Source organism: Solea solea, chromosome 11, assembly GCF_958295425.1.
Source record: "Solea solea chromosome 11, fSolSol10.1, whole genome shotgun sequence".
NCBI lineage: Eukaryota > Metazoa > Chordata > Actinopteri > Pleuronectiformes > Soleidae > Solea > Solea solea.
In genome coordinates, this window is record NC_081144.1 from 1,005 (window position 1) to 145,183 (window position 144,179).

Genomic DNA, 144,179 nt, shown 5'->3' on the forward strand with positions numbered 1-144,179 from the left:
CACCTCTCATCTCTCCGCCTCTGGCACAGAGGCTCCGGAGAGCGAACACGGGCAGGGCGGCAGTGACAGCAACACCTGCAAACCCCTCCACCCCACAGCCACGTAGGGTTCTCTCTGCTTCTCGGGCAGAGGCCGTGTTTGATGTGGACACTATCTCGGTCCTTGTTTCAGAGGAGGAGGAGGACGACACTTTCAGCCTTCAGGCTACACCACCACACCCCCCTCCCCCTCAACGACCATCCAGTCTCCCTGCGAGACTATTTCAGCCCACAAGCAGCCCCAGCAACACTATGACCAGATTTCTGGCGGCTCGGTCACCGACAACGGGCATGCGTAGGGTGACGAGACACGTGAGCACCATGCGCAAGATGAAGGAATGGGGATTGAATGTGAGGAGGAAGAACCTCATTATTGGAGACTCTAACCTTTGCAGGTTTCCAGCTTTCCGGGAGCAGCACCTTCAGATAGATTGCTATCCTGGGGCCAACTTCCGGCATGCTGGGGCAATCATCTCCAAGGCCACCTGCACCACACAACCGGAGAAGATCATCCTGGCGTTCGGTCTTAACCACCGCTCACAGAGGCTACCTCCCACCTCGGTGAAGCAACTCCAGGCAGCTCTACGGGCCACGAAGCTGCGCTTTCCAGATGCCAGGGTCATGGTGCCCATCATTAACTTCTCCCCTTCTCTCCCTCAACAGGAGAGGTTTGCATTACAGGCTCTGAATCGCTACATTTTCGAGAACTGCGAGTCGATCGAAACGATTCAGAGGGATAAGTTCAGCACGGGACCAGACAACGTGCACTGGTCCAAGGAAACGGCAAGTGCCATATTGTCTCACTGGTGTGAGGCATTAAACTAGGGAGCCCCTCAAGCTCTTGTTTATATGAGGGGTTTAAGAATGTTTTGGTTTTGTCTAATTCTGTTCATTTGTCCACCCCGCAGCTTGCTCTTCTTAACAGAGGCCTGACCTTTGTCCCCACCATTAATATTAATAGTAATATCAGGCAACAGTCTAGATTCGACCTTCAAAATTACCATAGAAGATTAAAGTTGGCAGCTTTCTATGGTGATGAGGGTGATTCCAGGCCCCCCCCTTTCACTCCCACATCTGATTGGGCCCCCCTCGATGCACAACTACCCCCCCAAGTTGTTAAGTTAATCAAAAAGGACTCAAAATATCTGGACCGTCATTTCAGGATCCAGCATGTGACTCCAAATTTGACAGGGGAAGAACAATTAGCACTAAAAGAGTTGATGAATAACAAAAATATTATTATTAAACCTGCAGATAAAGGCAGTGTAGTTGTAGTTATGGACCGAGGGCAATATTTGTGGGAGGGATACAGACAATTAAACGATAAAAAATATTACATTAAATTACAAAAACCAATTTATCTGGACACCATCCCATTAGTGACAAAAATCATCAATAAACTTCATGAAAAGAAGTTTATTAATTGGAAACAAAAAAAGTATTTACTTGGTGATCCAGAGCCCAGACCTAGACGTTTTTACATGTTGCCAAAGATACACAAGGACCCTGTTAAGTGGAGCAAGCCACATGTGATTCCCCCAGGTCGCCCTATTGTTTCTGACTGCAGCAGTGAAACCTACAGAACAGCAGAGTACCTGGACTTTTTTCTGAATCCACTGTCCACTACGCACCCTAGTTACATTAAAGATACATATGATTTTATAGATAAAGTAAAAAATATACATATTCCGGCAGATTCGATCTTGTTTACTATCGACATTGATAGCCTCTACACTAATATAGACATAAAGGAGGGAATTCAATCTGTGAAGAACATTTTTTCCAAAAATTATGATAAAAAAAGACCGGATAAAGAACTATTACAATTATTAGAGATTAATTTGACTAAAAATGATTTTGAATTCAATGATGAATATTTTTTACAAATTAAGGGCACAGCAATGGGCAAGAAATTTGCGCCCGCATATGCCAACATTTTTATGGCAGATTGGGAGGCAGGAGCCCTCCGACAGTGTGACAAGAGACCCATACAATATTATCGCTATTTAGACGATATTTGGGGCGTATGGACACATTCAGAAGATGATTTTAAGGTTTTCCTTAACACTCTTAATAATTACAATCCGTCTATTAAGGTTAAATCCACCATGGATCGAAATTCTGTAGATTTTTTGGACACAACCACATTCAAGGGGCCCACTTTTAATCAAACTAATCGATTGGACATTAAAGTTTTTTTTAAAGAGACGGATACACATGCATTATTGCACAATACCAGCTTTCACCCGAGACATACTTTTGCAGGTCTAATTAAATCGCAATTGTTACGCTTCCACAGGATCTGCACACAGAAGGAAGATTTTCAGAAGGCGTCTAGAGTTCTCTTCACTGCCTTGGCCAGCAGGGGGTACTCTAGGACCTTCCTTAGAAATTGTTACAAGAGGTTCCTTCAAATTAAACCCCAAATAGTGTCCTCTATGGTGCCCTTTATCACCACTTATTCGGACTCCACGGTGAAGCTGGTCAGAGAAGTTAAGAAAAACTTTGAAGATTCCTTTAAAGAAAGGGGAATTTTATATAATCATAGGATCATTGCTGCATTCAGAAAAAACAAAAATCTGAAGGATTACCTGGTAAAAGCAAAAATTCCTAAATTTACTGATCCCAAACCAAGGCCACTGGATAAATTCTTTAAACAGCAAGTATGGGTGTCTAATAATAGGACCAAATTTACATACCAAATTGATAATAAGGGAAATATTAATTCCAGAAACTGTGTTTATATAATAATTTGCAAACAATGTGGACTTAAATATGTCGGTGAGACTGGAAACACGATTCGCACCAGATTCTCACGACATAGACATAACATTTTAAGAAAGAAAGACATCCATACTCACTTGGTTAAACACTTTCTTCAGCACGGCTGGGATTCAGTTCAGGCCTCCGTTCTTGAATCAAACCCGAATTGGAACGTGGCCCAGAGACGGAGAGCCGAGAGGGCCTGGATAATGAAATTAGGCACTTTAATTCCACATGGTCTTAATGAGGTCTAGTTGTGGTGCTACATAGGACTGGATGGAGTGTGCACGAATTTCATCACTGCTTCGCAGTGATGAAATTCTCTTTTTTCCTTCCCTACTCTGCCAGTGCCTCCGGTCCGGTTGTGGCATCACTTCTGGCCCCCTCAGTTGAGCCAGTGGAACTTATTATTTGTTATTTCAAAACAGTTTAACACTTTTCAAATTCTAATTATTATGACCTTTGTCTTCTTCCAGCCGGGTACTCCTTCAGCTACATCTATCCCAGTTTCTTTATCCTAACCTTAACCCCAAGGGGGCATTGCCCTAACCCTAACCTTAGGGTTTATGGCCTAATCCTAACCCCCTAGGGACAGGGCCCTAAACTTACCCCTTTAGTTTGGGCCCTAAACCTAACCTTATATTAATTTTGTCTAAATTTTCAGGGCTGATGCCCTTGCCCACATTTTGGCACTAACCCTAACCTCTTTGGGGTTTGGGCCCTAACCCTAACCTCTTTGTGGTTATTCCAATTTTTCGGGACTATTGCCCTTACTCACATTTTGATGCTAGTGACTTAGATTTTAGTATGGAGGCCTGAGGCCTCTAATCTAGCTGGGATGGTGTAGATAACCTTTTTGATCACCCTTTCTCATTCTCTGGCTCTGCCTTACTTTTATTTAAATCAATATTAGAGAGGAGGGTGATCATATTTCTAAGGCATACTCAAATATGTTCTATATATGTTTATACAAATATTTAATAACATTTGGAATTCGTTCCTCTAATATAATAATTTCATAAATATACCCTAACCCTAATTAAGTTATTTTTATAATAAAAGCATCGTGTACTATACACACCACAATAAAGCTACAAGCTTTTATTATGGCAATATTATATGTTGCTTCACAGACCTGAAAATCCTGGGGGAATCTTTTAGGTGTTGTTTGTCTTTCTCTTCTTGTCTGGAACACTTCAGACTGGGGAGAGACAGGGAAATACAGACAACAATTAATAAATTCATAATTTAATTAGTAAATTCATAATTTTATTAATCTATAATTCATTATTAAACAATTTTATTTCATTATTAAAATACTTACCTGATATATATAAATTTATACATATATATACGTATATATACAAACTAATTCACAATTTATACTTACCTTTTTAAGTCTCTTTAACCCTCGTTAGGGGATTTCTTTAGGAGTATACAAATATTCAACTTTTAATAATTTATTTAATGTATACAATCCTTAATTATAAATAAAGGATAGGTCCAGGGGTGGACATTTAAAATATTTATATTTTTTTGGTGTCAACACATAACTCATTCTGAAATTTACATATTTATGTATGTACACAAATATTGGTTTATTTGTGGTTGACTGTGTACCAGACTATAAATAATTTCAGTGCATTTTTTTCTGGATTCAGTAACCCATCCTTACATGACAGAATATGTCCTTGTCTTTATATTTCCATTTTTGTTCACAGGGGGATGTGGTTTATTTATTTACTGAATGATGTATTATGATTATTATTATTATAATTATTTATCTATTTTTGCACTATTTTATTTTATTCTAATTCTTTATTGGATCACAGTTCACAGTAATATATGTTATCTCTTTATTTATTTATTTTCAGTGAGATTGGATTTTATTATGATTTTCATAGTCTCTCTCGTTGGGCACCTGCCTGCCAGAGGGCGCTCTATTCACTTTAGGACTTTGTTGTTCTGAGCGGGAGGATGGCGTCATGTGACGTCACTTCCGCCCCGCGTAAAGTTCAGCAGAGTTTCACTCCGAAGGAGAGAGCGCTCATCGACGGCTAATTGACAGTTGTTCAATCTGCGGATTATTCGCCTGAGGAAGATCGATTTTAGATCGAAACGTAGCGACACTGTGTGTGCGAGTCTCACTTTTATTATTTTGTGCATTTGTTAGTGTTTTTTGTACATAGTTTTTTTCTGTGAAAAAATAAAAGTTTTCGTGTTTGGAAGAAGACGTTCACCGTTTCTTTCTTCACGGTTTTTAAGTGTTTTTTGCACAACTAGTACTGTCCCGGCCGGGACAAGTACAACTTTGACCGTACACATGGACGCATACGAGAGAGACGATGATGACGGTGACGGTGAGTGGATTCTTGTTCGGAGCGGACGCGGCAGACGGCGCGGCACGGGCGGCCGTTCACAGCCGCGTTACGACGGCTCTTATCCACGCCGCTTTCCCACACAGCGGCGGAGTTATGCTTCGGTCACCAGAGGTGATTCGTTTATTGATGGCCGCTTCAACACCGGAAATCGTTACGCTCAGCAGCCCATGGCAAACAGAGCGTCCCGCGTTCCTTCCCGCACGCGGCAACAGTGGAATAACGGTGAGCAGCGGCGGGATCGCCAGTTTTACCGCACACCCCCACAGCGTGCGGAGGAAACATACTGGGAGGATCGCCGACCACAGCAGGGTCCACCACAAGGGCGACAGCAGCAGCAGTGGCAGCGGCAGCAGCAGCAGCAGCAGCGGCAGCAGCAGCAGCGCTATTTTCAGCAGGGACCACAGCTGCGCGAATTTCAGCGGCAACCGCCGCCGCGGTCACAGCAGCAGCCACCGCGGCGCCAAAACCAACGGTTGCCACAGCAATTACGTCAGCCACAGCGCCAATTTCAGCGGTGGCCACAACAGCGGCGACAGCAGCGGGTTGCATGGCAACGCCCACAGCGACCTCAACAGCGTCCACAGCAACGGCCGCAGCAGCGCCCCCAGCGGGCACATCAGGTAGAGAGTAATGACCCGGATTTCATTGAGAAGGTGCACATTTTGCACCGGATTATTAAAGCTGCACACCACCTTAACAATGTTTCCGGAGATGCTCCGCCCCCTAATATAAGCCGTATGACTGAGACACTGGCGCTTTTTATTAAGCCAGCTTCTCCCAGTGAAGCGACAGCATTGCTATTGGAGGGAAATGCTAAGAACTGGGAGCACACCTCCATCCTGGTGCTACAGCAGCATTATAAGGGGATTATCCGGGAGGATGTGAACAGTTTGGCTGTTTTTAATGATCAGAACTGGCAGGATCCGTTCCAGGTGGCTTCTTCTTGGGCAAGAAGAAATATTGGGAGAAGGTTATTGCCTGAGACTTTACAGCAGGTGGAGGCAGAGATTATGGTGCGGCTCGCGGAACACGCCACAGCTCCAGCTGCTGTAATTCCAGCAGCCTCACCGCCAGTTCCAGCCTCATTAGTGGCTCCAGCTCCAGTTCAGGCTGCTCTAGCTCCAGTTCAGGCTGCTCCAGCTCCAGTTCAGGCAGCTCCAGCTCCAATTCAGGCAGCTCCAGCTCCAATTCAGGCAGCTCCGGCTCCAGCTCCGACAACTCCAGCTCCAGTTCAGGCAGCTTTGGCTCCGACAGCTCCTGCTCCAATTTTAGCAGCTCCAGTTCTGCTACCAGCCGCAGCTCCGGCTCTTTCAGCACCAGGGATAGCTCCCATAACAACTCCAGCTCCAGTTTCAGTTGCCGCTCCTGTTTCAGGACCCTGGACAGCTCCAGTCACAGCTCCAGCTCCCTCTACAGTAGCAACTTTGTTTTCAGGACTAGGGACAGCTCCAGCTGCAGCACCTTCTCTCACCACCTTCAGCACCATCGTCAGAGCGCAGGTACACCAGAGTGTGGGCACAAGTATGGTGTCTTCTGCCACAATGACAGACTTTGGTCACGACTGGAGCCCACAGCGGTTGGACATGGGCAATGACACGCCTCCTCCCATTCTTACCCCCTTCCGCTTACCTGTTTCACCTCCTCCACAGACAATGACAGGAGCGTCCCTACGGACTTCTTCTGCCCCAGCAGCAACCTGTGTAGGGTCTCTTCCTGCTCCTGCCCACGTTTTTTCTCCTCCACCGACTTCTGCACCTCTCATCTCTCCGCCTCTGGCACAGAGGCTCCGGAGAGCGAACACGGGCAGGGCGGCAGTGACAGCAACACCTGCAAACCCCTCCACCCCACAGCCACGTAGGGTTCTCTCTGCTTCTCGGGCAGAGGCCGTGTTTGATGTGGACACTATCTCGGTCCTTGTTTCAGAGGAGGAGGAGGACGACACTTTCAGCCTTCAGGCTACACCACCACACCCCCCTCCCCCTCAACGACCATCCAGTCTCCCTGCGAGACTATTTCAGCCCACAAGCAGCCCCAGCAACACTATGACCAGATTTCTGGCGGCTCGGTCACCGACAACGGGCATGCGTAGGGTGACGAGACACGTGAGCACCATGCGCAAGATGAAGGAATGGGGATTGAATGTGAGGAGGAAGAACCTCATTATTGGAGACTCTAACCTTTGCAGGTTTCCAGCTTTCCGGGAGCAGCACCTTCAGATAGATTGCTATCCTGGGGCCAACTTCCGGCATGCTGGGGCAATCATCTCCAAGGCCACCTGCACCACACAACCGGAGAAGATCATCCTGGCGTTCGGTCTTAACCACCGCTCACAGAGGCTACCTCCCACCTCGGTGAAGCAACTCCAGGCAGCTCTACGGGCCACGAAGCTGCGCTTTCCAGATGCCAGGGTCATGGTGCCCATCATTAACTTCTCCCCTTCTCTCCCTCAACAGGAGAGGTTTGCATTACAGGCTCTGAATCGCTACATTTTCGAGAACTGCGAGTCGATCGAAACGATTCAGAGGGATAAGTTCAGCACGGGACCAGACAACGTGCACTGGTCCAAGGAAACGGCAAGTGCCATATTGTCTCACTGGTGTGAGGCATTAAACTAGGGAGCCCCTCAAGCTCTTGTTTATATGAGGGGTTTAAGAATGTTTTGGTTTTGTCTAATTCTGTTCATTTGTCCACCCCGCAGCTTGCTCTTCTTAACAGAGGCCTGACCTTTGTCCCCACCATTAATATTAATAGTAATATCAGGCAACAGTCTAGATTCGACCTTCAAAATTACCATAGAAGATTAAAGTTGGCAGCTTTCTATGGTGATGAGGGTGATTCCAGGCCCCCCCCTTTCACTCCCACATCTGATTGGGCCCCCCTCGATGCACAACTACCCCCCCAAGTTGTTAAGTTAATCAAAAAGGACTCAAAATATCTGGACCGTCATTTCAGGATCCAGCATGTGACTCCAAATTTGACAGGGGAAGAACAATTAGCACTAAAAGAGTTGATGAATAACAAAAATATTATTATTAAACCTGCAGATAAAGGCAGTGTAGTTGTAGTTATGGACCGAGGGCAATATTTGTGGGAGGGATACAGACAATTAAACGATAAAAAATATTACATTAAATTACAAAAACCAATTTATCTGGACACCATCCCATTAGTGACAAAAATCATCAATAAACTTCATGAAAAGAAGTTTATTAATTGGAAACAAAAAAAGTATTTACTTGGTGATCCAGAGCCCAGACCTAGACGTTTTTACATGTTGCCAAAGATACACAAGGACCCTGTTAAGTGGAGCAAGCCACATGTGATTCCCCCAGGTCGCCCTATTGTTTCTGACTGCAGCAGTGAAACCTACAGAACAGCAGAGTACCTGGACTTTTTTCTGAATCCACTGTCCACTACGCACCCTAGTTACATTAAAGATACATATGATTTTATAGATAAAGTAAAAAATATACATATTCCGGCAGATTCGATCTTGTTTACTATCGACATTGATAGCCTCTACACTAATATAGACATAAAGGAGGGAATTCAATCTGTGAAGAACATTTTTTCCAAAAATTATGATAAAAAAAGACCGGATAAAGAACTATTACAATTATTAGAGATTAATTTGACTAAAAATGATTTTGAATTCAATGATGAATATTTTTTACAAATTAAGGGCACAGCAATGGGCAAGAAATTTGCGCCCGCATATGCCAACATTTTTATGGCAGATTGGGAGGCAGGAGCCCTCCGACAGTGTGACAAGAGACCCATACAATATTATCGCTATTTAGACGATATTTGGGGCGTATGGACACATTCAGAAGATGATTTTAAGGTTTTCCTTAACACTCTTAATAATTACAATCCGTCTATTAAGGTTAAATCCACCATGGATCGAAATTCTGTAGATTTTTTGGACACAACCACATTCAAGGGGCCCACTTTTAATCAAACTAATCGATTGGACATTAAAGTTTTTTTTAAAGAGACGGATACACATGCATTATTGCACAATACCAGCTTTCACCCGAGACATACTTTTGCAGGTCTAATTAAATCGCAATTGTTACGCTTCCACAGGATCTGCACACAGAAGGAAGATTTTCAGAAGGCGTCTAGAGTTCTCTTCACTGCCTTGGCCAGCAGGGGGTACTCTAGGACCTTCCTTAGAAATTGTTACAAGAGGTTCCTTCAAATTAAACCCCAAATAGTGTCCTCTATGGTGCCCTTTATCACCACTTATTCGGACTCCACGGTGAAGCTGGTCAGAGAAGTTAAGAAAAACTTTGAAGATTCCTTTAAAGAAAGGGGAATTTTATATAATCATAGGATCATTGCTGCATTCAGAAAAAACAAAAATCTGAAGGATTACCTGGTAAAAGCAAAAATTCCTAAATTTACTGATCCCAAACCAAGGCCACTGGATAAATTCTTTAAACAGCAAGTATGGGTGTCTAATAATAGGACCAAATTTACATACCAAATTGATAATAAGGGAAATATTAATTCCAGAAACTGTGTTTATATAATAATTTGCAAACAATGTGGACTTAAATATGTCGGTGAGACTGGAAACACGATTCGCACCAGATTCTCACGACATAGACATAACATTTTAAGAAAGAAAGACATCCATACTCACTTGGTTAAACACTTTCTTCAGCACGGCTGGGATTCAGTTCAGGCCTCCGTTCTTGAATCAAACCCGAATTGGAACGTGGCCCAGAGACGGAGAGCCGAGAGGGCCTGGATAATGAAATTAGGCACTTTAATTCCACATGGTCTTAATGAGGTCTAGTTGTGGTGCTACATAGGACTGGATGGAGTGTGCACGAATTTCATCACTGCTTCGCAGTGATGAAATTCTCTTTTTTCCTTCCCTACTCTGCCAGTGCCTCCGGTCCGGTTGTGGCATCACTTCTGGCCCCCTCAGTTGAGCCAGTGGAACTTATTATTTGTTATTTCAAAACAGTTTAACACTTTTCAAATTCTAATTATTATGACCTTTGTCTTCTTCCAGCCGGGTACTCCTTCAGCTACATCTATCCCAGTTTCTTTATCCTAACCTTAACCCCAAGGGGGCATTGCCCTAACCCTAACCTTAGGGTTTATGGCCTAATCCTAACCCCCTAGGGACAGGGCCCTAAACTTACCCCTTTAGTTTGGGCCCTAAACCTAACCTTATATTAATTTTGTCTAAATTTTCAGGGCTGATGCCCTTGCCCACATTTTGGCACTAACCCTAACCTCTTTGGGGTTTGGGCCCTAACCCTAACCTCTTTGTGGTTATTCCAATTTTTCGGGACTATTGCCCTTACTCACATTTTGATGCTAGTGACTTAGATTTTAGTATGGAGGCCTGAGGCCTCTAATCTAGCTGGGATGGTGTAGATAACCTTTTTGATCACCCTTTCTCATTCTCTGGCTCTGCCTTACTTTTATTTAAATCAATATTAGAGAGGAGGGTGATCATATTTCTAAGGCATACTCAAATATGTTCTATATATGTTTATACAAATATTTAATAACATTTGGAATTCGTTCCTCTAATATAATAATTTCATAAATATACCCTAACCCTAATTAAGTTATTTTTATAATAAAAGCATCGTGTACTATACACACCACAATAAAGCTACAAGCTTTTATTATGGCAATATTATATGTTGCTTCACAGACCTGAAAATCCTGGGGGAATCTTTTAGGTGTTGTTTGTCTTTCTCTTCTTGTCTGGAACACTTCAGACTGGGGAGAGACAGGGAAATACAGACAACAATTAATAAATTCATAATTTAATTAGTAAATTCATAATTTTATTAATCTATAATTCATTATTAAACAATTTTATTTCATTATTAAAATACTTACCTGATATATATAAATTTATACATATATATACGTATATATACAAACTAATTCACAATTTATACTTACCTTTTTAAGTCTCTTTAACCCTCGTTAGGGGATTTCTTTAGGAGTATACAAATATTCAACTTTTAATAATTTATTTAATGTATACAATCCTTAATTATAAATAAAGGATAGGTCCAGGGGTGGACATTTAAAATATTTATATTTTTTTGGTGTCAACACATAACTCATTCTGAAATTTACATATTTATGTATGTACACAAATATTGGTTTATTTGTGGTTGACTGTGTACCAGACTATAAATAATTTCAGTGCATTTTTTTCTGGATTCAGTAACCCATCCTTACATGACAGAATATGTCCTTGTCTTTATATTTCCATTTTTGTTCACAGGGGGATGTGGTTTATTTATTTACTGAATGATGTATTATGATTATTATTATTATAATTATTTATCTATTTTTGCACTATTTTATTTTATTCTAATTCTTTATTGGATCACAGTTCACAGTAATATATGTTATCTCTTTATTTATTTATTTTCAGTGAGATTGGATTTTATTATGATTTTCATAGTCTCTCTCGTTGGGCACCTGCCTGCCAGAGGGCGCTCTATTCACTTTAGGACTTTGTTGTTCTGAGCGGGAGGATGGCGTCATGTGACGTCACTTCCGCCCCGCGTAAAGTTCAGCAGAGTTTCACTCCGAAGGAGAGAGCGCTCATCGACGGCTAATTGACAGTTGTTCAATCTGCGGATTATTCGCCTGAGGAAGATCGATTTTAGATCGAAACGTAGCGACACTGTGTGTGCGAGTCTCACTTTTATTATTTTGTGCATTTGTTAGTGTTTTTTGTACATAGTTTTTTTCTGTGAAAAAATAAAAGTTTTCGTGTTTGGAAGAAGACGTTCACCGTTTCTTTCTTCACGGTTTTTAAGTGTTTTTTGCACAACTAGTACTGTCCCGGCCGGGACAAGTACAACTTTGACCGTACACATGGACGCATACGAGAGAGACGATGATGACGGTGACGGTGAGTGGATTCTTGTTCGGAGCGGACGCGGCAGACGGCGCGGCACGGGCGGCCGTTCACAGCCGCGTTACGACGGCTCTTATCCACGCCGCTTTCCCACACAGCGGCGGAGTTATGCTTCGGTCACCAGAGGTGATTCGTTTATTGATGGCCGCTTCAACACCGGAAATCGTTACGCTCAGCAGCCCATGGCAAACAGAGCGTCCCGCGTTCCTTCCCGCACGCGGCAACAGTGGAATAACGGTGAGCAGCGGCGGGATCGCCAGTTTTACCGCACACCCCCACAGCGTGCGGAGGAAACATACTGGGAGGATCGCCGACCACAGCAGGGTCCACCACAAGGGCGACAGCAGCAGCAGTGGCAGCGGCAGCAGCAGCAGCAGCAGCGGCAGCAGCAGCAGCGCTATTTTCAGCAGGGACCACAGCTGCGCGAATTTCAGCGGCAACCGCCGCCGCGGTCACAGCAGCAGCCACCGCGGCGCCAAAACCAACGGTTGCCACAGCAATTACGTCAGCCACAGCGCCAATTTCAGCGGTGGCCACAACAGCGGCGACAGCAGCGGGTTGCATGGCAACGCCCACAGCGACCTCAACAGCGTCCACAGCAACGGCCGCAGCAGCGCCCCCAGCGGGCACATCAGGTAGAGAGTAATGACCCGGATTTCATTGAGAAGGTGCACATTTTGCACCGGATTATTAAAGCTGCACACCACCTTAACAATGTTTCCGGAGATGCTCCGCCCCCTAATATAAGCCGTATGACTGAGACACTGGCGCTTTTTATTAAGCCAGCTTCTCCCAGTGAAGCGACAGCATTGCTATTGGAGGGAAATGCTAAGAACTGGGAGCACACCTCCATCCTGGTGCTACAGCAGCATTATAAGGGGATTATCCGGGAGGATGTGAACAGTTTGGCTGTTTTTAATGATCAGAACTGGCAGGATCCGTTCCAGGTGGCTTCTTCTTGGGCAAGAAGAAATATTGGGAGAAGGTTATTGCCTGAGACTTTACAGCAGGTGGAGGCAGAGATTATGGTGCGGCTCGCGGAACACGCCACAGCTCCAGCTGCTGTAATTCCAGCAGCCTCACCGCCAGTTCCAGCCTCATTAGTGGCTCCAGCTCCAGTTCAGGCTGCTCTAGCTCCAGTTCAGGCTGCTCCAGCTCCAGTTCAGGCAGCTCCAGCTCCAATTCAGGCAGCTCCAGCTCCAATTCAGGCAGCTCCGGCTCCAGCTCCGACAACTCCAGCTCCAGTTCAGGCAGCTTTGGCTCCGACAGCTCCTGCTCCAATTTTAGCAGCTCCAGTTCTGCTACCAGCCGCAGCTCCGGCTCTTTCAGCACCAGGGATAGCTCCCATAACAACTCCAGCTCCAGTTTCAGTTGCCGCTCCTGTTTCAGGACCCTGGACAGCTCCAGTCACAGCTCCAGCTCCCTCTACAGTAGCAACTTTGTTTTCAGGACTAGGGACAGCTCCAGCTGCAGCACCTTCTCTCACCACCTTCAGCACCATCGTCAGAGCGCAGGTACACCAGAGTGTGGGCACAAGTATGGTGTCTTCTGCCACAATGACAGACTTTGGTCACGACTGGAGCCCACAGCGGTTGGACATGGGCAATGACACGCCTCCTCCCATTCTTACCCCCTTCCGCTTACCTGTTTCACCTCCTCCACAGACAATGACAGGAGCGTCCCTACGGACTTCTTCTGCCCCAGCAGCAACCTGTGTAGGGTCTCTTCCTGCTCCTGCCCACGTTTTTTCTCCTCCACCGACTTCTGCACCTCTCATCTCTCCGCCTCTGGCACAGAGGCTCCGGAGAGCGAACACGGGCAGGGCGGCAGTGACAGCAACACCTGCAAACCCCTCCACCCCACAGCCACGTAGGGTTCTCTCTGCTTCTCGGGCAGAGGCCGTGTTTGATGTGGACACTATCTCGGTCCTTGTTTCAGAGGAGGAGGAGGACGACACTTTCAGCCTTCAGGCTACACCACCACACCCCCCTCCCCCTCAACGACCATCCAGTCTCCCTGCGAGACTATTTCAGCCCACAAGCAGCCCCAGCAACACTATGACCAGATTTCTGGCGGCTCGGTCACCGACAACGGGCATGCGTAGGGTGACGAGACACGTGAGCACCATGCGCAAGATGAAGGAATGGGGATTGAATGTGAGGAGGAAGAACCTCATTATTGGAGACTCTAACCTTTGCAGGTTTCCAGCTTTCCGGGAGCAGCACCTTCAGATAGATTGCTATCCTGGGGCCAACTTCCGGCATGCTGGGGCAATCATCTCCAAGGCCACCTGCACCACACAACCGGAGAAGATCATCCTGGCGTTCGGTCTTAACCACCGCTCACAGAGGCTACCTCCCACCTCGGTGAAGCAACTCCAGGCAGCTCTACGGGCCACGAAGCTGCGCTTTCCAGATGCCAGGGTCATGGTGCCCATCATTAACTTCTCCCCTTCTCTCCCTCAACAGGAGAGGTTTGCATTACAGGCTCTGAATCGCTACATTTTCGAGAACTGCGAGTCGATCGAAACGATTCAGAGGGATAAGTTCAGCACGGGACCAGACAACGTGCACTGGTCCAAGGAAACGGCAAGTGCCATATTGTCTCACTGGTGTGAGGCATTAAACTAGGGAGCCCCTCAAGCTCTTGTTTATATGAGGGGTTTAAGAATGTTTTGGTTTTGTCTAATTCTGTTCATTTGTCCACCCCGCAGCTTGCTCTTCTTAACAGAGGCCTGACCTTTGTCCCCACCATTAATATTAATAGTAATATCAGGCAACAGTCTAGATTCGACCTTCAAAATTACCATAGAAGATTAAAGTTGGCAGCTTTCTATGGTGATGAGGGTGATTCCAGGCCCCCCCCTTTCACTCCCACATCTGATTGGGCCCCCCTCGATGCACAACTACCCCCCCAAGTTGTTAAGTTAATCAAAAAGGACTCAAAATATCTGGACCGTCATTTCAGGATCCAGCATGTGACTCCAAATTTGACAGGGGAAGAACAATTAGCACTAAAAGAGTTGATGAATAACAAAAATATTATTATTAAACCTGCAGATAAAGGCAGTGTAGTTGTAGTTATGGACCGAGGGCAATATTTGTGGGAGGGATACAGACAATTAAACGATAAAAAATATTACATTAAATTACAAAAACCAATTTATCTGGACACCATCCCATTAGTGACAAAAATCATCAATAAACTTCATGAAAAGAAGTTTATTAATTGGAAACAAAAAAAGTATTTACTTGGTGATCCAGAGCCCAGACCTAGACGTTTTTACATGTTGCCAAAGATACACAAGGACCCTGTTAAGTGGAGCAAGCCACATGTGATTCCCCCAGGTCGCCCTATTGTTTCTGACTGCAGCAGTGAAACCTACAGAACAGCAGAGTACCTGGACTTTTTTCTGAATCCACTGTCCACTACGCACCCTAGTTACATTAAAGATACATATGATTTTATAGATAAAGTAAAAAATATACATATTCCGGCAGATTCGATCTTGTTTACTATCGACATTGATAGCCTCTACACTAATATAGACATAAAGGAGGGAATTCAATCTGTGAAGAACATTTTTTCCAAAAATTATGATAAAAAAAGACCGGATAAAGAACTATTACAATTATTAGAGATTAATTTGACTAAAAATGATTTTGAATTCAATGATGAATATTTTTTACAAATTAAGGGCACAGCAATGGGCAAGAAATTTGCGCCCGCATATGCCAACATTTTTATGGCAGATTGGGAGGCAGGAGCCCTCCGACAGTGTGACAAGAGACCCATACAATATTATCGCTATTTAGACGATATTTGGGGCGTATGGACACATTCAGAAGATGATTTTAAGGTTTTCCTTAACACTCTTAATAATTACAATCCGTCTATTAAGGTTAAATCCACCATGGATCGAAATTCTGTAGATTTTTTGGACACAACCACATTCAAGGGGCCCACTTTTAATCAAACTAATCGATTGGACATTAAAGTTTTTTTTAAAGAGACGGATACACATGCATTATTGCACAATACCAGCTTTCACCCGAGACATACTTTTGCAGGTCTAATTAAATCGCAATTGTTACGCTTCCACAGGATCTGCACACAGAAGGAAGATTTTCAGAAGGCGTCTAGAGTTCTCTTCACTGCCTTGGCCAGCAGGGGGTACTCTAGGACCTTCCTTAGAAATTGTTACAAGAGGTTCCTTCAAATTAAACCCCAAATAGTGTCCTCTATGGTGCCCTTTATCACCACTTATTCGGACTCCACGGTGAAGCTGGTCAGAGAAGTTAAGAAAAACTTTGAAGATTCCTTTAAAGAAAGGGGAATTTTATATAATCATAGGATCATTGCTGCATTCAGAAAAAACAAAAATCTGAAGGATTACCTGGTAAAAGCAAAAATTCCTAAATTTACTGATCCCAAACCAAGGCCACTGGATAAATTCTTTAAACAGCAAGTATGGGTGTCTAATAATAGGACCAAATTTACATACCAAATTGATAATAAGGGAAATATTAATTCCAGAAACTGTGTTTATATAATAATTTGCAAACAATGTGGACTTAAATATGTCGGTGAGACTGGAAACACGATTCGCACCAGATTCTCACGACATAGACATAACATTTTAAGAAAGAAAGACATCCATACTCACTTGGTTAAACACTTTCTTCAGCACGGCTGGGATTCAGTTCAGGCCTCCGTTCTTGAATCAAACCCGAATTGGAACGTGGCCCAGAGACGGAGAGCCGAGAGGGCCTGGATAATGAAATTAGGCACTTTAATTCCACATGGTCTTAATGAGGTCTAGTTGTGGTGCTACATAGGACTGGATGGAGTGTGCACGAATTTCATCACTGCTTCGCAGTGATGAAATTCTCTTTTTTCCCTCCCTTACCCTACCCTTACCCTAACCCTTACCCTAACCCTTACCCTAACCCTAACCCTAACCCTAACCCTAACCCTAACCACTCACCTTGTGTGAGCCCTAAACTTACCCTTCACCCTGGGTGAGCCCTAACCTTAACCACCGCCCTGGGGAGCCCTGAACTAACGACGGCCCTGGGTAAGTTCTAACCCTAACCATCGCCCTTTGTGGGCTCTAACCCTAACCTTTGCCCCTTGTGGGCCCTAACCCTAACCTATTCGGTTTGGGTTTGATCCTCCGGGCAGAGGTCCTTACCGGGACAGATATTTTGATCGTTTGGATCACCCTCAATTAATTTATTTATTTATGTTTATATTTATGTATATATATATTTATATATATTTTTATATATTTTCATATATGTATATCCTTATTCACATCCTGATTTGTTATTTTTCCTCAGCCCTATTTGTGGCTATGAATGCTGTTTCAGAAAAAAACTGGTTTATATCCTGTCTTTATATTACATATAAAAAAATGTTTTTATTTTGAGGGTGGTTCAAAAAGGTCTAATTCCCTTATTGTATAAAAATATCTATGTTATAACGACCATTAGACAAAAGGTCTTAATTTTTGACTGATTTAAAAATAATTGCATTTACACAGAACTAAATATTATTTGGTTCGATTGCAGATTGACGTTGGTCAACAAAGATATTAATAACACAAAAGATATCTACCTGGCTTTATGTCTTAAAAGGCCTACAGTAAATTTAATATTCCTGGTAAGGAGTATTTATTCTTGTGATAAATAAGTAGTATTTATCAGGTACTTTTCGCATTTAACAGATGAATAGTCCAGGGGTGGACAATGATATGATTGTTATTATTTTGTATTGTTTGGTGCCTTAAATGCCATGCATTTTGTCTCACATATATACACACACACCACCTTTTTTGTTGTGTTGTGCATGATGTTGATGCAAAGGAATTTTGCACATTTTTTCCATGCACTTTTGTATGACTTGTTTACAAAAAAATATTCCTCGTACAAGTCTCTGACTTTATGGGCACCTGAACTCCCTATTTCAGGGAGAATATTTATCAGGGGCTAGTTATTCCTGTCGAGCAGGAGCCCAATGTTATTATTATTAATAACATCATTTTTTCATTATTTTATTAATGACCGATTTTATCATTTTATATGACATTTCGTAATTTTTACATGGTTATTATCATCATTCTTCTCACCACAATTAGTCTCCTTTTGTAATTTCAATTTAATTCAATTTATTTTTCCTGAAATGTTCTTTCTAACACAATTTTTCATTTTATTTTTTATAAAAAAGCATTTTATTTTCTTAAATGTCTCTCTCTGTTGAGCGCCTAGTCACCAGGGGGGCGCTCTTCTGTTCTGGGCCTTGTTGTGCTCCACTGAGAGAGGGGGGAGGAAGAAGACGCGCTTACGTCACTTCCTCCTCACCGCAACTCATTGGGATCATAGCATCGCCTGCACAGAGACGCTTTCCCTTTACGGTGAATATACTTTGTGCTCCTTTTTTTTGCCTGAAGAAGGTTTATTTCAACCGAAACGTTGCCGTACGGTGTACGCTCCTTTATTTGATCGTTATCTTTGTTTTGTATTTTTGTAAATAAAAGTTTTGGTATAATTTTTAACGACGTCTACGGTTCCTTTTTAACTAGCGTCAACTAGCCAAAACTTTTTTACATCCGGTTTTAGTCCGGGAATCTTTTTTATGCCTTTTTGGCTTTTTGGGAGTGTACATTATGTACGGACGAGAGAGAGAGAGAGACGAGCCTTGGACCGTTGTCCAGGGTAGGAGACGCCGCCAGCAGCGCTCCAGAGATCAGCGCGCGGCGCCGCGCGCACCGCGCTTCATCAGTCCATATCCTCGCCGTGGTCAGAATCAGCAGCGGACCTACGCCGATGTGACCAGGGGCGAACCTCGGAGGGAGAGGGACTATAGCAACGGTTCACGCTACGACCAGCGACAGCCTTACAGAGAGTGGGCGCCGCGACAGAGCCGACAGGTGAGCCGCGGGCGCGCGCAATACGACGGGGACGCACAGCGCAGCAACCAACGGAGCTCTAACGCTCGGAGGAATTGGAGCGGCAGTGCTCGTCGGGGGCCCCCTCAGCGCCCACCCCAACAACGCCAGCAGCGTCAACAACGCCAGCAACGCCCACAACGCCAGCAGCGTGAACAAACACGCCCCATACATGAGGTACAGTCTGCGGACACAGACTTCAATGTTAAAGTGCGTATGCTGCACACAGTCATTAAAGCAGCACACCATTATAAAAATGTGACCTCACCTGAGCCACCACCCACCATTGCACAGATGACGGAGGAGTTGTCTGGCTTCATCAAACCTGCTGCCCCCACAGAGAAAACTAGCCAGCTTTTAGAGGGCAATGCCCGCAATTGGGAACACACCTCCCTCTTAATTTTAAAACAACATTATGAGGAGGTTATGGAGGCTGAAACCCGAAAGCTGGCGTCCTTTAACAATAAAGAATGGCGTGGCCCCTATATTATTGCTTCCAAATGGGCGCGCAGAAATTTGGGCCGTAGACTCTCACCAGAGACACTGGAACAGGTCGAGGCTTTGGTCGTGGTTCGTGTCAGGGACCTGGGGACACCACCTCCTGCTGCTGCAACACCACCACCACCACCACCTGCTGCTGCAACTCCACCTGCTGCTGCTATGCCACCACCACTACCTGCTGTTACAGTACCACAACCACCTGCTGCACCACCACCACCGCCACCACTGGAGGCTACTACTGCAGCACTGATTACACCTGCTGTGGTAGCAGCAGCACCACCACCACCACCACCTCCTCCTGCGGCGGCTACTACAGCACCACCACCATCTGCTTCTGCTGTAATCTCAGCTATCCTTACAGCTGCAACACCACCTTCACCACCTGCTGCTGAGGTCATATCTACCATATTCTCCAGGACCACTACAGAAAGGGCACAGGTGCACTTCACTACTTCTCCCACAGAGGCACTCTGCACCCCAGCTTCGCCCCCACCTCCTTCTGCTGGTCTTGTAGCCACCAACACCTGCACTCCACCTCACAGTGCCACCAGGGCTTCCACTGGCACCATGACAGACCAGGCGTTTAACTGGAGTCCAGACCCCTGTCCCCCTCCCTGTCCCTTTCTCACACCTGGCAACTTGACTCCAACTACGACGGTGGCCCCCTCTTCTTCTGCTGGGGCTGTGTCTTCCTTCCCTCTGTTGCCATCTGCACCGAGGGATCAGAGAGTGGTGAGATCCAGCACCACACGACCTGCAGCTACATCTTCAGCTGCAGTTTTCCGGAGCTCAGAACAACACGAATCCCCACCTGCTTTTATTGGTGGTAATTCGTGTATTGTTCAGGAGGAAGATCCTATTTTCTCCCTCACTTCTGATGATGAGGAGGAAACAACACATTGCCCTCCTCCCTCCAGCTCACACTTCACACAGCAGGGCGCCTCACTCAGCCGCCCAACCAGTCTTCCTAGCAGACTGCCTCGTACGAGGCTGGATATGGGCGACGCCCTCGCCCGTCTCATGAGACCCGCCTCCCCCTTGGGCCGGCGCAGGGTCACTCGACACATCACTACTACCAGGAAGATGAAGGACTGGTCCTTGTCGGTGAGGAAGAAGTTTCTCATCCTGGGCGATTCTAACCTCAGCAGGTTTCCTCCTTTTAATGAGCAGAACCTGCAGGTTGACAGTTTCCCAGGAGGCAACTTCCGCCACGCTGGGGCAATTCTCTCCACAGCTACCTGCATCACACCACCAGAGAGGATTATTCTGGCTTTTGGCATCAATCACAGGTCCCAGAAAACCCACAGCACTTCAGTTAAGCAGCTACAGGCGGCCTTGCGTGCTGCAAAGCTGCGTTTTCCGAACGCCAGGGTGATGATTCCCACCATCAGCTACTCCCCAGCTCTTCCCCAGCTGGAGAGGCTCAGGCTGCAGGGCTTGAACCGCTTCATCGTTGAGCAGTGTGACAGCATCCCACAGCTCAACAGGTACAAATTCAGCACCGAGGCTGACAACGTTCATTGGTCGAGAGAGACGGCGTCGGCCATGTTGCAGCATTGGTGTGAATTTTTAAACTGAGAGGCCCCTTAAGCCTGCCGTCTCAGAAGGGGTTTGTTAATGTGATGTGTTTATCAGGTTCAGTTCATTTGTCCACCCCTCAGCTTGCTCTCCTTAACAGAGGCCTGTCTTTCATTCCTAGTTGTGATATTAACAGGAATATTAAGCAACAGTCTAGATTCGACCTCCAACAATACCATAGAAGATTAAAGTTGGCAGCTTTCTATGGTGATAAGGGTGATTCCATGCCCCCCCCTTTCACTCCCACATCTGATTGGGCCCCTCCCGACGCACAACTACCCCCAGTAGTCATTGATTTAATTAAAAAGGACTCAAAATACCTGGACCGTCATTTCAGGATCCAGCATGTGACTCCAAATCTATCAGGGGAAGAGCAATTAGCGCTAAAAGAGTTAATGAATAATAAGGACATAATTATTAAACATGCAGACAAAGGCAGTGTTGTTGTAGTTATGGATCGGGAGCAATATTTGTGGGAGGGATATAGACAGCTAAATGATAAAAACTATTATGTCAAACTCACAAACCCAATATACCTGGACACCATTCCATTAGTGCACAAAATCATAGCTAAATTGCATGAAAAAAAGTTCATTAATTCGAAACAAAAAAAGTATTTACTTGGTGATCCAGCTCCCAGACCTAGACGCTTTTACATGTTGCCTAAGATTCACAAGGACCCTGTTAAGTGGAGCAAGCCGCATGTTATTCCCCCAGGTCGTCCCATCGTTTCTGACTGCAGCAGTGAAACCTACAGATCAGCAGAATACCTGGACTTTTTTCTGAATCCACTGTCCACTACGCACCCGAGTTATATTAAAGACACATACGATTTCATAGATAAAATTAAAAATGTAGATATTCCGGCAGATTCGATCCTATTTACTATCGATATTGATAGCCTCTACACAAATATAGACATTAAGGAGGGTATTCAATCAGTGAAGAACATTTTTTCCAAACATTATGATAAGAAAAGACCGGATAAAGAACTATTACAATTATTAGAGATTAATTTAACTAGAAATGATTTTGAATTCAATAATGAATATTTTTTACAAATTAAGGGCACGGCAATGGGCAAGAAATTTGCGCCCGCATATGCCAACATTTTTATGGCAGATTGGGAGGCAGGAGCCCTCCGACGGTGTGACAAGAGACCCATTTATTATTATCGCTACTTAGACGATATCTGGGGCGTATGGACACATTCAGAAGATGATTTTAAGATTTTCTTAAATACTCTTAATAATTTCAATCCGTCTATTAAGGTTAAATCCACCATGGATCGAAATTCGGTAGATTTTTTGGACACAACCACATTTAAGGGACCCACCTTTAATCAAACTAATCGATTGGACATTAAAGTTTTTTTCAAAGAGACGGATACACATGCACTATTGCATAAGACCAGCTTTCACCCGAAACATACTTTTGCAGGTCTAATTAAATCGCAATTGTTACGTTTCCACAGGATCTGCACACAAAAAGAAGATTTCCATAAGGCCACTAAAGTGCTCTTCACTGCCTTGGCCAGCAGAGGGTACTCTAGGACCTTTCTTCGAAATTGTTATAAGAGGTTCCTCCAAATCAAACCTCAAATTGTGTCCTCCTTGGTGCCTTTCATCACCACCTATTCGGACTCCACGGTGAAGCTGGTCAGAGAAATAAAGAAAAACTTTGAGGATTCCTTTAAAGGAAGGGAGCTGTTCTATAACCATAGGATCATTGCTGCATTCAGAAAAAACAAAAATCTGAAGGATTACCTGGTAAAAGCCAAAATTCCAAACTTCACTGATCCCAAACCAAGGCCGCTGGACAGATTCTTTAAACAGCAAGTGTGGGTGTCTAATAATAGAACCAAATTAACATACAAAATTAATAATCAGGGTAATATTTCAACCCAAAATTGTGTTTATATAATCATTTGCAAACAATGTGGTCGTAAATATGTCGGTGAGACTGGAAACACCATTCGCACCAGATTCTCACGACATAGACATAATGTCTTAAGAAAGAAAGACATCCATACTCACCTGGTTAAACACTTTATACAGCATGGCTGGGATTCAGTTCAGGCCTCCGTCCTTGAATCTAACCCTAATTGGAATGTGGCCCAGAGACGGAGAGCCGAGAGGGCCTGGATATTTAAATTGGGCACTTTAATTCTGAATGGTCTGAATGAGGCTTGGATGTGATGTCACATAGGACTGGATGGAGTGTGCACGAATTTCATCACTGCTTCGCAGTGATGAAATTCTCCTTTCCTTCCCTTACCCTAACCCTTGTATCCCGACCCCCTCCCCCACCCAGCCCCTAACCCTAACCTCTCTACCCCCTCTCCCGTCACTGACCCCCAACCGAATCTTGTTCGGTTGGGGGCCAGTGCGGGTTCCCCTTATCCCAGTCCTTACCCTAACCCAGGGGCTCCCAAGCCCCTCCCTATCCCTAAACCCAACCTGGCTGGAGTTGGAGGCAGCCCGGACCCCAGACAGAAACCCCCGGACCACACACCGCAACCCGACCAGACTTTGACTACCCGACTTATACCTTTTATCTCCACCTTCTCCCATAGAACCACAGGACTCCACCGGACCATCAAAAATAACTTTTCCATTTTACAGCAGCAACCACCCTTTTACAGTCACAGACCCATCTCAGCCTACAGAAGAAACCGGAACCTACAAAACATACTCACACAATCCAAATTCTCCGATCACATACCCCAACCTCACTCAGAACACTCCACCTACTACAAACACAGAAAATTCATCCACAACCCACACAGCACGACAGCACATCCAACACTGGGCACCTTTTCTCTCAACACCATAAACGTCATTTACATCATCACATGCAAAACCTGCAATAAACACTACATAGGCGAAACTCAACATTCCATACTCACCCGTTTAAAGCAACACCTTTACAATATTGGGGAGGGCAGACTTCAGACTCCACTGGTCAGCCATTTCCAACAACACTCCCCCACTCATCTCATCATCTCCGGCTTGGAGAACAATGACCACTGGACCACCGGGCAGAGAAAGAGGGCGGAAAGGATTTGGATCCACAGGTTGGGGACCACCACGCCAGGGGGTCTTAATGCAGATTAGACTACATCCTACTGCCTCCCCCTGACGTGGTCGTCCCCTCTTGACCCACTTTTTACAGCCGTTTGGGGCTCTGGAATCCCCATAGTTTTAAACATATACTTGTTTTAACAGAACTTTCACTCCCTCAGGCAGGACGGCATCAAACCCAAAACAAAAGGCCCCCCCCTTTTTATTTTCTTTTAACACTCATACTTTTAAAACCAGCACGTTCCTTTAATTATTTTACAATGTATTTAAATTCTTAATCATTTTATCCACTCATTTATTTTACATTAAACATTCTTAATCATTTTTTATTCAACTAAGAAGCTTTTTATTTTACTCATGCCTTTTATTTATCAATGTTTACTCACCCCTGTACTTGAGATGCCGTCCTCCCCGGGGCCCCATACGGCCGAGGCTGGAGTTGAACCCGGGTCGCCCACATGAAGGCCAGCGTTATTGCCACGTCACCACCACTCCACAGATCCTTTTCCCCTCTTTTAATATAATTTTATACTGTTTATACTTACCTTCCCCACAGCACTTACCTTCCCACCCACCTGACGGCGACCTGGATTTGACTCCAGTACTCCCCAAATTAATGATAAGGTATTCCAAAAATTATAAAATAAAATGAATACAGTGGGCGCCCTCTTCCTGCCCGGGGCTCTGCCTGGGGATCGAACCCTGGTCTCCCGGCTGGCAGACCTGGACTGGATCACCATCGCCACACACCGGATCAGTAGGCCTGTGCACATAAAATGGACCCTCCATAACCTCTAACCCCAACCCGAACCCCAACCCTAACCCTAACCTTGACCCTAATCTATCCTACTCCCCTTAATTGAGACACCCAATAATCCAGATCCTGCCTGAAAACCGTCCTGAGCCCCATGAAGCCTCCTTCAGTCGCACCTGAACCCCATCGCCCCCCCCTAAAGAGGAGAGAGAGGCCAAATTGAAGGGGAAAGTAATAGGTGAAGGACAAAAAGAAGGATTAATGAAGGCAATATTGGAAAGGACGAAAGCAGAGGTCAAAGGTCAGAGGGCAATTATGCCAGGGGAAGGAAGAGAGGGAGAAAGAGAGGAGGAGAAAGCCTTCATTGATCTCATCATAAGCATAGTGCCCGCCCTGCATCCAGAGGGGCGTGTTTAGAGGGAAGAGGAGAGTACTTAAGGAGCTGCATCTCAGTCTCCAGCTTGTGGGTCCTCGCCTGAGGAAGGGCAATTCAGCCCGAAACGTCGCGACAGAGGCCCACATATGAGCTCGTTTGTTTTTTTAGTTTGTTATTTTGGGGGAATAAACATAATTGGACACTGGGAAAGAAAAAAAGAAATCAAAATATACAATAAACACAAAAAAGTGTTATTGTCATAAAAATACCGAATACTCACCTCCATACTTACCACACTTACCTGGGAAATCCTGGAAAGACCTACCTGGGACAATTTGGAACCTGAAAGAGAAATAACATCATGATTACGTAAAAGGCCAATTCTAGGCTACGTAATTTTCTCGAGGGCAATGACCTTGTTTCGGAGTGCTGGGCAGTGCCAAGGGGCGCGCTCAGACGTGGCGGACTCCGGGAAGGGACGGTGTCGAATAGAGTGCACTGACTCCTCCCTCTGGGGGGGATGTCCTCCTTTTCCCCAACCTTACCCCGTGGCGGACTCCGGGAAGGGACGGTGTCGATGAGAGTGCACTGACTCCTCCCTCTGGGGGGATGTCCTCTTTTACCCAACCTAACCCTAACCCTAAAGTAATAGGTGAAAGACAAAAAGAAGGATTAATGAAGGCAATATTGGAAAGGACGAAAGCTGAGGTCAAAGGTCAGAGGGCAATTATGCCAGGGGGAGGAAAGAAGGGGAGAAAGAGAGGAGGAGAAAGCCTCAATTAATCTCATTATAAGCATAGTGCCCGCCCTGCATCCAGAGGGGCGTGTCTAGAGGGGAGAGGAGAGTATTTAAAGAGCTGCATTTCAGTCTCCAGCTTGTGGGTCCTCGCCTGAGGAAGGGCAATTCAGCCCGAAACGTCGCGACAGGGGCCCACATATGAGCTCGTTTGTTTTTTTAGTTTGTTATTTTGGGGGAATTAATACAATTGGACACTGGGAAAGAAAAAAAATAATTCAAAATATACAATAAACACAATACAGTGTTATTGTCACTAAAATACCTAATACTCACCTATATACTTACCACACTTACCTGGGAAATCCTGGAAATACCGACCTGGGACAATTTGGAACCTGAAAGAGAAATTAAATAACATCATGATTACGTACAAGGCCAATTCTAGGCTACGTAATTTTCTCATAGGGTAATGACCTTGTTTCGGAGTGCTGGGCAGTGCCAGGGGGGCGCGCCCAGACGTGGCGGACTCCGGGAAGGGACGGTGTCGATGAGAGTGCACTGACTCCTCCCTCTGGGGGGGATGTCCTCTTTTCCCCAACCTTACCCTAACCCAAATCATATGACGCTTCTTCCGCCCCACGAAAAAATCTTCACACGGACACTGACAGAGAGAGTGTTCACGTAGAGTTTTTGACGGTGCTTATTTTAACAAGCTTTATAGCCTGAAGAAGGTCCAGTTTGGACCGAAACGTTGCGTACTGTGTACAAGCGTTATCAGCTTTTTTATGTTTGAAATAAAAAAGCTTTTTGTTTTGAAGAGGAAGCCTTCGCCTTCGTTCTTTACGCTAAGCTAAGTTTGATCGACAGCTAGCCGCTCTAGCGGCTAAAAACATTAGCTTCCTTTTCACCGCACACATGTACGGGAACGAGAGAGAAGATGACGACGATGACGACAGCGGGTTTATCGTGGTGAGACGTAGACGCGGTAGACAGCGTTCCAGAGGCGGTAATCCACCACGGAGATCCAGCGTCTCTTACCCCGGCCGTGAGCCGGTGCAACAGCGGAGTTATGCCTCCGTGACCAGGGGCGGACCACCGAGGCAGTTTTCCGCCGGAACAAGTTACCCACGGCGTGATGCAGCGGCTTCAGCGACTCGACCGCAGTATCAGAGCCGACCACGGTGGGCCGGTGAGTCACAACGGCAGGATCGCCAGGTTTATTTCGACCGGGCACGACGTGCCGATGATGACGTCACACACTGGCAGGATCACCGGGTTACACAGCGGAGCTGGAGCAGACAGCGTGTGCCACAGAGGCGTTACTACGACCCTCCTCCACAGCAGCGCTACCAAGACCGCCCTCCACAACAGCGCTACTTCTAACAGCAGCGGCGACAGGGTCAGCAGTGGCAGCAGCAGCAGCAGCGGGGTCAGCAGCAACAGCAGCGTCCGCAACAGCAACAACAGGGGTTTCCATGGCAACGCCCCCAACGGCAGTGTCCATGGCAACGCCCCCAATCTCAACAGCCCAATCAAAGAGGGCAGCAATTGGCTCAACAGCGCCCCCAACACGCACGGCCACATCAGGTACTCAGTCAGGATCCTGATTTTGTTGATAAGGTGCGGGTCCTCCACCGCATAATTAAGGCTGCTCATCACTTAAAAAATGTTTGGGGGTGGGTCTGCAACTATTAGTAGCATGACTGTCACTCTAGCCACATTTATTAAACCTGCATTCCCGAGTGATGACACTATGGGGCGCATTGAGGGAAATGCAAAGAATTGGCAAACCACCTCAATTGATATATTAAAGGGGCATTATGAGAACTTAATTGAGGACGAGATCAAGAATCTGGCAGCGTTTGAGTGTTGGTGAATGGAGAGGGCCCCTCCAGATCGCCTGGTCCTGGGCACAGAGGAACCTGGGGAGGAGATTACTACCAGAAACTCTGCAGCAGACGGAGGCAGTAATTCTGGCACGCCTAAGTGAACTGCCCACAGCACCTGCGGTTGTGGACTCAGCCCCCACAGCCGCAGCTCAAGCTCCAGCGTCCACCTCTGCAGTCATGGTCTCAGCCCCCACGGCTGCAACTCAGGCCCCGACTTCCAGCTCTACAGTTGCAGCCTCGGCCCCTGCAGCTACAGCGGCTCAAGTAACTCCTGTGACTGCAGACTCAGCCCCTGTAGTTACAGGAGCCTAGAGGGTCTGGATATACAAATTAGGCACTTTAGTTCCACATGGTCTTAATGAGGCTTGGTTGTGATGCTACATAGGACTGGATGGAGTGTGCACGAAAATTATTTTCCCCTTCCCCTAACCCTAACTACATGTCTACTATAAACTGCTTTCTATATCCCTTCCTGGTTGGATTTAAACCCACATCTGCCAATTTATTAGGTACACATTTTCTGGAACAACATGCACCGGTTAGCGTTGATGCTGCAAACAGAGAGTGAGACACAAACAGGTGACTGTGATCATTTCATTAAAGACAAGCGATGAGAAGAAGACTGATGTCAGTGAGGAAACAAGGAAACAAAGTAACGTCAAACTTACATCTGTGATCTGTCAGCATCTCCTCTCCCTCTGGTGCGGCTGTCAACACAGGAGTTTAAATATTGGCACAATGGTCAGCCAATCAGGTGTGAAAGCTTGAAATGTTTGGGGCGGGACTTATTATTGAAAACATGTGCGCTGTGACTGACTTTTTTTAACCATAACTTTATTTAAAACATTCCACAAACGTTGCATTGTTCTGGGGGTCCTCTGGGTCAAATAACAACCCATGCGCACTGTCACACACTAATATATATGTCAAGTCCCTCACTATGGCAAGGCTTTAGTGTACAAAACTCCCCACTTGAAAAGGCTGCTAATTTTTCAGGAAGACTTTACAGGAATCCACTCATCACACTTGCTCTCTTTTTCTTCTTTCTTTTATTTAGAAGATTGATGCAACGTTTACAACCAGGTGAAAAACCTTTAAACACAAACAAAATACCATTTTAATAAATGAAACTGAGATAAACACACTCCAAACCTTGTAAATAAGTAGTAAATAATCTAACAATATCTTAATAAACAAATTAAATACAGAAATCACATGCAATATGACAGTATGGAATTTGAGTTTAACTCATGATTTTAACTATGAAATGAATCAATCATCTTTTAATACATAACATTTTGAATTGCATTCAGCTCACATGATTTAAGGAGGAATTAGTTTTAACTATGTTTTCCAACATGGTTTTACCCACTAACATGTATAGTTTACAATCAGATCATTAAAATGACTTGCAAACAATGGCCTTCGATGATGCAACAAGCTCAAGCTCACCGGCTGTGTCTTCCTTGAAAGCTTTGTTTTGCACAGTCTTGGTGTTTCAGTCCAATCCACCAGATCTCATTCCTCCTCTCATGCTGCTTGCTTCCACTGCTGCTCTGTAGTGATTCTGTGTGTGCGTGACTCCAAACTCACTTGATTAGTAAATCACTTCACCTGGTGCACTCAGCCTGGTGCATTCAGGCTGGGAGAGGCTCCTACCTGGTGTATCAAGGCTGGAGGGGCGTGGCCCACAGCTCAACTATATATATATATATATATATATATATATATATAAGATGTTATGGTCTATTTGTCTACGTCCTTGTCATCGTTAATTAAAGGCGACATCGAATGCTTGTATCACACATATATGTTAGTTATGGAGGTCTACTTACATATATTAACTTGTTTTCATGGTTAAAAACCTCCTAGTCGCTGCAAACGAGCCGATCAAAATATCTCCTCACTGACGCTCTCGTCAGCCGCGCTGTTTCAGATCAAACAGTTGCTGTGATTGGCCAGCCAACGAGAGCTTTCCTACTGTCCTGTGATTGGCCAGGTACCTGGAAGTGACGTAATAGATAGGCCAGCTCTCAGATACACAGCTCCCCCTCTGGCACGGTGGATGCTCTGCATCTCAGCAGCTACAACGAGAGTAGTTCTTCTTCTTCTGCGGTTGAATGTACGCAACCGGATGTGCCCGGACTAGTGCCCGCACCGGGAGGCGCTACGGTGGTGAGGATTTCTGATGACGACATCAAATTAAGGAAGTGTCGATCCGCTTCGCAGAGCCCAGGAAAACAATACAACACTATTTTCTCAGCAGTGGCTGAACTGTTTGTTCTGAAACTTTAGGGTTTCATAAACGAGGTAATGACGCAGATACACACACAAACGCAGCGTTAATTGGAGCTTCCGGTCTATGTCACCTTTAAAGAATTGTCGTTGTATTTAATAAATATATAGACCTAAATATCTTTTTTCTTTTTTTCTAATTGTTTGTGTATTGCTTGGTCATTGTTGCTATTCTGTGTTAGTTGTTTGTAGTTTAGTGTGTTTCCGCGTTTTCACGGCAGGGATGGCGTCTGCTGAGACGCTGGTTCCGCGGCCGTGGTGCGTGTTTGGCCAGGGGTTTGCGCCGGCTCCGCGGCTGCTGTGCGTTTCGCTCTGCGGTTCCGGTGCCGTGCGCTGCGGCGGCGGTACGTGTCGCAACTGAGGAGCCTGGTGGTTCAGCGGCTGCGGTGCACGTCGCGCCGGAGTGTGGATATGGAGGATGCGCCTGTGCGCCGCACCACGCCGCGCGGCTTAAGTGAAGACCGACACGCGCCGGGCCGAGGTGGGATCCCGGCGGGGCCGGCACACCGCACTTTTTTATAAAGTTAATGTTGAGAATGTATCTTGAATGTATCTCGGTTTGCGCCGGCTCAGCGGCTGCTGTGCGTTTCGCGCTGCGGTTCTGGTGCCGTGCGCTGCGGCGGCAGTACGTGTCGTAACTGGGGAGCCTGGTGGTTCCGCGGCCGCGGTGCGTGTCCTCACTTAAACTGTGAGGACTGTACTCACGCCAGTAAACCGATTCCAGTCTGGGGTTTGTAGCAGGTTTGTAGGTTTGTGCGCCACGCCGCGCGGCTTAAGTGAAGACCGACACGCGCCGGGCCGAGGTGGGATCCCGGCGGGGCCGGGCGCTGTGGCTGCGGTATGTGTTGCAACTGAGGAGCCTGGTGGTTCAGCGGCTGCGGTGCGCGTCGCGCCGGAGTGTGGATATGGAGGGTGCGCCTGTGCGCCGCGCGGCTTAAGTGAAGACCGACACGCGCCGGGCCGAGGTGGGATCCCGGCGGGGCACTTTTTTATGAAGTTAATGTTGAGAATGTATCTTGAATGTATCTCGGTTTGCTCCGCGGCTGCTGTGCGTTTCGCGCTGCGTTTCCGGTGCCGTACGCTGCGGCGTATTTGTTGTTAAAGTAACTTTCCGCGTTTTCACGGCAGGGATGGCGTCTGCTGAGACGCTGGTTCCGCGGCCACGGTGCGTGTTGCGCCAGCGGTTTGCGCCGGCTCCGCGGCTGCTGTGCGTTTTGCGCTGCCGTGCGCCGCCACGGCGGTAAGTGTCGTGACTGGGGAGCCTGGTGGTTCCGCGGCCGCGGTGCGTGTCGCGCATGAGTTTATTTGTCAATGTGTGCCGTGATTTCATAGCGCTGTCCACGGTGCTGAAATGAGCCTCGGTGTCGGCAGCGTCACAGCGTCATTTTATATTTCCAGATTGTGGCTATGTTTGCACTGAGTGTGTTTCTTTAATTTCAACAATGTAGCCATAATGGTCTCCAGTTTTATGAAGTTAATGTTGAGAATGTATCTTGAATGTATCTCGGTTTGCGCCGGCTCTCTAAATATTAATTTACAATATTTTAAGTGTGTAGGAAGTGGAGCATAAAACACAACTCTCCATACACAATCTTCAAAGCAGTAAAAATGTTCTATTTTGTGTGCAAGAACTTACGAAGTGTGTTTTGAAGAATTCTTCAGAATCATCCCCGAGTACAATGGGAATGCCTTTCAGGACCACAGAGCGCAGTGCAATCACATCTGGTGTCTAAAACAGAGACGATTTGTTATTTGACAAATTTCAGGGGCACATACACAAGGAAGAGACACAAAAAAGTTGTAACATCTGAGATAATAAACCATCTTACTTGATAAAGACTTAAATTTATAAAATTATTTACCACACTGGTTTGTGCTGCATTATCTCTGTCAGTTTCTGTCCAAGAGTTCCTCTTTTTGACTTGAAGAGGTTGATGGCACGTGGCACATACTGGTCCAGACTCCTCAAAGAAGTCTCCCTCAAGATTCTTACTGGCAATTCTATTGAATTCAGCATACACCTGAAAAAGCAGAAAGTCACAGGAGAAAGACGACAGCACATTAAGAAGATAGATATGGATATTTTCAGCCATGCCAATTAATAATTTTTCTTAAAACACAAACACACTCTGCACGTACAGTATACCTTGTTAAACTATCATACTATTTAAATCCAAATCAGAACAATCAAAAAATTGTTTCTCATCAACATACCTGTCTCTCTGTGAAGAGTGCTGGCCATCGTTCAACCATGTTCTTTACAGCAGGTTCACTTTTCACTACCTCCTGTCTCCGCAGTGGGAATGTTTGGTCCATCAGTTGTGAAATTAGCACACAATTGGGTTTCCTTTTTTTCATTTCCTCCACTAAAACATTTCTGGAGATTTCAAGACTAGCTCCATCATGTCCCTCTGGTATATTTGGCAAATAGTTTGTTTCACCTCTTTTCGGCCTTTTGATATTCTTGCTTAATGCTTCTCCTGCTGGGTTGCTTTTGCTTCTTTTCCCCCCATTGACTGCGACATCCTCCCATCCAGCTTTTCGTAGCTTTGTGCGATAGTTGGCCATCTTAAATTTAAGGCTGTTCTTCCAGCCATACCATCCTGGCTGAGAACCAGGCTCCGTGAGGCTGGGATGTTTACTAATCAGTGCTTTTGCAACACTGCTGAAGTCATCATCTTTAGGATATGCCTTAAAACTGTACATTGCCTCAGCAAGTTTTTCAAGAATATCATGCTTCATATCTCGTGGAAGAGTCATATGGGTTCGATCTTTCATAAAGGCAAGATCTGCCTGTCTCAGTCTGTATGCAACATCAACAGAGAAATTAGGTATGTCAAAGAACTCCGGCCATTGATGTTTTCTTTGTGATGGTGATGTTCCAGCACTGGACAGGATCTCAGTGTCTGCTGAGCTCACCTCAGTGTCTGATGTTGTGGCAGGAGATGACAGGGCTGTGAACTGGAGCGTCACAAGAGGGATGATTTTCAATGTTGCTCTTTCAGGCAAATCATTTATATCGGTCAAATTGCAGAGGGCATTGTTGAAGTCTTGATCCTCATACTGCAAGTTGAAGTCATTTTGTAGTGATAACTTGTCAATTAGTTGCCCTTTTAATTCATCAATGGAATTTGGTCTCTTGTTTAGAGATAGTTTCCTTATATCGTCTTCATTGATGATGACTCTGAGCAACAATCTTTGATCCATTTGACAACTCAGCCTGATGAAAACAAAACAAAAAACATTTGAGATTCCATCATGGTGTTTGCATCACTCAGCACAATATGTACCGTTTAAGTGTAACAAGCTGTTTTCCTCTCACTCTGTAAAGAGACAAGGGTAAAACATCATTCATTTCAGGCAACTGGGTGACAGAGCATGTGGACAAATAGCTGCTACAGAGCTCATAAACCCTAAGATGCTTATTATACCACGATGTCATATGTCTGGAGATAAATATTATGTCCGTATTGATCACAACAATCTTTTCTATTTGTCTGAAATCTGGGAGCCCAGAACAAGATCCAACTGAGATGACCATATCTGCACTGTACTTAATGCCATCTCAACAGACAGAAGACGCTGCAAGCACTGTCTTCTGTTGACCAATCCTTTGATAGAGAGCATTCTGGACATTTTCAGGGAATGTAGCAACCATTATAGACTTGAGTTTGTTGATTTCAACAGATGGCTTGTAAAAAGTTGTGGAAGCCAAATGGAATGCAACCATTTTCTGGTGTCGGATAGCTAAAGTAAGTGGGATGTTCTTAAAATTATGAGCTTGACGCACAGTTTTTTTTGAAAAACTTGTGTTTCCCTTCAAATCACATCGTCAGATTACCAAGTACCCAATAGATGGCGCATAACTTGTGCTTATTTCTGGAGGTTCCCAAGGGGTTAGCCACCTCGAAATCATCTATGTACAAGAACAGAGCAATCTTGAACCCTCCGTCTGTCAAGAGGGAATTTTCTTTAAAATGGGAACCATCCCTGTAAGATTTGTATCCCTTTAACAGATTTGTTTCAGTTGACATGGCCTTATCCAAAATGTCTCTGTTGCTTAGCAATGGATACAAGTCCAGCAAGGACAGCATAATACAAACTACATAATGATATCACAACAAACTATGGCTCTACATCTCACAACCAGGCTAGACCTACAAGTCCAGACCTCAACCTACGAGATACAGATGCACCCAGATACTCAAGAAATGGATCCCAGGTCCGATAAAATAAGAAGGGTTTATCCCTCAACGCTGTAGAAAAAGCTTCAAATGGGATGATACTCATCACAGTTTGCCGCCACTGAGTGAGAGTGGGAGCTTTATCAGTGATCCATAAGGTCAGAATACATTTCCGGGCACAGTGCAGTAGAATGTCCAGAAGGTCTCTGTTGCGAAAGTCAGCAGGCAACTCATCATTTAGTCCCAATAGGCAAGTCCTTGCGCCCAGGTGCAGAAGGCGCTTAAAAATTACGTCGAACTGTTGAGTAATTGTAAACCAGAACCGCTGGATAAGAGGACAGCTCCACAGACAATGAATGAGTGACCCGGCAGCAGACTGACATTTCATACATAACTCTGACAAAGTTGGATTCATTTTATGTCTGGCTTCAGGGGTAATAAAGAGCCTATGCAAAATCTTAAATTGCCTCTCCCAGGCAGAGTTAGACATCAGAACACTAGAGGGGTGGCTACATAGGGCATTCCAATCCTCAGGCTCGATCGGACCCAGATCAGATTCCCATTTGCCTTTTACTTTGTCAGAATTATCTGCATTGAGATTACAGAGGGTCTTATAAACCTTTTTGGTGAAGAATTTAAGTCTCTTGTCGTTTACCAATAAGGACTCTATAGGGGAAATAGCCAGACCCCCAGTGGATTTTTTCAAATTACACAGAATAACATTTTTAACCTGGAGGTATTTAATAAAATCGTTATTAGTGATGTCATATTTGCTTTTCAATTGTTGGAAAGTAAGGATTGAACATCCCTGTATCATGTCTCCGATGACTCTAATACCCTTATGCCTCCAGGCAGCTAGACCAGCCTGAAGACCAGGTTGAAAGTCTGGGTTTTCATGAATAGGAGTTAATAAAGAGAAGCAATTACTATACCCCTCCAACTTCCTCACCTTACGCCAGATATTCACCATGTTCCTTAGAAGCACATTGTCTTTTACCAGAGCTGCGACTTTGTCAGGAGATGTATATAATAAATTCTGCAAAGGGATACTGCCTAAGGAAGCTGATTCGCAACTGAGCCAGGTAGAATCGGGATCATCTATGAACCATTCCAAAAGAAACTTAAACTGAGCAGCACAAAAGTAAGATGAAAATGAAGGTGCTGCCAACCCACCATTTCTGATGGGAAGACAGAGAAAACTGTATCTTAACCTGGGTCTCTTCTTACACCAAATAAATGATATGATAGCACTACTTAGTTGTGTAAAAACTTTCTTCGATATCATAACCGGTATCATCTGAAATAAATACAGGAGACGAGGAAGGATGTTCATTTTGATCAGATGAATACGGCCCAGAAGAGACAGGGGCAAGCCACACCACCTATCAAGATTGCGTTTTATAGTTTGTAGAAGGGGGGCGATATTTAACTTATATAAGTCTTTTAAACACGGTGACACTTTTACGCCCAAATATAAAAATCCTGCAGGGGACCAACGGAAAGGTTGTGAAACGCTTGGGTCTATTGTTTGTGAGGAACAAAGAGGCATGGCTTCGCTCTTAGAAAATGTATTTTATAGCCGGAGAAGGAGCCATAGTTATTAATCAGTTCTGTCAATTTAGGAATAGACTGTGTGGGGGAGCTTAAAAAAATTAAAACGTCATCAGCGTACAACAAAATTTTATGCTGACATTTATTTAACAAGATTCCTCTAATACTAGTATCCTGTCTAATAGCGGCAGCCAAGGGCTCCATAGCTAGAGCGAATAACAGAGGGCTCAGGGGGCAGCCCTGCCTAGTCCCTCGTTCAATGTTAAAGCTACTAGATCGGAGTCCATTCGAGATTACAGCTGAGAGGGGCGATGTATACAAAATCTGAATCTATTTAATAAATACCTCCCCGAGGCCAAATTCTTGAAGTGTAAAGAAAAGATAAGGCCATTCCAGCCTGTCAAAGGCTTTCTCTGCGTCGAGAGAGATGACCAAGGCATCTGCGCTGTACAAGGAAGAATTCTGAATAATGTTAAGTAGGCGTCTCACATTATGAGAAGAGTACCTTCCACGTATAAAACCAGTCTGGTCGTTAGCAATGACGGTGGGGAGAACATTTTCTAAACGCGAAGCGAGAATCCTTGCAAGGAGTTTCAAGTCTAGGTTTAGAACCGATATAGGTCTGTACGAAGAGCATTCTTCAGACGGTTTCCCCTTTTTTAGTACCAGGGAGATATTAGCCTCCATCAAAGATGGTGGAAGAGCCCCTGCTACAAAGGAGGACTGCAGCATTTCTAATAGAGGGTTGTCTAGAATGGTATTAAACTTTTTGTAAAACTCTGCATTAAATCCATCAGGGCCTGGGGCCTTGTTGTTGGGGAGTAGCTGGATACAATTCTTAATTTCACTCAGAGTAATTGGTTTACACAAGTCGTCTCTGTCCATCTGAAATTTTTGGTAGATCCACCTTTGTGAAAAAGTCAATCATATTTTGCTTTAAGAGCGGTTTGAACTAAAGGTGTCATTAATTATCCTATTATTATAGTTGTATATACCCAAAGAGTCTCTGATATGTAAAATATTCTGAGCTGGAGACCTATTACGAAGAAGATTGGCCAAATACCGATTAGGTTTGTTTGCAAATTCATACATCCTTTGCCTCATGAAGAACACAGATTTTTCAGCCTTCTTAGTTAGTAAACTCTCTAAAGCTGTCTTAACCACTTGTATATCATTTCTAAGTTCTTCTGATGGAGATATGGTGTATTTAGTCTGAAGTTGGTGCAGCTCTAGCTCAAGTTCTCTTTGCTCTTTTAAACTGTTCTTTTTAAGCCTAGCGGTGTACGATATGATTAGACCACGAACATAAGCTTTCATGGTATCCCAAAGCAAACCAGGGGAGACATCAGGAGTTTTATTTATTGTAAAAAAGTAGTCCAATTGATTTAAGAATGTGCTGTATCTCCAAGGTCGCCTTTGACCACCTGGATTTAAGTTATCCAAGGTTATATAGATTGGTGCGTGGTCTGAAATAATGATGTCTCCAATAGTGCAGCTCTTAACATTATTTATTGCTGCTTTAGGGGTGAGAACGAAGTCAATTCTACTGCATGTTTTATGAACACCAGAATAAAATGTAAAAGCCTTATCATTAGGGTGTAAAACACGCCAGGTATCTACTAGATCGAGTTCACTGCAGGTGTCTGATACCGCTCTAGCTCTTCTAGGCATTGGAATGTTGTACTGATGGAGACTTATCCATTACTGAGGAGAAGGAGCAATTAAAGTCACCAGCTATAACTGAGTTGTCACAAATCCAGTCAGCAAATAGGGACATAACTTGTGAAGTCATTAGATTGTACTGGGGGGAAATAAACATTTAGGAGCGACACCAACTGGCCGTGGAGATGGCCCTTTAACATTACATATCTACCAGATTTATCAGAGATAGTTTGGACGTCAGACAGGGGTAGATGCTTATTTATTAAGATGGCCACCCCTCTGCTCTTACTGGTGAAAGATGAACTAAACACTTGCCCGACCCAGTCGCGTTTCAACTTAGAGTGTTCATTAGCAGATAGGTGAGTTTCTTGTAGGAGGGCTATATGAACACGTTCCTTCTTTAAAAAACTTAAAATCTTTTTCCGTTTAATAGGATTATGTATACCCCCTACATTCCAGCTGCATATTTTAAGTGCTGGTTTAGTGCTGTCACTGGTCATTTTGTATTGGGAAAAGCATCCCGACTGCATGTAGAAGAGAACATTGAAAACAACCAGAGCTCCCTGAAGCTAGACTGAGACACATAATAAGAAAAGAAAATAGGAATACTGCTTTGCTAACATTTAAAACAAAACTATATATAAGGAACAACATGTGAACGTATTGGATAGACATTGGGGTCAGACTTCGGTCTGTTACACCCATCAGGGGTGTGAGCTAACTTCCTAACTCAATTAAAGGAAGATGCTGGACCAGAAATTAAACTCCTTTCAAGCCTTAAACTAGTAACACAACACAACTGCAGGCCCGCAGCTCTTATGAAGAGGAAAAAATAAAAAATAAAAAAAAAAATACAATCAGCAAGCATAAACCTATAGACTGTATAGAAGATAGACAAATTTAGCTATCACCTTAAACGTGGCCAAGAAGTATCAGTCCCGGTATCATGATGTACAGTTTTATGCTCACCAGACCCTCCAACAGTTAAAGCTGACGTTATCAGAGATGAGCAGTAGATGGACATGGTCGCCTGTGGGATGATGGAAATGTCTCCGCCAGTAGGGCTCAGGGAAGGAGATCCTCCGTGTTGTGGCACCTTATCCAAGAAGGCAGCCACGTCTTTGGGATGTTTGAAGAATTTCTCCTGCCCGCCGTGAGAAATCCTCAGCACGGCTGGGTATAGCATGGCGAAGGGGATCCCTTTCTCCTTAAGCTGTTGTTTCACCGGGTAAAATTCCTGATGCTTCCGTACAACAGCTATGGAAAAGTCCTCAAATATCATGATAGGGGCGCCGTTGTAGACCAGGGACTGCGCTTTCCTCGCCGCCTGCATGATCAGGACTTTATCCTGGAAACTGTGGAGCTTTACGATAACAGCACTGGGCCGTTGTCCAGGGAGAGGACGGCGCGTTAGGGCGTGTTGGCAGCGATCCAGTTTAACGGACCCCCTTTTGAAGCTCACCTTTAGTAGCTCCAAATCATCAAGCTTTTCCATGGCGGCCTCCAGCTTGCCCTCCATCTCAGCTAACTTAGTGACGTGAGTTGTTACGGCGTCTTCAGAATTTGAGATGCGGCTCTCAGCCTCGGTAATCCGCATATCCAGAGTGACAATCTTGGACGAGCAGGCTTCGAGTTTCTTTAGAACCGGGTCGATCTTTTCGTCAAATGAAGACTCTACGCCTCTTAGCACCTCCGCTGTTATTCTTTCCACTAGGCTGTTGGCGTCAGCTTGACCCAGAAGTGGCGGCGCGTTATCCGCCATGTTAGCTTGGCTGCACAGGGGCGATTGAACTTCTCCCGATTTAGCAGATTTCGCAACAAGGTTGAGTTTTCTTTGAGTCCCAGGTATTGTACTCGCATTAGACCAAAACGCCCGCTCACTGCGACTATATCCTCTATGAGAGAAAATACTAAAAAGATACCGAGCTGCGGGAGCCTAGACAGTGTGCAGCTACTCCGCCATTTGCGTCACGTGACCCCCGACTGTGCCATGTTGCCAAGTGTACCTTCAGTGCATTAAAAGATTTGAATGTACAAATGCATTCTTTATGAAGGCATGGGATTGACGATGATCGAGTGTGGCATCCATGTTTTAGGCGGTAATGCTTTAACAAGTGGCCTCTTTTTTCTGCACAAAATGCACAATACTTACAGGTCCACTGCATTGGAAGGTCTTATGTGCTCGACAAATCTGAAAAAGAAAATAATTTTAGCATTAAACATCACAAAGAACATAACTTCATACTATATTACATATATTGTTGTATATATATATATATTACAAGTTGTTTTTTTATCTCATTCAGAATAGCAGGAAACATTATTTGTCATACACAAGTATTATTTTAGTATGTTATTATCATTAAATAACCAGTTTTTTTATCAGCAGCAGTAACAGACAGCAATAAACATTGTAACTGAGAGAGATATTTTGCAGCGGTGCGAAAAACAGCCTCCGTCTGATAGGTATGAGTTTGACAAGACGGTTCAGCGAGGACTCAGAGGCCTTTTAATTGTCTTTATTGGCACTCTTAACAAAACACAAGGCAGATCCTCTTACTGAGGGAAAACAAAGCGTGGCTATGAAAAACTATAACCAATGGGGAGCGCAACGCTCTTCAAAAGAAACGTTGCGGAACTATAAACGCGGAAACAAAAAATCACTCCGAAGAGGAAACAAACTCAGACTATGGTTATCATGAAAAACGTAAACAGAAAACTCTCCAAACGGAGGAAAAACAAGGCTCTAAGCACTTCAAAACGAAAACAAACTCAAAGCACATTCCTACTGATTGGCGATCTATAACTAACTAAGAACGAGGTCAAACACAAAACGCAATCTAAATGATTGGATCTACTCAGTCTAACTAATAAAACGTAAGTCACAATCCTAGTGATTGGAGTTTCCTAAAAAGCTGTGAAAATGAACAAACAGAAAATCTCTCCCAAGGAGGAAAACAAAAGGGGCTATAATTCTTAACTAAGGTATTAACTTACAGGCTATGCTAAGAAAACTTACAAAGGAAAGGCGTCGCTCATAAAGAGGATCAAGAACTTGTGGCATCTGTGGCTGTGACGAGGAGCTCGGGTGATCAGGCATGGGCGAAAACACACTGGCACTGACACAGGGGAACAGAGAGTTTTTAAAGTCCACATGGCTTAATTGTCAGCAGGTGTGTGTAATCAGGACCGGCAGGCCGGCAGAGGAGGCAAACTGCCGGAGTGACAGAGTTAGCGTCGCGACACGTCATCTTGACAAGGGGCAGATGACGGTGTGGAGCTGTGACTGTGATGCACCTGCGGTCACTTCACTATCTGTTCATAAAGTTACTAATAAATGTGATTAACATGTGAATTAGAGTTTAAGAGTTATTAAACTACTTTTAACACGTTGTTATTGTTCCTAACAATTTGGTCATGAGTCACGTCAGGTTTTCTGGCACCGCCGCCAATACTTACCCCCGATTTCCACCGGGCGCTTCAGCGGCGTGGTCACCGGAGCTGATCGCTGCCACTGCTCTGTCCGCTGGAACAGTGAGCACCGGGCTGGTTCTAACGATGCGTTACTACCACAAGTTGTTACGACGAGAAATGGCGCCGGGCGTGATGTCGCATCAGTCAGTTTGATTAAACAGAGTGAAACGGAAACGCCAGTGACCGTGAAGTTAACGAAGACGCGCGGATGTGTCGGACACGGAAAAACTTGCATTAAGTATGTTCACAGTACACAGCAAACACATCCAAAATTAACATTTGCTCACCTGTCTGGGCAAAGTACGGGACCTGTTTTAGGTGTGTCGAAGATGTCCAAAGTGTCCAAAATCCTCCACCAGTCTCAAAAGCAGCTAACAAGCAATTGAAAGGCGCGAAATGAATAAAGGTCAATCTGCACATGTGCAGAGTTTGAAACTTTTTTTTTTACTTCTGAAACTTAATTTTCCAAGTGAAGACAGCTCAAAATTATTAATTGAATTTACCTTTCGAACCAAAAATGACTAGTGAATTGTTTCTATTAAGTTACCAGAACAATTTCACAAAAACTAAGTAAGGCCAACTCATTACTTTCAATTTCTTAGGATATTTGTATTTACAGTGTACACAAGTCAGGTTTTGTCCTCCATACAGGTCGCATCTCCACTACAAAAAAGGTACCCACTCAGTGTGGGCGGAGTCATCACTGCACGGCTGGTTTTTAGGATAGTTAAGTGGTTTTAACTGATCTACAGTTTGGCGCTATTCGGCTTGATTTCTGTCAAGTTTTGTTCCGTTTCGGAAATCGCTTCTCCTTCTCTTCTAAAGATAGCACCTGCTACCAGGTACTGTGGTAGTGGAAACGCTACTTAAATCGTGCTATGGCGAGTCGAGCCGGTGGAAATACGCCATTACTGATCAGAAGACAACTGATGTCAGTGGTGAAACACCTAAAGTAGGAAGGGGAAAAGGAAAGCAATAAGAGGATGAAAGGACAGAAAGGAAATAAAGTACAAAAGAAAGTAGAAAGAAATCCATTTGTCTACTCACACAAGTAAATCACACCAAGCATCTAATGACAGAGACGTCTGAGCCAGCGAATCATTTCATCAGGACAGGCCGAGGTAATGCTGCTCTGCATCAGGCACTGTGAGCACTGAGCGTCCGCAGAGGCGGAGCTGATCACCTCCGACAACGTATCGCGCTGAAATCAGTTTCAGGTTGGATATTCAACAGACATTCCCTCCAGATCTAACGGCACCCTCCTCCTTCTCCACCCCGAGATAGCTGCACAATCAAGGCTTTTTCAAAGTCTGACCCATCACTCTTAACTACCGCGGTCTCATTTAGGGACCATCAACAAATTTAAATGCCAATGTTTACATTAAAAATTGATAAAAAAAAAATATGGGAGGTACTAAAATTTAAGAAAAAGAGGTGTGTCCTGACTAGGCAGTCTAGTACTATGTTTCTGCACTAATTTTGAGTCTTTGGGTCACATGACCTGGAAGCTATTGAGCTAAAATGCTAATATTTACATTAAAGGCGACATAGACCGGAAGCTCCAATTAACGTTGCGTTTGTGTGTTTATCCGCGTCATTACCTCGTTTATGAAACCCAAAAGTTTCAGAACAACAGTTCAGCCACTGCTGAGAAAATAGTGTTGTATTGTTTTCCTGGGCTCTGCGAAGCGGATCGGCACTTCCGTAATTTGATGTCGTCATCAGAAATCCTCACCACTACTCTCACCACTGTAGCGCCTCCTGGTGCAGGCACTAGTCCGGGCACATCCGGTTGCGTACATTCAACCGCAGAAGAAGAAGAACTACTCTTGTTGTAGCTGCTGAGATGCAGAGCATCCACCGTGCCAGAGGGGGAGCTGTGTATCTGAGAGCTGGCCTACCAATTACGTCACTTCCAGGTACCTGGCCAATCACAGCACAGTGGGAAAGCTCTCATTGGCTGGCCAATCACAACACAGTCCACGTTCTGGGGGTGTGATTTTGGTCTGAAACAGCGCGGCTGACGAGAGCGTCAGTGAGGAGATATTTTGATCGGCTCGTTTGCAGCGACTAGGAGGTTTTTAACCATGAAAACAAGTTAATATATGTAAGTAGACCTCCATAACTAACATATATGTGTGATACAAGCATTCGATGTCACCTTTAAAAAAATTATAAAAATTAATGGAATAAAAAGAGGTGTGTCCTGACTAGGCAGTCTAGTTCTATGTTTGTAAACATGGCCTGGAAGCTATTGAGCTAAAATGCTAATATTTACATTAAAAAAATTATAAAAAATTGGCAACTATTTAAAGGGAATATAAAGAGGTGTGTCCTGACTAGGCAGTCCAGTACTAGGTTTATACACTGATTTGGAGTGATTAATTATTTAAATTAATAAATACACTCTTAATTACTTTAATTTGTCATTAACTATTTAAATAAATACATACACCATTACATTAAATAATTATTAAACATGTCATTTATTTTATTTAATAATACACCATTACATAATGACTTAAATTAATAAATACACCATTAAATGATTACTTTAATATATAATTTATTTAATTTAATTTAATTTAATTTAATTTAATTTAATTTAATAAATACACCATTATTAACTTAAATGTGTCATTAATTATTTAAATAAATACACCATTAAATAAGGACTTCCATCACATTTGTTTTCTTAAGTTACAAAACACTGACATGTTTTTTTTTTTTTTCCCTAATCACTTAGTACTCAGTGGAGCTCCACTTCAGGTTTTACTTGATACTCATTCCAAACAAAATGTTTAATTAAATATTAGTTTAATATCATATGATAAAAATCAAAGTGTTAAAGTTAAATTCAAGTGTTAAGTGTGTTTGTTGTTTGGTTGTGATGAGTTTCTGTTGTACTCACACCAGCAAACCGAATCCGTCCATGAACCCAGTCCTGTAGCAGGTTTGTAGCAGGTTTGCGTTGTTGCTGCAAACAGAGAGTGAGACACAAACACGCGACTGTGATCTTTTCATTAAAGACAAGAGATGAGAAGAAGACTGGTGTCAGTGAGGAAACAAGGAAACAAAGTAACGTCAAACTTACATCTGTGATCTGTCAGCATCTCCTCTCCCTCTGGTGCAGCCATCAACACTTCCGGCTTTTGTAAGGAGTTTGAATATTGGCACGAATGGTCAGCCAACCAGCTTTATTTAAAATATTACACAAACGTTGACAAAGAAACAACATCCCCTTCAAAAAGAGGAAAAGGATATGTTGTACATAATCAAGTGCTAAGTGTTGTAAATAAACAACTTGATATAAAATAATTAGAGGCAGTTTGTAGATGCAGTTGACAGAAAAGATCATTTTACATCAACGTCACACTTGCACTGATGTTAAAGGACTTTTGTTTTATTTGTTACACTCGACATTATTGACAAAGTTACTCCAGTAGAACATTAAAGATTATAAACAAAGATTTAATGTCTAAAAACATGGATTTCCAGGCATTTTCCATCCCATAATAGTCAAAATTCTGCACTTGTATATTGTGTACTTTTAGCCGTACATTAAACCTCTGGGAGAATTATGAATGCAATGGTAATTTTGTACTTTTAATGTTATATCATCTGCCTTCAGCAGCATGAATAAAGACATTTCACATCCAATCCAACTTTATTTATAAAGCACTTTAAAACAAAGTGCTGTGTGCTTGTTTTTATTCAACAACAATAATAATAATAATCATGTATGTAAATACTTGATTATTGATGTGATTGTAAATCTTCCTCTGTGTTTAATCTGTGAGTATAAATGAGTCTTTAAAAGTTTAATATTATTCTTTATACTAACTGTTCTCTTTAGTGACACACAGGATTCAATTAAATACATAACACATTTGTACGTCTCCTGTCCCTGGGGGGACACGGTTGGGGACGACGCCATTGTTTTGGGGGTCCTGGGGTCAAACAACAACCCATGCGCACTCACACACACTAACAGACACACACACATCCCACTACATTATACAATAAATGTAGAGTGATGAAGCCATTGTAAGCTCAGATCGCCTCTCTCCCTCTCTCTCTCTCTCTCTCTCTCTCTCTCTCTTCATGTGGTTGTGAATGGTTACCATAGAAACTGAACCTATTATTTCTATCATTTCCCCTGTTGACAAAATGTCCTCTCACTCATTGTGAAGGTTTATAAAGTTCACAGCTGTTACAAACTCATTAAAAACACACACAGACCCACATAGCCACCAGAAAAAATACATGTGCTGAAGCGATCAATTGTAATTAGAAAACAAACCATCAACAGTTTCATTTTTCAGACAAAACTACAGGCCAGTAGGTGGCAGTGTTTACCTGTGAAGGTGTTGCATGGACGTGTAATAGCAAATGTGAGCTGCTCATCTTTGTTTACAGGTTGACGAGGACAGAGTAGAATTTTACAAACAGACAGAAGATTTAATGTTGATATATTTATTGAGCACTTGACAAAAACCATTTATAGTTAGATATTTGCTGTTTATATACTCTTATGTCTCTCAGGTGCTACAATATTAATTTTGTCCACCAGATGGAGACAAAGTCAAATGACTGTAAGGGTGATTTCATTTGTGTTTCATTGAGTGTCTTTTTTGGGTCTGATATCGATATTACAAAAGTACACCTACCAGAATCAATCACATCTTTTAACCCTTAAACACTGAGCGTATCGCTGACCACACGCTGGCACAAGCACACTTTGCGTTACCGTAGTTACGCCACAGTTTGTGACAGCTGAGAGGTGGCATATCAAAGTAAACATGTGGTTATTACAGAACAGAACTGAATCTGAACCCAGATGCGGGAACGGTGGCAAGTTACAGTCTTTATTTGAACACATGTAGCACTTGGACAGGCAAATAAGGAACGTGTGAAACACAGGAGCTGGATCGACGTGGACACGGACTGGAACACAGGTTGGGATAATCAAGGATGGACATAAAGCACACGCAGACAAGAAAACTTCAAAATAAGAGTGGCACTATCACAATAAAATGACATCAACAACGGAGCATGACAATTTCATGTGTTTGTCAGCAGAGACGAAAGAGTGGGAAGAACACCTGGACATAGTTTTTGCACATTGAGAGACAAACACAAATGTCAGTGTCAATATGTTTCATACTGTTCCAATTTCAAATATAACATGTTCAGGTACAACTGCAGTGTTTTTGTTTTTCTTCATCTTAAATTGTTAAGTATTTTAACAAGCAGTAAATTGTAAATAACTGACAGATATTGGAAGATGTTCAAGTTCAAGTTCAAGTAGTTTATTTGTCAAATGTACTATATGTACGACATACAGCACAGATGAAATTGCAGTCCTCTCATAACATACGTTATAATATCATAACATTACATAAGTAAACATAAATAAACAATCAATAATAAACAATCAACAGACATAAAGTAAACAATCAACATGAAGAGAATCTTCTAAGAGAAGATAAGTGAGGTAGTGCAGTTTAGTGCAAAATAGTGCAGTTTAGTGCAAAGTCCCTGGGTTCAATTCAATTCAATTCAATTCAATTTTATTTGTATAGCGCCAAATCATAACATACATTATCTCAAGGCACTGTACATAGACAACATCAAAGAGAGCAGAGAACCCCAACAGTTCACACAATGAGCAAGCACTAGGCATCAGTGGAGAGAAAAAACTCCCTCTTAACAGGAAGAAATCTCTGGCAGAACCAGGCTCAGAAATGTGCAGTCATCTGCCTCGACCGGTTGGGGTGAAATGAAAATCGGGGACAGAGGAGAGGTGGAGGACAGAAAGGGGAGGGGGGAGAAAGGACAAGAGGGAGATGAGGTAGAGACAGAAGAGAGAGAGAGACCAGGAGCAGATACACAACAACTGTATCAAGTTACAAGTTAATACAGTTAATGATATCGACTTTTTAATTATAGCACAATCCTCTGCTTTTTCCTTCATGGACGGATTAAAGCCACAGTCAAATCCTCTTTCACTTCATCATGTAGTTGGAGTTCGTTGTATGATGTCGTCTGACGCTGCGCTGCATGTGTGTGAGACAGTCCTGCTCTCCATCGCTGCTCCAGTAAGGAGAAACAATCACAAATATATTGATGTTTATGGCAGCATTAGAGTCACTTCATATGTCACCAGTCTGGCTCATTTTGAATGAAAGCATAAATCACTGTTGCCTGTCACTGACATGGATGTTGCTGAAAATAATACCTCTGTATGGAAATGAACTATGGGGATCATGTCCCACAGCTGCAACATGAACAACAACGTTTGACACACTCTTACACATTGTGGGAGAGCGACAACAATGGTGAACAAAACAAACGCCACAGAAGCTGCGCTGCAAACTCCGACCACCTATACCTGCAGAGGAAAAACTACATGTCTGCAATAAACTGCTTTCTATTTCCCTTCCTGGTTGGATTTAAACACACATCTGCCAGTTTATTAGGTACACATGTTCTGTTTATGAACACACTGATTGAGCCAATCACATGGCAGTAAGTCATTGCATTTAAGCAGGTAGATGTGATCAGGACGACCAAATCAAGTTCAAACAGACTCTCAGAATGAGGAGGAAAGGTGATTCAAGTAGCTTTTAATGTGGCATAGTTACTGGTAGTATTTCACAAACTGCTCGCACAACCACGGTGTGAAAAACAGAAAATATCCAGTGATGCCATGTTGATATCAGAGATCAGAAGAAAGGCCATGCTAAGAAAGCAAAGGGAACTCAAATCACTACAACCAAAGTGTGCAGAAACACCATCTGAAGGCACAACAATTCAATTCAATTCAATTCAATTCAATTTATTTGTATAGCGCCAAATCATAACATATATTATCTCAAGGCACTGTACATAGACAAGATTAAGGAGAGCAGAGAACCCCAACAGTTCACACAATGAGCAAACACTAGGCATCAGTGGAGAGAAAAAACTCCCTCTTAACAGGAAGAAATCTCTGACAAAACCAGGCTCAGAGATGTGCGGTCATCTGCCTCGACCGGTCAGGGTGAAAGGAAAATGGGGGACAGCGGAGAGGTGGAGGACAGAAAGGGGGGAGAGAAAGGACAAGATGGAGATGAGGTAGAGACAGAAGAGAGAGAGAGACCAGGAGCAGATACAAAACAACAGTATCAAGTCACAAGTGTATACAGTCAATGATATCGACTTTTAATTATAGCATAATGGTGATGATATGTATGATATGGGTAGCCTCAAAAACTGGATCTTGATCCTGCAACCTGCAAGATGAGAATACAGAGAGAGAGAGAGAGGGAAGGAAGGAAAGACACAAACTAGGGAGAGAAAGAGACAAGGTAAAGGTAAAGACATATAAAAAGTCACATTCATACCCTGAGTGTGAGAGAGTGAATGTGCGTGCACCACAGGAAAATCCCCCAGCAGTCTATGTCTATAGCAGCATAACTAAGAGATGGTCCAGGTTTCCCTGAACCAGCTCTAACTATAAGCTTTATCAAAAAGGAAAGTTTTAAGTCTAACGTTAAACACAGAGAGAGGCTCCGCCTCCCGAACTGTCATTGGAAGCTGGTTCCACAGGAGAGGAGGAGCCTGGTAAGTGAAGGCTCTACCTCCCATTATGCTCTTACAGACTCTGGGAACCACAAGTAAACCTGTAGTTTGTGACCTAAGTAGGGTGATAAGGTAAGACTAGGTCTTTCAGGTATGAAGGGGCCTGACCATTAAGTGCTTTGTACGTGAGGAGGAGGATTTTAAATTGAATTCTAAACTGTACGGGGAGCCAGTGTAGAGAAGCTAACACTGGAGTTATGTGGTCTCTCTTTCTAGTTCCAGTCAGAACTCGTGCTGCAGCATTTTGAATTAACTGAAGGGTTCTAACAGACTTGTTGGAACATCCTGATAATAAGGAGTTACAATAATCTAATCTAGATGTAACAAAAGCATGAACTAGTTTTTCAGCATCGTGTAAGGACAGAATATTTCTAATTTTCATAATGTTGCGCAGGTGGAAAAAGGCTGTTCTGGAAATTAGTTTTATGTGTGAATCAAATGACATTTCCTGGTCAAAAGTAACTCCAAGGTTTGTCACAGTGGAACTGGAAGCCAAGGTGATGTCATCTAAAGTGACAATGTGATCAGAAAGTTTTTCTCTGAGGTGTTTAGGGCGGAGTATAATGACCTCAGTTTTTTCTGAGTTTAAAAGTAGAAAGTTACAGGTCATCCAGGACTTAATGTCTCTGAGACATTCCTGGAGTTGAACAACCTGATTTATTTCATCCAGCCTCATTGATAAATATAGCTGTGTGTCATCTGCATAACAATGAAAGTGTATGTTGTGCTTTCTAATAAGCTGTCTATATACACCAATTCGCTTGGTTCTGTTATTCTCTCTCAGGGTTTTTCCTATCACAGCTACGCCGATGACACCCAACTCATTCTCTCTTTTCCCAGCTCCGACACACATGTAGCAGAACGGATCTCCGCTTGTCTGACCGACATCTCTCAGTGGATGTCTGACCATCACCTGAAACTCAATCTCGACAAGACTGAGTTTCTTTTTCTCCCAGGAAAGGGTTCTCCCACCACAGATCTAACCATCACACTCGACAACTCTGTGGTAGCTCCTTCTCATACCGCAAGGAACCTGGGTGTGACACTTGATGACCATCTCGCCCTCACTGCCAACATTGCTGCAACAACTCGATCTTGCAGATACATGTTGCATAACATCAGAAGGATACGGCCTCTTCTAACCGAGAAGGCGGCACAGGTTCTGGTCCAGGCTCTTGTCATCTCACGCTTGGACTACTGCAACTCCCTCCTGGCTGGTCTCCCTGCGTGTGCCATACGACCTCTGCAACTCATCCAGAATGTAGCAGCTCGACTGGTCTTCAACTTACCAAAATTCTCCCACACTACACTGCTCCTCCGCTCCCTTCACTGGCTTCCTTAGCTGCTTGCATCCGCTTCAAGGCTCTAGTGCTTGCATTCCATGCTACAAATGGATCCGGTCCAGCCTACATCCTGGACATGATCAAAACCTACACCCCAGCCCGCCCACTCCGCTCTGCATCGGCAAACCGGCTTGCTGCCCCCTCACTGAGAGGATCGCAGAGGCATTCGCAGAACTCAAGACTGTTCACTGTCCTAGCTCCCAAATGGTGGAACGAGCTCCCCATCAACATCCGGACAGCGGAAAGCCTCCACATCTTCCGCCACCGACTAAAAACACATTTCTTCCGACTCTACCTCGACTAAGACGACGACGACAAAAAAAACAAAAAAAAAACTTGCTTATACATCGCACTTATGACTAGCACTTCATAGTTTGGCTTACTTGAAGCTCTTACTTACTTCTAGCTCTTATTTGTACCCAAATGTTTAAATGCACTTATTGTAAGTCGCTTTGGATAAAAGCGTCTGCTAAATGACATGTAATGTAAAGTAATGTAATTGTTATGACTTGCGACTCACCCATCAATTTACCAACTTTGGATGTCTCCCACTGAAAGGTCACTAAAACTGACTCAAGGTTATGCAAGATGTTATTATCAGCACTTTCATACCCACTTGTTACCTTTGCTTTTAAGTTGGCCACACTTACCGTGCACTCACAACTACACAATGCTTTTACATTTGACGGAGGGCGTGTCCTGCATTGTCAGGAAAAACCATGTGTGAGAGCTCTGTTTGAGCTAAACCGTTGAATGTGATTTGAGTGGGTAGTGCCTGTATTTGTATATTTGCGTAACACGTTTTGATTTGCTGTCAGTCATGCTGCCACTTGGAAAGTTGGGAAGTAACGCAAAGCAATAGACCCACATTACAGTTAGGCCATGCTTGGCGCTGCTTCATTAAAAGTGAATGGGAAGCGTTAAAGCCCCTAAGTGATCGACTGAAGACAGTCACCGCTCCCTTTCGTCAAGGTGTCAGGGAACTACAACAGCCTTTATTTACCAGAAGGAATGTCATTCTTCTTTATTTGTGTAGTAAACTTCTACTTCAACAGAGTGGTGCAACATGGTTGATAATCGATACGCCGGGGCAAATATTGATATTATGTCTTCTCACAAGCGACATGCTCAAATGAACGAGGGAAGCTTGGGTGAAAGTTACCTGGCGGAAGAATAGAGAGTTTACAGCGGGATAACGGCTATGTTAAGAGATGTCCTTTCCACATTCAATACATAGACTTTATGCACTTTGTTCTTTATGCTGTGAATAAATAGAGAAATCCTGCACTTTTAACTTTTCACATTAACGTTTTGTCTTCTTCAGTGAGACAGATATTGTGATGTGTCGTTAAATGATTGTCTTGCAGTGTATTGATAATCACAGAATCTCAATATTATTGGACCATGTATCACATATCATACCGTGAGGTAGACTGTGATTCCCTAGTACACACAGTATAAAAGCCTTCATTTAAGGCTATGGAATCCAATATTTTTTTTTTATTTAAAGCAATTATACATTATAACAAAGCAATTGTACTATTTATTTATTTATTTATTCATTTACTTGTTTTTGACTGACTGGCAAAGAACACATTTTTGTAGTCAGTATGACGTTGTTGAATAAATAAACATTATTAAAGCACAATATTCCCTTTAAATGGAAATAAATCCAGTGGATTGATTCACAGGAACATTAATTTTAATGGTTCTAATGAATTAGAGCTTCCTTTTTTTTTTACTTTTTGGAAGGACATAGAGTACTAATAACTTTGCTGTCAAAACACATTGTAGTCTATGTTTGTGCATGCTCAGGGCAGGATGCCTGCGGCAGCAGTCCTACATGTCTTTGACCAGAAGATGTCGCCATACAATAAGAAAAAACGGTGCAGTCATTCATAGTGTGTTTCTCCTAGGTATGTTCTCAGATATCAGTCACAAGTTAATGAACAGAAAATATAATACATGAGGATATTTTTGGCGATGGTGGGTAAGGGAGATTTGTTATTTACTGTTTCTGTGTATTAAAAGTTACATATTGTCCATCATCTTGTCATTTTTGTTATGTTTAAGAAACATTCTGAACAAACACATATCTGCTTTGTAAGTTGAAGAGCTGTTACCCAGGGTTTTTTTGCTCCCCAGGACCCTTATTCCTTGGGGCCCACAAATTCCTTTATAACGCACCTGTCCCGATGTGGCGGTCACAGCCTTTTCTGACGGGACTGGAAGTTATATATGACTCTTATATTGAAATGGTAGGAGGAGGTGGGAGAGGAAGAAGCTGCGTCTTTTATTTTGAAGTCTGGTGTCGCCCCACCCCCCCACACACACACACTCAGGGGTAGAGTGGTTGTCAGAGTTTAACTGGAGACTGTTACTGAACGGTCGCGTCGCAGCAGCAGTACAGAGTCGGATCTGTCGTCGGTCACAATGAGAGCAGATAAGTTTACAGGCTGAGCTCAAGCCGCTGTCACAGTTTTTTGGGGGGCGGAAAAGAAGAAGAAGTCATCGCGGGACAGGAGAAACAGGAGGAAATAAGTGGACTTTACACTCCCGGTGTTTGGGTACTCAGCGACTGCGGCGGCGGCGACAGTGAGTGCTCCGGCGGCAGAGCTTCGGCGGCGGTCCCGCTGTTAGCGAACCATGAACAAGAACCACCGAGTGCCGAGCAACCGTTCACTGAGTGCCGTGGAGGTGAAGAGCAAGGTGCATATATATATATATATGTATATATACATATATTTATATTTATATAAATACTTATTTTTGTCACTTTATATTGTCTTTTCTCCCCGCTGTGGCTGTTGTGGTTTTGTTTTTTTAAGCTAAATTAGCCTGCTAGGTAGCCTGATAGCAAGCGGTGATGTCACACAAATTACCGAGATACACTAACACAGGTGTTTGTTTCGCTGCTAGCTCACTGCTAACTTGGCATATTACGTGATTATTCTGCGTTTGGCGTTGACGCGATCGTAGTTTTGGTTAAGTTTGATAGTTATTTAGCCTGTGAAAGTTTGAAGGTGGAGGTTATTGTCAGCTGACGCTTCAGGTGAGTGAGTGTCACGGTTTCTTCTGCGACCCCCCCCTCTTCCTTTTACCAAATAATGTAATACTTGTAAAATATGTAATATACCTATATTTATGTAGATTAACTGCTAAACATTAATAAAAGAAATACCCATATTATCGTCCAAAACAATTAAGTCACAGTATTATCATGACAAAAATATTCTGTTAAGATCCTCTCTGTTGTATGTAGTAGTTTTTATGTGGCAGAAATTAAGTTAAAGATAATTGTGATTTACAGAAATATTGTGATCATTCAGAAAAAAAAATACTATGGATAGAACTAACCCTTGCCATTGTTAAACATAAATTACCCATATATATATGGAAAAAAAACCATGTGATTTTGGTCCAAAATAAATGTGATTTACAATATCATCGCAACAAAAATACTCTGTAAAGATAATCTCTGTTATATTTAATCGTGTTTGTGTGGCAGAAATTAAGTGGAGTACCTATATTTATGTAGATAAACTGCTAAAGATAATTGTGATTTACAGAAATATTGTAATAATTCAAGTAAAAATGTTATGAAAAGTACTAATGGTCTAAGTTAAACATAAACTACCCATACTTCCACATATGTAGAAAAAAATGTGATTTATATTTACTTGTATGACTATTACAGTGGGATAAACATCTCAATTTTGACCAAATTAATTGCAATACAATACAAAATCCTCTCTGTTATATAGTAGTAGTTTTATTTGTCAGAAATTGAGTGTACTTCCCATAATTATGTAGATAAACTGTTCCTCCAAATAATTTTCAAGACTTAACCAAACATTTTGGCAATTCACAGAATCATTGTGATCATTCTAAAAATAATATGATGTAAAGTACAAGTGTGAAACATTCGCTGTGGTTTGATGGCAAAAGTTAAATATAAACTACTCTCAGTTATGGAGCTAAACATGTGACTTGATTAATATTATAGTGAGATAAACAAATACCAAAATAATTGTGATTCAGAAGATAATTGTGATTCAGAAGATTATCAGGACTAAAATATTCTGTAAAGATCCTCTCTGTTATATAGTAGTAGTTTTTATGTGGCGGACATTGAGTGTACTACCTATATTTATCTAGATAAACTGCTAAAAATAATTGTGATTCTTGTTATTATTGTGACATAAATGTTACATTTAGTAGGGTTTATTGGTTGAGTAAACTACCTATTATTATTATTATTATTATTATTATTATTATTATGTAGATAAAACCACCCCACCAAGTAATTTTTAATATAAAGTATCTCAACCAAAAACAGTTGCAATTCAATGTATTATTGTGATAACTGTGAAAATATAACATTGATAAATATTGAAGTGAGCTTAACGAAACAAATACTAATATTGACCAAGACTACTGTAGTATTGCTAAAGTTAGGAACATATTATGTAAATATCCCATATGCTGTTGAAAATTAGAACTAAACTTCATCAAAACCTGGAATCATATCAATGATTATATATGTCCAGACAGGACAGAATCTGGGTCCCTATTCTGACCTGGGTCCACAAATTAGTGACCTTAATTTTTGTAGTACTTTTACTTTGTGCAGCTCCAGTCCAAGGTCACCTGTTAGCTTTTGTCTTCTTGTGACCTCTGGACACAGTCCTCTGAGCAGTTCTGCTCCCTGACCTATAACTAATAGAATCTAGTTCATAATCTGACCAGTTTCCATGTTGGCAGATCATCTTTTGTTGATGCTGGGCAACAGTAACCACAACACTTTTACTATCAACACCACCAATAGGGACATTGTTTCAGATATCAGGCAGCCAGATCACTGCTGGTTATAACGTTACTCAGAGAAGCCAGCAACGTTTTCCGTGGTAATATTTCTTGCTACAACCCCGAGCTGAACATTCGGACAGACGCTTGGTTCCACAGCTTTGTTTACACACACAGAGAGAGACCGACACACACATGTCACTAAGTCTACATTAGTGATTGAAAACATGTGGTGTGTTAGAGCTTGTGGATGACAGTCTTACTATGCTCCCAGTGCAGAAAAACACATTGCTTGAGTGCAAGTTCTTTCTAAGAATGGTGTTGGTTTTCCTTTTTTTGTTTTAATGAAATTTGGTTTTGGTAGGACATTTATCAAGTGGATCCGACTGCTTTATTCTTCCCTTTATTCCTCAGTTGTTACAAATCAAATGCACTCACAAAATTTTTCACTGTTTCGAGGCACCAGACAGGGTTGCCCATTGAGCCCTTTATTATTCACACTCGCAATAGAACCATTAGTTCTGGTCCCATTCATTTCTAAACTCAAATCGGACTTACAGAGATGGGATGTTTTACATCTGACTTTAGCAGGCAGAGTGAACTGTGTTAAGATGAACGTTCTGCTGAGATTTTTATTTTTATTTCAATGTATTCCTATTTTCTTGTCAAAATCCTTTTTCTGTCAACTTGACAAATTGATATCTGGATTCATATGGAGGGATCAAAACCCTAGAATTTCGAAGGATTTCCTACAACGATCAAGAGCGGGGGGCGGGTTGACTCTGCCAAACTTAAGAGGTTACTAATGGGCAGCAAATGTCCACAAAATAGCATACTGGAATCAATCTCCGGGTATGGACTGGTGTGACCTGGAGGGCATGTCATGCACATCATCGTCCCTGGTTTCATCTAATCTTTCTGTGAAGATTTTAGGTTTACATCCAACCCTGTGGTAATATCTACCTTCAAAATATGGTCTCAATTCAGGAGGCAGCATAACCTGAGGGAAACTCTTTTGACCTACACTCCGCTATGTAACAATCACAACTTCTTAGCAGCCAAATTTGATCACACATTTGTAGCATGGCATAGAAAAGGAATCATGAGGTTCAGTGATCTATATATAAATGGAACCTTTTCTAGTTTTACGTTCCAAATATGACCTCCAACAGAAGAACCTGTTTCGCTATTTTCAAGCCCGTCAATTTGCTAGGAGCCATAGCCCACAGTTTCCTAACCTTCTTAATAAGTCACTTTTTGGCTGAGGGGTTGTACTGCACACTGTAACATTACATGTCATTTAGCAGACGCTTTTATCCAAAGCGACTTACAAGGTAACCCCTGCCAGGGGTGGAGTTGAACTTGCGACCATGAAGTCTTTTGCACACAGGGTGCCGGTCTTAACCACTGAGCCACTCCACCCTGTTACACAATGGTCATGTCAATGGGCAATGCCAAGCTGGACGAGATTAAAAAGTAAATGGGAGAAAGAACTTGGAACTGAAATCTCAGAAGGTATTTGGACTGAAGCTTTGACTAGAGTAAACAATAGCACTTCCTGTGCAAGACTGATTCTAATTCAGTTTAAGGTAGTACATCGCTTGCATTGGAGTAGAGCGAAATTTCTTCCTTTTACCCAAATGGTGATAGCAATTGTATCAGATGTTAGTGTGGCAGATTTGACACATGTTTTGGTCTTGCCATTTGCAAATTGGTACCCTAACCCTAACCCCCATTGGTATTGGTCTGACATATTTGGTGTACTGTCTAAAGTTCTTGGAGTCACTTTACAACCTTGTGCAATGATAGCATTATTTGGTGTACCAAATGAGTAAAGATTTGGTGGAGTGGCTCAGTGGTTAAGTCCGGTACCCTGTGTGTGAAAGACATCATGGTCGCAAGTTCGACTCCACCCCTGGCTGTTTGTACTCGATTCCATTGTAAGTTGCTTTGGATAAAAATGTCTGCTAAATGACATGTAAATGTAAACTTGACCAAGAAGCAACTCAACATCATGGCATTTGTTTCTTTGTTGGCACAAAGGCAAATTTTACTTCATTGGAAGTCAAATACACCACTCACTGCAGCACATTGGCTGAAAGATGTAATGCTATTTTTACATTTGGAGAAGATAAAATTTGCAATAAGACGCTCAGACAAATTTCAGTCTCTTTGGGAACCTTTTTTGTCATATCTCAGTAGTCTCCAAGAGCTTCCCAAGACTTGGTGGACTAAATCCCCATCAACATCCGGACAGCGGAAAGCCTCCACATCTTCCGCTGCCGACTAAAAACACATTTCTTCCGACTCTTCCTTGACTAAGACGACGGCGACAAACAAAAAAAACATCGCACTTATGACTAGCACTTCATAGTTTGGCTTACTTGAAGCTCTTACTTACTTCTAGCTCTTATTTGTACCCAAATGTTTAAATGTACTTATTGTAAGTCGCTTTGGATAAAAGCGTCTGCTAAATGACATGTAATGTAATGTAAATTAAAAGATTTTAGGAGTATATAGTCTTGCGGCTTGGGCCCACACTAAGGTTCGCTTGGCTGGTCATACAGACCTCTGAAGTCATGTCCCTCATTGGAATCCTGTTCATTTATTTGTGTTTTAATTTTGTTTAAGCGCACCTGTGTCTATGACACCTAAAACTGAACCTTTTCTTTATGTTTATTATGATTGTTCGTTTTATTATTATTGTTTTGGTCCAGTCGGGGTGGGGGGATGGTTGGGTGGGTGGTGGTTTGTGTGTGTATAAAAAGAAAAAAGAATGAAAATCTTTTGTAACTTTGCTGTTAAATCATTGTTACTACCCTTGATTTTTCAATAAAAAGATTTATAAAGAAAAAAAAAGAATGGTGGTGGTGTATAACTGCGTATCACGTAGACTACACCACTATATGTGAGTCACAGCCTCAAATCGCAAGACTAGATCCAATTGGAACTGCTTTATTCTCCACATGAGTGTTGCGATGGTGGGGTGGGGTACATCCTGGACAGGTTTCCAGTCCATCTCCCAATTTAGAGTGCCCAATTAACCTAAACTATTAATCCCCAATCTACATGTCTTTGGACTATGTGATGAAGCCTGTTGTCAGAACACCAGGTGGCCCGTTGAAGGCCACTTTTTCCTTGATATCTAGCTACCTCCACCAAGGAGGTAATGGATCATCGGCATGGGTTTATCTCCAAGTTTGTCCTTCTTTTAGCAACTCCCTGTTCACAGTTCTTGACGGACCAATATGAATTTCTTTGTGATGGGTAGGTGATCACTCAAGTATGTTCCCATTGAATTCTGGTATGACTCTACCCACTGATGATGTCACAAAAAATTAAACCAGTGGTTCTCAAACTTTTTATACCAAGTACCACCTGAGAAAACTCTGGTCAAAATTCCTCAGCTCTACCCCGATCACATACCCTGGTATATACAGTACAACAGTATATTTCTGGTTTTCCTCCAACTACCACCAGAGGAAGCTTGCTTACCACTGGTGGTACACTTACCACAGTTTGAGAACCATGAAGCTAAACTTAAAAAAAACATAATGTATCTCTGTCAAAATGTGTATGCAGGATCGGACACTCTACCAGCAAACGACATTTCATGAGGATTTCTCATCCAGATCACATGTTGGGCAGCTTAGAATGAATTTTGTCATGTTTATGTAAGATGGTTATAGCTTTAATCAGGTCAAATTCTATACATTTCCAGCAAGTATTTTGGATCCAGTGGATCAAAATGTAGAAATTTAAAACACAGGTAAAACATGTAAAACGCAGGTGACAAAGTGTTTAAATCTTGGCGTTTAGCCTGTTTGCCTTTGTGCTTGCTCTCACATTAATTGTCTTTTCCCTACCCATCCCAGTTTGGTGCAGAGTTTCGTCGCTTCTCTCTGGATCGGTCAAAGCCGGGCCGATTCGATGAGTTCTACGGCCTCCTGCAGCATGTGCACCGCATCCCAAACGTGGAGCTGCTGGTGGGCTATGCCGATGTACACGGCGACCTGCTGCCCATCAACAATGACGACAACTACCACAAGGCCATCTCCACCGCCAGCCCTCTGCTCAGACTGTTTCTGCAGAGGAAAGGTAAGCACAGGAGGAGGAGGAAGTGTTTGAGAAAAGGGTCGCTGTTTACATTTGTGTTTTAGTTGCGAACAATGCAGCTTAAAAATATCGGATGAGCTCTTGAACAACACAGTATTTCTGTGTATGAATTAGGTATATAATAGTATAACATACTGCGGTAGGACCATGTAAATCTTTAGGCTGCATGTTGTCTGTGTTTACTTTTTACCACTGCTCACAAACTTCTGTGTCTTTAAGTCTCCCACTTATGTCCCATATAAGTTAAGTGATAATTCAGGTTTTTCTTTAAGAGTTTTTTTTAACTGAGGCACATTGCCAACAGCCCCTCGTGACTGACTGCAAACTTAAGTTTGAAAAATGCTCACTCCCTGCACCAAAGTCCATCTGCATATTTAGCTCACATGGGACACAGGAAATGCTGGTTTTCTGCTGCCTTGTTTGTGAAGTTTGTGTCCCAGGTAAATCTGAAAGGATTTCAAACACCAAAACTTACAAAAGAACACATGTGAACTTATGGATGGGGGCAGCAGTGGATCAGCAACATCCTTTGTGTGTGATGCAGAATTGCTGATTTCCTCCATGGAGTTTGGCATGTGACAGAGTGAGCAGATTACTTACTTAATTTTCTAGTCAAAAACCAGGAAATGAAACCACAAACGTATTTTAAAGGTGTTGCTGACTTATAAAAGTGTAGATTTTATTAGGTGAGCCTTTTGTGTGGCTAAAATCACTTTTACATTGCTCTGAATATGTTTAATACAAGCACACCTCTAAAAACCTTTAATCTGTGCTTTTAAAGGCCAGATAGCTTGTTGACAAATAGTTTTTACTAAAAGAAATACTTTTAAAAAATTAGTCAGAGAGTTAATTCAGGTGGATCTCAATGTTCTACTGTTGCACACAGAAGGAGTGTCTTTTTCCTTTTTCGCTGCGTCTGCAGACTGAAATGAGGGTTTCACATTTACCACAAACAATATACAGACTCTCTACGTCCAGTCATGACTGTAGTGATCGTCCTGCTCCTGCCTGCTGTGGCACTACACGGTGTCCTTGGCTGTTGCTTTATCTCTGCAGAGTCTGGGAGTCATTGTTTTGGTTGCTTTATTAGCTCTGCTAGTGTTTGCACATGCTAAGTGGTTGCATAAGCCTGTTTTTTGTCGGTCAGGCGGCGACACACATCAAACTGAAGCTGCTGCTCCTTCTTCTTTTTTTTGTTTTAGTTTGGAAGTGCGTCCAAACTAATGATCAGCACAGTGTGACCTGTTAAGTGCTGGTAGGATGGGGGGTGTATGGGGGTCGGCTCCGGGGGCCGTGCACGCTCGCTCTGTTGTGTTTAAGCTGCCTTTGCTGTCCCATATGACTGTATAGAAGCTAAGCCACTTTGTCAGGAGGAGATTAGTGGGGTCACTGTGTAGTGCTGCATGGGACCATGTTTCAATTACATGATCCAGACATTAGCCCCCATGCTGAGTTCACTGCTGCTCACACACACAGAGAGAGGAAAAACAAACAAACACCGTAACATAGTAATGGTTGGATAAACCTACCTAAATACATTTTTAAGGTCAGTCAAACAAAGTTATATTAAGACAACTTGCTTATTTTAGTGCAGCTACAACCCCTTACAGATTTATTGCCCTCAAACCCTGGTTTTTCCTACTGATTTTGGGGCCGTACACTTATGTTTTTTATCAACCTGGAACTGGCATTTTGATAGCATTGAAATGTTTTGAAAATGGATCTTGGAGTGGGAAAATCTAAAAAGCACCACCGTAGCATTTTCGTATTGACATAAATCTCTGTCTTTGGTGTTTTGGGGTTTACATTGTAATGTATACTTATTTGAATAAGCTTTATGTAGCTTTTACACGGTGCAGTTCAACATCTCCTTCCCTCACACTTGCTGTATTTCTGTTGCAGTGCCACATACAGTACAGGCCTGGCACATGTACTACTACTACAGTGTTGTACAGTTGTGTGGATGAAGAAGACATTTCCTGAAAATCTCACGTTTAGCTCTGCAACAATCAAAATGTCAATTATTTCCTCAAATTTATTGAGTACTTGTTTGATGACGATTGTTGTCTCCCAAACCTTGAAATGATGATTTGTTATATGGAGAAACCAGAAACCAGAATATCCAACCAAACCAACCAAAATATTCAAAGTTAAGAAGCTGAAAAATCTGAAAACGTGTATTAATTATTTAAAAAGAAAACCCAACAACATTCAAAACGACTAACTGATTGTGAAAATAGGATTAATTGTGTAGTCGATTCATAATAAATTAATTGAATAATCCTTGAAGCCCTAGTCATATTTACAGAATATTCAAAACAACAAAAAAAGGCCGAAGTTACAACACCCTTCCTCCACCACCACCTTTCAAGCACCATTTGGTCCTCCTAGCTTAAAAGGCTTTACAGTGTGCACATTCAGCAGATTGGCATCTTATAGATCATTTATTATATAGCTGCAGTTATTATCTCTCGTGATGGCTTTTATTGTGAGTTAACCACCTGCACCTGCTCCAAATGTGCTTAACACCTAAGAGCATATTTATCTGGAAAATGTTAAATTGTGCTGTCTCAGGGACATGACTGCGGCAGACTGACAGAATAACAGAGCTGCCGTGAGATTTGATCATATGCTACACCAATGTCCACATTGATAAATGCTGATCTTTACGTGCAAATGACCGTACTGTACACTCCTTTACTAAGCTTTACATCCTGTCCTCACCCAGTTTTCTTTGACTTTGACGGAAAACACCACAAGGTCAAGAAAAAAAAACCACAACAATGTCCCAACTTCCAGGGATATTATCTTAACAATAGGAGTCCCAAGGGAAGAGAAAAACAAATCCTCCCTAAACTACAGCAAATGGGAATTAATCAATAAAATAGATTTATGTCCCAGCCCCTAATACTACAAAGGTTCTCCAATACACTTTGAAGTAAAGGATGGATGAAGGATAGTAAAGTAAAAAGTTTGTTTTGAAGATAAACTGCAGACGTAGGGTTCTGTGAGTAAAAACAAGTGGTTATGTCTTACAGATGCTTTCAGTGACACGGTGGCGGTTAATCCACGCGTATTGTGAGGTTATTTGTCTGAGGGTTGACGTCTCTGTGGGCGTGAACATTCGTCAATGTGCCTGGTGGACAGACAGAGAGACGGATGTTCTGCTGTGTCGGAGTGTCTGTTGTTGTATTGTTGTGGTCTGGGTGTTGAATAATGGCCACATTGTTGTTGTTTTTTGCATTACTGATGAGCCGTTTATGTCTTGTTTTTCACTGCTGAATAAAAATTTCGAAACATTTCTTACACACACACACACACACACACACACACAGTACAACTCAACTACGACACTGTTAATGACTATCGAGTTGTCCACTGTTTACTGGTTGTCATGGCGGCGCTGAAGAGTCTCGTTCATAGGCGGATTCACAGTGCTGGAGTCTCTTTAAGGCCGATGATGAGAGCTGCAATGCATGCTGGGAGCCTTGAAAACACAAGCGCTGCTGTGTGTGTGTGTGTGAGACTCTGCACTGTGTGTTTTCATGTGATATTATAATGTCAGCAGTGGATTTTGTCACATGTAGAAAAAAAAAACCTACACATTCTGTTTTTTTTCCAGAAGTAGAAACATAATATAATCTACATAAATCCAGGCAGCAGGTGATGATTTACTGGAAGCTGCTAAGAGCTACTTCCTGGTTCACCCTGTTCCTCCTGAGTGCTGAGTGTAATTGGAGAACATGGTCGTCATTGGTAAAAGCTGTCCAAGACAAAACTGTTCATTGAGCAACAATAATGTTAGCATTTATTCAGAATAACAATTACTTCATTATAATTTGTCATTTTTTGGTTGATACATTTGGCCAGATATCATTTTTTTTAATGATATAAAACAGTTTAATAATCACAAGTGACTAACTTTAATGAATACTTGCTCAGTGCATCTCTTTAGCATATTTTAAACACATTTAGATATAAATATTCAATAAAAATAAAAACAGAGGTACTATTGTCTGGGACTGAACAATTAATCCAAATTTGATCAAAATTGCAATGCGGCCTTCTGCAGGAGGCTGCGCAATATTTGTTAAAGCCAAAATGTGTGAAAATATAAATTTAGATCCATTATTGTCTTGATCTATACGCACCTTATTCTGCACATCATCATTTTTTCTCACAGATCTGCACAAATCTCACACTGTAATCCTTTTTAAAAAAGAATATTGTAAATCCTGTCAAATAATCGCAATTAAATATTTATGATGTTAATTCAAAATTGTTCAGCCCTAGTATTGGCCTCACAAAATGTAAAACCAACATGTCAATGATTTAAATAAATGAATGAGCAACAAAGTAGGAAGTTAACATGAGCACATTTTTGTCTTAAATTTTAAATTTACACACATCAACACAAATAGACACATATTCCTATGCTCCTATAGTGTTGTGTATAATTTATGTATGTCATAGTAGTTTCAGTTTATGATTGATTATGATTGGGATTAATTATTATTAGTTCTGATGATTTAACCACATTTAAAAGTGTTATTAAGTATTACTTAATACTTAATGACTTAATACAAATACTATAATTAGTATTTGCACTATATTTGTGGTACTCAAGCATTGGCATTTCATTTAAAAGGTCATGATTTGTCTCGTGTGGGATAGAAGAAATAAGAGGAGTTTACAGAGAGTCGATCTGTGGATATATGTAAACTTTTCATTTTGTGATTTTTTTTTAATCAAATCAATCTAAAAACATGAGCTATTGTGGAGGACATGTCAGCCATAAACTCTGGAAACCTACATTATGTCTATACATTTCTGCATACCCCTTTATAGTCTCTTGTAAAAATAAAAGAGATGACAATAAACGACATAATATATATATATATATATATATATATATATTTACACATACCCACAAATCTTAAAATATACACACACATACATATGCATCTGCACACGTAGAATAAATAAGTAAAAAAAAGCAAACATTAAGAGGAAATGTTGAAGTTTCTGTGACATTGGGGGAAACTGTTGGACACACCCATGCATGTGTTTTGCTGTACACATGGTTGTCAGAGCAGGTGATTCCATGTTTACCTGTATCTGTCTTCTTTTTTTAAATCTTATTTAGAGTTTGCGCAAGTGTGACTCACTCACAGCAGGTTTGTGTGTGAGTATCGGCTTCTCTCAGGGCACAGGTCTGTTTGGCGACACCGTTCCCGATGCTGCTTTCAGCGGTTCAGTGGAGGGGAAAGGTACGGTGAGGGGCGGCGGGAATGCTTGTATATTTGCATATCCCAGCAGGGGCTGTCTTTGTAATTAGTCACCAGCGCGTGAGTCATACAGGCCGCAGAAAAGGAAATGTACATAGACAAACTCTACCCTCCCTGCAAAGCAAGCAGCAGCAGAGTGTGATAACAGCAGCACTGTACTGTACAAAGTCCATTAAATAAAGGGATAGTTCAAGGTTTTCTTTTTTTTCCCTTGAGTGCTTTTCAACAGGTCTATGACACCTTAGGAATGTTCACCACTTACCCTAATCCCAATAACCCAATAACTAAATTGAGTGCCAACTATTTTGTTAACTGATACATCAATGTGAGTGTTTCTTTTTTTTTTAGCTTCTTTAATGTGAATATTATGACCTCACTTTTGAATCCGCAAAACCTTTCAACTGGTCCACTGCTGCCTCCTCCTGTACGGTTTAATATGTTATTTTGTGACTTTCCTCAGTGACACAAACTTACCAAACAAAGGCAGCAGTAGACCGGCACCTCCTGTGTGTCCCTTCAAGCTAAAAATTATGCTTGTCTCTATGGACTTTGGTGCAGGAAAGTGAAATAAACATAGACTTAAGCAGGAGTAGTTTGTTTTTCCATGTGTCCCCACTGGCAGCCATGTTTTCAGTGTGTGAAGCTGGTCTTTGGTCAGCACTGACAGTGACCACACTTTAAAACCTCAATTGTCGCCATTGTTAAGTTGTGACTCATGAAGTGGAGACATACTGTACTGTCTGTAGGTGAATAATGGTGAGAGAGAGGGAGGGAGAGTGTGAGAGAGAGAGAGAGAGAGAAAGAATAGTATTAGTGAGGGAGGAATGCAGAATGAGGCCCAAGCTAGGGAGGGAGAGAGAAATAAAGAGATGGAGGGAGAGAGAGAGGGAGGGAGCATTTTGGGTGGAATGTGGCCAGCCTCTGATCACGTCTGCTGGCCAGATTAGACGGGACAACAGGCCAGACTGGACTCCAGAGCTGGACTCATCAAGTGTTATACTATAGACGGACAGAGGAAATAGAAGGTGAAGTTGAAAAAAGGAAACGGAGAGTGACAGAAAATTTGGAACCACATCACTCAGAGAACACAGACCTCCACTGACGCTTCAACACTCTGTCGTCTGCACTTTACTCACAGGCACCTGACATATTTTACATTTTCATCCACTGGATATTTATAGAACTTCACCCAAAAGCATGACATAAAATTCATCCTGGTCTGTTTAGATGTTTGCCCATTTTTCCAGGATAACATTCAATAAGAATTTATTGCATGTTAAAATAGTGTATTAGCAATTAAAAATGAAGAAAAACAAAAGGTTTTATTGAGAAAAAAACACTGTACACAAACACCACATGTTTCATGTTAAGTTTGAACAGTATAAAACATATTTAAAATAAGATGTTGATGCCACTTGCTGCAACAATGCAGGGGGAATTGCCCTAATAACCACATGTTGGCTTTGATGTGCAACTTCTCAGCTTTCAGAAACCAGACCGAGCGTTATTATGGTATGGTAATGCAAGGTGGGTTTGATGTTAACGCACGGTGTTAAAGGGTTAAATAACAATTCTAATGTTATATTTAATTTGCTGCCAAATCTGTAATCTTCATCTAATCTGATGGGACAGTGTCTGATCCTGCACACACATACCATGTTTTCACATCTGATGGGTTATTAACAGAGGTATGATTTTTCTTTTCTACAGTTTTACCCATTATAAGGAGTAGAGGTTTCTTCAGTGGTTAGATTCTTACCAAATTTTAATGGGAACATACTTGGGTGATGAGGCCACAGGGCGGAGCAGTGGCTAACAATGATGCCTTAAAGACCCGTGTTCGAGACCCGGAGTGAGTGTGAATTGTAGTTCTTCTGTGTGTGTTGACCCGACGATGCACGGGTGATCTGTCCAAGGTGTGACCCCACCCTTCACCCTATGTCCCCTAAGATTGGCTCCTGTGGCCCCGCAACCCTCACATGGAGGATAAAGCAGCAGTAGACCGTAGAAGTTACTAACAGAAGGACAAACTTACGCGTAAAACCCACGCCGATGAAAACATCACCTCTTTCAAAGTGAGGCTCGTTAATAGTTAATGAGGAAGGTTCAGTTTAGAGTAGAAGTAGAGCGGGAGAACATGGTGCTTGTCCAGGCTCTCCACCTGGTCTGTGCTAACTGCAGGTCTGATCACAATACCTAATAATACATCCTGAATTATATGAACGTTAATCTTAATAATATGCTTTCTTTAAGATTCTAGATCTAAACCTCTGTCCGTGTTAGTCCACGTCAATATAAACTCATGTTCAATTCTTATTTCATTTTTCAGCAGCGTCTTTTTCTATCGTTCACTTTTCAGTGACACACATCTATCTGTGCAGTCAAACAGGTTAAAAACATCATTTCGTTCATGTGAACAGACACAATGTCCGTGTGTGTATTTGCATACAGAGCAGAGGAAGTGAGACACCGTCACGTGTCACAGGAGATGCCGACAGTATCACTATGTCAGGTGTAAACACTGATCCTGCCTGTTGGATCATTATGGATGGTAATGCCAGCTCTGAACATGGCCTCAGTCAGAAAGTGAATGAATACAGGGGGAGTGAAGTGATTGACCTTTGCCACCTCCAAACTGGAATGCATGTCATAAATGTGAGCTGATATCTCGCTGTTGTTGAGGAAACCCTCAGAGAAAATCATACATGATTACAGTTAGTTTCCTCTCAAACTTTTTATAACTTCCTTAATGACACATTAATATAGTAATAATGTGTCATATCTTTTTGTCTTGACAGTATTTCTCTCTGATGTTTAATTAAAAACAAACTCTGTTTCCTTTTTTCTGGCCTCGGGGGCCGTGCGCTGCAGAGAGATGCTGATAGAACGTGAGATTACCGATTATACTTATCTGTGAATTTTCTTTCAGCCGCGTCATTCCAGCTTATTTATCTTGGCTAGCAACAAACCGGGATGCCAGCAGGCTCCAACAAGCTGCTCTCAAATACTGCTGCTTGACTGCTGCAACCGTTTAGCCCTGGATACTCTCTACTTTTAAATATGTTTTTAAAAGGTTGTTTTTTAGTTCTTTAGTTCTTAGTTCTCCCAGTGGAAGTGGTTACGGGGTGGTTTCAGGGCCGATATTGATCCCAATTATTAGATGTTATCTGCAAGAAATAATGGTACAACCTTTGGTTCTTTTTTTCACCCTTTTGGGTAAGGGTTAGGGGGTTATGGATGTTTGGTAACGGATACTCGATCGTAGTGACTCCATGTTGTGGTCAGTTGACAAGCAAATGTCCCAGAGAAAGAGACGGCAGCGGAGCTTTAGTAATGCACATTGGAATAACTTAAATAATATCAGTGATCGTTACAATAAAATGCCTAACATCAGCCTCCAATAACTAGCCAAGCCGATAATTGGTCGAGCCCTAGTACTTACCAAGGTCCAAGTTATGCATCCGACTCAACAATTAAAAGTGTTATCAGCTAAATTTATGGTGTAATTCAACCTGATTAAAGCTGCTCTGGCCGTTCATAATGTGTGTTTTTTAGAAGCAGGCCTGAAATATTTGGGGAAAGACATTGAGTTACTATTTTCTGTTATGTCTTATATAAACAAGCTTTTTAAGTCGGCTTGACTTAAGTATTTACTCTGGAATATGTTCAAAATGTGAGTGTTAACACAAGGTACAATCACAACAGTAAAGGACCAGTGTGTAACAGCTGATTTTGATGGCAAACTCTTAAATTTAGACTTCTCTTTTTCTTCTGTTTCGTATTGTTATTACTCTTAATTGACATGCGTCTGCCAAATGACATGTAATGTAATGTAATGTAACATGCATTTACCTCTAAGACACTTCCATGGCCTCAGTGTGAGGCAAATGGGTACAAGTAGTTTGTTTTTTTCTTTCATTTCCAGGCATTGATTTTTTTCTTAATTGATGCATAATCATTAAAGAGAGGGTATTATCCAACTATTATTTGTAGTTGTAGACTCTACAACACAACACAACAACACCACACTCGCAACACCTTCTGTAAAATGATTGTTGTTGATGTTTTTAATTGCATTGCTTCATATTCTGAAGGATTCAGGTAAAATTGAAGGCAACTAGGATTATGCTTCACTGGCTCTATCTCCAGGAAGTTTTACATAGCAGTGCAGTGTAGAAGGTTTGGCTCATCAGTACCAGATCTTAACAACCACACCCCAGACTCCAGACTCCTCCTCCGAACACAGAACACTGGAACCTACATCTGTTGAGGAGGCTTCTGATACCAAGGTTTTGGGAAACTAACTGGTGAAGAAGTCTCTGGAGTCGGTGATGAGTTAAGTTTGAAGAATGTAGTGAAGACGGCTCAGTCAGTACTGAGGAACAGCTTGCCAGCAATGATAACTCTAGTCATCTGTCTATGACTGTAACATATTTTATTAGAACTTGGAATGATCTTCTCTGAGCTCTGACGGAGGTGTTCCTGCATCTGATCATCAAACCTCGTCTGATCTTTACTTGTCTTACCAGTTCCAGTCCTCATGCTCATAAATTTAGCATCCCAGACCTTGTCTTGTTTCCACAACAGATGCTGCATTTCTCTGTCCCTGCACTGCTCCTCAAACATCCACCAACTCCTGTTTGTGATTTAGCTGCGGCTGCATCTTTTAAAGAATCGCAGCATTGGCAGGAAAATAAAGTTCAAGACAAGATGAGGGTAAAAGAGGAGAATCTGCAAGACCCAAGAGGAGCAGACAGAGAGAGAGAGAGGTGGAGATGCAGAAAAGATTGCAGCTCAGAGAGGGAGCAGAGAGACGGTAGTGAAGAAAGTTGGAGGGCAAAGAGGAGGAGAGGGATTACAGAGGACGGAGCGGTGTGTCCGTGTCAGCATAACAGGAATTGATGGAATTTGCTTCCCGCCGCAGTGACGAGATGCAAGCATGTACACAGCGAAAAGTGAAGAAAGCCAGTGTACTGTATTTTTAAGTTAGGTCATTTTAAGAGTGCTTGTATGAGGCTCTGAAACCAGGAAAAACATGATTGTATGAGTTTGTAAACTCTCCTGCACCAAAGGATTAGGGCTGTAATGATTAATTGATAATTAATTAGGTTAGTTTGAGTGTTTTCAATTTATGTCCATAAATAATATATATATAGTAGTATTTTCTCAAAACAACAGAATCATTCACATTTATAAATTTGTCTGAGAACATCACAACTTTGAGCTTTTGGTAAACACTGATTAACATTTTTCAGCAGTTTCTGTAGGGCTGCAGTGACTTCCCCATTACTGAATTAATCGTCAGCTATTTTGAGCATGAATTTGCTCAGTTTGAATTTTTTTGTTATTATTAAAATAGGCTCTCTAACAAAGAAATCAAATGAAACTGATAAATGTTTGTTTGTGGACAAAACAGGACACTTGACAACATCATAATTTTACTTTTAATAATTTTTTTTTTGTTTTTTTTTTTTTTACTTTTTCTGACATTTTGTGGACCCAACACATTCTCAGTTCATGATTTGCAGCTCTACGAAGGATTGCAAACAAATCAAAGTCATAAAAGTGAACCATGTGAACTCATTGATGGAGTGTTTTTAAAATACAAACAAGTTTCCATTTGGAAAGGCTGTGTAACAACGAGATAAGGTGAAAGTAAATATGCTCTTAAGATACCACAGACTTGAGCTGGCATACATTTATTTTATCAGGTGAACGTTTTTCGTTAAGTGGCTAAAATCTTGCTTTTCCTTTGTCCCTTGAGTGCATTCTGTTCTCTGTGCCTCATACAAAGAAAAAAACTGGGCTCGCTTTTGGTTCCTTCATATATTTGTTTTTGATAAATGTCTTTTGCTAAGACAGAGTAATAAAGCAGGAATGATGAGCTTCATAGAGAATTTATGAGTGAGATTATATACGAGGAGGCCGTGTTCATGACTGCAGTCTCTTTAATTATGGATTTAATTAGTAATTAGTCAAACTGTCGCCTCAGCCACATACCAAGACTGTGTCTGTGTGTCTGTCTGTGCAGCTGCCATCGCTCTCTCACGTTATTGTTATTAACACTCTGGATGTATCTTTTCTAGCTGCTCTGGTTTTCGTGTGTTCTCTTCCTTTTGACCTCACTCCTTCCACTTCTTTCTCCTCCTTATCAGCAGAAACAAGGCACTTTTTTTTTATCTGGGCTGTGCCAGGGAGGTATGCTCACCACACCAGGAATAGTAACCCTCTGGGAATGTAGTCCTTTGAAAGTATTTCTTAATCACCTCTTTTTCTTTTCTCCTTTCTTCTTTCTCCCTCTCTCTCTCTCTCTCTCTCTCTCTCATTCCTGCCTGTTCCACATCTTTTCCCCTTTACTCCACCCCTGTTTTTTCTTATCTGCACAAAGTTCTCACTGTGACAGGTAGACAGAAACACACACACTCTCACATACACACACACGCTCACTCCCCCTCGTGTATCACTCTGTGTCAGGAACACCGTGGCACCGGTTGCTGTGTGTGGTGAACATCCGGGCTTGTCATCAACAAACCTGACTCTTTCCAGAACCTTCAGCCGCTCCTCTCTCGTGTTTTTCTTCTCGTTGTCGCCGTTGTCGGGACCTTGTGTTCTGTTTTTGCTTGGATAATGTCAACTCATTCACAACGCTTGTTTCATTATAAAGAATGAAAACAAAGTCTTCTTTAGCCCTTAGCTCATGCGTTTTTCCAAAACCAATATGGAACATGTTAATATTATTAAACAATAAATACAAAATGAAAAGTAGAGTTTGAGTAATTTGGGTTATTCTGTGGCTGATAATAGAGTTTCAATAGGAGGTATGAAGTCGTTCCAAATAAATTGCAGTAACTCCAGTTACTGAACAACACAGTGTCAGTCTCCAATCTACATTTTGTAACTGCACTGCAGTAGAGCTGCAGCTAAGGTTTATTTTCATTATCGAATTATCTGTACATTATTTTCTCGATTAATCGTTTGGTCCATAAAATCTCATAAAATACTGAAAAATATTGATCAGTGTGTCCAAACCTGGAAATGACAATGTTCTCAAACTCTTTTGACTGAGCAACATGAATCAATCTTCTGAGAACACGTATGCATATTTGTCGGAATAAGTCATGATCGGCGATTAAAATGTTTCAGATATTGCTTATCTCTAGTAGAAATAAGAGAATTGCAGTTCTTTTTCTCAGTGAAGATGTAAAATGTTGTGTGCATTTATGGCACATTAGTTCATGCAAGGAATCACTAACAACAAAAACTACAAAACAAGGCTGTTGCTTGTCATTCGTCAGCTGATTGCACCGCAGTAAAATTGTTAGTTTATACTGACGTGTCGGCCAATCACATGACGGCAACTCGGCAGGCTAGACGTGGTGAAGATGACCTGCGCTTTCTGATGGATTATTGTTTTTTAAACTAAAGGCGCAGAATCCAAGTAACATAGACATTTTTCTGTTAACAAAGATCAGATGATGTTTTTATCCGGATTTCACCGAGTTTACACATGTTTGATGACATTGTTTGTGTGCATCTGGGCGCCCCCTTCACTATGATTCCACGACCCCCCCCTACCCAGTTTGGGAACCACAGATTTAAGGGACTTTGAACTAGGGCTTTGTCATATCATGTTATTAACATTTACATTATGATGCAGTCTTGACCTACATTCATTCATTCATACACTTGTCATTTCATAGCAGCAAACTGCTGCTGTCCTTTACCAGAACATTCTCTCTCTCTCTCTCTCTCTTCCCCGCTTCCCTATCTCACTCTTTCATGTGGGCGTGGCTTATGACAGTGAAACTGGACTCAATGGAGACTAAAAATGTAAATGACAATGGGCTAAATTCAGTAAACCTTCATTTATTGGATATGAATTGTTATATTTTACTGTATGTTCATCCTCACAGCAGCAGCATCAGCAGCAGTAGTAGTAGTAGATTTTGTTGTAGTTCAGTAGTAGTAGAGTAGTAGTAGTAGTACAGTGACTGTGTCAGTGCTCAATCCTGATCATGTTATCATGTCACAATATCAGGTTTCCCTGAAGGCAGTGCTTGTTACAAGCACCAGGAAGTCATGGATTTTCATTGGTGTCATTGTTGTCGTCGAGAGTCCTCACATTATGAGAAAACTTGAGAGAGAGTGTCCGTGTGATACTGTAACAGCAGAGGTGTAATAATGATGGTGTGTTGTTAAAGATGGCTGTGATACTACTGTCACCTGAAAAAGGTGTGGCTCTACTCGAGCTGTCACTGCTTATAAATCGTGGTTTGAACTTTGGTTGAGGGGAGTTCAAACTTAAACCCTATAATCCAGTTTAAATTTAATGGCACATTTTAAAATGTATTATTTATGGTCAGGAACGGACTGGGACAGAAAATTGGCCCTGGCATTTTGGCCCACTACATACAATCATTAATGATTCAATTACTAAATGAATTGTGTAGTATTTTGATTTAGAAGTTCTCCAATGTTCTAGGTTTCTTTGCTCCATATACTGTAACAACACAACTCAATGACTGTAGTTTATGGACATAAACACTGGGAAACACTGACCCACATTTTTTTTAATTTTATGGACATTAAATGAACCAAACAACAATGGAAAATCATTTTTAGTTGCAGCCTGATCAATATCGATAAGTTTGTGTGTGAGTCAGCTGTGGTCATGAAGGTTTGCATGTGTACGTGTTGTAACAGTTTGTACTTTAGTGCTGTTTGTAAAAAGGACTTCCTTTTTGTTTGTTTAGGTAACTAAACATATGCAAATATGAAAATGAAAAATTCCAAATGAAAAAAATGAAAATGAAAAATTCTTAATTGTTATGGACTAATAAGTAAGTAACAATGCAACATAATCAGCAGTCGTGACATTCTTTACTCAACTTTACTGAAGCAGCAAAGATAAGTAGAAATATAGTAATTAAAGTAAATAAGAATAGAAGAACATGTCTTACAGATAATTACTGGATAAAATGCCCTGTAACGATAACATGGTGCAAACTCTTAAGCAGCTGATGCAAGATTGTTGGTAACTGGTTACTGGTGGTACCTTTGTTATTGTTGGAATAATAATAACAATAACAATAATAATGATAATCCATGTGTGTGTGATATTCATGGATGGAAAATCTGGGTGATGGCAACAGTAACGAGGGTGAGGTAAGCTTAGTTACTGTTCCTTCCTGTCATGGATTTATAAACAAATTGGTCCATAAATGTCGAGTGCAAACAGCAGGCGTCGTGATAAATACCCTCTTTAAACTTTACAGCTTTTATATCCCCCTTTTTTCACCTTTGACCTCGGATTGTATTTTAATGAATCATTAGCTAAAAGCTGCCACATACCTGTGCAATCTGTCTTTACACTGACTGCTGCATTCCTCGACAAACTATGAACACCATAAAAAGACATGGATGAACAATTTAGACTTGTCTCCTGTCCTGTTGCTCTGATAAAATCAGATTATCTGCTGAAAAGTGTTTTCTTAATCTTGACATTCATAACTAACCCACAATGTTTAACTGTCTTAAAGTTTTAAACTGCTCAGATTGACGTTACAGATCAGTGATACCCAAAGTGTGGGCTGCAGCCCTCTGGTGGGCCACAAGGACACTGCAGATGAACATATTATACTTTTCTAATTTTCAGTTGTGTAATTATACGTCAAATATCTACAGACAGAGCCACAGGAATTAAATTGCCTCAAATTATCTTTATTGATTTGACCGATTTTGATGTGGATACGATAATTAAAGCAGCGTACAAAACACAAAGCTACTTTGTTTTCTACACCGCTGACCTTCTATTGCGAGAAACAGTATCTTTCCATCTAACCTGAAATCTTATAACATGGTCTTTAGCTGTCCAACAGAATCAGTGAACTCCTCTGTGTGTGGGTCTGCTTTCATCTATTGGTGCAGTATTGTTGAGGTTATAGCCCTTCTATTTATCCTGTGTGTGTGTGTGTGTGTGTGTGTGTGTGTGTGTGTGTGTGTGTGTGTGTGTGCGTGTGCATGCGCGTGTGCATGTGTGTGTGTGACCCTCAGGGACTGTCATCACTTTCTTTTTTTTCCCTCAACTGTGACTCTATTGTAATGTCCGGCCCTTTTCATAAACTGGAGATAGAGGGAGGGTTTAGATGAAAAGAAGTCATGGAAGAGTGAAATGAGATGTGGAGGGTTGATGCATGACTGCACCACCTGAGCTGTGTGTGTGTACTTGTACCTACACTATATGAACAAAAGTATTTGGAACATGAACCTGACTTCACCGCAGTTTTCCTTTTGACTGGCTCTCACTTCTGGCGTGACGGTGCACGGCAGCTGCGCTAATGAAAGCTTGTCACATGACGTGGGTGCAGCTATTCCAGCCACATGATTGGTTCAAAGCACCATTTCTGTCATTGTCATTGACTGTTTGGGTTGTCTGTCAAAACATGGAGTTTTTTCAAAGTGTTATCGAGTGCATCTTGTTTTTATATTGAGGAAAAGTTCTATCGCAATAAATATATCATTACCATATTATCACTCAGCCCTAAGTGTTTCACCCTTTGCCGCTGTAACAGCTTCTACACTTATTGGAAGACTTTCCTCAAGATGTTGAAGTGTTTTTATGGTGAATTTGTGTCCATTCATTCATTCTGTAGATCATTGATGAGGTCAGGCACTGAGGCCCGGCTCACAATCTCTGTTCCACACAGTTCACTGTTCACAGTCAAACCATGGCTTTATAGTCCTTGCTTTGTGCACTGGGGACACAGTCATGTTGGAATAGAAAAGGGTCTTCCTCAAACTATTTTCCAACAAAGGTTGGAAGCATAGCATTGTCCAAAATGTCTTGGTATGCTGAAGCTGAGACTGAAACACCTGGATTCAATACTTTTGTCCATATCATGTACACCTTTGTCAGGATAATAAAACCTAAAAATGGCTGTTTATGGGTTTAAGACCTGGTTTTAGGGTTGTGGTTAGAATTGGGTTTAGGTTAGGATTAGGCATTTAGTTTTTATGGTTAAAGCAGTGTTTTTTTTCACGGCCCCCCTGAATTGAAATACTATTGAGAACCTGATAATATGTATTTCTTTATTTATCTGTATAAACCACTGTGTGAGTTGTCCTCCCTGCCTCTCACACCCCCCGTGACACCTCACCGCACCCCCCCATGGGGCCCCGCCCCACTATTTGAGAAGTACTGGGTTAAAGTGAGTGAATGCATTATGTCTATGAGCGTCCTCCTCACTGTGTGTCTGTGTGCACATGCTCGTGTTGTGGATCTCTTTGCCCTCTCTGCTCCTCTTTGTGGTCGTATTTATGTGCACGTAGTTTGAACGGGGAACAAAGCTTGTGTGATGAAATGAATATTTTGGTATTTCTGACCTCATCAAAACCATATGAAGCTTCAGAATATAACTGCTGCTGTTTTTTCCTCTGCTGCATTTGGCCCACATTGAGTTCAGGGCAGGGCAAACATTATCACAAATGTGTGTATACACTCAGACTCGTGCCTCATGGGAACTGAAATGTGACACTGTCGCTCTTTCTCTGGACAATTGATGCTTTGTTTTGGGTTCAGGGATAGAGGAGGAGTGGAGGTGGAGGAGGTGGTGGTGGTGTGTACCTGTCAGAACCTGAGAGCCAGGACTCTTTATCAGCCGAGTGGATATTTTCCCTGATCACACACAGAGACATATACGGAACAGAGAGAAAGATATTCAGGGTAGAACTGCCAGAGATCTATTTATAGATCACCTTCATCTAAAAACAGAGTGATGCAGAAATTTAAGAACGTTGAAAACAACATCAGAGCCTCGAGTTGATCAAAAACCTCAAAAGATATAGAAAGTCATGTTAATGTTTAGCTCCTTATGTTATATTGGTTAACTATTACAGAGTCAAGGTCCAGGTTTTCCCTCGCTTTACTGTCCAGCCCACGGACCAGTGTCATTGTCAATAACTCCTGTTGTTTATGCAGTTTAATCGGATTCTGACTCTGAAATCCACTGTAGTCTGACTAGAACTGGATTATATAAATAGCAGATAGTAAGCCCTCTCACTGAGTTGATCGTGGTGAATTTCCTTTAATAGTATTATAGTCTTAAATGTGGAACATTGGTCATATTTCCTCTGGAGCTGCAACTCATGATTATTTTCATATTTTAGCTTCATCTGTGGATTATTTTCTCGATTAATCGAGTATTCGTTTGGTCCATAAAATGTTTATCAGTGTTTGTCAAACCTGGAAATGATGATGTTCTCCAATGTCTGGTTTTGTCCACAAACCAAAAATGATTCCCTGTTAATGATTTCTTTGTTATCTGGAGCAAAGAAATTAAGAAAATATTGACATTTAAGAAAAAAGCTTCAAACCGATGAATCGAGTAATTGTTTCAGCTCTAAGTTGATTAATAATTGATAAATCAAATAATCGTTGCAGCCCTGCAAAGAAGTAATTGAATCGACAGATCCATCTAGAGACTCTTTAGGATCCACATAAACACAAACTGTGTCACCAGCCACAATCTATAAGTCAGCATCCCTGTGCAGCATCTGCACCTGGAGGCTCGTGTGTGTGTGTGTGTGTGTGTGTGTGTGTGAGAGTGCTGATGAAGGACTTTGAGTTTGAAAACAAGGCTCAGTGTTTGGCTGCCGCGGTGTCGTCGTGCGTCAGTGTGACCTGAGGGGAAGCTGCGGAGATCAGTGTCTGTGTGAGCGTTAAACACAGACACCCTGCGGTGACGCCTAAGGCTGAGAGAGCTGCTCCATCATAAAGCATTATTTATTCTTCCTCAAACATCATGATGCAATAGAATGTCAGCCTGAATAACATCTCAGTGTGTAGTGAGCCATGTTTCACATCAGAAGAAAATTAACCATCTATTGTCTTCTCCTCTTCTTCTTCTTTCTGTCTTCCTCTTCTCTTTTCCTCCTTCCTCTATTTTCTTTGTTTTTTGCAGAGGAAGCTGATTATTCAACCTTCGGTACCGACTCGCTGACCAGGAAGAAGAACACGGTGCTCTCCGCCGTTCTGCTGCGGCCTGACGCCAACAGGAAAAAGCCGCCGGTCATCATCAGCCTGCCCAAGGACTTCCGCCCGGTGTCCTCCATCATCGATGTGGACATCCTGCCTGAGACGCACCGACGTGTTCGCCTGTACAAGCACGGCCAGGAGAAGCCGCTGGGCTTCTACATCCGCGACGGCTCCAGCATACGCGTCACTCCCCAGGGTCTGGAGAAGGTGCCGGGGATATTCATCTCCCGCATGGTGCCCGGCGGGCTGGCGGAGAGCACGGGTCTGCTCGCGGTCAACGATGAGGTGCTGGAGGTGAACGGCATCGAGGTGGGGGGGAAGTCTCTGGACCAGGTGACCGACATGATGATCGCCAACAGCCACAACCTCATCATCACCGTGAAGCCTGCGAACCAGCGGAACAACGTTGTCCGCAGTGGAGGAGGAGGAGGAGGAGGGGGCGGGGCGGCGTCTGGCAGCTCAGGACACTCGTCGGACAGCGGCGCCAGCTACTATGGCTACTCGTCACATAGCGGTGCCAGCGCCGCAGCCTCCATGCCAACGCACATCATCCAGAACTTCCCCGTCGGGGAGCTGGAGAGCGACGAGGACGATGAGGACTTGGTGATCGAGGCGGGAGGAGAGGCCGAGTCGATCAGTCGCTCGTCCTCCAACTACAGCTTTCCCCCGGTGCCTCGGTACGAGCCGCACCTCAACCTCCGCAGCACCGCCGCCTCTGCTCATTCCATCAACGCCAACGGGACACTGCCGGACAGCGGCAGCAGCGGGTCACTAAGCTACGCCAACAACTTTCCCACCTCGCCGTCGCCGGACAAAGCAATGGAGAGGCGGAGCCTGGAGGAGGACGGCACTGTGATAACTCTTTAGGTGACACATTCACATAACTGAAGACTGGAAACGAGCACACACTCACAGGTGAGCGACGGAGTGACGGTTCAAACGCGGGAGCTGAAGTGGTTCATCGTGACTGTGACGGCACCTGAGGAGCACAGTGATTCAATCTAACATCAAACGCTGCACCACCTGCACATCCTACATGCCAATTAACACGCATGTGTGCCATAGTGGTGACCTCCGACCTCCTCCGATAAAGAACGAAGCTACATCCGCGCTAATCTTTTAGTTTTCTATTTTAAAAACGCGACAGCTCTGCTTTGCTGTCCACGCGTCCCTGTAAGACTGTCTTCACTGATGCCACGGTTCCATTCAGATAAATATGAATTTCATCATTTTCAAACAAATGCTTCATCCTCAAGTTAAAACTAATGCTTCTGCAGCCGAGAAACCGCAACACGTGCAGTACAATATGTGACTCTTTTAGTGATATATATGATATATGTCGCATTTCTAACGTCTTATCCAAACAACGTCAAAGCACGCACTGCACACACCAGTGTCCTTAGTCAGACAGTTATGTGATTAACAGTGAGACGGATTTCCCCCTGCATTGACAGTTAGATGTTGCGTCGCTGTAGAAGCAATTATTTTTGATAGCCTTAACTTCCCTTTTGATGCTTGAAAACTGAGCAGTGTGAAAATACTACTGACTGAAAAGTGCGGGGCTGCATTTTAGTCTGGACGAGCAGAAATTGAGACTCCGCTTTTAAGTGAACGCTTCTTTTAACCACTTAACTGTAATCGAACAGCTGAAGAGGAGAAAATCAGCTTCTGGCACTTTTCATCTACTGTTTTCCAAAAAATGATCATGTGACACACAGAATGTTTTCAGGTGTTTTTCGTGTGGACACTCAGTGTCTCTGATTCATGGCTGAAACTCGCAGTTTTCTAATGAAAACCTGGCTAGTGTGGATGTAGCCACAGTTTGCTTTGCCTTTTTAGCCAAAACTACAATTTTAAACCTGATTTTCTTTCATTTCCTCACATCTTTCATGCATTTTCAATAATCTCACTACAAAATGTTCAGTTTGAAAGTAATCTATGAACTATGTCAGATTACAGTTGAGCCACTGTTTTAAAACCACTAGAAGCACTTGTTTTTAAACTCAGATACACTTATGAACCTGAACACTAGAGGGCAGAGATGAGACGCTTCGTTCTCTCTCTCCATCATTAAAATCTTCTCACCAGTCCCATTGACACAGTTAGATGAAGGTCGAGAGTCACGCCCTCTAACAAAGCCACAGTGAAGTGTGTGTTGACAGTCTAGTGCTGGATTATGACATGCGTGTTCCTGAGATTAGCAATAAAAACATATAAATATATATATATATATTTTTTTTTTAATTAGGCTCAGATTCAGTTTTTCTTTTTACCTTCTGTGACTGAAAGGTTGGTGTTTTTTTTTTAATTATTAATCATTCTTGGTGAGCATCTTAAACATTAGGCCTGGTTTTTTTTGTTACATATATATTATGTGAATATTTTGTTTTGGTTTATTCTCTTTAATGTCCACTGCTTGCATCTGACAGGTGACCAACATTCTCTACCTGATTATGGGACATGTTTTTCTGAATATTGCACTCCCTCTACTTTCAATGACAAGGGCTATTTCCCCTGCTGCTTGTGTACAAATGAGAAAATGTGAATTTGATTTATTTGTTTTTTTTATTCTTTTTGTGTGTTCTCTTTCCCTCTCTTCTCTCTGGACCACAACACAATATTATACTGTACTGTCAGTCATTTTTTAGTAGATTCATCTCTTTCTCTCTCCAGGCTCCTGAGTTCACTTGGACGTGACCTGAGACATTCACATATGAAAAGTGTTCTTGATCGTTTTTCCTGCGTCATATTGAACTAATTTAATAACTCTAATGAGCAAATGGTTAAAGAGATTGTTCAGGTTTCAGTGGCAGAACACTGAAAACCAGATTTTATCCACTTAACAAAAACCTCACCTCAAAAAATCCATGCGTTTGCCACTTTATCTTGCCGTTAGAGCGCTTTTTCCACCTGGAAACTGGAGATTTTGTTGCTACTCACTCCCTGCACCAAAATCCATTGGGAAAACTGTCATTTTTAAGCCTGTGTGCACACAGAAGCTGCCGGTCTACTGCTGCCTCGTTTGTTGAATTTATGTAAATTGAAACACAGGATTTTAAACACTGAAGTCACAAATATAACACATTATAACTTACTGATGGAGGCAGCAGTGGATCAACAACTCCTGTGTGTGCTGCGTGGGTTAGGGTAAAATCGCTGATTTTCTCTATGGTCTTTGGTGTGAGAGGGCGGAGCGGTTTACAAAGCAGCTCAGTTATCAGCTGTAAAAGGCTGAGATGAAGCAGCAAATCTAATCTTAACATATCAGAGACTTAAGTGGGGTCTAAAATGTATACGATGAGCCTTTTATTAAGAGGCTGAAATCAGTTTTTCCCTGCTACCGTCTAAAGATGACACATTAATAGTTAAATTGTAACGCTGTTATAGCAGACTTGAGACTTGAGAGCGACACATGGTGACAAACTATAATAGAGTCATATTGAAACTAACAGTGGACACAGAGTGAGTCACTCGGCGTGTGTTTGTTGAAGGTGAGGCAGTTCATGTCCAAACCTTCAAAGGCGTTTGGAGCCAGGCCATAATGAAGCAAACATAGACAGACTTGATGACTTGTTCTTTGGGAACAGTGATGTAATATTACGGTAACACCATTTTATCTTTTACACAATTTCCAGCTTGGTGAATACAATCGTGAACAAGGAGGTAATAGTACATACAATTTTATTTTCAAAGTAAAAGCTCGACACTACAGTCTACCACCATGTTCAGATTAAATTAAAATAAATGTGAATCAATCCTTTCCTTGTGTGCCCCTCACACATTTTCCATTGTTTATACCAAGCTTAGTGATTTCCGTAGAAAATAAGTCAGGATGCACAATAATATCGGCACGATATCGACTTTAAAATGTATTATTGGATATTGGTAAACACGCCAAGATCCCCTGACTAATGACTAAAACAGCAGGCCCAGTATTCCGCTACATCTTCCACTTCTCTGCTTATTTATCTATGTTTGCTGCGACAAGAGTACGTCTAATGTTAACTTAAATTAAATTAATTTGTTTGTTTGTAAAAATGACGGTGTCTCGAAAGCAAAATATCGCAATACTTCACTGTATCTATTTCTTCTTTCCACCCTTCCTACTTATTAAGGTTTTCTGCTGTTGGTTTTTCGCATCTGCTGTCCTTTTACGTGCGATATCGTTAACATTGTCGCCCACTGAGAACTGTCCATCTTCTTCACGTATATCCGGTTTCATCTGAGCCAATATGCACTTGTATTCACATGCACCATCTCACTAAATCAGTGTAGATCTGGTGTTTTTATTCAAATACCTGATGAGCCAATCATACGTATGACTGGAATCCAACACACTGGTTCTGCCACGTGTGGCCGCCATTTTATTTCAAGCTTTACTGGACAAAGAATTGTCTTTGCGGCCCTTTTTATGTCACAGGTGTGAAACTGGGTTTATGTGTATATTCTCGAAACGGTACTTTGAAAGAAATACTTTAATTTGTCTATCTCTAACTTTTAACACTGGACACTGGGATAGTAACCACGGAGGCATTTGTTATTTATTCTCCATAATCATAATGTCTTTGTTTGTCTGTACACATTATTTTTTATATATATATATATATATATTTGTTCATACATACAGCAGATTTTATTATCGCCCTCATGATTTCAGTAGGTGACGTCATTATAGTTTCATTTTAATTTTCCATACTGTGAATTATCATCATTATTATTGTTTTTGTGGGAGAGAGAAAAAAAAGCACGACAAAAAGTGATTGATCAATGATTATTATTGTTTTATTTTGGGGTTTTTCGCTCGCCAGATAAATCCTATGGTATAGATTTGTAATAAAGAATTGTCAGTATTTTCATATCGATGCTGTATGATGATGTACATTTTTTTTATCACATTTAATGAAAAATGTTTGAACATTCAACTGGAGGCGTATGAATAAATAGATAATGTATACTTGTAATTTTTGATTTTAAGGAGTTGGATAAAATAAACTAATGTGTAGCAAATGCTCAGTGTGGGATGTTTTTAGTTTTTCTCTCCTCAGGTTCTTCTAAATGTAATGAAATAATCCCAGAACAAAGGAAACGACGTAATATGACCCCAACAAAGGACTGTTCTTGTGGGCTGGATCCTTCAGATTCTATGAAGGACAGATGTATTTTTGTACATACACCAAATTCAAAAACACAACACAGACTTAAAACCAGCCATGAAGATAAAGCTCAAACAACAAATCACTGAACTTCATTGTGGTTTTATAGTGCCACCTGCAGGACTTTTGAGAAATTTCAAACTCCTGTATATTAACTGTGTTTCTTTATTACTATGAGCTTATTCAGCTTTCATGAAAGTTAAGAGCAAATGAAAAAAATAAACAAGCAGACGTAAGCCCACATTCAAAATAGGGTAAACATTTGTAAACATTTGTTAGTTCCCCAGAAAATCCAGTTGGAAATGATGAGTTTAAGTGTATATGTAGCTGTTACATGTGTATTTGTTTGTGTTTATCACAAACTGCATGTAAATAATTGACGATAGGGCTGAAACAATTACTCGATGAATCGATTACTAATCGACTACTAAATGAATTGTCAACTATTTTGATAATCAATGAAGCAGTTTGAGGTTTTTTTTCTCCATTATTGAGATAAGCTTTCTGATTTGTCAGCTTCTAAAATCTGAATATTTTCTTTGTTTCTTTGATCCATATAACAAAAAATAATTTGAGATTGTCGTCATTTCGAGGTTTTAATAATACCAATCAACATTTTTCAACATTTTCTGGACCAAACCAGTACTTGATTAATTGATTATGAAAATAATTGTTAGCTGCAGCTCTAATTGACATATTCTTCCAGGTTTTCTCTCAAGCCAAATGGGAAGTATCACATAATGTTGAACAGCCACTAGGGGGCAACTCCAAATAACTCCAATTGAAAGAGAAGTCTGACAGATCATTCAGAAAACAAAAGATTTGAAGTGAACATGTGAAAGTTTCAGGTCAACCACTTGTGGTTCTCTTTTACTGGCTCGGACCATCTAATTCATTTTTTTCCTTATAATTTCCTCTTTCGATTATTATTATTTTTTTAAATCGATATTGTATCGAATCGCGATTATGGTGCACGGTATGCTATCATCGTGAAAGTGGACGTTTCCAAATCGTCCCATACGTGTCAACGCGCACAGCTGAGAGTCATGTGACGTGACGTGTAAGCAACATGGCGGCGCTGAGCTGAGCTGAAGCTGAAGCAGCAGCAGCTCGACTGGACGGACTCGCACACACCGATAGTCTGGCGTTTTTCTCTGTATTTCCTTGTCGCCTGCTCGCCGGCAGGGTCAGGCCGGACATGACGGCCTGAGAGAGGACAGAGAGACATGCAACAACAGCAGCAGCGACACTACTACTCGGAGTCAAAGACAGAAAACAGTAAAACCAAGAGCATGTTTCTGTCCAGGGCGCTGGAGAAAATCCTCTCCGACAAAGAGGTGAAGCGGAGTCAGCACAGCCAGCTGCGGAAAGCCTGTCAGGTGGCGCTCGGTGAGTGTGTGTGTGTTTGTTTTTAAAATGCGTTTTAATTCGAAACATGTCTGGTACGTCATGACTGAGAGACACACGGGGAGACGAGGGAGCTACGCTACAGTTAGCTGATTAGCTTCTGTATGGCCTCCATCGTCTGTTCGGGCTAACTCTTCACATGCTTACGTCAGCTACATGTGTGTGTCGTGTGTCACTCTATACGGAAAACAGCCGGTTCACTTCCATCACCACGGTGTCACCACGGTGTCACCGCGGTGTCACGACATTGTCACCGCTGTCAACGTCGAGCTAACAGGCGGCTGTCGTTAGCTAGCCAGCTAGCTAGCCCGCTCGCTCGCTCGCTCGTCGCTTTAGCTAGCCAAACAGACCAATCCCCGCAGTGTACGTATCACTGTCATTGATCCAGACTAACAGGCAGACTGACGTCACGATAGAGCTGTGTTCGTATTTCAACTCTCCTGTAAAAGTGTGCACGAGAATACGGTGTCTGTGCTGTGAGGGCGATACGATACATGTGTCAAATACACGGTCACTGGTCCCGGTCCTGGTTTATTAAAACTGCAGTGTGTCATTTTAAATAAATAAATGAATAAATGAATAAGTACAAGTGAAGGTTTATTATATTGCAGTCACCGCCTGTGCTCACACAACACTAATGAATCAGGGTGGGTCAAAATATCAATTTGGTGACATATCGTGGTCCAATACATCCTGTCATGCCAGTTTCACTCGCCAAGCATCGCTACATCATGTCTGCTCACAGTGGTGTTGCTCAAATGAATGAGGGAAACTTGGGTGGAAATTACCCAGCTGAAGAAGATGGAGTTTACGGCAGGATAAAACTGTGTTTCCATCATCGATAAAGTTCGGGTTGGTACATTGCAGTTAGGCTTGCGTTTCGACTGAGAACAGAACAGTACCAATGGTCGCAAGTTCGACTCCACCCCTGGCTGATTGTACTCAATTCCATTGTAAGCCGCTTTGGATAAAAGCGTCTGCTAAATGACATGTAGTAATAATAATTATTAATAATAATACTTGGTACGTCAAAGAGATATGTAGCGTGACATCGAACAACGACATTGAAAGCAACACAATGACGCAACTTGAGGGTTGCGGATTCAATTCCCGGCTCTGGCAGTCTACACAGCATCCCCACATTTCTCCTGATGGCTGTGTGTGAAAGATGAGTGACATGGATGAATGTGTCAGTGTGAATGGCAAAATTGTAGTTTAAAGCAGCTTTGAGTGGTCATCACCACTAGAAAATCCTTCTATGGGGCTGTTTGTGTCAACAAGACGTCAATCTTTGTATGAGAATAGACAGCGGACTTGAAGAAACAACGGTCGCAAGGGAGTGACGCTTTCCTGTCGCTCCATCAGCTGACTGTTGTGGTCTAGCTCCACCCGTACCGTAACATTACTTTGGTCCCGAAGGGGCCCGAAAGAAAAAATAAAACGGCTGGGACCTGTTGTTTTTCACAGATATCGTGAGGTACCATGTACAGTAATTCACACCCCTCTGCACGTTGTCGACGGACCACGGCGTATTTTTGCAGACAGCAGCCATGTGAGCTCGCTGTAAGGATCTTACCAGTTCTTAAAAATTGTGGGTTTGATTCTCGTTTTCGGATGCTGTGCTAATGAGTCTTCCAGTGACGACACTCTGAGCAATCAGTGGCCGGCAGTCTGTTGACTTCACATTTTAGTGTCACCAGGTACTATCACCAATGGAAAAGCAAAAATCACAAGTAGAGTAGAGTCGAACCGAGCAGAGTAGTGCTAGAACTGTGTAATGGAAAATCTCCAATATAAAGCTGTGTTTCATTTGTAGTCCAAACTTGGAATTTCCGAGGTCAGGGCCTCCATATTTTTTCTCAGAAACCCTAACCCTAACCCACAGAACAACCTTGCATATGTTCAGAATTCCAAGATTGCTGCCACCAAACAAACACAGCTTATTTTACTATTAATGGCACTTCTGTTGTATTTGTTTCACAGTAAATTATTTGTAGGTGTTTTCCTAATCTGTCTGCACAAAATATGCAACGTCACTCCCACTTCCGACTACCGAGATCTCATGTAAATGGAATTTAGACGAAAGCAGTGTTTTTTTCCCCTAAATCCATATTCCAGCCCGTCACTGCTGCTGCACCTTCCACACAAATGGATCGGCCACATTTTTTTTCCCCCCCTTCAGTCTCACATCAGTCATAAGAGCGTTCAGACGTCTGAATAGTTCCTCACACATTGTCCTGCCTGGTAATTTCATAATCTGTCGCTAATTATGTCTCAGACCTCCAAATTTTGGGTCACTCCACAGGACCCTCAGGAATTTCTCACTCCATTTTTGGGAACCACTGCCATTAGAGGCCTTTAAAATATGTAATCTTCTCACAGTTCTGGTGCAGTTTAGAGTCTTGGCTTTGCACAGTGCCAGGTGACTGAGCTGTTGGCAGGCAGCAGGATGTACTTCCTTATAGAGGTGCAGTTTGGCTGTTGAACCACACGAGCGACTGTAATGAAACGCTACAGAGAGTTGAGCAAACAGGTTGATGTGTGCGTTTGAGCTGCTCTGTCGGCTTTATCTGCCTTTCCCATCTACCAGTGACACTCTCTCATTATTCATGATACCACTCAAACACAGCACTCTGAGTGCAAGCGACCAAAGCTGCGCTGACTTGTCTGTAAACTGTAGGCAAACTTTATTTGTATTCATTTGAATGGTTTGTCTTTTATGTCTTTTAGTTGTTATTTAAATTCTACTACTGTTCAGCACTGTTGTTTTTTTGAAACGTGCTTTAGAATTGGATTGGATAAGTTGGATTGGTTGTTGTATCGTGATTCCCAACCCTAACTTATACTGTATGGTCATTATATCATTGCTAATACCCACAAATCTAATGGTGGCTTAAGACTTTTGCACTTTACTGTCGTCCCATTTGAACATCTAAGGCATTCTTCTGTCAAAAGTATTTGTTTTTTGTCTTTTGTCTTCATGATTGATCAGGACATTCAGTGGGAAGACAAATTGTTTTTTAATGGCTGCGTTTTCACTAAAGCACTGGAGCTTTTGCCAGCTGGCGAAGCATAAAAAAGAGGACTGATAATAATACCTCTCTATAATGTAGTCCAGTGCTGATTTATTACACCCCACGGATAAAATAAGAACTGGGCTTTTGTTTCTATTACATAAAACCTCAGGTCATTAAAAAAATATTATCATTATGACAGTGACTGTGGATAATATTTGCTCAAGCTTATTTCCGTCAGTGTTCCAGTGCCGTCTCGTTGTGCTTAATCCGAGTGATTTCTCCACTCACACATGGCTGTAGGCTGGAGATGAGAATGATGATGAACAGGAAATGGATGCAGTGAAATAGTTGACAGGGAATAACAGATGTGACGAGCGGTGCAGCAAAGAAGAGAGGGAGACGGAAGATCAGAAGGAGGCTGCTCACATGTGTTTAGCAAAAAAGTGCAGAGGTTAAAGCCATAGACAGTGAAATATAGCTGAGAGTATTTATTTTGGAGTTGTCATAGGATCTATATTTGGTGTCACAGATCATTTTTGTGTCATAGCTGTCATTTCCATGATAAATCATGATGATTTTGTTGAAGTCTGTCATCAAATAAAACATAATATTTTGAGGAGCAGCGTTTTTTAGACCAACGCTGATTTGTGACATGTTTTTTGTGTTTTGTTTGATCAAATAATTGCATTATTTTTCAACTTGAATAATGCCACTTGGTCATGCTGCCATTGTGATTTTCCAGCGATGAATTATTGAGTAGGTGTTGGCTGATATGGGCTCTTCCCTGGTTGATACAGGTTTTTTAGAAATCAGGGCAGTCAATACAGTTTTTTTTGTCCCACATTAGAGGATTTTCAAATCTGACTTGATTTGAAAAGAGTGGTAGACCACAGGCACTTCACTTCCAAAAATGGCGTTTCAGGACTCCCAAAACACTGGCTACCTGGTTACAGTAACCAGGTAACCAGTGTTACAAAGTCCAAAAAGTTTTGGATTCTCCTCATTCCTGTGTTTATTGTCCCTAAGATAGTTTGAGCAAGTTACCAAACAAAACATAAATGCAGGCAATGGACCCAGTTACCATCAAAGTTAAGTACTGATGCTTTGCCTTTGACACAAATGAAATTCCTTAACCCTTAAATAAGTAACTTGAATGTAAGTGGCACACAGTGGTAACGTGGCTAACACTGGTGCCTCACAGAAAGGCGGTTGCTGGGCCTTTCTGTGTTGGGTTTGGATCTTTGCGGGTTTTCTCCGGGTTCTCTGCTGTCCAAAAACATGCAGAGGTTAATTGAAAACTCTAAATTGACCATAGGTGTCCAGGGTCGTACCCCGACTTTTGCCCTTTGTCAGCTGGTATTGACTCCTGCAGCCCCGCGACCCTCATGTGGAGGATAAACCGGTAGAAGATAGATGGATGGATTGAGCTACAAGGGTCAATATTCAGTCATAAATAACATTTTCTCTCCTGTGTGTTTCTTCACAGATGAAATCAAGGCAGAGCTTGAAAAACAAAAGTAAGTATACAATTTAGCAGAATATTTTCTTCCTCTTGTTATGTACAGTGAGAAGCTGAGGTAAGCTTTGCTCTGAAGCTGTTGTCTGCAATAAAAACCCAGTAGTGATTTGTGACTTTAGGTGATTTGCCGCATTTTTAACTGCTCCTTTTTAAAGTATATCAGCAGCAGTACAGTCAGCCTGCAGGTCATGTGTCTGCTTCAGGAGGCAAACTGTTATTTTAATGACCTGTCATTACGCTTTTCTGAGGTTTAAAATTAGTTAAATGTCAGTGCTCTTTAAAAGCCGGCATAAAATGGTTGATTTATTATCCTCCTTCAGTGGAGCTACCATTTATTTTTCGTGAGTATGTTTTTTATGACGTGAACAAACTGTATTCATTGAAGAAGCCGCTACTGCTCATTGTTGCTTTCCTCGTTCCTGCAGGGATGGAACGGTGGTCCCACCCAGAGCCAACTACATCGAGGCCGACAAATACGTGCTGCCCTTTGAGCTGGCCTGTCAATCAAAGTCTCCCCGGATAGTTAGCACCTCTTTAGACTGTCTGCAGGTTAGTAATGAATACAGACGGCTCTATGTCCCCTTTCTTTTTTTACTAATGCCACTCCAATACAGTCATTTCACACCTTCTTAGATAGGGATACTGGTCAAAATCACTGCGTCACTGAACCCACATCGGTCGACGTCTTATTGAGAATCAAATAAATACAAAGTTACTCTAGGAACTTTACTTTTACATTTATTTAAATCAAAAAACTAATATAATACTGATGTCTATTTCAGAAGTGCTCTTTGTTACAGTTACAGTTTAGTTGCCTTCTCTATTGTTGGTCAGTACGTTTTACATGCACAGTTTAATCAGACTAAGGCCGTAGTCTGACTAAGACAGGCACTCAGACAATAGCATAGAGCACATATGTCAGAGTCAAGGCCCGCGGGCCGGATCCGGCCCGTGAATGAGTTGTCTCTGGCCCGCGGGATGATATTTAATAACTATTAAAACTGGCCCGCAGTATTATGTGCCCGCAGCACCATAAAACTACAAATCCCAAGATGCACTGCGAGTGCATTGGCGCGTACCGAGTGCCCGCAAGCGAGCGCGATCCCGCGTCTTCTCTTCATGAGCAGCAGCACAGTGACAGTGGAGGACTAAACATCGCCGTCAATTTTCATCTCCCTCTCCCCCAAAATGGCAAGGTAGAAGGTAGACGCTGAACACAGGGGGTTTCAAGACAGGTGGGAGACAGAATACATGTTCACCGAAGTAAAAGGAAAGCCTGTGTGTCTTGTGTGTGGAGACAGCGCGTCTGTTATGAAAGAATATAACTTAAGAAGGCAGTATGAAACATCAATGAAACACACAGACGCACAGAAAGACAAATCTTGCCTAAGAAATTAATGCAACTGTTTTGCACTTTTTCAAGTTTGCACTAACTTTTCTAATTTTATTATAAAAGACAGACATTGGTGAGGATCAGAGCAGCACACTGATTTGTTTTTAATGCATGCTGTTTCATTTTTGCATTTATCTTGCCATTGAGCTTTGAAGGAAAATTACATTTTGCTGTTTACCTGTTAAAAAAAAGACGAAGAAAAAACGTTTTCAATTTATTAATTTGAAATTTATATTTCAAAATATTGCAACTGATTTTATTTATGTGTTGCTTAATTTAATTTAATGATTAATGTTAAGTGCAATATAGGCTGTGTTATTGATATTGGTTCAATATGTGCAATAATTGCGAGTTTTAATAAACATTGAACCAGCCCGGCCCTCCACTTGTACCATTTTTTTTTATTTTGGCCCCCCGTGTATTTGACTTTGACATGACTGGCATAGAGTATACATGCGGAGTAGGGCTGATCGATTTTGAATAAATATCTAATTGTAATTGACAGGAAATGCGATTGTGATATGATTCGCAATATCGGATGGAATGGTAATTTTTACATCATTATTCTCATTTTCATTAAAAAAAAAATTGAAAGGATTAATGCCTGATATTTGTGCAGAAACAAAGTTCGGTTCAGTCTGTAGAATGAGATGTGTAATAACAATTCATCTAAAATGATATTTTGACACACATTTTGTCTTGAACAAATTGCAGTAAGCTGTATTGTGATTTTGATAAAATTTTGATTAATTTAATGCGGAGGAGAAAATCTATTTATTGGCCTGGCCATGTATGTTGGACTCCATAGGTGGGGCTGTCTCTCTCTATAAGCTGTTGCGTGTTGAATCAGTTTCCTGTTGACCTTTATGTCACAGAAAAACAAACGGTGAGATGGATCATACTGTGGTTCTGTATGTTTCTTACCTGTGCACATGATAATTGTGATGCAAATTAGATCAGTCATGGCTCTTGTGGCTCTTAATTTTTTTTAATTAAAAAAGGTTTAAATACTATTAATAATTTTGTAAATTATAAGTATTATAACCTTAAAACTTTGAGGTCTTAAAGAAGCACTTTTAAACGGCTTTGGTGCCAAAAATGTGTCCTTACAACTTACAATACACACACACACTTTGTGAAGGTTTGACCTGTGACTCACATGGAGGTATGGTGGTTTGGGGCAGTTTTTTTTGTGGGGGGGAGGGCAGGGTGTAATCTGGATACACCTGCTTTACAAGTCGGACAAGCACCGGCAACAACCGGCGTCTCCATATTTCTACAAATACCCATGTACATGTATACACACACTAAAACATGCAACTATGTTTATATATATATAAATATATTCGTTGTGTGCTGTTGTTGGCAAGAAAGTTTAAAGCTTGAAATGTGTATGAGTTTAGTGGAATGACTGGAAAGAGTCGGGCTCACTAGAGCTGTTTGTTGCTTCAATTTACCTCATTCAAGATATTCCTGATAATCTCGAAGTTTGAAGTGGTAGGAGTTTTGGAGTTACATGCATATTTTTATACTTGTAAACAAAAGGGATCAAACAAAGAACTGTTTGAGTTGCGTTACAGGAAAATGTGTGAACACTTGACTTTAGACAAGCATGACGCAAACAAAAAAGATGAATAGATTTCTCTTTGTCTAAAATCGTCATGTTGTTATTACGAGCTTTTAAAACTGAAACAGTTTAAAAGTTAACGACAAATATGAATAGACACCTGTGTGATTGAAGCCAGGTATTATCCAAGAGGTTGAAGGTATCATCTGTGAATTTCAAAGTTTAGATTGTTTTTGATTTTCTTTTTGATAGTGACCTAACAGGAAGCACCAGGGAAACAAATTGTCAGTTTCCCCTTTTAAATCAAGAAACTGCCCTGGTAAACTGTGTTGTGACGTAAATTATTTTAAAGAATAAATGTGGACTCAAACACTTCTGTTCTGTTGCTCCTCTGTAGAAGCTGATTGCGTACGGCCACATCACAGGCAACGCGCCAGACAGCCGGACACCAGGGAAAAGGCTGATCGACCGGCTCGTGGAAACCATCTGCAACTGCTTCCAGGGCCCACAGACGGACGAGGGAGTCCAGCTACAGATCATCAAGGTACGCCCCAGCGCCTCCACGTGTCCTCACATGTGTCAGTGTGACGATAGTTTGATCAGAGAGGGTAGAATGAAGACGTGTTTGCATTTTAATCACATTGTCAAGTGTTCAAGGTTGAGTTAATGTTTGATTCCTACAATGGCACTGTCAATAAATAATCATGTCGAGCTGCTTCTGTGACTCACTCATTCACCTACTGGTTTTTCAGCACTTTGCTACAAATGTGCTTGACATTCTTCATATTTTGTGTCTTCATTAGGGCTGCCCAAATTTCTCCAAATGTAATATTACATGTTGGGTTGCAAAAAATCCCATTTCCCCCTATCCCATGAAATTTTGCTCACAAATTCCCAAACTAAAGTTCCCAATCCTGTGGAAAGTTACTGGGATTCTCCACCCCTTTGCAATCCTAGTTGCATGACGTGTTATTCACATGCTCTGGTGTCGTTATTAAAGCAGAACTATGCTAATTTAACAGCTTTGGAGTCGGTGTGATTGTTAAATGTCTTTTTGTGGGCGAAGTGAGGAAGAGGAAAAAAGACTGTCTGACTGAGCGAAGGGCAACACATGAGTGTTTTTTTCAAAATGGCTATAATGAAACAAATGCACATGGTCAGGAGTTCTTACAACAGTGAGGATAATAAGAGACGATGGATGGGTGTTGACGGTGGTGTTGTCAACACATGTACTCCTAAACTGTAGGGGGAGCTCTGTAGAGAACAAGGCAAAAAAAGGTGACCACACTTTAAAACAACATAGCATCACTGTCTTAGTTTTCTGATGGGTCAAGAGAGCATTCACTTCAGACTGTCTGTTGTGTGTCTAGGCTGTGTTTTTGTGTATTTTTAACGGGAACTGGTTTTTAAGGTTTGAGTTGGAACCTTTAATTAGGGCTGAACGATATATCGTTATCGTATCGATATCTAGATATGAACATTCAAGATATTAATATCGAAAAAGCAACAATATAAACGATATAGATTTCCCCCCGCGCGCTCGCCCTGCATGTACAGCTCTGGCAGTCACAATAAACATCATTTTTACAATTGCCCTTGAATGCACCACTACGGCCAGCCAAACAAAAACCTTATTTCGTGCTTGCTGTGGATCAACAGCTGAAGCCAACCAATGACAAACATAGGAGGGCGGGAGGGAGACGGAGACTGAGAGACACACGCACACAGACACACACACACACACACACACACACATGACATACACAGCGGGAAAGAAAAGTGACGTGAGTGCGGTAGATAATGCAGCTGGTGGCGATTTTGTGCCAAAACATAAATCATTCTCCATTATTTGGAGGTATTTTGGATTAAAAAAGGATGATGTCAACCAGAGCGAGGTGTTGAGCAGGTCGTGATTGGTGAAAATTGCGACGAAGCAAGGTAGCACAACAAACATGTTTCACCACCTGAAACAACACCATCACGTGCTGCACGAAGAGTGTATTACAATGAGAGAAACACCGGGGACTTCTCAGTCATCCCAAAAGAAGCCCTAGCAAAGTGTGATTACTGATGCGTTCAGTAGCGTTACACCGTATGAGTCGACGTCCACCAGACATAAAGGCATTACAGACGCGATTACATAACACAATGCAAAAGACATGGTACCCGTGTACACAGTCTCAAAAGAGGGCTTTAAAAAAATGGTTCGGACGCTGGACAAGCGTTATAAAATACCATCCCGAACACATTTTAATCAAGTGGCCATTCCAAAACTCTATTATGAGTGTAAAATGAATGTTGAATCCGAGCTCCGTGAAATCGATCATTTCGCCACAACCACGGACCTGTGGTCAAGCCAGACAACCGAACCTTGCATCAGTTTAACGATCCATTTTATTACAACAAACTTCAAACTCAAGACTCGCTGTCTACAGACGTCCTTCTTCCCCGGGGAGCATACAGAGGATAATATAGCGCAGGAGATGTAGAGCTGCAGTAAAATGTTGGATTTTTTATTTATTGATTGGTGACTTTATGTTAATTTTGATGACTGGCAGTGAGTTCTCATCAATAAAACTGCACTTTCCATGTGGAAGGTTTCCACAGTCTTTTGTATTATGATGTTTTTATTTTTCTGAAAAATGCTTGGTTTTCACCGAACCCATAGTCGTAATATCTTATCATATCGGTTTAGAGATATCTGGCATGAATATCGAGATATAAAATTTGGTCCATATCGTTCAGCCCTACCTTTGATTGACTTCAAGTCTCGATGACTTAAGCACATGTCGTACTTCCCTTTTCAGTTTTAACAACTTTAAACTGCCAGCGCTGTGTATGTTGTGGATTTTAATTTGCAACTGCTACTTATTGACATTTCCACTTTGTTAATGAAATTAATTCACATCCTGGTTGATTGGTTGAAGGTCAAAGTCTGTGTCCTCGAAGAAGGACACGGCGTTAACACAAGAGTCATTGGTTAGAGATCATCTCTATGAATTTGTCTTTTATTCACCACTGAAGGACATGCGTTTATGAGTGGAGTGCAGCCAATTCCCTCTCAAATGAATGTGCTTTGCAGGTGTTGTTGTCGTAATCATGATTGTGGAGTGGAGATGCGGGTAGCAGAGAGTATGAGAACTAAATGTATCTGCAGCTTGAAGTGGGGAAGTCCAGTGGTGATTCAGCAGGTCTTCTTAAAACTTCTTAAACGAGACGTCCTGTGTGACACGTCTGACTTCCTGTTCCTTTCTCTCCGACCAGGCCCTGCTGACGACGGTCACCTCCCCGCACATAGAGATCCACGAGGGCACGGTGCTCCTCACCGTCAGGACCTGCTACAACATCTACCTGGCCAGTCGCAACCTCATCAACCAGACCACTGCGAAGGCCACACTCACACAGATGCTCAATGTTATCTTCACACGCATGGAGAACCAGGCCGTTAGTGCTTCTTTCTTTGCCTCATTTATTGGGAAAACATGGAAAAATTGCTGTTTTTACTCTGCACTCTGTGTTCTGAAAACAAATTGGATCGCATCGATCAGGCTTAGTAAATTAGAATGTTCACATACAAGTGATTAAAGGTTAATTTTCTCTTCATGAAGCATGACTATAGACAGATATTCTCTCAGGGCAGATGAGAATCACCATTGAATTTGAACTTGGTGCTCCTCTCTCTCACTTAGATAGATACATTAGGTTTAGATACATTTTATATGATTATCTGGGGATATTAACTTGTTACAATGGCAAAAGTCAGAGTGACCAGTACAAAATATGAATATAGTAAGCAATAAAATAAGATAAAATAAAAAAATTGTTATGGAAAGCTTAAAAAAGTGCCACTGTACACTATAGGAGTTATTGTATTCTAAATAAAAAGAAATGGTTTAAGAGAGAGGTGGACAAAAAAACACATATAAACAAGTCTCATGGGAAGAGCTATTATTTCAAAATGTTAGTAATTTAAAATGTGGATTTAAGTTTTAGTTCACTTTGGTAGAGTTCTGGGCATTGATGTGATCTGAATCAGTCAGAATTTAGGATATGAGTCGACCTTATTATAATGACCTGTTCATAGTCCTTCAGTGTTTATTCAGTCTTGACCTCCACAGGCTCTGGAGGCTCAGGAGCAGGAGAAGGAGAGGCTGCGACCACCGCAGCACAACCCGTCACCAGTTCCTGGTCATCAGAGGGCCGGCTCCCCCTGGTCTGACCGGACACCCACGCCGGAGCCGCAGAGCTCCCCGTCGCCAGCAGCCAGTACTCCAGACCTCACTAACACAAATGCCAACAGCTCCACACCATCGGCGGCTGACCCGGACCAAATGTCTGACACACCGTCAGTCAACGGAGAACCTGAGGGCGGCAACGGTATCATGAACGGAGGAGAAGAACAAGTCACACCGTCAAGTGGTGTGTGTCTTCTTTAAGTTCCTTTTTTGTTTTTAAGTGTGATGGTGTAGCGTTTATAATAAAGCTTCTTCCATCTTCATTATTGTCAGTTTTTGAAGATGAAGGTGCAGACACTCCTCCTACAGTATCACAGCCGGCTGTGGAGGGGGACAGTCCAGGTCCAGCAGAGTCAGAGACGAGTGCAGGAGAGGAGGCAGAGCAGCAGCCAGTACAGAGCCACAGTGGAACAGGTCTGAACTTACTGCGTTGTATTGTTGAGAGGAAATTTGTCACTTGTTTTGTTTTCCATGGTTGTGACCTAAAAAAATGTCCGCCTCTCCAGGTGTCGAGCCTCCAGCCCAGCCTGTCCCTGAGCAGACGGAGACGGCGCCACCCAGAGTCAGAGCAGCGAGCCAGCAGATGAACGGCATCATCGAGGACCGCTCCTCTGTTTCCTCCACAGACATGCTGGTGAGCTGTGCTGGTGATTAATCACTGTCGTGCTTAAGCACTTGAAGGGATAGTTGTGTGAGGAACTGGTGCATTAACAGAATTCTCATCTAAGAAAGTCTATGTCAGCTTCACTGTTTTATATCTTTGTAAACTGCTCCTTCTTTTGCACCAAAGTCCATAGAGAAAATCAGTGTTTTTAGCTCATGGGGACACTGGAGCCACTGTTCTACTGCTGCCTCATTTAGATAGTTTGCTTCACTTAAGTTAGTCTGAACCAAGGATTTCAAACACAGACGTCACAAAATACCACATTACTGCTTAATCATGGAGGTAGCAGGTGATCAACAACTCCTGTTTGCTGTGATGTAAAATTGCTGATTTTCTCTATGGACTTTGGTGCAGGGAGCGAGCAATTTTTCAAAGGGACACAAACTTCAGTCAGAAAAGGCTGTGTTATGATGAGATAAAGCTTGTTGCCTTAATGAGAAATGGAATTTATCAGGTGAGGCTTTTGTAAAGTGGCTAAAATGTGTTTTTCATTGTGTACCCTCGCTGATACTGGAACTCCAAGCTCTTGACTTTTAAGAACTCATCTGAAGCTCTGCCTCAAACGCTCAGTGACATACAAGTGTCCTGAGAGAGAAGCCTGGTCAGGGTTGAGAGTTCAGTGATGCATTGTATAAAGTGGAACTGACTTTCTTCATCTCTGTCTCAGGATGCTGAGGCTCTGCAGGGACCCCACAGCGCCGCCCGATTCTCCCACATCCTGCAGAAAGACGCTTTCTTGGTGTTCCGCTCTCTCTGCAAACTCTCCATGAAGCCGCTTGCTGATGGACCTCCAGACCCAAAGTGAGTCTTTCTACATCATACAATGAAGTATTTAAATTTGACCAGGCTTAATTATCTATTACCCCTGTGGCAATGTTGAAGACAAGCCCTAAAACAATACTCTCTTTTACCTGACCTATTTGTGTCATCCTACAGTTTGCCTGAATAAATATAGCTGCTCTTTGTTTGCGCTCACTGCTGAAGCTCAGTCTCTGCAGGTTAACTTGCCCTTTTTCCATTCTCGGTGTGGCCTTGTCATCTCTAGTTACTGCAACTCAAGCCTCGAGGCCAACCAATCTGAATAGGCAAGAGAAAACCGAGCTAAAGAAGAAGAAGCTCACAGTGAAATCATTCCAAAGTCTGCATGAGATACCAACTACAACTCTGAAACACTCATAAGTCATTGCAGGGATTGTATGAGGTCCTCACACATACTGAGCACTGACTATGTCGTGTGCACTGACCTGCTCACTGTGCACAGGAGCCATTTTGAGACTTAGATGCTCAGTATTGCTGAAAATATGGTTGAGAGCAGGGACACAAGAAAAAAACTGATTGTTGCCACTTAACAAAAGACTCGCATGAAAATCTGAAATATCATAAGAATATGTTTGTCTCCTTATCACATCATTAAACATCCGTTTCTGACTGGAAACTACAGTTTAGAACACTTTGCACTCTGCCCACTTCCCCACACCAAAGTCCATAGTGTGTCCACTTTCTGTTTGGACACCCACTTTTTAATGATGGCAAGTTATTTGTGCATAATGTAGTCACTTATTTACAGTCATGTCTGTTAAACCTTGTATCATTTTGAACTGTTAAATGACTCCTTTCCAGGGGAATTCATTAATTACAGCTTCATTTTTTAAATGTCGTGAAAACCATATACACATAAATCCTAATTCAGTGGTCAGGAAAATTGAGCAGATTAGTTTGGGGACCTACACAAATTCTCCCATGATCCATCTGTGGATTTCCTTGTAAACCAGTTTGCTGTATATTTATTTCCTTTTTGGCAGTATAACTGATTGCCTGTATCCGTCTCCTTTACAGGTCCCACGAGCTGCGCTCCAAGATAGTCTCCCTGCAGCTGCTGCTGTCCGTGCTGCAGGGCGCCGGGCCAGTGTTTCGCACTCATGAGATGTTCGTCAATGCCATCAAACAGTATTTGTGTGTGGCGCTTTCCAAAAATGGTGTTTCCTCTGTGCCAGAAGTGTTCGAGCTGTCCTTGGCCATCTTCCTCACCCTGCTCTCCCACTTCAAGGTCCACTTAAAGATGCAGATCGAGGTACGGAATGCAGGCGGTTTACAGTTTCGTCTTTATTGTTTGTCTTTGAAAAAATATGCAGATTGTAAATAATTGTCTACCTTTTTCCTCAGGTGTTTTTCCGGGAAATATTTCTGACCATCCTGGAGACGTCAACCAGCTCCTTTGAGCACAAGTGGATGGTGATCCAGACTCTAACGCGCATCTGTGCAGGTAACTTAATAACAGCAAAAATAAAAACATAAACAATCCCACTAAAAGACTTTCAGGATATCCACTTTTGTAACACTTGCCTTTCACCTTAGATGCCCAGTGTGTGGTTGACATTTATGTGAACTACGACTGTGACTTGAACGCTGCAAACATCTTTGAGCGCCTCGTCAACGACCTGTCGAAGATCGCTCAGGGCAGGAGTGGTCAGGAGCTCGGGATGACACCTCTGCAGGTACGTGCTCAGCAGTTTGGTCCCAGTATACCTGCTTATCGATGAATATTTTACTTTCTTCTTCTGAAGTAAGCAATTCTAAGTGTTTTAGAAAATGGTTAAATAATACAAAACAAACCCAACGACATCTCTATTTTAGGTTTTTCTACCAGACAGAGCTAGCATGAGAAAAACAATCTATTTATCACGCTTCAAGCTGTATTTGTGATACAGAGCTCCAGACGTCACGTGACTCCGGCTGCTCACGCCGCCATGTTGGCAGGAGAAACACTGCCCCAGTGGTGCTTTTCACAAAATGATTCTCATTATTCCAGCACCTGTTGATAAACGATCCCTAGTTTTATCTACTATGGAGAACATTTAAACATCACAATATAAGGGATGTAAAATGAACAAGATATTTAAGTTGATTACTGTTGGTGTAGCAATTTAACATCAGTAACTTAATTGCAGGTTTGATTTCCCTTAACTTTCCCCTTAGCGGTCGACAAAATCTGGATGCCAATGAAGTGATCGCTATACAAGCAGAAATAGTTGCCTTTTGGTGCCCATCACTTTGTCTTCTACGCTCACTTTGAGTGTGTTTTATAGCGTTTAATTCACCTCTGCTGTCCCTGATTGTTGTGCTCTTCATCATCCTGGTGCACAACATCCATCCACCGTCTTCATTTTTTATGAAAACAGCCGGTGTAGAGTCGAGTGAAGTTTATATGCTGCCACTTATATACACTATGTCTCTGGATGTAAACAGCACCACTTCCTGCCAATGTTTTGGTTCCTGTGTTGCATGCAGTGTTGGAAATGTTGCTTTAAAAAAGTCATTTGTTTTTGAACCTCACCTCCACCTCCTCTTTAACATAAATGAACATTCATGTGCATGCTCAGTTATTTATGATAAATCTGAATATTATAATAAAATGGAGACTTAATACAATAAATGACAGAACAGAAACAGTGAACACAAATCTAAATTATTCTAATGTTGCTGTGGGACAAAGTGAGTCTAACAGATGTGGCTACAGAGCTTGAGTTGTTTTGATTGTGTGTCTCTGTCTTCGTCTCTTTCTGTGTTAATGGCCACTCATTTCATGGAAGCGTGTGACGTTCGAAGATGTTTCATTAGGTCAGAATTGCTTGACACCGACGTGGAGAAGCACTTTTGTCCGGAGCCTGATGTGCTTTTATCGTATAAATTCTTTCCTTTTAACTTAATTTAGGGTTTAAGTAATGGCTATACTTCCAGTTGAAGAAGGCTGCTTTAGGATTAACCGGGCTCACCATTCAACATGTTGTTGATCGTTTGCTCGCTTGTGTCGCTGTGTGTGCGACTACGCTTGCTCTTGTCTGCGTGTCAACAGCACCCAGCCAACTCAGCCTCTGATTGGCTTACGATGAAATGTTACTCTACCTCAGCCAATCATCATCACTTATGCTGCTGTCTCGTTTCTCTTCATGAGGAAGAAGAGTAAAAAAGACAAAACAACTTTGCCTCTCAGTTTAGAGATTTAGTTAGATTTAGTCTGATAAACGGCTTCAATGAGCTAATAACTAAAGTAACGCGCAGTAACGGCTACTTACATGTTTGTGTTTGTGTGACTCACACACACACAGGAGCTGAGTCTACGTAAAAAAGGTTTGGAGTGTTTGGTTTCCATCCTCAAGTGTATGGTCGAGTGGAGCAAAGACATGTATGTCAACCCAAACCTTCAAGCCAATCTGGGTGAGTGTGTAGTGTACAATAAATTGTGCGGCTCATATTTAAGGTGTTAGTCGACACGTAGTCGTCATGTCACATCGTGTGTGCAGGTCAGGAACATCCGTCTGACAGTGATGGAGCAGAGCTGAAGCTCCCAGAGCAGCACTTCAGACGTCGTGACAGCATCAGCTCGCTGGACTCCACCGTCTCCTCCAGTGTCTCCGTCTCGCAGGCGGATCACCCGGAGCAGTACGAGGTCATCAAGCAGCAGAAGGATATCATCGAGCACGGCATTGAACTGTGAGTGTCACAGTCAAGTTGCAGGCAGCTCTTCTGTTCTCGTTGAGTGATAATGAAACGGTAGTAGAGCTGTTCCTCTGTTCTTTCCGCAGCTTCAACAAGAAACCAAAGCGAGGCGTACAGTACCTGCAGGAGCAGGGCATGCTGGGGTCCACGGCCGAGGACATCGCCCAGTTCCTACACCAGGAGGACAGGCTGGACACAGTGAGGGATTACATGGGGTTAAAACTGCAATAAAACATGACTAGGGCTGTTAAGACTGACAAGTTAATTAGTAGGTAGTAGATACGTAGTGCCTTGTGCACCAGTGTTGACCGCCGTCACTCCACTACAAAATGCTTGGAATTCAATCTGATTTTGGGGAAAAGCCTGCAGATTAATCGGCCTGTCGGGAAGTAAAATAAGTAAAGAAATGAAGCGGCAGCAGCAGACAGAAACAGAGCTGTCTCAGGTCTTGGGCAGTAATCTACCATTTGTTTCTTCTACACTCACAGACCCAGGTGGGAGAGTTCCTGGGCGAGAACATCAAGTTCAACATAGAAGTGATGTACTGCTATGTGGACCAGCTGGACTTCTGCGGGCGGGACTTTGTCTCGGCTCTGCGAGTGTTCCTGGAAGGCTTCAGGTTGCCCGGCGAGGCCCAGAAGATCGACAGGCTGATGGAGAAGTTTGCCGCTCGGTACCTGGAGTGTAACCAGGGGTGAGGCTTCATCGTCTTCTAACTGCTAAAATGAATTCTCCTCATGAAATGAAACCCTGAGAGCAGCGCGGATGCTTTCTGTCGCACTGATGCACGACTTCTTTGTTGCAGACAGACGCTGTTCGCCAGCGCAGACACCGCCTATGTGCTGGCGTACTCCATCATCATGCTCACCACAGACCTGCACAGTCCTCAGGTGACAACTATGGATTCTGTCATTATTGGACGTTTTTCCGATACCGACATACAGTACATGCATTTTTCCTTTGGGCCCAACTACAGAGGTCATTGAGTCTCTTCTGTTGTAAATTAAACACAATATTTGTAGACAAGACATTTGAGAACATCGTCATTTCCAGGTTTGATGAACACCGATCAACATTTGTTAAGGGTTTCTGATATTTTATAGACCAAACGGTTAATTGGTTCATCGAGAAAATAATCGACAGATGAATCGATTATGAAAATAATTGTTAGTTGCAGCTCTAAATATATACAGGGTTCCCACGGGTCCTTGAAATCCTTCAAAGTTTTCAAATTCAGTTGTAGGGAATTGGTCTGGGAAAACTGTTGAATCTGTATACAGAGTATTCCTTTTAGAATACATGCATTCACTCAGGCTTCAACAGATATGGGGGGGGGGGGGGGGGGGAAGGATGTTCATGCTGCCGTCCCTCAGGAAGAAAACAAACCCAATGACCTTGTTTTTCCATGCAGGTGAAGAACAAGATGACAAAGGAGCAGTACATCAAGATGAACCGCGGCATTAACGACAGCAAGGACCTGCCGGAAGAGTATCTGTCCTCCATATACGATGAGATCGCAGGCAAGAAGATCGCCATGAAGGAGAGCAAAGAGTTTTCAATCACCCCAAAGTCCACCAAGCAGAGTGAGTCCCTCTGTCCCCATGTCGTGGACAGCATTACTGTCTCCACTGAAACACAACACTTTGACCACATTGGCTGGTTAAAAAAACAAAACGATAGCACCATTACATCATCTTTGTCATTCCACCTGCCGTTTCATAACCACGAAAATGTAAACAGCATATCTTTGCAACTCTTCCTGCTCGTGATAATTGTAGACAATAATTCTTTGTTTAGACAAGCAGTTTTTTCTTTGCTATCAGTCACAAGAAAACCGGTTAGTTTGCTCCCAGCACAGCAGACTGTTCTCACTTTAGGAGCATACACAAGTCCTTGAAGAACACGATTTAGGGCTGCAACTCATAATCCATAAATCTCTCAATTCTTTTGGTCCAGAAAATGTCTGAAAAAATGTTCATTATTGTTTTCCAAACCAAACGAAAGTTGTTTTTTTTAAAGTACTCAAGTTTGAGAAGCTGAAGATTTAAGAGAGCCTGTATTTCTATTAAAAAACATAGATAAATGTCAAATAAGCTTACATAGTTTGTAATGATAACCAGTTTTGGGTCACGTTTGCTGTGCTTTGTTTTGTGTTGTGTGTCTGTTTCTGAATTAAACCCTCAACCTTCCAGTTGAGAGTCGACTCCCTCCGCCACTGAGCCAGTATCCATTAGTGTCACTGTCCTTCTAATCCCCTTAAACGCTGACAATAAACATGTGTTCTCTCTCCAGGCGTGGCCAGTGAGAAACAGCGCCGCCTGCTGTACAACGTGGAGATGGAGCAGATGGCCAAGACGGCCAAAGCGTTGATGGAGGCCGTGAGTCACGCTCAGGCCCCGTTCTTCAGTGCGACGCACCTGGAGCACGTCAGGCCCATGTTCAAGGTCTGTTGGTCTGAGAAACTGTTTGTTTAGTGAGTCTGAGAAGAACTGAACCAGAATTAAGGTCAAAGGTTCTGTGTTGCAGTTGGCGTGGACTCCCTTACTGGCAGCGTTCAGTGTCGGACTGCAGGACTGTGATGATCCAGAAGTGGCCTCGCTGTGTTTGGAGGGCATTCGATGTGCCATCAGGATCGCCTGCATCTTCAGCATGCAGGTCTGCTCAGGTTTTCTTTCCTCGTAGATTCTTCGTGTTTTGTTTTTTATGTTTTTGTTTGAAAACATGTCGCATTTTCCCAGTTCGAGACTTTAAAGAAGAGTAAAAATTAAAAGTTTAGACTCGACAAAATGACTGAGACACATTGAAGGTGCAGTGTGTAGGATTTAGTGACATCTACTGGTGAGACAACAGATGGTAACAACACTCAGCTTTCTACTGATGGTGTTTTCAACCACTTTTGTTAAGCACTTTGCAACATTTACAAGAATGCTGTGCAAATAAAGTTTATATTGCTAAGAAATTGGTTAAGACGTCTTTAACATGTCTGTAAAGCAATGAAACTCTGTCGCTATTAACCACTTAGTTGAGTTTAACTTATTAGGAAAGTTACTAAATGTTTTAAAATGAGGTTTCAAATTTGCTCAAATTCAGCTACATTCTCTCTCTCTGTAATGCTGGGGGGCGTGTCTACTGTAGGAGCTCAAACACACACTTAGAAACTTGTTTTTCTATCTTAGTGAGGACCCTCATGGACATAATGCTTTCCCTAGACCCTTACCTTAACCTGAACCACCAAAATTAAGTACCTTTAACCTAAACCCAACTCTAATCCTAAAAACACTGCTTTACACAAAAAAGTTTTCACACATTTTTCATACATTCACACACTGCAACATGGGGTTAAGTGTCTTTGCTCAGGAACACATAGAGACTAGCAGAGCCAGGAATTGCACCCTCAACGTTCAAGTTGAAATCCTAACATACTTTTACTTATAAAACTTAAGTACATTTTATATCAGAAAAGAAAATGACTTTTAAATACTTAAGTGCAGTAAATGTCGTAAACTTTCAAGTCATTTTCTGGTAACTTACTTTTACTCCTTAAAGGATCCCTTAAAGGTGCTTTATACAAGACTGGTCATAAAGAGGTAACAAATACAAGAAAACACACACACAAACATTGACATAACGCATTCTCTCACCCCTTAACCATCAAAATTAAGTACTTAACCTATCACCTAAACCCAATTCTAATCCTAACCCTAAAACCTGGTCTTAACCCTGAAAAAGCCCTTTAAAGTTTTGTGGTGCTCAGACAAAATGTCCTCACAAAGATATAAATACTAGTACACACAGACATATAGATTGTTAGTGCTTGTACACAATATTAATGTAAACTTGTATCAAAGCACTTGTTTAAATGAGACAGTTTCATCATTATGGTGCCAGTTTAATGAATCTTTTTTCTTCCACTAGTTGCATGATAAATAACCTGTGTCCTTTTTTAAAATGTTTTAATTGACGCGACGTGTGTGTGTGTGTGTGTGTGTGTGTGTGTGTGTGTGTGTGTGTGTGTGTGTGTGCGTGTGCGTGCGCGTGTGTGTGCGCAGCTGGAGCGGGATGCGTACGTCCAGGCCTTGGCCAGATTCACTCTGCTGACGGCCAGTTCCAGCATCACTGAGATGAAGCAGAAGAACATCGACACCATCAAGACGTTGATCACTGTGGCTCACACGGACGGAAACTACCTGGGAAACTCCTGGCATGAGGTGTGAATATTACAGTTTCTCTATTAATGAATTCTCTCAGTTTCATTTCCTTTTGTTCATTTAAATGAGAGACGGTGAGAGAAGAACGCAGGATTTCACTAAAGCTGCACTCGCTGTGTGTTCGTGAATTAAATTAAAATTTACGTAGCGTTACAGTTAGAGCTGCAACTAATGGTTATTTTCATAATCGATTCATCTGTTGATTATTCTCTCGATTAATCGAGTAATCGTTTGGTCCATAGAATGTCAGGAAACATTAAAGAATGTCGATCAGTGTATGTCAAACGTGGAAATGATGATGTTCTCTGATGATGTCTTGTTTTTGCCCAAAAACCAAAATGATTCAGTTTTTAATGATTTCTTTGTTTTATGGAGCAAAGACATTACGGAAATATTCACATTTAAGAAGCTGAAACAATCACAAGTCTTGTTTTAATCATGAAAAAAGCTTCAAACTGATTAATTAGCAAAATAGTTGACGATTCATTTAGTAATCGATTAATAATGGATTCAGCGAGTAATTGTTTGAGCTCTGGCTACAGGTGATGGGATGTGGCTCTCTAATCACGTCATACATCTAGAAAAATCAATATTAAACGCAGAGTATTTGTAAAAACACAGGAGACAGATGGCTTTCCAGTGCTTTTTATAGCTTCTGAAATTAATTTCATGTTTCATTTTTATTTATTATAAACTCTGAACTTTTGCATCATATTTTTACATGTACTTTATGGCTTTATGTTCATTTTTAAAATAAATGATGTCATATCTGTGTGTCGATTGGTCGTCAGGTTAGTTTTAACACATGTAAACAGCAGCTGTGCACCGTAATCTGCATTATTCTCATTCTCAAGTCTTACTCAAAGTGTTTAGTCACTTAAGTGCAGGCGAGTCTCCAGGAATATGATGCATTGTTTCTCTGTGTTGCAGATTCTGAGGTGTATCAGTCAGCTGGAGCTGGCTCAGCTGATTGGCACCGGGGTGAAGACGCGTTACATCTCAGGCGTGGTCCGGGACAAGGAGGCGGGGATAAAGGGCTTGCCCTCGGGCACAGAGGAGTTCATGCCCCTGGGACTGGGTAAGACACACTCTGTGCAACCGTAGTCTTACCGTAGTCTTCATTTTCTGCACGTTGTCTTTGTACAAACACATGTAGAGAACAAATAACTGTCTTCCTGCCCCATGTCAGGTGATTAGTGTCTATTTAAGAGTAAAAGAAGAATGGAACATGTTCAGAGATTGAAGTCCTGTTTTCAGGATCCAGAAAATGATATTCATTAGTGTCAGAGAGGTGACATAAAACCTCATTAACAGTCGCTTCAAACTCTAAAAACACACTGTCACTGAAAAATAATCTTGCCACAGAATAAAGTGATCCATATCTGCTAGAGCTGCAATAATTCATTTATAACTAAATTAAGTTGTGAGTGTTAAATAATTAAAAAGAAGTTCTCTGTTTTTTCCACTAATTAGACGTCATCATCATCAATCATTCAAACTGATTCATTTTGGTGTGTGTACAAAATTAGACACGAGAGAACATCGTCACTCAGAGGTTTGGGCAACATTTGTTGACCTGTGAACCAAACAACTACTCCGTTAATTGCTTATGAGAATAATTAGGGCTGCAACTAATGAATATTTTCATATTAAATGAAGGCTTGTTTCATTTTGTTTGGCCAGGAACAGATTATTGAGCAGATTATATAGCAAGTTTAATTTTAACAGAGAAATTATATTTTTTTTGTGGAAAAGCAACATCATTGTTTCCAATAAATCCACTCTTTGGCACTCTGACCTTTTCAGGACCAGAAGTCCTCTCATGGAGACCAAAAACCTGGTCCTAATGAGCCACTGGTGAAGTTTAGGGCTAAGATTTGAGGTCTTTTGGTTATAGTTAAGGTGTTAGTCTGAACTGTTAATGATTAAGGTTATGGATTTGGCTTTGTTTAGGAAGTCTGAATGAATTAGAAGTCAGTGCAGTGTCCTGTGTGTAGTGATGTCACGATTACTTGATTTCACAATTAATCGCGGTATATTAATCCTAACGTTCTTCTATACCGTCAGAAAAGATTATGCCGGAAGCCCAGAACCTTGCAGCTAGTTCAGCGCAACTCAAACTGAAAAAAACAAAGTTACACAACAACCGCGTGTTACCGCTTGTGTTGCTTTGTTTTTTTTCCGTGCGAGTTGCAGAATAGAGCTGTTCCTGATGTTAAAGTGTGACAGAGGAAGTTATTCCCTCCAACAAAGAACGTCATATCAGTCGTGTGGGAGTTTTTCAGCTTAAAAAACTAAGAAATTAAATGTTAGCGTGTCATTTGCAATTAACTGTGTATGACACGTGTTCGGCTGTCAGCGTAACGCGACGAGTTAAACGGCATTCTCTTAACGTTACCGTTCATTTATTACAAATTTATTTGTGTTATTGTTAATTAAACATGAAATAAACAAGCCACAATAATAGATACGTTATTAAAACCATTCAAATAAATCTCAACATTTGGTATAGATGACAATTGATGACTTAAGTCATTTAAACATTTCCCTTGGGGGAATAATAATTGTTCCTTTATAATAGTTTAGTGTATTTGCTTTGCTGTGTTGGCATCAAACGATATGAATAAATGAAACTTTAAGACCTATAAGCAGTGTTCATGTGATTTTACACATTCATAGTGTTGTGAAATCAATGAATGCATAATAATGGTGATAATCATAATATTGTGATTAATTCTCTGACAATAATTGTACGTAAGAAAATCTAGAATCGTGACATCCCTGCCTGTGTGCATGCATCAGCTTTTGTTTTGAATGTCTGTGATGTTGCAGGTAACCTGGTGGGAAGTCAGGACAAGAGACAGATGGCTCATATCCAGGAGTCAGTGGGAGAGACCAGTTCTCAGAGTGTGGTTGTAGCTGTGGACAGGTGAGAATCATCATACAGACAATAACAATTATAATTATTACTATTATTATTATTATTATTATTACAACACTCCATATATGTACTATGTCTTATTATCTACAGACTTTTCTTTGGCTTACAATACTAAAGGTGTTGTTTAATATTTGCAGGATCTTCACTGGCTCCACCAGATTAGATGGAAATGCAATTGGTGAGTGTGTAACCGTCTTTACTCTTTACTCCTTTTTACACCTTTATTAAAAAGTACGTGAAGTCCTTCACTGTGTTGCTGCTTCACTGTTTCATGGCAGTGGACTTTGTGCGGTGGTTGTGCGCCGTGTCCATGGACGAGCTGGCTTCGGCACACCAGCCCCGGATGTTCAGCCTGCAGAAGATCGTGGAGATCTCCTACTACAACATGAACCGCATCAGGCTGCAGTGGTCGCGTATCTGGCAGGTCATCGGAGACCACTTCAACAAGGTGAGTGCGCTAAACACCGGTGACGCCTGACGCCTGAGCACCGAGGTTCCCTACGCGTTCACCGTTTATCGGATCGAATCGTCGCAACACGTGATTTGGTGTTTGAGCTGTTTCCATGAGCTGCATCGTGGGAGATGGTTTGGCACTGGGGTTTCTGTACTGTCTGTCTTTACCTGGTGTAAACTGACATAACACAAAGGAGGACATGAGGCAGACACGGCCATATTCAAAAATGACTGCTCATGTTTTATTGTGTGGGGTAAAATTAGTGGTTGACTAGATTTTTTTGGCATCAATTATGAGTTATTTCGTTGCAACTGGCTGACGTACGAACATAAATAATAAAAACGGAAAATAAAGATATATATACAACACGATAATAATAAAATCAAGCCCCGTATGGCCATAACACATACCTTGTGTTTTGTACAGAAGATGTAAAAGTACTTTCCAGGTCAGGTTTTATTTATTTGTTAATTTGCTGCACAAGATTATACAAGATGAATTAAAGGTTCACACAACAAACACGTGTCACCATTTGTGTTTTACTTAAAAAACACATGTCAAATAAGCACTGGTTGAGGCACCGTTAACACTGTTAAAACACAATTTTTGTGTTGATTTAGCACCAGAAAATCCTACATGATACTGAAGCTGTTATTCAGGTCTGAACTTGTGCGTCTTCTCCCTGCTGCTCTGTACACATACTGTTGTCCTGCAGTGCCCCCATGAGGACTGACAGTATACTACAGGTGCTTGAGACACAGTGATGATAAAATGACTTAGTGTTGTTCATATCGATGTTCTGGTGCTGGCAGTTTGCATTTATCAGTCGCAGACGCTGCCGTTCTCTGTAAAATAAAAACCAGGTAAACCCACTGTCCACGACCTGCTTTGCTACAGGTGGGCTGTAACCCCAATGAAGATGTCGCCATTTTTGCCGTGGACTCGCTGAGGCAGCTCTCCATGAAGTTCTTGGAGAAAGGAGAGTTGGCAAACTTCCGCTTCCAGAAGGATTTCCTCAGGCCGTTTGAGCACATCATGAAGAAGAACAGGTAGATGGTTCACTTCACTTTTTAATGGCTGCTCTGGGGACAGAAGTTGAAATCAAATATCTTCTAGCTTCTTTTTCTCCGTACACTCCTCTCACCAAACTCCATAGAGAAAATCAGCATTTTAACGAGCGTGGACACAGGACTTCCTGGTCGCCTGCTGCCTCATATTAGAGCAAGCGATACCAAGTGATTTCAAACACTGAAGTCATGAGATGACACATTAGAACTTCCTGATGGAGGCAGCAACTATTCCACCGAGTGCTGTTATGTGAAATTGATGATTTTCTCAATGGACTTTGGTGCAGGAGAGAAAGTGCTTTACAAATGTTAGTTTCCAGTCTTATTAGATAAACCTAACGATTATTCGATTAATCGATTGTTAATCGATGACTAAATTAATTGTCAACTATTTTGATCGATGATTCGGTTTTAGAGTTTTTTGGGTTTTTTTTACTATTAAGCTTCATAAATGTGAATATTTTCTGGTTTCTTTCATCCATTTGACAAAAAAATCAGTTAAACTGAAAAGACATTTGAGAACATCATGATTTCTAGGTTTGGTGAACACTGATGTATGAATGTGAACCTTTTCTAATCTCACAGTGTGAATATTTTCTAATCTCAGAATGTGAATATTTTCTAATCTCGGAATGCGAACATTTTCTAACGTTGGAATGTGAACATTTTCTAATCTCTGAATGCCAACGTTTTCTAATCTCAGAATGTGAATATTTTCTAATCTCAGAATGTGAATATTTTCTAATCTCGGAATGTGAATATTTTCTTATCTTGGAATGTGAATATTTTCTAATCCCAGAATGTGAATATTGTCTTATCTCAGAATGTGATTTCTAGGTTTGATAAACACTGATCAGCGTTTTCCATCATTTTCCTACATTTTATGGAGAAAAGAATTCTAGATTAATCGAGAAAATAATCAACAGATTACTCGATTCTAAAAATAATGGTTAGTGATGTGATGTAGCTTCAGGCAGCTATGTATTTAGTGGGGGGGTGATGACTATAGGGCTGCAATGATTCATTGATTAATCCATTAATAATCTACTATTTTGGAAATTGATTCATCTGTTAGTTCTAAAACAAGCTCTCTGGTTTTTTGTTTGTGGACAAAACGAGACATTTGAAAACATCATTTTGAGGTTTGTGAGACACCGTCAATATTTTTAAACGTTTCCTGACATTTAATGGACCCAACAACTTATTGATTAACAGATAAAATAATCAACAGATGGTGAAAGTAATCCTAGGTTGCAGCCCTAGCTGACTATGTCATTACGTCATACAATCACACTTCCACCAAACCCTGAAACTGTCCCTTTGAAAAGTGATGAAAGTGACTCATTGACGTGTGGTGGACAGGTCCCCCACCATCAGAGACATGGTGATCAGGTGTGTGGCTCAGATGGTCAACTCCCAGGCCTCCAACATCCGCTCAGGCTGGAAGAACATCTTCTCCGTGTTTCACCAGGCGGCCGCTGACCATGACGAGACCATAGTGGAGCTGGCCTTCCAGACCACTGGACACATCGTCAGTGAGTGTCTTTTCTCCTCCTCGTGGCAGCCATTTTGGACCAGTAAAGATTAGATCCTCAGTCCATCAGCAGCTTATTTATTCTTGTTTTCTAACTTAATTTCCGTGCCTCTCTCTCTCCACTCAGCAAATACATTCCGTGAGCACTTTGCAGCCGCTATAGATTCCTTCCAAGATGCCGTGAAGTGTTTGTCAGAGTTTGTGTGTAACGCGGCTTTTCCCGACACCAGCATGGAGGCCATCAGACTCATACGGCACTGTGCTCGATACGTCTCGGAGCGACCACAGGTGAGAAGAACAACAAAAAAATCGAAACGGTCTTTTAACTTTTTCCTCTAAATGAGTCTTGTTGTTGTCCAGGCTCTGAGGGAATACACCAGTGACGACATGAACGTCGCCCCCGGTGACCGGGTGTGGGTTCGTGGCTGGTTTCCCATCCTGTTTGAGCTGTCTTGTATCATCAACCGCTGCAAACTGGACGTGCGGACCAGGTAGGAAAACCACCAATCAGGTGCTTTTGTCCCCGTTACGTCCCTGACCCAGGGAACTTGGACCTCCTCTTGCCAAAGGAAGCCAAGACATAGTCAGAAGTCCATTTGACAGAGTGCAACAGTTTTAGTTTCAACGTCTGCGACTTTTATCAAGATCAGTTTCGATTAAACTGAGGAGTCATTCGGAAAGAGTGAGCAGGAAGTCCTGAGGAGGATTTTGTATAGTCCAGGCCCTCAACCCCTCACGGTGAGCCAATCTTCTTTAAATGACCACAGAAACACACTCAAATAATAATGCCAAACAAACCCAAAACGTACGACCCGGGGTCACAGCAGGCTCATCGAGAGTCGATCGCAGCTCATCTCACTGTTTATTGAGCCTATAGTCATAGAAATGTGATCTTTCAGAAAGCTTTTAGTTCACTTTTAACTGTAGTGAGTGGGACACGTAGCATTTGAATGCAGCGCATTCATAGACAGTCAAACACAGGACCAGCAAACCTGATAACAACATACAGAGGTGAAAGTACACGTCACTCTTTGTCTGCTGAGGTCTGGTGAGGCAGAATGTTGCATGTTGTGCCTTTTTTCAAGAAAAGATTCAAGTGTGACTCTGTGAACTCGTCTGTTGTTGTTCAGAGGTCTCACAGTCATGTTCGAGATCATGAAGAGCTACGGCCACACCTTCGAGAAGCACTGGTGGCACGACCTCTTCAGAATCGTCTTCCGCATCTTTGACAACATGAAGCTCCCGGAGCAGCAGACGGAGGTCAGAGTTCACCGTCTCTCCTCTGTGATGTGAAGAGATATCAGATTTCACACACACACACACACACAGAGTAGAAAAGAGGAAATAATAAATCTTAACCTCGTTTCTTGTTTGCTTCCAGAAAACGGAGTGGATGACGACGACGTGTAACCACGCGCTGTACGCCATCTGTGACGTGTTCACGCAGTTTTACGAGCCGCTCAGTGAAATCCTGCTGGTCGACATTTTCACACAGCTGCAGTGGTGCGTCAGGCAAGGTGGGAGTTTCAAAGTCACGTCTCTGAGTGAAGCACACAGGGTTTGAATCATTGAAAGTGCTTGAATTTTCCTCCTACTGTTTCATGCCCTGCGCTGCTTGATGTACGTAGACCGGGCAAATGTGGAGTCATAAACACGAGCGGTGTTGTGGACACTGTCCACTGTCTCTCTCGCCGCCGCTGCTGATGTGACATTCCGTGCAGAACTATGAGCGAGTAAAGTTAAGCAGGAGAGAGTAAATGACGACGTGATGCTTCTCTGTCTCACCATTGACCAAAATCCCAAGAACAATGACTTGTCCAGTTGCAGAGTTTGCTGCAAATCAATAAAAGTGGACGCTGTAATGGACGAAGACAAGCTCTTACAAGTTGTCCTCCCATCGTAAGCTGTGTCAGCACATTCAGTCCTTGAATTTGAGGGAAGTGGTGATGGAAAGTCCTTGGAAAGTCCTTAAATTTGATGTCAATTAGGGAGTGCGAACCAGTCACTCATAAAGCTAAGATAACATTTATTTATAGTAAACCAGGATTACAAAAACACATCATGCAGAATTCTGAAACACTGGTGGTTAGTTTACTCATACATTTTTAATTTGTCTGAAATGGCATCAATTGTTTATGACCAACAATTGTTTGTTTATATATAGCAGCTGTGTCTAAGTCTTTAACCTTCTCTCATACAGACAACGAACAGCTGGCTCGGTCAGGAACCAACTGCCTGGAGAACCTGGTGATTCTGAACGGGGAGAAGTTCAGCCCTGAGGTGTGGAACATCACCTGCTCCTGTATGCTGGAGATCTTCCAGAACACCAGCCCTCACGCGTAAGTCCTCCTCATTCTCCTGGAAGGATGGATCAGTTTTTTTATGAGTAAACGTCAGCACATTTAATGGTAAATAGTCAGGAGGACACAAGGACACAAGGGCACAACCTTTGAGTTCAAAGACGAGCCGCTCTACCGCTGAGCTACTGTCGCCCCAACATGACAATTTAGGAACTGCCGCTGCCACCTTTACTTCACTTATTTTCAACAACGCTGTGACGAGGACTTTAATGACCTCTAAATCTGCTGTTGTGTGTGTTTTTCCCTTCAGGTTGTTGACTTGGCGACCGGCTGGACAGGATGAGGAAACGGCTGATGGGAAACATTTTGTAAGAAAACAAATAAATAAACTCACAGAACAAACAGCCGTCGGCTCAGTAGAGAGGATGTTCGACTTGTTCTTGTGTCTGATGTTTTTCTGCTCATCTTCAGGACGCCGATTTCGACACTCAGTCCCAAAGCAGCTACGACCGAGCTCTGTCAGAGCGGGGACACAGCCAGATGTCCAGCGACGACACGTGGAAGGGCAAATCCAATGCTCGTGAGTTCACAACACGCACGAGAATTCCAATCTGAGTCGGCGTGTGTGAGAGAAACCGATCCAGAACTCAACCCAAACCTGACAGACTCTCAGTCATGCTCTGCTCATACTCAGAGTGTGAGGGCACCATGTGCTGTATCATAGGCAGCAGCCTGACCAATGTGACCCAGACTGACCTGAAAATTGTCTGAATGCACTCAGACCTGTCAGTTCTCAGTGGGCTTCTGAGCTTCAGAGCTTTAAACTTGTATGTTGCCGTTTCTTTTTGTGCTGCAGGAGTTTCGGACCAAAGGCTGTTTGCCGGGCTGCTGATTAAATGTGTGGTGCAGCTCGAACTCATCCAGACCATAGACAATATCGTCTTCTACCCGGCGACCAGCAAGAAGGAGGACGCTGAGAACATGGCTGCCGCACAGGTATCGTCAAAAAGGTCTAAGGACACAGGATAGTGTGTCTGCCTTTACTTCATGCAGACACACTGTCTCTGGCTCATCGTTGACATAAAGTCAGCGATTTTCCGTCCCAGCACACAGGAGTTGTTGATCCACTGCTGCCTCCGTCAGTCCGTCTGCGTTTAAAGGTTGAAGTCTTAATTCAGATTCACCTCAGTCTGACCAGCAGCTCCTGTGTCCTGTTGGAGCAGGAGAGTAAGCGACATCCAAACTTGAGTTTCCAATCAGAAAAAGCTGTTGAACAGTGAGATAAAGCCACAGAAACACATTCTTAACACATTATGGGGTGAGCCTTCTTAAATAAAACCACACATCAGCTGAACTTTAATGTCTAACCCACCCCTTCCCTCCGACAGCGAGATGCTCTGGAGGAGTCGCAGGCTGCGGGGAGTGAGCTGGTCCCAGATCAGGGGATGTACAGACACATGACCTCTGCGCACCTCTTCAAGCTGCTCGACTGTCTGCTGGAGTCACACACCTTCGCCAAGGACTTCAACTCCAACAACGAACAAAGGACGGCACTGTGGAGAGCAGGTAATTCAGCCTGTTCTCTTTGTGTCGTGTTGAGTGAACTCGGCTTTAACAAATTGCTGAAAATAACTGATAAGGGCAAAGTTTTTTGTGGTTTTTAACCAAATGCTTAAAGGCTTTTTATGGTTTAATGTCATGGACACAGTGGAGAGACAGAAGGGAAATCACATGAATCGTCCCTCTCTGTGCCTTCAGGGTTTAAAGGGAAATCCAAGCCCAACTTGTTGAAGCAGGAAACCAGCAGTCTTGCCTGCAGCCTGAGGATTCTGTTCAGGATGTACTCTGACTCTCAGCTGCACGACTCGTGGCCTGACATCCAGACACGCCTGCTCCTGTGAGTACGACACGTACGACACGTACAACACCATCAGGTTTAGGTGAAGCAGCAGCTTTCCTAGGACAGCTGGGTCATATAGTTCCTCTCAATCAGGAGGTAATGGTTGTTATTAGTTATAGTAATAAATTCTTTAAAAAATTCTTCTTCTTTAGATTAAAGGCGGGGTTCAGTTTGTTGGCCAGCTCGTGACACAAACACTCACTTTCACTGGACAAAACAAACTGATTTCAGACAAGATCGCAAGACATGTAAGCTTCAAATTGAATATCTTTATCTTGTCGAATCAGATAAGCATGGACAGATGACCAGAGACGACCTTTCTATTGTTAAAAATTCTCTACCTATTTTTTTTGTTGTCCGACTTTATGGCATTTTCTTTTTTTACGTTGCTTTGCAGCATAGGCAGTTGCTTTGAACAAAAGAACTAAATAAATACACACTTAAGTCTACGTTATCTCACCATTCAGCAGCCCGTTCTGACTGGAAACAGAGGCTCGTGTTGCCGCTCACTCTCCCAGAGCAAACGTCATAGAGAAAATCACTTTTCTGAACATGGTAGAAAAATGATATTAAACATTTTAACTTGGTAATAGAGGCAACAAGTGGATCAACAACTCCCTGTGTGTCCTGATGTAAAACTGCAGATTTAATCAATGGGCTTTGGTGCAGGAGGAGTGAGCGACAGACACAAAGTTCAGTGTCCACTTTCCGTATAAGTGTGATTACAAGCTGGCTCCTGGTGCAGTGTTAAGTACGAGTCAGTGTCTCCTACAAGCACACTTAAAAAAACACTTTTATATACAGTATATACTATACCTTTAATACACATTTGGGACACTGGTGAGTGTTTATGGCAGCAGGATTAAGGTGCATTAAGGACTTGGCCTCACAGAATTTACAGTATAATGTCTCAAATGTGTCTTATAATCTATGGGTTGATAGTTAAAGAATGTTTCCAGATTTGTATTCCTTTTTTTGTCTTTACAAATGTAATAAACATGTCTTTGTTTATCACATCGTAAAAAACAACAACAAAGCAACAGAACAGAGCTGATTGTTTGAGTTATCACCGTCGCTCGTCTCCACTTCCTCACAATGTTGCCAGCTCGTTTATTACCTGGTTAAAAATGAACCAGAAATAAGCACCATCTGTGTCTGTTGCAAAAAAAAACCCAAACGAACATGCAGCTCTGGCTGTTTGTTCTCTGTGTGTGTGTGTGTGTGAGCACGTACGCTGCAGATCACAGAGCAGCTGCACTAGGACGGACACTCGTGTTTTACATCGAGGATACGTTTGTGTGGTGTTAATCATTCATGGTCCAGTGTGAAGTGGTTTGACTTGACAACAACCGAGTAAATCCGTGTGATTTAAGTCTTTATCCCTCTGTTATACATCTTAGCCGTTAATGGCCCTTTGTCCACTATGGTCCCACGTCACCACGGTTTAGGTTGCATCTCCACTACAAAACAAGTACCTACTCGAGTGACTAGTGACTTGTAAAGCTGTTGTTTTCAGTGTAACTGAAATCCCTGGAATCAGTTAAAGGAATAATTATTAATAATTAATTTACTCATTTGCATTTAGCTTTGTTTTACTAGAATAAAAATTGTGCTTCCCGACCTCAGTTTCCCCTGAGTCGAGAAATATCTTCATTCTTTTCTTTGTTACTGGTGGGCACGTGACTTTTACTGTTATTGTAGTGTTTACTTTCTTTTTACGTTATTCGATGAAGTCATTTGGCCACTATCGGACATGATACCAACACTCAGTATTGTATTGCATGGACAAATCCCTGCCCGTTAGTATGTTGTTTTTTGAGTGTGCAATAATTTAGCTTTTATAGCCTCTGTGGAGCTGACCCAGCTATAAAAGACTCTCATTTGACCTTAAGTTGCTGTTAAAATGAAAAGAATTCCACACACTGCACCTTTAAGTTAAGGGGCTTAGCCGTGTTTCTACAGCAGCTCAAATGGACAAAGCATTGGTGTGTGAGGGCCACCGTAGTTCCCTGACGTCACAGTCTGCAGTCTCACCAGTAGAGGTCACTAATTCTTACACACTGGAACTTTAAGCCTCGCTCTTCTCGACAACAATAATAACATATCAATAATAACAATAACAACAACAACAACAATGATTTCTTGTACAGGAGTGCGTGTGTGTGTGTGGATTCATCAGTGTATTGTGTTGTTCCTCATGTTTGTGTACCGTGTGGTGTTTTGTGACAGTGTGTGTAGTGAAGCCCTGGCCTACTTCATCAGTCTGACCTCAGAGAGTCACAGAGAAGCCTGGAACAGTCTGCTCATGCTGCTGCTCACCAGGACGCTACGACTGCCGGATGACAAGGCAAGAACACACACACACACACACACACACACACACACAGTCAAACTTTGACACCTATGATTCTCATTCTCTCTGTGTGTGTGTGTGTGTGTGTGAGCATGATTTCACTGTCACTGGCAGCATAGATGTGTTTTCATGAAGACAATTAACATGGTGGCAAGACAGGGTTCTCACAGGTCCTTGAAAAGTTGTTGTTTTTTAAATTCACAAACTTTCAAGGCCCTTGAAAGTTTTCATAAAAAAAAACCTAAACAGACATGGTTCATTGAAAGTGCTTGAATTCTGTGCAAGAAAGAAGTTAAGCTGATGTTTAGGTGACTGTCTCCCGTATTACGACGCCACCTACTGTTTCATGCTCTGCGTCGCTTGATGTACATAGACTGGAAAGTCCTTGAAAAGTCCTTGAAAAGTCCTTGCTCGCAGCTTCATGGTCGGCGGTTAAATAAGACTTGCACATCGCAATAGAGCGTGTGAATGAACAAGAGATGTAAGACGATAAGGTTGAGAGTCTGTGACGGCGCTGAAGCTGATGCGCAGACATGATGACGTAAAAACTTCCCAGTTGGCAGATAAGGGGAAACTTAAGGGAAACGACGTACAACAATCATCAAATGCAGACTTAAATCCACGTGACCATCTTTGTAAGCTACGTTTAAGCTACCCTTAAGTTTCCCCTTAACTGACCACTTTTATTGCTCGTTTGGAGTAGAATGAGGGAAAGTTGAAGAGGTCATAGTGCTGCAGGTCTGGTCTGGAATAATGTCCATACTGGTGAAAAGCACCAGGGGGCAGTATGAGGGTCAGATGTGGTCCGTCTGTCAGGTTCTGTCATCGTTTGCTCGATATCCGTGAACTCTTTCACCTGTTTTCACGATCTTTTCCTGCCAACATGACAGGGGAGCAAAGTGAGTCATGTGACAGTCACATGTCATTTTACACATTTCCATACTGACTGCTCTCACATGTGTGAACGTTCTCTCTTGTCTCCAGTTCAAGCCTCACGCCTCCTGTTATTACCCTCATCTATGTGAGATGATGCAGTTTGACCTGATCCCCGAGCTGCGGGCCGTCCTCCGGCGCTTCTTCATGCGCATCGGCTCCGTCTTCCACATCGCCGCTCCTGAAGGGACGTCTGTCCGCTCGCCCACGTCCTAGAGTGAGCGAGCGAGCGAACGAGCGAGTGAGTGTAGGAACATGAGGAGGAGAGATGAGGGAGGACACGTGAGAGACACTCTCCTCCTCCCTCTGTTTCTACCTCCGTCTGACTGGAGACGATCACAGACGTCAGGAGGACGACGACAGACTTTTTGCTTTTCTGTCTCTGATCATGACTCAGCATTAAAGTGTTGGGACTTTTTCTTGTGCGACGGAAAAGTCTGTCCTCCTCCGTACTTCCTGTTTTCTTGTCTCTCTGGGACGAACAGCACTGTGACCGTCTCGCTCTCTCTCTCACTCACTGTCACAACACGACTGGAAAAGAACTCTCAACACATAATTTATTGATATTGTCTCAAAAACCCGGCCGGACCTTGATCATCATCATCACCACCACCATCATCATCATTATTATTATTGTTGTTGTTATTTTTTTAATACTTAACAGAAAAGTGCAGCTACAAGCTGAATGCAAATGAACTGCACCACTGACATTTGAGTTCTCGGCCACGTGTGCCTGGTTAGACGTTTAATCATAAAGATGTTGTATTAATATCTGACCGCTCCGCCTCTCATGTACCTGCATTTGTTTTGTTTGGGATTATTTGTGTGTTGTTCTTTGATTGCGGGGCTTATTACCATGGTTACAGCTGCAGAGATGTGACGCAGCCTGGCGTCGGACGTCCTGTCGTCTCTTGTCGTTCTTCTTGCCCGTTGATGAGATTTTATTTATTTATTTTTGCTCGTTAGTTTTGATTTTCCCACATTTTACAGTGTTACAGGTTGTCATATTTTCACTCACCCACTAAAGCCTCCAAGGATTTCACTTAAAACCCTCCCCACTAATGAATGAATGTATGAACGGATGAATAAATAGGGCATTAAGTGGTTCTATGATAACGGTTTTTCTTCTTCGGGCTTTTGGTTTGAACTCACTCGTCAGTGTTGTGTCGACTTGACGGGAGAGTTGAGCGGCTCAGAAGTGATGATGACCAGCGATGAGCTGATGCTCGGTGATGGCTGCTCTGAAACACGGGGAGAAAGAAAAGTAGGACAATTAGATACGAGTCAGAATTCTGAGAAAAAAAGTCAGAATTCTGAGATTAACTTTAAAAGTTAGAATTCTGACTCAGGGGTGTGAACGTTAAAGGTCCAGTGTGTAAATCCTGTTTCCATCCAGCGAATCGTCACGTGGTTGATTTGCATTTCCATCGTCAAACATTGAACTGTACGGTGCCAGTTCTTGTGCTACCAAACACAGTCGTCCAGCGCCTACTGGGAGGAGCCTGCCTCATTGCAGTGTGTTGATTGGCGGATGGAGACAATCATCTGTAATGTGCGACAGGAGGAAACAACAGCACGGAATGGACTGTCCTCCATTATTGCTCTTTGTTTACAGTGTCGTGTTCGTCTTTACTTTGCTCTATTTACGTAGCTGACGTAGCATATTTTTTACGTAAGAGGCTACGTAACTTGCGTATCTGGCCCACACGCTTTGCCATGGAAACGCGTGTCAGATCAGAGTGAACTGTTCCCAAGCTCAATGTGGCGAGCTGAGCTGAGCTGAACCACTTGGTGGAAACAAGTCTACAGTGACATCTAGTGGTAATGCATTAACTACAATTATCTTTCTTTTTATTTTCATATATGATGATTTTTTTGCTTCAAAATGCAAAAAATGTGGTGGCACAAGATGGCGACCTCAAAGCAAGGCCCTTGCCTTGAGTCCATCACAGAAGGCGATTAAAACCTAATATTTTTGTTATTTTAGAGCAATTATACACTCGTACAACTGTACGTATGGGTAGTTTGTTCCATTTCTGCTCATAAATCGTTTCAATTTTACACACTGGACCTTGAAATATGACTGTCTGAAGTGCACCATGTGACACAGCTTTGTCTTTCTGTGTAAAAGTACTGACTGTAATCAGACTGGTGTTGAGGTTGTGATCGCTTGATCGTTTCCAACATTGATAAAATAGTTATTGATTCATCCCTCAGCGAAACCAAAGCTCATCTACAAACAGACACTCGGAAAACATCGGCATCCCGGATCCTTGGTTGTTTATTCCATGCCTTTTTATTGTAAAAACACACAACAAAGGAAGTATGTAATTATTTTAAGTGCATTTAAAAACCTTTTTTTGAGATGCATTCCTTCCTGTGCAACTATGGATGTCGACTTCCCTAACGCTGGGAACATATAAATATTATATATATATATAAATACATATATATATATATACAGTAAATGATTTAAAAAAATAAATGATTAAAAAACATCTGACTGTAAAGTTTTCAATGTAAAATACTTAGAAATGAAAGTGCTATACGATTCTATACATAATATTGTGATGTAATCTTTCAAGCATTTTGGTGAAGTCATCAATAAAAACATGAGTTCTGATCCAAAGACGACGATGACGACGACTGGTTTGCTTTTTAAAAATGTTTATCGAGCATTTTCACACAGTAAACACAGGCGTAGACCGTTTGTAATGTTTGTGAAGCGTTTAAACTCAATGTCATCAAAATGTGCTGCTCATGTACGGAAGAGTGTTAGTGCCACACGTAAAAATAAAATAAAAAATACGACAGCATGAATTCTGAGATTAGTCAGAATTCTGAAATTATAATCAGAATTAAAGTCTGAATTCTGAGATTAAAGTCAGAATTCATGCTGTTTTGTTTTTTTTACATGTAGCTCTAATATTCGTCCATGCTCATGGGCACTAAGGTCGGTCTATGTGTTTTACTAAAGCAACGCGTTAATCAGTGACTCACAGAGTTTAAGACGGCAGTATTTTTTTGTTTAGATTGAGTCCGCGTGTATCGATGGACAGATTAGATGATCTGTGGTCAAGTCGGGACAAGTTCAAAGTACAAATGAATGAAGGCTGAGTTCCATTTTGCCTGCCTTGGTAACCTTGCATTGAATTATTTTCATATTGGATTATTATTGTCATCATTTGGTTGATCAAATGTTGAAAAATATTGATCAGTGTTTCTCAAACCTGGAAATGATGACATTTTTAAATGTCTTGTTTTGTCCACAAACCAAAATGAAGATGCTTAAAAGCAACATGCAGCCGCCCAGTTAATGTTCTGTGACCCTACACTTCCTTTTAAGTTCTAATGAAAACAATGTTTTCACAGTAATACATTTATCACATTATCATTAGTGTTATTATTCAACGTTTTATTATATACAAGCTTGTCTAGTGTTTTAATTTTAATTGTCTACATTTTATTATGGATAAAAAACGTTTACATTCTATTTTATTTCTGCCTGTTTTTGTTATTTATAGATTCATTTTTGCACCTTCATCATCCTCATGTGAAATTAGATCTATTATCAAGATATCATTTTAATGTCAAATCACTGAAAAGTACATTTTTCCCCAAGTGTTTTTCACTTTAGCGGCCCTGGCCGCCTCCTGACCAGACTAGAAGTTCACTGGCCCCAGGTCATTTTGAATTTGAGGCCCCTGCTTCAGAGCTTCAATGTCTCCAGGAATTCAAGGAGCAGTCGTCTGTTCACGGCATTAACTGTTCATCAGTTTGCTTGACATGCGTCAAACTCATCAGGCGTCTTACTTGGAGCCGACAAGAGATGCAAGAGATCAAAGAAAAAAAGATGTCCTTTGATGACTTTGAAGTGAAAGCGTTATAAGTTCCCACTGCCAGGAAACCATGTGATCGGTGTGAAGAACAAGAAGAACCACGTCTTGTAAGCATGTGTGTGTGTGTGTGTGTGTGTACGTGTGTATATTTTTGCTTTAAGACAAAAGCAAAAAGCCTTAGAACAGAACAGGACCCTGACTTTCACAGAGACAGTCTTGCTTCTTTTCTATGATCATAGAACAACATTGAAGTCAACACAACTCCAGTAATGGTCACACGTTTGCAAATGTGTTGTATGTATTTTTAATCATGACAATTATTTGAATTTAAACTTGGATTAGATAGCTGTAATCCATTATAATAATTATTATCATAAAAACACACACGAGTATAATATGAGCGACAGCGCCTCCTGTTAAAATGAATTTACATGTTCACACCGTGACAATAGATTAAGACATTAATATCAGGCAGTTTAGGCTGTAGACCTACTTTTTAACATTCATAAGTTTTTGTTTTTTTGTTTTTTTACACAGACCCTTTTTCAAAGCAATTCTAAAGTTTTTTAGGAGATGTATTCAGTTATTTTATTTTTTTTTGTTAAAAGAGTTTAACCCTAACCCAGAGTGCTCGCGTGGCACGGACCAGTGCCACAGGTGCACCCTTTGGTAAATTGCTGTGGGAATAATACACAGCTCCTTATATGGAAATCCTGCAGTGTGTGTTTTGTAACCAATGACAACATTAATTCATTGGGTCACAACCTGTATCTCCAAAACATTTCATCTGAATCTGCTCTCTCATTTTCAACTTGTGCTCATAAATTCAAACACACACACACACACACACACACAAAGACCTCCTTGGCGGTGGTGACACAGGTGCCCGATGGGGGCGCTGTGCTCAAAGCCGTAGTCATCTGGACACGCACTGGATTTTGGGGGGTAACAAAGGTTACCATGGAGACCCCTTACATCCTTTGTTTGGCTAACCACAGCGCTGACAGCTGCTGCGCTACGAGAGAAAATATCGCGTTGTATTAACCCGTTTAAACCAGTGAATGTGTTACGCACTTTACATAAAAGTGTAATAAATAAACGCAGGGATTATTCGCAGAGAACAACGCTTACTTTTGGCTAGTTAGTGCTAAAGCTAACGCGTGAGGCTATACTAGCCTAGAAGCTAGTTTCGTTCGTAAATATCGAACTCCGCTGAAAACGATAGTTTTAATACGTAAACGGCGTAAGTGAAGACGGTGGGACGGTGGTGTCGGTGAAGTTACGTAGGAACTAGCGTAGCTGCGGTGGGCGGACCTGCAGTAGCCACTAGCTACTAGCCACAGCCAGGCGCAGGCTAGCAGCGATGACGGATCGGAATATCGGTGCCGGTCTCGGGGCGGATTTTTGAGCCGACAGACATGGTTTTTACGGAGCTCACCGAACAAGTAAGAGCCTCACGTTGTGTTTCCACACGATACTGTGTGTATGAAGTGGTGAATTTGTGTGAGAGAGTGAGAGGGTGGATGGATTTTTTTCCTCCAGTCACAGGAAGGAGGAGGAGGAGGTCGACACACTGCGAAGAATGCGTAACCCTAACATTTAGCTGCTTTTCCCGTCAGATTGCGGATTAAATGTTGTTTGTCGTTACGAAGTTATTTTTTTATATTATAATTTCGCCTGTTCTGTGCTGACGCTGTGAATTACTGTGGAGTGGGTCATGATATGACAGTGACAGCCATCTTCAGCTGTACACTTCGTAGTACACGAAGCTGGGTTTGTCAAATCCAGATTTGCTGCAAAACGTAGTGAAATGCTGATTCATTGTGTGGGTTCAGTACTTCGAGAGTAGGGATGGTATAGACGTGAATAACTGGGACAAACTGGCATTTACACCCACAGTTGCTAGGTTCCCTTTCAGATTTATCTGTCAACAGAATCAAAGAACAAAATGTGGTCTATTGGTAATCTAAATAAATGTCAATAGAAAGTGCACGTGTTTCCATTCACTGCTGTTATAAATTCTGACTTAGTTCACCGAGATGAGCTGTAGGTGTCGCCAAAGAAAAGGTGATGTAAACAAAGAGCACTAAAAGCTGGTCGCTGGTCGTTCCTGCTTCCATTTAATATTTGTGTGTCTTGCATTCAGTTGAAGAATGTTGTGGTTTCGGTTTGCCAATATTGACCTTTTCTTGTCCACCGTTCACGCAGTTTTTCCCGTGTTGTAAAATTTGGAAGCTGGAGTCATGTGAGGGGCCGCACAGTTGGTGCAGTGGTTAGCACTCCTGCCTTTGCAGCAAGAAGACCCGGGTTTCGCGACCAGGGTCGGAACAAGGGTCTTCCTGCGTGGAGTTTGCATGTTCTCCCTGTGTGTGCGTGGGTTTTCTCTGGGTTCTCCGGTTTCCTCCCACAGTCCAAAAACATGCAATATCGGGATTAGGTCAATTGAACACTCTGAATTGACCATAGGTGTGAGTGTGGTTTGTCTATATATGTGACCCCACCTCGCGTCCAATGTCAGCTGAGATTGGCACAGTGACCCTCATCTGGAGAGTTAAGGGGTAGAGGATGGATGGAGTCACATGATTAATAATCGACTAAGATTAAGAAGCATCCTGCAGTTGCAGTGGAAACAACTGTAAAACATGCTGCCAAAGCTCGCTGGTTTGTCCCCAGAAAACTCACTGGTGATACGCTGTGGTTTTATATTTAAGTTGTCAATGGACATACGGGAATATTGAAAATGTTGTATTTCCTGTTAATGGGACGACTTGCATTCCTTCAAAATCCACACGCATTTCACTCCATTTCGGATCATGCACAATAAAAGCCAGACCTGACCTCTTTGCCAAGAGTTTTTTATGCACGTTAAGCCCTTCAAAAATGACTGGAAGGCCACTGATAAAATAATAACAATAATAATAATAATAATAATAATAATAGTAACAATAATAATAATAATAGTAGTACTACTAATAATAATCTTAAAAAAAATAATCCGGATTTGTGCCAGGAGTTGTTTTGCCTCCTGGGATTCGTGCTCAGCCCCTTTGAAGGCCTTTCAGTCGCTATGTTGATGCCTGTGACTTGGTACTGCCCTCTAGAGGAAGTATTGTGTAAAAACGGAGTTATGTAGGGTAGTGATGGAGAATAAATGGGCCTTTACACTGACTACAACCACACTTAAAGAAACACAAAACCCTGAACTGTCCCTTTAATATGATTTTATTTTACGGCATTTCCGACCAGTTTACGGCACATCCGCTGTAACAATAGCAGCATAAAGGGATCGAGGCATATGGGGTTAACCGGATATTCAGACATCTGTGAAGGCGTCCTGTTACGTAATAGAGGAGGCCTGGGCATGCAAAGAGGAGGAGGAGGAGGAGGAGGAGGAGGAAGAGGAGAAGAGAGGAGGGAGGAAGGGAGTGAGGGGGCGTGGAAGGATACGTGCAAGCTACACACTCACACACCAAAGTGTCTGCCGTACATTCCTGGAGCTTGACAGCCTGCGTACGGACTCACGGAGACATACAGGAGACACATAGAGACATACAGGAGACATACGGGGGACGTTTGGACCCAGAGGGACACGGTGACTGTACCGTGGACAAAGTGCTGTGTGTGTGTGTGTGACGCTGGGTAAGACGCTTATGTTCCTCTGCGTTTATCCTCCACTTTTGCTCTGTTTCACTTCATACACGTGCGTGCGTGCGCGTGTGTGTGTGTGTGTATGAGAATCCTCGTGTTGCGTTCAGGGGCTGCTGTGTTTTTCTTTGATTATTTATTTTACGTGGTCGTCGTGACTCGCTCGTGGCTCGTGTTCTCTCCGTGCTGTTTACGTCGCTGTGCGCTAATAAAAGCGTGAGCCACGTGCTGGCAGCATGGGACCATGTGGCCGTTGTAAACACTGCTGCCTTGTCCTCGAGGATCTTTATCTCGCGCTGAAGGAGGAGGACATTTCTGTCTCTTCCCCTGTCACATTCATATAAATCACACCGTCTGCTACTCAGTGAAGGTGTCAGGAGACTGTAAACTTTCTTTTTTGTTATTATTATTATTTATCATTGTTTATGTTTTTGGGGAGTGGATTGAACTAGTTTCCCTCATCAGCCTGTAGAGACTCCATCCTGCTGCTGTTGTGCTGTTTTAAAGAGGAGAATGACATGAAATGATGCATCGACTGTGCAATTCTGGGACAATATTGACGTTTAGAATAACATTATGTTCCACAGCAGACAAAAAAAGTCAAGTTGTTTGTTTCTATTTCTTTCTTTTGGGGCAAAACGTGCAAAAACATGTTTTATAAATAACAAGTCAACTGTTTTAATGAGCTCTCACTTGTTCTTAATGTGACTTCCTAAAGTCAAATATAGGTTAAATACTACTAGGGCTGCAACTCACGATTATTTTCATCATCGAGTAATCTGTCGATTTTTTTCTCGGTGAATCGAGTACTTGTTTGGTCGGTAAAATGTTGAAAAATGTCGATCTGTGTTCCCCAAAACCTGGAAATGATGTCTTATTTTGTCCACAATCCAAAGTGATTCCATTTTCCATTTTATTGAACATTTTGCATAAAAATTAAAAATAAAAAAAAAAATAAAAATTCTATCTATCTATCTCATCTTTATGACCATCTTAAACTAAAGAACGTTTATGCAATAAAGAAAAAGCAAGAAACTTCAAAAGACAATGAAAAAAAAAACACAAATCAAACAATTGTAAGAAATGTTTAATGACTTCTTTGTCAAATCCAGAAAATATTCACAAACTGAAAAATTAGAAAGCTTTGATTTAATTATTGAAAAAAACACTCAAACCAATTCATTGAATATCAAAATAGTTGATGGTTAATTAAGTAAAAGAGTTGTTGACAGTGTAGATAAAAAAATGCTATACATATGTATGTATATGTACATATATATATATATATATACACACACATATATGTATACGTTGAAATGAATTTGCACCTTCGGTGATTTGTGGTTTCCTAAAATTGATTGTTTTGAGCTGCAACTAACGATTTTCGCAGTGATTGATTAACGAGAAACTATCTCGTTATAACATGAAAACAATCTTATCTCGAAATAAAGTGATGTTATAAGTAAGTAAACACTTTACAACAAGAAACTATCTCGTTTTAACCTAATACTTGTTTTTTTTGTATGTGTGGCAGCAATACGCTTCCGTAAATCAGGGCACCCAGTGGTCTGTATTTTTAAATTTTTTGGCCCATATCTTCAGCCAGGTTTCTTTTTTCCCCTTCCATCTAGGACTAGATGGAAATCAGCACTAATTATGTCCACTAATATGCACTGTCCCATCCAAATAAATATTCATTGAAATTGAAATTGAAATCTGATAAAATAGAAGTTTAATGATAGGAAATCATGAAAAATGAATTCAGTGACCACTTATTGTCTCCCTCCAATCTACATTTAATATCTGCACTGCAGTGCAATTATATACAGTATTTTCAGTAAAAACAATGTATAAACTAAATATTAAATTCATACAAGAGAGAATCAAAATTGGCCTATTATCTTTCAATGCAGACCTAGACGACAAACGCAACATCTTTTGAGTTTTTTAAAGGCTGCAGGGGTTCCCAAAAAACACAGTGAGGGGAGGGGATATTGAGCCGCAACATGTTATTTCACCTATAATGTAACACACTCTACCCTTTAAGTACCATGCTGCAGTGCAGCAAAGTTAAATGAGACAAAATAGTCATATTTTACAAATTGCTCCAGCAATCAGGCTTGTTATTGCTCAATGGCATCAGTCAAAAACATTGAAAATCAGCCGATACCTATGTAGAGCTGATACGTCTTGGATTATAACGCCGGCAGCATCGTTTGCATGGAGCTTCCTTCAACCTGCACCACTTACTGATTGTTTGGTCAAAGCAGTTATCAGTTTAAATGTCAGTATTGTTGCAGGAAAGGTCAGTTTCCCTCGTGATAAGCATCAGGTTGTTGGGGATCATGGACAGGTCACTGTCCTCCTACACTCTTCTGTGTATGATGGTGTGTGTGTGTGTGTGTGAGAGGGAGACGTCTCCTCAGACTCCCGCTGTCCTTTTGTTTCAGGGCTGTGCGCCCACTCAGAGTCAGATTTACTGCTGCAGGATGATGAGCAGATAAATGTTTGATGAGGTGAAGTTTAACTATAAATCTTAAGTAATTGTGGGAGTGGAGAGAGTGTGCCAGAGTGGGTTTCTGCTGCAAAGAAGTAGTTGTTTTTTTTGTAACTTACGATTATGATCTCAGGCTTTATCTCGGGAACATTATTCAACTAATGGATTCATCACTGTAAAACCACAGTGATGTCATCTTACTGTATGTGCTGTCCTTTAACCATAAGAACATATCATCACATGCAGGCAGCAAATGTAATGTTTACTTCAGAGGTTTGGTGTCACCAGAGACATTGGCGGAATTCATTAATATCCCTGTTGTTTTGCAACATAAGATACTATAATTGACAGCAATAATGTCGCAGTTATTATGTATCTATTATTAGTGCTATCACTGTCTTACATCATTGCTAAACGGGTCAGAAACACTTGGGCTCGTAGTCTCTGATTTTGAGTGTCATCACTCTATTTTGTACACACATAAAGTTAAAGGGATAGTATAGGGTTTGCATGCTGATTTTAGCCTCTAACCTAATAAGTCTACACTAACCTAAGGGTGTTTATCTTGCTGTTAGACAGCCTTTTGTAAACTGGGCACATTCCCGCACCAAAGTCCATTAAGAAAAAAAGCGATTTTACATCACAGCACACAGGTGTTGTCGATCCACTGCTGCCTCCAACTCATAAGTTCAAATGTGTCATTTTGTGACTTTTGTGCGTTCAAAAGTCCACATTTCAGATTTACCTCATTGTCGCAAACGTATTAAATGTGGCAGCCGTCGAGCAGCAGCTCCTGTGTCCCTGAGGGCTAAAATCACTGATTTTCTGGATGGACTTTGGTGTAGGAGCTTCAGTTTTTATCGTCAGAAAACGCTGTATAATGTCAAGGTTAAGCGGAAGACATGTCCTTTAGACTTAAGCTGGCATAGAGTTTTATTAGGCTGACCCTTTTAGTTCAGCGATTAAAAATCTGATTTTCTCGTGTGTCTGCTGACAACCATGTCTTGAGTGAGAGCGTCTGCTTCCTAACCTGGTTCCCAGTCACTGGTTGCGTGCACAGCACGGACTATGTATGAGTAAAAACAAAAGCCTGACCTTTCCTTTGAAACTACATTTTCAGTTAAGTAGCTTAACTTAATTGGATTTCAGTATTTGGTTCTTGCTGTCAGATAAATGGTAACAAAGCATTTATAGTTGAAAGCCAGCATTACAGTTTGATGTAATCCTATAATGATCATGTGTTGCAGAGTCCTGTGTTTACATGCTCATACTCTTCTGTGTCGTTGTCGTAGACAAAGTATTGAATACAGAATGAAGGCAGCCATGATGTCAGTCTATAAGCATGAAGTCTATGTATGTAACCTCCGGATACCAGGTCATAGTCACGAGTTCAGGGTGTGTGTGGTGAATGTTGCTCCTTTATTGTTCTTTTTTAACACCTTGGCAGTGGAGTTTGTCACAGTACTGGACTGACATCTGTCTTAAAGGGAACCGCGCATGTAAACAAGAAACCTCTATGTAACATTCATTGCAGTAAAATGTCAAAAATGTATGAGATGTTCACCCATTAAAGCCACAGAAATCTGTATTTTTGTTCCAAGTAAGTCAGCTTTTAATGGCATTATCCTCTCTACCGTCTCCACTCTAACTTCTGGGACGAACCCTTATTGCAGTGGTTCCCAAAGACTGGGTCGGGCGCCACAGATGGGTCGCGGGAGGTTTCTTTCTTGACCATTTATTCAATCCAACCTTATTTGTAAAGTGTTTGTGGACCAAAGTGCTGTACAAAAGAATAAATCAAAGATAAAACAGATTCAACTTTGTGCAAATGACAGCAAAACCAAACAAAACAACAATTCCCATGATTCCACGCTGCTCCCCTGCATCGTCAGACAAGGTCTTTTGTTATTGTTTTGACTGTGAGATCCCTCGGGGGCAGAAACTACATACTGTGCATTTAAATTATAACAGTATGCAGATGAGTGTGTGTGTGTGTGTGTGTGTGTTTGTTTGTGTGTGAGAGACAGTTATAACAGGCTGAAGCTGAGATAAACAAGGTGCCTAAAAGCTCGCATTGGAGGAGGTCAGAGGTCAGAGGTCACTGTCTGCAGGAACCCTCAAAACCAGTCCCTGTGATCAGTCTTCATCTAAACCACACTTTCCTTTGTCTCTCCTCTGACGTCTCACTTCCTATCTCACACACGCACACACACACACACACACACACATATATGTATATATATATATATATATATATTCTCTCCTCTATTGTCTCATTAATATCTTTGCCATCTGCTCCATGTAACAGCCCAATTAGAGAGAAGCACTTTGACCCTACCTGTCCAGATTTAATGTGAAAGTCTACAGCCATCTTTGCAATCCCTGTTTTACACACACACACACACACACACACACGTATAGACTGTCCAGACTTTGACCTTTTATTGTTGTCTCTTTTCCAGGGACTGAGCTGATTTGTCAGCTTTGTGTAGGTTTGGCTTTTCACCCCCTCCAAGTGTCCTCTGGACATCAGCTGACCATGGTTGTGTGAACAGGGGACACACAGGAAGACAGCCTGGCAGAGACGGTGGTGTGTGTTCACTCAAACGCAGCAAGGCTCCACCGAGAGAGGAGCGGAGACGCGCCGGAGCGAAGACAAACCGCTAATTTAAACACAAAAATGTCTCAAAACAGAGAACTGGTGGTTTACTACATACAGTATAAACTGTCTCAGAGAAACTATCCACTGCACCACCTGGGACTCAGTGAGCCTCCAAACAGGACTGATGGGGGGGAGGCGGTGTCGGGCGAGGAGCAGCGGATAGCCACGCATGCCAATGGGACTTTAAACGGCACGAGTCCCAGCACCCCACCAGCGTCCCCGCAGCGGCAGCAACGGTTGCCGTCGCCGACGAGCATGGATGCGATAAAGGAGGCCCTGCGGGACTCGGCCAACGAGTTTGAGCTGCGGTACGCCCGCGCCTTCAGCGACCTGCACAACCAGCTGCACATCACGCCGGCCACCGCCTACCAGAGCTTCGAGAACGTGATGGACGAGGTGTTCCGGGACGGCGTCAACTGGGGCCGCATCATAGGGCTTTTTGCGTTTGGCGGCGCTCTGAGCGTCGAGTGTGTGGAGAAGGAGATGAGTCCGCTGGTGGGCAGGATCGCCGAGTGGATGACGGTCTACCTGGACAACAACATCCAGCCCTGGATCGAGAGTCAAGGAGGATGGGTGAGTCTCTCACACACACTTAAAATGATGTTCTCAAATGTCAGTTTTAAGGATTTCTTTGTTATGCTGGGCAGAGTTTCCAAGAGACTAGGAAATATTCACATTTACAAAGCTGAAAAATCAGAGCACTCGTTATTTTAAAAAAAAACTATTCAAACCAGTCAAAATATTTGGCAACTTGTTTTGTAAGTGATTATTCAATCAACTGTTGCAGCCCTCTGATGGAATATTGTAATCAGCTGATCTCTGTACATAGAAGCAAAAAACATTTGACTTATAGCTTCCACTAATCACTAAGTTAATCACCAACTCTTATGATAATCAACTAATTGGGTTTGGGGGAATTTTTAATTAAAAATGTTGTGACTGAAACTGGTTTCTTTGATCCTCAGTCACTGGAAAGTGGGTGTATTTAGTTTGAGGACAGTCTTCATTTGACACAATCACACATTTTCTCTGTATTCAAATCTTTTATGGACCAAACAACGAAGCAATTCGTTTAGAGAAAGGTCAAAAATATGAATCTATTACTCAGCTCTAGTCGATGGTAGTGTCTGTTTTGTGAGGAAAATAGGACGGGGCATTAATTCAATAACACTCATCGTGTTTGTGAATATGACAACATTTCAATATGTATTGATGTAATGTTCGTTCATATTTTGCAACAACTCAACAATAGCAATGATAACATTGTTCCTCAGAAATGGTTAAATATTGGGAAAAACCCACAAACTAAATTAACCGTCCGCGGTTTTCATAATCAGTTTCATCAGTCTGAGTGTTTTTGAAGATAATATTGATTTCAGCCTCGTAAATGTGTGTGTGTATATATGTATATATATATATATATATATATCTATATCGCCCTGATATATATATGTATATGTATATATATATATATATACTGTATATATATCAAGGCGATATACACACACACACATATATATATGTGTGTGTGTATATATAAATATATGGATCCAGCCGTGTGATCTCGTCCAGTGACGCTGCATCACTGTGTGTGACGTCCACCTCACAGGAGAAAGAAAGTCCAGTTACATGCTGTGACGAGGCTGCGTTGCCCACATTTGAACTGTTTTATCAGCCTTAAGTTGTGAGAGTGTGACATGACTCTGTGAAACAGCCAAAAAACTAAACTAACAAGAGAACCTTGAGACGATGGATATAATAAAGCAGTTAAAAAGGCAAGAGTTTGTTGTATGGAGGAACCGTCTGTGGTTAAAAAGGGGTAAAAAAAAAAGGAGGTGAGCAGCTGCTTCTGCTCTTCTCTAATTGATCATGAGCGCGGAGCTCAATGAGCCGGATCGAAGCGGGAGCTTAACTGACTGCATCAGGGCTTTGTAGCTGCGTCCGCGCTTTGCCTGGGGATCGAAGTTCTCTCATCACAGGGTGGGATGAAGTCCAGGGATTTTTACAGATAGCCCCCTTTGTTTTACCCCAGAGGGTTGATTGGCTCTGTGCTTTGCTATCTTTCCATTGTCCCCCTCCTCTGTCCCCAAACAGCTGCATATATGAAAGCTTGATTAAAAACTCTGGGGTCAGCTTTAAAGTGGGCCGTCCTGGTACCTGACGGTCCTATTGTGTTCTTCTATGTGTGTGTTTGTGAACCCTTCCAGGACAGTTAAGGTCAGCTCTTTTCCTTTGTGCTGACCGTTTGATGGCGCGGAGGAGAGCGTGGTGAGAGCGTGAGGGGAGGGGCTGTTTACAGTCGCTGCAGTGTCGTATAATGCCAGGTCGAAGGTTGATCCTATGGAAACAGACCACCATTGGCTGAACCGCATAGCAAGAAGAAAAAAAACAAAAAAACAATAATTGGACACACCATAGCTGTTGTTTGTACTGCGGATTTCAAATCTATTTATTTAATTCAGCGTTGCACTGAAACCCAGAGATAACGCAGGACGGGGGGGAGGAGGAGGAGGAGGGCGGAGGTTTGGCAGAATGACGTGATGGAAGCAGGTGACAGGATAACATACCGATGTTGCTCGCTCCTTTGTTGAAAGGATGTTGTGGCATCTTCTCTCTTAACGGCGCCATCAGGTCTGGTCTCATAAATACACGGTGGTGCTGACTGAGGTTTGTAGCCATGCTCACAGCAGGACTGCAGGCTGATGTTGAGCCGTCCACCATTTTGGTCCACACTTAAAATCCTCAGCGACTGCGGCGAGTGGCGAGACAGTCACCCAAACCCAAAAGAATCTCAGATGAGATGTAAATATGGATGTTTTAATCAACAAATGAAGGCGTCCCTGTCAGTTTCACTCGCCGGGCGCCGCTACTTCACGTCTCCTCACGGTGGCGCTGCTCAAACAAATGAGGGGAAACTTGAGTGGAAGTGATCTGGCTGAAGAAGAAGAGGAGTTTACAGTGGGATAATGGTGGAGAAAGCTCCATCCATGTTCAACACATAGACTTTATGACCTTTGTTCTCTGTGGTGTGAATAAATAGAGAAATCCTGCACGTTTCTCGTGATGTATCGCTTTATGATTGTCTTGCAATATATTAGTTATCACGGAATCGTTGTATCGGGATATCAGAATACTTTATTAATCCCGGGGGGGAAATTGTTTTTATCATTGGTATTGTATGATAAAATAACATTTCAATGCAATTTCAATGACTTTGAGACAATTCTCAAAGATTCTGCATCATATCCACTCTTACTAAGTGTTTTGAGAGTCCTAAAACTCTATTTTTGGAAACCAGGTCCCAGAGTGAGGACATTTCAAAACACCACCCTTGCTTTTCCATGTAAACAACGAATACGCAACTTAGGGAATGTCATAACCCCACCTCTCTCTCTCTCTCTCTTGCTCTTGTATTTTTTGTCTTGGTCGTCTTGTGTTTGTACAGCGTTATAGCGCCACATACAGGCCTGGCATATTGTTCTGTGGGGTTCATCCAGCTGAAAACATTTCTTGGAGCAAAAAAGACTGTATTGGGAAAGTTCTTTCTGTGTGTATTAAGCCACAGTTGGTAGGTTTGTGGATTGCACACAGTGCTGCAGTAATAACAACTACAACAACATGGAGAAGTTAGCTTCTTGTTGGTTGGTGGCTTGCATGTCAGCGTAACCTGGACTTGAAGAAGTGAATGACTGAATCAGGAATGTTTGAATGGATCAGCATGTTACCAGTATCCGCTGGTTTGCTTTCACTTCTCCTTCCAGTAAACGACATTTTCTTGAGCACATGACACCACTCACTTCCTTCTCCACAAAACTTCCCTTTGATTTATTCTCTTGTTGTTGATTCAGTGAAAGCACATGTCCTGTGTTTGTTAGTGACGTTGTTCAGAAGTGTCCACAGAGGCAAAACATGCTGATTTAATTCACAATATAAATCATGAAGAGAGCAAATTACTAGTCTTACTGCTGCAGCGGCCGTAAGACTGCAACTATTCATCAATGAATCAATTTCTAAGTAAATGATGACGTTCGGGCTCTTTTGTTTTGAGAATTAGATTTTAGTCATACTTTAAATAAAAATATCCTTTAAAAAGTAGAGGCTCTTTTTTTATAAAAAACTGGTCATTAAAGTATTGTTTGTTATCATTAAATAGTTATCGTTCATCAAATTGAGAAAAAGAAAATTGGCTCAATATATGGGCCAAAGTTATCAGCCATCAGCTGGCCTGATGTCTGCTAACGTCTATTAAAAAGCCCAACAATTACACTATATCAGTATGATTTATTTTATTTACATCATTAAGTTTTATTGTGAACTTGATATCAAAACAAACACTTTGATTTTGCTCATTATTGTGCGATGTCATGATGGAATATTGTGATCATAATGTTAAGATGGTGTCGCCCAAACTGAACTGTTGCTTTTTCACTTAATTGTATAAAATGTCCAGAATTAAAGTTCCACCCATCGTCTACTGCTTTATCCTCCACATGAGGGTCATGGGTCACTGGATTCCAGTCCCAGCTGACACACGTATGGTCAGTTTAGTATGAGGCTGCGAGAGGAACCCGCAGAACCCCGGAGAACACCCACACACGTGTGGAGAACATGACCCAGTCTCGGAGAAAGGGAAAGGCTGCTGTAGAATCCGTGGTTTCAGTCGGTGGTTTTTACTGTCATTTCTGTCGGGGCCCATCGTCCCCCCCACGCCCCCACCCCCCCCGCCCAGCCCCTCCTTTGTCACGATATTATCACTTTCTCTTTTTTCTTGTGGTTGCTCTGCTGTTCAAAGTCGACCTAGACTTTCCCTGAAACGCACCGTCGTCTCTCGGTAAAACCACCAGAGACTTTGTTGTTTTTCTTTCTTTCTCTCCTTTATTTCCCCCTCTCTTTCTTCCTTCCTTCACTCCCCTGATGCCACCTCCTCCTCCTCCTCCTCCTCCTCCTCACAGGGATGAAGCACAGAGCCGTTGGCAGATGTTGAAACCTGAGTGCAGCTCTGAGGCAGGTGTGCCCTCAGCGTCAGCTGACGAAATCCTCGTCTGCTCTTGGTGGCGGTGGCAAGGTCACTCTGTCGCAAGAGTTTGTACCCAAAAAAAAGTTTTTTTAAATACATGCGACAGAGGACGTGAAGGGGAAAAGACAGATCGTTCTATTTGAATATGATGTAAATAGGTGACACATACCAGTGTTTTGAAGCTCATCCTGTGGTTTGAACAAAAAACAAAAGAAAGAACTTAAATATTTGCATACTTAGCTGAGCTAAAGGGTGTTTACTTCAAGCTGGGAATTTACATCGTATTGTTTTTGAGCTTCATAAAATAGAAGAGATCATCAGAGAATTGACTCCAAAACAAGAGTTTTTTCCATGATTACGACACACGGACACTTTCCTTCTCCACAGAGCTGAGGCAGCCGCTTTATTAATAGGCTTAATTAAATATTACAGTATTTTTTCTTTAATAAACAAAGTAACAGCTTTTTCTTTAGTAGTTTCAGTTCTTTTTTTTTTATATATAAATGCAAACACTTGTCACATAGAAGTTGATCCTTTGGGGTAAATAACACATTTTTCTAAAAAGATATTGTGATTGTGATTTGCGCTAAGGTCAAGTGTATGGCTGCAACGATTATTGATCAATTATTGATGATAATAATAATTGATCATTGATTTACCGGTTCGAGTGTTTTTCAATAGTTAAAACAAGTTTTCTTAAATGTGAATATTTTTTGGTTTTCTTTGCTCCATAAAACAAAGAAATCAATAAAACAGAATCATTTTAGTCAGAGAACATTCTGGACCAAAGGTTTACTCAGATAATCAAGAAAATGGTCGACAGGTTAATTGAATATGGGAAATATTCACAGCTCTACGTAAGAGAGTTGTTTTTTTAGTATTTAGTGATGTTCTCAAATGTCTTGTTTTGTCCACAAACCAAAACGATTCTCAATGATTCGTTGTATGAAGCAAAGAAACCAGAAAATATTCACTTTCAGAAAGCTGAAAAGCTTGTTTTACTATTTCAAAAAACATTTTAGTTGAGCATCTATTAGTCGATTAATTGTTGTGGAAAACAAAGATCTAAGAAAATCAAATAACTGAAACTAATATACACTATATCCAAATTTGCAGCCTTTCCGATTTTGTCATTGTAACTGTTTTAAGTTGCGATGAACAATGAATTCTTCAGCCTTCATGTCACGTTGTCATCCGTGCTATCTTCATTTATTTGTCAATTTATCTACATGAGATTTGATTGATTAATATGCCATTTTTTTATGTTGTTTACGATACACTGAGGAAAAGAGAAATAGGAAAAACATGTAGAAACGTGTCACACACACACACACACACACACACAGAGAGAGTACTGTCTCAAATGTCAAAACACTATAACTAAGTATTTTCATCTCTTCTCTCAGAGAGACGCCCCGGGCTGGATCTCATAAAACAAACAAACATGGCCATTAAAAAAAAATCAGTGCAAACACAACAAGTCATATAATAATGTGAGTTCATGTGACAGAGAAAGGCTTGTTTTCTTAAACTGAGAGTGAACTTTGACAACACACACACACACAGACACACACAGTGTGAAAAGTGAACGGTGTTCTTTGTTGTTTTTTTTGGGTGCAGTGGAACAAATGTTGGTTTTAAAGCACTGATAAATCCTCACGCAGCCTGTAAACCATCCCGCTGCAGCTTCATCTTAAGCCTCCACTGTCCAGACGGCTGAGATACAGTATTTGATAGCAGCTCTGGACGTGAGGTAAAGAAGCTCAGACAGATTCTCTCTCCCCTCTGCTGCATGCGTTTCCTTTTTTAAGAAGCTGTGCGAGAGTGAAGTCGTATATTGTGGGATAATAAACCCTCTCTCTCTCTCTCTCTCTCTCGCTCTCTCTGGGAGACGGCAGTGGAACAGACAGTGCCATCGACCTAATAATGCTGTTTCCAGCAGAGCAGGCGATGGTAGTGATTGCTCACTGGAGATTGAGCCGCCTCGGGGTGAGGGTACGGGGTTATTACCAATTATAGATGAATAATATCTCCACCTGCTACTGGGGGAAACAATGTTTTCCCCCCTGACAGACTAATAAAGGCTTAACTCGTTTAGAACGAGCCACGCTGCCACGTGGCTGGAGCAGGGATGTGCAGAGGGTAAAGGAGGAGACCATTAGCCGAGTTTGCTTTTGCTTTGCGACGTCGACACTCTCACTAAGGTCAAAGAAAAGTTAACTAGAAGAAAAACAATATCTGCGAGCGGTGAAAGTGTCGCCCGTTTTGCTTTCATTTGCCTTTTTTCCCCCTCATCACCTGCTGCTTATGGCCGTGTGCGGCTTTAATGATGTGATTTCTATAGAAAAGCTCTTCCTCCTCTTAATGAGAACCGTGACATGTTCCTTCTTTATCATGAGCTCTCGTTTCCGCTTTTAGCCGAGAACCACAGACTGTGTGAGGTCTCCAATGATCGTTCTCATGTTTAAAAATATAATCTATTTATATGTAAGTGTGGTTATAAATACATTCAATGGGTGCACATGACTGAATCACATTAAAAACACCTTTATAGGCAAGTCTTTATCACCTCAACTTACACTTCATTTTCTCAAATTCAGAAATCCCAAAATCAGAGGGAATGGTAACTTTAACATCATTATTCTCATTTTCATTCAATTTAAAAGGATTAATGTTTGAGAAACAAAGATGTTCTCCTTAGTCTGTAGAATAAGATGTGTAATAATAATTCATCTAAAATGATATTTTGCGTATCCTGCTGTATTGCGATGAATTGTTGTTGAGTTGTTTACACACTTGAGTTTGGGAAATGTAAAAATGCCTCGTAACGGTGAGATAAAGTGCCGTGAACATATTGTGATGATATCACAGACATTTTAGTATACCAGTGTTTTGTTAGGTGGCAAATATGTGGCTGCTTTAAACCAAACTTTTAAGACCTTTGGAGGGAACCAGGGAAACACCTGAGCTTCCTTTGTGCCATTTTTCTCCACAGACTTATTTACTTTCTATCTCTCTGTGTCTCTCGCCCTCTCCCTCTCTCTCTCTCTCTCTCTCTCTCTCTCTCTCTCTCTGTGTCTCTCGCCCTCTCCCTCTCTCTCTCTCTCTCTCTCCCTCTCTCCCTCTCTCCCTCGCTCTCTCTCTCTCTCTCTCTCTCTCTCTCTCTCTCTCTCTGTGTCTCTCCCTCTGTCTCTCCCCCTCTCTGTCTCTCCCCCTCTCCCTCTCTCCCCTCCTCCCTCTGTCTCTCTGTAATTAACATGCACGTAGGATAGGCGGTTAGATCTCTCGGTTAGATCCACAGAGTCATCTGTCGAAGAAAAGCAGGAAATCTCACCCCTGGGACCGATCCCGCCCACCCTCCTCACAACCCCCCTCTTCATCATCTATACATCACTCCCTCTCTTTCTTTCTCCTCCATCTCGTCTCCCTGCATGCCCCCCCCCCTCCTGCCACCAGTCGATTTCTGTCCCTCTTTTTTTCTGTCTGCTCCTCCCTTCTTCCTCCTCCCTCCCTCCCCTTCCTCCTGCTCTATTTGTCATTTTTTGGGGCTGCTTTATTTCCCACCTTGCCCTTCCTTCCTTCCTTCCTTCCTTCCTCCGCCCTCATGTCCTCCTTTGCCTGCATCACTTCATCCATCCACACTAACATACAGATAATATCTGCGTCACTTTCACGTTCCCCGCGTTCTTTTCTCCCCTCCATGCTCGGGTTGTTTATCAGGAGGGAGGACGTGTGCGCACATGTCGGCCGTAATGCACTCATCAGCTTTTATTGATTCCCTCCGACTTGATCCCCGCTCACCCACCCGTGCAGCTGCCACCATCCCTTCATCTTAACCTTCATCCCCTCATCCCTCACCATCCTCCTCCTCCTCCCTTCATCACTAATGGCTCACGTGTGACTAATTAGGAGAGATGTTGTTGTTTTTGTCACCGTCTGCTCAGTTAAAGACACCGTTGTTGTTTGTTTGTTTGTTTGTTTGTGATCACGCTGTGTGGCCTTGTCTCACACAATTGGGCGTTTTTATTGTATGGTGGTGGCGGCGTTACAGAGGGGAGGGGATGGCGGCGGCAAGTCAGACTGGTCATGTGACCACCACAGACAAAGGAATCGTGTCTGCACACACACACACACACGGTGGAATTTGCTGTGGTGGCTGTTCACTCACGCCCACAGGTGTGTGTGTGTGTGTGATCTAAGAGTGACTTTGTCACTGACATTGTGCTTTAACTTGTGACACACACACACACACACACACACACAATTCTCCTGTTTTCCATTGGAGGGCTGTCAGTAAACATTTCTATGCAGCTTGATCTCTGAATGCTCTTTTGTTTTTTTTAATGTGTATGTTAAAGCTCTTGTGTTACTTTTTCAAGCTCTGTGACACCAGGCGTGTGTGTGTGTGTGTGTGTGTGTGTGTGTGTGTGCGCATGTGTGTGTGTCGATGGTGTGTGTCAGAGAAACAGCTTGAAAATGTCAGCTAACAGATTGTATGATGGAGTCGCCTCCAGCTCCGTGACGAGAACATCAGCCATGTTGTTGTGTTTACTAACAATGACTGTAATCTGTTTTTGTTTTTTTAAAGAAAAGGACTCCAGTAATTGTTGTTTGTGTACATGTGTACATTTTTTTTTTATTATTTTAACCCATGAATGAAACCAGCAAATGTGACAAATCCTGCGTTTGTATTAAAACACCATCATTTCATCGCTCTGAGACGACAGTGTGTCGGTGCTATAAAAGTCATAGCTGGAGGTGTCGCACATATGCACACACACTCACACACGTGTGTCTCTCTATAGTTGTGAGGACACTGGAGACATGATACATTCCCCAGCCATTTACCCTGCCTGTTAACCTTTTTATAATAAATAATTACCCCCAAATTAAACCTTACTACCACCCTAACCCAGGTGTTTCTCTGCTGTGCCTCCCTTGAGAAAATAAAAATGAAAGATTTCCTATCAAAGTACAGCCTAAACAAAGCTGTATCTCTCATAGGGAGAGGGATATTTGATGGGATTGTTTGTTGAATAGTGGACAATTCACATTAAATGATCAACGTTTTTAACTTTACCCAGAACCAGTTAATGCCTGAACATAACATGTTCCTCAGAAATCAAGTTCTGCCGGATTAGGACCAGGTTTTGCTCTCCGTAAGGACTACTGGTCCTGACAAGGTCAGAAAGCTTCCATCCATTGGTAACCACTTATCTGAGATCAGGACTCAGGGTAGCAGCTTGTTTTTGCCAGAAACAAGGTCCAAAAGAGGCAACGAATACAAGAACACACACACACACACACACACACACACAAAACACTTTCCGAGACAAGTGCAGCATGGACAGACGGTTGTCCTGACAACCACATGCTTCATTTTTCAAAAGAAAAAGAGAAGCGAGACTGATTTCAGATGCAACATCTAAATAAATGATGTATGAGAGACCAAACCGTGTTGTTTTAGCCACTTTTGTTGACTTGTTATTTGGTTGAATTCTTGATGAGGAAGAAGTCTTTCACAGACATGTCCATGCTTCTGCTGACGGTGCAACATGCAGCATGTGTTTGCATCATTGTCCTCACTGACTGTCCTCACTGACTGTCCTCACTGACTGTCCTCACTGACTGTCCTCACTGACTGTGACTAACTCAGAGGTGAAATTCAACACTATCACGCAGGGGAATTGTAGGGATCGGAGATTTTTTTTTTTTTTTTTAAAGCCACGGTCAGCATTTAGGGATGATGATGATGATGATGATGATGATGAGCTGGTGTTTGGTCATTTAAGTGAATAAAAAAGAAAAGAAATGGGTGTTTTAATTGGCTGATGAGATGAGAGCGTTGTTGGGTCAGATACAGTGAGTTTGTCCAAATGTGTTCATACAGATTGTTTGTTTAGATCTGGATCAATTCTAATGACGACACTCTGAATTCTCTCTCTTTCTCTTTCTTTCGTTCACTAACACACAGCAGAGACGTCTGTATGTTCCACACCCTGATGCTGTTTATGTATCCAGCTGTGTAATAGTATGTATTCAACACTGTGTGTGTGTGTGTGTGTGTCTTTGCCAGACTGGTACATCAGACTTCCACTGAAGCGTCTGCTTGTGTGCAGTGTGTGGTATCAGGCGAGGGTAGAGAGGCAAAAATATATCAAAATATATCAAAATAGTTGACGATTGATTTAGTAATCGATGAATAATCTGTGTTCAGTTACGACTTAGTGAATTTAAGCTTTTTTGCATTGTTTGTTGTCAATAAACGGAGAGAAAAAAAAAAATTGGCTAAATATAATTAAAAAACCCATCAATCGTTATGGTAAAAGTTGTATCCATATGATACGAGACGATGCATAATAGTATCAATGACACCCATGCATCCTCACAGCTGTGTGTTTGTAGAGTCAAGACATTACATTTGGTTGCTGCTCCACTTCTCTTGGTTTTGAAATCAGGTCACGCGCCTGTCTTCCCCCTCCTTCCTTCCTTCCTTACAACCTTCCTTACTTCCTTCTCCCCGTTCATTCACTCGTCTCCCCTCTTGTCTACTTGCCCCCTCATTTTTGTTTTTAACCTCCATCCCACAAACCTCTGCCTCTTTCTGTGTCACATGCTTTCTATTCTTTCCCTCCCTGTCTTCACTTCTCGTCTCCTGTTCTGTTTCCCTCTCTATGCTCATATCTGTGATCAGATTATGAGGCATATCATAGGATTAGTGCGTCTCATGGCACGTATTAAAGTGGGAGAGCTGAGGGAGGGACGAGAGACGCTTGATGAGTGTTTCATGGTAATCTCATATAGCACAAGGGGCTAAATGATGATAAAGAGCATCAAGGCCGTCGTCGTCGTCACATTCATATGGGCTTCAGTGAATGGCCATGGGGGTGAAGTAATAAAGACAGCTCTGCAATAAAAGAGAGCTGATAATAGAACAAGAGGAGACTGGTGCACACAGCCTGAAGTTATGCATCTGCTCTCTTTCATGTCGTCAAACCTAGTGTGAAGATGTACAGTGTGCAGCAGGAAGTTCAAGTTTCAGTCTGTCTGCGAGTGTCTCTCTGCTCCTCGGTTTCCACATAGACATTCTCTCCTCGTGGGGTCAGTTTTTTGGGCTTTGTTTGTTTATGCCCTTGTTCTTTTGTTCTACTTCTGCTCTCATTTATCTTTCCTCCTCTTGTCCAACTGCTCCCTGCACGTAGTTTGTGTCTTTGATTCTCTCCCAGTTCTGTGCATTTCTCCCTCCTCCAGACAGATGGCAGGTCTCGGGGTCATGGCGCGGTGTCTGGGTGGGGTGGTGGCCTACTGCCGAAGACATCCAGTCCCCCCGTGCAGCGTCTTCGCTCTAATCTTCTTCTCCCGTCCTCACCCTTTCCCGAACATGTGCTCCCTCCGTCGGACGAGCATGCAGTCGTGCGTCCGTCGGTCCGTCCTGCTGCGTCTCAGTGGCGTCCACAAAAGTGTCTGTCTGTGTGTCTGTTCACTGACAGAATGGGGTTTTGTGGAGTGGAATTGCCCCCAGAGTGGGGCAGGGAACAGATTGGAGTCTGAGCCTCCATGTCCTGACTCATTAATCTCGTCTTTAATTCATGGCCCCCCCACCACGTGCGCGCACACACACACACACACACACACACACACACACACACACACACACACACACGCACACGGAGCTTCAAGGTCCAAAAAAAGAGTCGCTGGCACAAACATCGTCAAGTGTCACCGCTGACGGGACAGTTAATGATTCAGTTTCCTGCTTGGAGATGATCCATCGCACGGCAAACAACGTCTGTGTTGTCCTCCCTGACACCACCCTCACTTTTCTAACACGGGTCCCATGATTTTGGAGATCAGACCAAGAATTTGATGTTAATGATAAGTGTGTAATTCCTTAATGGGATGATGGCCTGCCATGCAGGTTAACGTTGTGAGGCTGCTTTTGCAACATCTGTCCCTGAGAGGAATCCCTCACTGGTTTCTACGTTTGTTGGACAGTTTATCTTCACCCTTGTGGAGGTTTAAGGACATA

At 42.1% G+C, this 144,179-nt stretch overlaps 3 protein-coding genes across 5 annotated transcripts in view; all 3 read left to right on the forward strand.

Moving 5' to 3' along the window:
* Window positions 1–52,478: 52,478 nt before the first annotated feature.
* On the forward strand, window positions 52,479–82,347 carry pard6b (par-6 partitioning defective 6 homolog beta (C. elegans)). Its single transcript, XM_058643657.1, has 3 exons — window positions 52,479–52,814; window positions 58,787–59,009; window positions 77,275–82,347. Exons 1-3 carry the CDS (start codon window positions 52,752–52,754, stop codon window positions 78,213–78,215), a joined length of 1,227 nt encoding a protein of 408 aa, XP_058499640.1. The 5' UTR covers window positions 52,479–52,751; the 3' UTR covers window positions 78,216–82,347.
* A 1,200-nt stretch (window positions 82,348–83,547) lies between these two features.
* Window positions 83,548–121,130, forward strand: arfgef2 (ADP-ribosylation factor guanine nucleotide-exchange factor 2 (brefeldin A-inhibited)). Its single transcript, XM_058642240.1, has 39 exons — window positions 83,548–83,890; window positions 88,412–88,442; window positions 88,870–88,993; window positions 91,802–91,948; window positions 94,669–94,848; window positions 95,523–95,823; window positions 95,913–96,053; window positions 96,146–96,273; window positions 96,971–97,104; window positions 98,140–98,374; window positions 98,467–98,566; window positions 98,659–98,798; window positions 100,410–100,518; window positions 100,605–100,794; window positions 100,887–100,998; window positions 101,289–101,494; window positions 101,606–101,690; window positions 102,212–102,383; window positions 103,093–103,244; window positions 103,327–103,455; window positions 104,850–105,008; window positions 105,939–106,086; window positions 107,841–107,937; window positions 108,087–108,127; window positions 108,228–108,397; window positions 109,301–109,452; window positions 110,833–111,005; window positions 111,132–111,292; window positions 111,365–111,495; window positions 112,135–112,264; window positions 112,386–112,521; window positions 113,205–113,343; window positions 113,615–113,672; window positions 113,776–113,884; window positions 114,161–114,300; window positions 114,693–114,870; window positions 115,063–115,201; window positions 117,434–117,551; window positions 118,542–121,130. The coding sequence occupies exons 1-39, from the start codon at window positions 83,728–83,730 to the stop codon at window positions 118,704–118,706; spliced, it is 5,523 nt and encodes a 1,840-aa protein (XP_058498223.1). The 5' UTR covers window positions 83,548–83,727; the 3' UTR covers window positions 118,707–121,130.
* A 2,181-nt stretch (window positions 121,131–123,311) lies between these two features.
* The window catches only part of bcl2l1 (BCL2 like 1), a 33,839-nt gene continuing 12,971 nt past the window's right edge, over window positions 123,312–144,179 (forward strand). Inside the window, exons 1-3 of one of the 3 annotated variants that reach the window (XM_058642493.1) lie at window positions 123,312–123,774; window positions 130,934–131,706; window positions 133,341–133,593. In XM_058642493.1, the coding sequence (XP_058498476.1) occupies window positions 131,152–131,706; window positions 133,341–133,349 (564 nt within the window). In that variant the 5' untranslated portion in view covers window positions 123,312–123,774; window positions 130,934–131,151 and the 3' untranslated portion in view covers window positions 133,350–133,593. Of the gene's footprint in view, window positions 123,775–125,789; window positions 125,969–130,933; window positions 131,707–133,340; window positions 133,594–144,179 lie in introns of those variants that run through there. The other 2 variants (XM_058642491.1, XM_058642492.1) reach the window with 2 other exon arrangements.

Coding starts and splice junctions, on each gene's coding strand:
- pard6b (XM_058643657.1), top strand. CDS start 52,752: ATGAACAAGAACCACCGAGTGCCGAGCAACCGTTCACTGAGTGCCGTG. Junction 52,815..58,786: donor CCGTGGAGGTGAAGAGCAAG/GTGCATATATAT, acceptor TACCCATCCCAG/TTTGGTGCAGAGTTTCGTCG. Junction 59,010..77,274: donor ACTGTTTCTGCAGAGGAAAG/GTAAGCACAGGA, acceptor TGTTTTTTGCAG/AGGAAGCTGATTATTCAACC.
- arfgef2 (XM_058642240.1), top strand. CDS start 83,728: ATGCAACAACAGCAGCAGCGACACTACTACTCGGAGTCAAAGACAGAA. Junction 98,799..100,409: donor TCGGGATGACACCTCTGCAG/GTACGTGCTCAG, acceptor ACACACACACAG/GAGCTGAGTCTACGTAAAAA. Junction 108,128..108,227: donor ATTAGATGGAAATGCAATTG/GTGAGTGTGTAA, acceptor GTTTCATGGCAG/TGGACTTTGTGCGGTGGTTG.